Source organism: Talpa occidentalis, unplaced genomic scaffold, assembly GCF_014898055.3.
Source record: "Talpa occidentalis isolate TD23 unplaced genomic scaffold, MPIMG_talOcc4v2.1 talOcc4.14, whole genome shotgun sequence".
NCBI classification, from domain to species: Eukaryota; Metazoa; Chordata; class Mammalia; order Eulipotyphla; family Talpidae; genus Talpa; species Talpa occidentalis.
Genome location: NW_023601433.1, coordinates 41,141,975 through 41,286,153, shown reverse-complemented (window position 1 = coordinate 41,286,153; position 144,179 = coordinate 41,141,975). Strand labels below are relative to the sequence as shown.

Here is a 144,179-nt window from a genome sequence, read left to right as displayed (position 1 = left end):
CAGAAAACCACTGGCACAGATCTTGGATGCTAATGGAGGGCCTCTATGACTTTTCTGCAATTTGCCCACAGTGCTCCTGACATTTCAAAATTAACCTTTGAAGATCTCATAGGGAGATGACAGAACGTCTTGGCTTCCCTCACCAATACTGCTCTGGGAACTTTCTTACAGTTCTAAGGAAGTAGCTACAGAAGTGGAACCACAGAACGAGAATGAAGTGTGTATAATTAAATGTTGACAACAGGTTTATCCTTGGGGCTGCCACAGATTTAGAGTGTGAATTTGGATGTCATCAACTACGTTTCCGTAATCCCTGTAGAACAGAGATGACTGAACAAACAGCAATAAAGCTTGGAACAAAAGGCAGAAGTGGAAGTAGATGTCCTTCCCCTGCCCATGTCTCAGATGCATCCTTCCGCTTAATACCCTGCCTTGTGCTGCGTTTAGAAGATAAGCTTCTGTTTTGCGGAGCCTCCTGGTAAGAGACAAAGCACAGATATCAGTTGTTTTTTTTAAGCCAGAACTGAAAAAATCCTATGATTTTTGAAATCCAAATGCGTAGACAGAAAAATGAAAGCGAGCTTGTGTTTTCAAAGCAGCTGACAGTTTTCTACTGGGTAAGCCACGAAGAATTGCACTGTGGGGAAGACTTTCTTGGTTCTGAGACTAACATTTTGCATTGACCATTTCCTTGCACAAATCAAAGACAAAGCCCTAAGTTAGAGATGGGGACCATGGTAGACACTCCTTGATGGCTGACTCAGGGCTTTCAATGACATCTACACTGTAGTGTTGCCAGAGTTCTTCTGGGGCCCTTTGGGAGGAAGGATCCATGAAATTGAAACTATTTTTACAATAATACACTAATACTAAGAGGGAATTTTCTTTTGCTACTCTCATCTCTGATGAGTATACAGTCAAGTTTCTCAGATGTTATATGATATATAAAAATGAAACAGATTGCAGGAGCAGATAGAGGAATCCAGCTGTCCTTTATTAAGATCCATAATAAAGAGGTGTGTAAAAATGCAAAGTAGTCCACTACTTTTTTGGAAATAGAGTTATGTTTCATTAAATCTATATTTGCACGTAATGGGTTGCTTAGTATTTTAAAATGAATCAATATTCCTAAAATTTCTCAGTTTTAATAGTTAATATGGTAAATCTTGATAGAGATAAGCCAGATAAATAAAAGCTCTTTATGTTCCCTCTATTTTTTTTAAAGATTTATTTATTTATGCATACAAGAACTGGGGTACAGGCCAGAGGTGTGGGGGGTGAGAGGATTCACCAGAGACAGAGTGGGGAACAAAACAGGCAGATTGACTGAAATACACTGCTGAGGGGCGCAGCAGGCGAGTCAGGAGAGGTCTGCTGCGCCATGTGGGTTGCTCTTTGGCCGTCTGGGGCATTGAACTCATGCTACAGTGGCTACGAACAGCTTCATAGGTTGTGTATTAACCCCTTGCGCCACCAGGGAGGCCCGTGCTCCCTCAATATTTTAGAGTATAAAAAGGTCCCGATTCCAGAAAGTGAAAACTGTTATGACACTGTACACGTATGAGGCATCGAAGTGGACAGCTTGAGGTCCGAAGCAACCAGCCTGAGACTCAGCCAGGCAGCTCTGAGGGGTCAGTATTTCTGCAAAGTACCTGGTGCCTTGGTTTCTCCTTCAGGGATGCTGTGGGATCCAGTATCCATTCCCAGTCCCCTCTACCCTTGCCTTCCTCCCACTATAGAAATGGGGAAACAAACAAGCAACACATACTTGCTTTCCTGGCCTACCTTGCAGCAATCAGTGGCTGTTTCTCAATTCTCACCAGTAAGACACAAAAAGAAGTAGGTGAGTGTTTCTGAGAAAACTTTTGCATCCTAGCAAAAGATACCAGTGAGAGAAGAACCTGCTGGTATCTCCTCTTCCTCTTGCCTTGAATGCGAGGAACCAAGGCAGCAATTTTGCAACTGTAAGGACTTAGACTGGCAGAGGGCATCAAGTGGGAAAGCTGGCTTTGGTGACATCATTGTGCAACCTCCATCTTCTTTTTGTCGCATCTGAAAAATAAATTTTAAGTTCTATTGTAGGAGTTTTGAAACTGAGGTGAAATAGACTACTTTCAGTCCCTAGAGCACAAAAGAAAAAAAAAAAACAACCTATTTTCGAGGTTTGTATTCACAGATGCCGTTGTTGATTTGCAGATGACCTAGCCTGAACAAATAAAGTGACTGACTTTGAGCTGAGCTCCAAGGCTGGTTGAAACCAATAAACAGCAAACGGGAGGGGATGGGGAAGACCCAGCGGGGAGGGGCCCACCACCAACAGAAATTCAAAACTCCAGGTATCTGGAAAACAAAAACCAAGCCTCTTCATGTAAGAGCTGCCTTGAAACTACCCAGTAAACTTCAACCAAGCACACATTTTTTTGTGAACTCCTTTGTTCTCATCCCTAGTCCCCAAACCTATATCAATTTATTTCCTTTCTTAATCTAGGAGGTAGATTTGAGTCTGTCTTTTTGCTCTGTGTTTCACAATATAGTTCTTTCTTTCTCAAAACCAGGTCTCGCAATATATAAACCTCTATTTGGTCATGTAGGAGGGAGCCCATTAGTTGGCAACACTTTCTGCTTTTAGCATCCAGGAGCTTTGTGAATTTTTACTGTTACCTAAGAACCACTAGGAGTTGTCTATGTGGAAGGTGAAGTGCTTTGCTGCCTTTTGGTTGCCTTGAGAAAAAATATTTTATTTATTTCAGGCCCCCCCCCGCCCCAACACACACACACACACACACACACACACACACACGCACCTAGAGACTACTATGTCTACACAACAAAAGGCCACACACAAAAGAAAACAAGTACTATGGTGGGAGTGTGTGTGTCCCATTTGAGACTTACCAATTGGTTTCTGGGCAGAATTTGGGAGAGCTGTCTCCTGGTTCTGGCAAGAGCAATGCTGTCTGGATTCCACAAACAGATTGAGCAAGGAAAAGGGCTTAAAGGTTATTCTTCCCTTTCCCATGCACCAGCCACTATGCCCTGGCATTCTGGGAGTGGTGACCTACCCCCAGAACCAAACCTCTGAGGCAATACTTTAGTTAGCCTCTTTGCTGCTTGAACCTCACCTGCTTTTGTTGACTTTTGACTCTGGTTCCAGAAGCTGAGCTCTCTGTCTCTGATTATGGCTTTTCTACTTTGATGTACATCTCAGTTTTCAATTTATGGAGCTCAAGGTCCCTGCTCCATTTGCCCTCTTCTTCATCCACTGCATTTCTCTTCATTTTACATGAAGACCTCTTGCTCTTGACCCAGGGAACCTTACAATTCCCACAGGATCGCTTTAGTGCCTGCCTGGATAAGTCCCCTTGGAAGGGAAAGAAATATAGTCACTTTTGATAAACTAAATCATCTTGAAGAAATGATGTGTACGGGGCCTCCCTGGTGGCACAGCACATTAAGCACAGCACTGTGAAGCTGTCCGCGGCCTCTGCAGTGCGAGTTCAATCCCCCGCCAGCCAGGGAGCTACCCTCATGGCACAGCAGACATCTCCTGTCTCCCCTGCTGCTCCCCTCAGCAGTGTATTTCAGTCAGTCTGCCTGTTCTGTTCCCTACTCTGTCTCTGGTGAATCCTCTCACCTCCCACACCTCTGGCTTGTACCCCAGTTCTTGTATACATAAATAAATCTTTTTTTAGAAAAAAAGAAATGATGTGTGTGAAAATAATGTCTGAAAACAGAGGCATGCAATCATTAGTCATTACGATTTCCCCAATTTCTGGTTTCTGGTGGGGGTTGTAGGGCAGACCTGGATGCCTGGTAAGCCAGTATGCCTCATCCTGTGGTGTTCCTTTCACATTCTTCAGACTACGCACTTCCCTTTGTACTAATTTTTTTCTTAAGATTGTTTTTACGTTTGCTTTTACTTTGTTTCACTGGTATAAAATATGTGTGTGTGTGTGTGTGTGTGTGTGTGTTTGCTGGGGAAGGCAGAATATGTGGGGGGGGGTGAGGTGGGAGAATAGAAACACAACATAATGTTCCCTACTCCCTGTTCTTCAAGTGTAGAGATTCTCCTAGTTGTCAGAGACCGTGTTTATGACCCAGATTAAAGCACTGCAAGAGGAGCAAGGAGTGTCATAGATGTAGGAGAGTCTTTCTGAATTCATATTCAGCTTCTTTGTTTCCTCTTTCAAACAGTTTCTATCTACCTGGTTTTTCTTTTTAGATATAACCTGAAGATTATGCGCACTATCACTTCCATTTATTTTCCCAAAAAGTGGTCTCTGACTTCTATGCCCAAACTCCCTGTATGTTGAGCAGTCCTCCAAGGCAGGCAAATACCATGCCCTCAAGACTCCCTTCCCAGACCAGGGCAATTTACACAACGTTGACAATGAGATTGTTGAGCACACTGCAATTAGGTGTTCTCTCTTTCTCTCAAACGCGAGCGTGCGCGCGCGTGCACACACACGCACACACACACACACACTGCTTTGTTAGGGAGAGTAAATTATTTTGCAATGCCATAATCAAGGGCCATAATCAAGAAGAGGGAAAGGAATAGACAGGTATACATAGCCATCTCTGTGGAGTGTTTAAGTCCTGATCTGGGCCAATTCCACACCTGTGAGGTAAGCGAGTTGCCCCTGGATGCTTTTGCCTACCTCTCATCCTGTTGGCAATCCATTCAGCTTTCACTCTTGGTTTCTTGTCCCTCCATGTACACTAGGGATGAAGAAGATCTCGACTGAAATCATGGAAGTTAATGAATCTCGCTGGCTTACAGTGGAATTTAACATAGGATGTTGGCCTTAGTATCTCCATGACCCATCCACAAAAAGAAATGGTGATAAGAAAGGAATGTTGAGAATCTACTAAATTTCAAAGCACCTAATTACCAGCTTTTGTAGTGCTCTTGTGTGCCTTACCAAACTCAAATCAATCATTCAATGCTGAGTTATTGAAAAATGAATTATTATAGAAAGAAAAAAGTGACCATACAAAGAAAAATTAAAAGGTTTCTTTCAGGTTTGGGTTAATAAAATATATAGGCTGAAAGGTAATTCCCCCAACCTAATGGAATATTCTTTTTTTTTTTTTTAATATTTATTTATTTATTTATACAAGCACTGGGTATAGTCAGAAGCACGGGACCGTGAGAGAATTCACCAGAGCCAGAGCGGGGAGCAAAGCAGGCAGAAGGACCAAAGCACACACTGCTGAGGGGAGCAGGAGAGGGCAGCAGGAGAGGTCTGCGCGCCGCGCCATGTGGGACCCTCCTCCGGTGGCCGGGGAGCAGCCGGGGATCCAACCGGCGCTGCAGAGGCTGCAGGCAGCTTTGCAACCCAGCACTCAACCGCTGCGCCACCAGGGAGGCCCTGGAATATTCTTTTATCTGTCAGGATTACCTTAAGTAATGGGAATCATGAACTTGAATACTTATTTTATCTTGGTTTAAAAAAAATGGAGGAGAGGTCTCCCTGGTGGCACAAGAGGTTAAGCGTCAGCACTATGAAGCTAACGGCAGCCAGTGCAGCATGAGTTCGATCCCTGGCCAGGGAGGTGACACACATGGCACAGCAGACCTCTCCTGACTTGCCCGCTGCTCCCCTCAGCAGTGTATTTCAGTCAGTCTGCCTGTGCTGTTCCCCACGCTGTCTCTGGTGAATCCTCTCGCCCTCCTATACCTCTGGCCTGTACCCTAGTTCTTGTATGCATAAATAAGTAAATCTTTAAAAAAATGGATGAGGTAGAAAAGAAATAGAGTAAGAACAAGAGAACAAAAGGGTAAGAGGAAACAAAGACAGTGGCAGAAATGATGCCTCTAATGTGCATAAAAATTCCATGTAATGTAATTAGTAAAATATAGTGATGTTATAAAATATACATGCAAAATTAGTGTGTAATTATAAATGTAATTTACTTGATCATCTGGTATCTGTTTAATTACAAAATAATTATCAAATATATTTACATGTATAAAGTAATAATAGTTTTCCTGTATTTGTGGTATTAGTCAAAATTCAACGTGCAGATATTCTTTCAGAGTACTTGCGGAATATATTCAGATATGGACCAAGAAGACAGAATGTTTCTCTTTTAATCTGTTTTCCATTATTTGATTCAATGAGGCAATGGAAGCAGAACATTTTGCTTGTGTTAACTTATAGTACATGTTCTATGGACATGAACTGTCGATGGCCTATTCTTAGTATTAACCATCAATATGCATTTCCTGGAACCATTGTTTACCTAATTAACCATCACCCCTTACTCTGGCCTGTAGGTCTTGACACACAGAAGAGACTCAGTTCATTTTTTAATTAATTCCTGCTTTGGGAGGGGTTTCTAGACCTGGGGGTGGGGTATAGGGGAAGAACTCCAGAACCAGCTGAGAGCTGATGGCTGTTCAGACCATGGCAGAAAACAGACCAATTAGCACAATCCACAATAAACATTCTGGTTGGGGAGGGGGGCGGGTACTTGCACTATAGGGCAAGATTGGGGTTTTATGAAATGTGGTGATTGTTTGTGACAAAGGCTGCTTCAGATGTGCATTCCCTGCCCTGGGGCACGTGGAGTTGCTGAGCAGATTGAAAAGACCATGGTGAATAGGCAGGGCATATCAATGGGGGGACTGGGGGGTTCTGAAAAAAAAAAATTAAGAAAGTGCAGGGACAGGCCTGGAGGCATGCATTCTGCCACACCCTGTCACCAATGTCCAGACTTGAAGACTAGAAGGGCCCCGGACTTCGGGCACTCCGTTCTTGGCCTCCAAAGAAAGAAGCTTCCTGAAGTTGATCTCCAATGAGGAGCCGATGGGCTTTGCAGGTTACTGAGCTGCTGAATCTGCCTACAAACTTGTTGCTCTCATCTGGAGAGAGAGCAAAGACCAGGGGTCTAGTTTTACACTGAGCTGTTGTTGGTGTGGGCCAAAAACTCATGAAGAAGAGCTGTTTATCAATTGTCTGCCATCATTTCCACTGCTGTCTGTTCCGGGCACCATGATTTGGATCCTAGCCATCGCTTGCCAGCTGCCACACCTCCAGGTAACCTTTGGTAGTGTTACCAAATGCAGGTCTCAGTTTCCCTTAGCCAATAAAAGGAGAGAGTTTGAGGAGAAAGTAATTTAATCAATCAAGTTGAGGAGGGCAACAGACCTGTGTCTGAAAGACCACCGTTCTGCTCTTGACAGACAGCAAGGGCATTTATCCAGAGTTACAAGGAGTAGAAGGGGGAGAGTGGGCAAAGGTGGGCATGCCCTTCCTTGCAACATAATTGTCTGGAGGTTTCAGTTGATGCCATTACCTGGTGATCAGCAATTCACAGTGCTGTCTTCCTAATGATGCTCTTTTCCCTCAGAATATTAAGAAAAACAGTTTGTTAAGCCTAGAGGGTAAATAAAGGAAATGAGAGTGCTTATCTGGTGGGACAGAGAGACAAGTCCTTCACTCCTCCTTCAGCGGCACAATTTCATGTTGGAGGAGTGGCCTTTTGTTTGGGATCTCTGAACACTGTGGATACTAGGGCAAGATAGCTGGCCACTTGGTTAGTAACTTATAAACTTACTTGGTTAGCAACTCTTTGTTTCGCTGCTTGTTAAATAAACCCCATTGTTGTTGTTCCCTAAACTTGAGTGGTCATACAATTGTGCACTCTGGTAAATGATGTGGTTTTTGGAGTCAGTGGGTTTGGAGTGCGGGGTCCTTGGGTTCACTCTGGAAAAGGTTTCACCAGAGCATCCATTTCAGCGATACCCGGCGAGTTTCCAGGCGAGTTTCTCCATGAGACAGAGAAGTAATTATATTTAAAGAGCAGGTTTATTAGGAAAAGGGACAAAAGAGTAGGACATTTGTATAGATACAAGCGGGCAGGAAGAGCTACCCGAAAGGAAGCCATTTGCTGAGAGAGGCCTGCATGGTTGCAGGCGGGCGGCCTTAAGGAAAACTGCCTCCGCTAAGGGAGGTCCTGGCATGGTATAGGTCATGGGCAGGCAGGAAGGCTGCTGCCCTGCAGAGGAGAGAGTTGTTGAAAAGAAGCACCTGTATAGGCACAAGTGGGCAGACGGAGAGCTGCCCCGAGCCTGTGCAGAGACTGCACTGATAGAGTCTTCTTCTGTTTGGCAGGGCTCACTCCTGGGGAGCAGTCAGTTGGTTGCTAACTTTGGATAACTCTGTAGAATTTGAAAGGGACTGGAGATTCTACAATGGGCTCAATCTCCATATCTTTACCTTTGGATGAGGCCCTGGGATACCTGCTTGGATGTTATGTTGGGATACCTGCTTTGTAATCTAGGTCAGTGCCTAGGGATCGTAGTCTACACATTAGGATCTTAGTTTCCATAACTTGTGTCATCTGAGCCTAAGGATCTTGGTTTCCATAGCTGTGTCAGTGACTATGCTAAACTCTTCTACCCCCACCTCCTTGTGTGAGCCAGGTTTCTGGTCTTGTGGGATACCTCCCTTTTAGTTTTTTTTTTTTTTCCTATCCTTGTCCTCCATCAGTAAAGAACTCACAGACAGTGACCTGTCCTCTATTGGACACTGTCCTTGGAGGGCCTTGGTATCCATAGAGCCCTGTTTCAATTCCTCGAATGAAACCTATCAAAGGCTTTTCAAAATCTGTGGAGGATCAATTGGTCAAAACCAGACAAAGACTTACAAAAATCGCTTAGGTAAAGCTCTTTCCAGGTATTCTTTCCTGAAACTGGTGTTCAAACAATGCCTAAATCACTCCATTCATAGTGAGCACATCCTTGGGTCCCCTACCTGCCACACTGAGACCTAAAATCTTCCTCAATCTGGTAAAATCCTAATTTAGATAATGGCTCTGCAATTTCCCATTCTTCCTGTCTTGATAAAACTTGTCTAGGTTGTCTGTTTCTATCAGCTACATGCCAGGGATGCTAGGGAAACAAAATAAATGGATTCCACCACCGAGATGCACAACTACAGGACAATATAAACCCCTGGTGCTATTATCCGCTCTGAATGAAAGGAAAACAAGTTTGTCAGTGTAGGAAGCCTGATGCTTAAAAAAAGATGTGGATGTCTTCATTTGCTTCCCTAGCCTCAACTCCATTCACTGTTTCTTGGTTGTGAGTAGTTGCTCTCACTTACATGTGTTTTCAGGTTAGCTCCCACAGATCTCTCCTCTTAGGGGTAAGATTTCACGACAGTCCAATCCAACTCATACAGGTAGACAGTGGTCTGCATGCTATGATTCAAATGGTGAGTCCTCCACTCTAAAATGATAATAAAGAGGTAACCTTTGATTCCGGAATTGTAGGTTTTCAGGCCTAGTCTCCCAGCCAGGAATGGATCCCAGGCTGCAGTGACAGTGCTGAGCCCCAGCCACTACACCATCACGGGTTGGTGTCTCATGAAGCCGCGGCAGGAACTTCGCAGATGCACAGCCAAGCAAGCGAGAAGAGGCAGATTTGTTTAGAGAAAGAAAAAGTTTATTGAGGAGAAAAGAAACAGAAATAAAGTGGGACTCCCAGGCCATGGAACCAGGCCAGGGAGGGGCAAGGAAGCCCAAGTGGAGTCATGTCTCAGGGAATATAGACCTTCTTTCTGTGATTATTCTAAAGCTCCACCAGTCTCTCTGTGTTTGGTTAGTTAGTTCTTGGTGGTCTCACTCACTGCCTAAATGTCTCTGTGCCCAGAACTAAGTCTGTGTGTCCCAGCCCTTATCTTTTTTTCTTCATTGCCCTCTATTTGGAATGTCTTGTTGACCCTAAGATCATAAAGTAAGTCCCTTATGTCATAAGTCCTGGGGTGTTTGATTAGTCCCCTTTGGAATTTGTTGCCCTTATCCCTGGAGCCTTCCTTAACTCTCCTGAAGTCCAGGCACTGTCCTTGAGGCTGCCTAATTATCCTTAACTTGCCCTAGGATTCACCTTCACTTTAGGGAAGTTCTCCTATTGCGCCTCCACTTTTATGAAAGACCTATATCAGCACCTATTTTTACTAACTAAACAAATTCAAGAGTATTATCACTTTTATGACAAAGGTTTAAAAAAAAGTATTCAGCATTGGTTTTGCAGCAATTGTTCAAGCAGCAAGAGTGGTCCTGCTAAACTACTTCCCTGGGAACTACTTCATACCCATCACAGAGAGAGCTCCATAAAGGGGGGAGGTAGCATGGTCCCAATTGCATGATTGGATTAGCTACTGCTTATGTCAGTTTGGAGAGATGTTGGGTTCAGAGAGCAAGATCCTTGGGTTACTAATGGAGAATAAGGATAGAAAAACTGGAAAGGAGGCGCCACAAGATCAGAAACCTGGCTCACACAATGCCAAGAGATGGAGGTGGGGGTAAAAGGGATTAACATAGTAGTTAAACCAACTATAGGAACTAAAAATCCTTAGGCGCCAAGACATGGACCCAAAGTGTCAGATGCTGTTAGTGTCACAGGGTGAGGACCAGAAGTAAGGATATGGAGATTGAGAGCCATTGTAGAATCTCAGTTCCCTTTCAAATTCTAATTAGTTAACCAACATGCAAACAAACTCCACAAAGGAGTGAGCACCTCCCAAAGAGAAGAAGACTTACCAGTGCAAGGCCCCAAAGCCTGCCACAAGTCTAAAGCATCTTCCAGTGGGGACCCACAGAAAAGGATCAGAAACCACCAGACAAGTCTGGAAGGAAAAGAGCAAAATCAAAATCAAGACAAAAACCACCATTATCACCTCCCCACAGGTCTCTCACCCACATCTGTGTCACCCAGTCCACGACCAAAAGGCAAGTGCAGTTTCTTCACGTGTCTCTCTGCTCCATGTGCCTCCTCCAGGTCTCCTTCTGGCTCCAACCTGCTCCTTCCTTCCTCAGTCTCCTCTGCAGCTTCTTCTCTCCCTGCTCAGCTCCACCCTCCTTTTTGGGTGGAGCAAGGAACCTGGAACCTCCCCCTTTCCTGGGGACCAGCATATTACAACTAGGTGTGCAGAAGAGAGGAGGGAACAAAGCTGGGGAAGAGGCACTGAGAGAGGAAAGAGAAGACTGGACCTCACATGGCCCTGCTTGGGTCAAAGTCTGGCCCCACGTGCATACCAGCCTCTGCTGGGTCAATTCTTGAACTGGCAAAAGGCCCTACAACTAAGAGAACAGTTTCTTTTTTTAATTAATTAATTTTTTTTCATCATTGTAGTCCCCATAGTTCTCCTGCCAGCATTTCACCCATGAACCATCACCATATTCCCTTGTGTTCTTCCCTCCCTTGTTTTGACCCCCTCCTGTCTCCTCTTTTGCTGTTTGCCTTGGTTCTATGATCACCTTGCTAGATTTGACTTTTTTCTTGACATTTTGTTTGGTTTCTCTATGTTCCGCATATAAGTGAGACAATCCTGTATTTATCTTTTTCCTTCTTATATAAGCTAGCATAATCCCTTCCAGCTTCATCCATGTTGCCACGGATGGCATGAGTTTTTTTTATTGCTGTGTAATATTCCATTGTATAAATGTACCCACTTTTTGATCCATTCGTCTAATTTGGGGCATTTGGGTTGTTTCCATATCTTGGCTATTGAAAATAGTGCTGCAATAAACAGGAGTGCAGGTTTCCTATTGAGTTACTGTTTTTGTGTCCTTTGTGAGAACAGTTTCTAAGTAGGTTTATTTCTTTGGGCATAAGAGCAACGTAAAGATTCTAGTTTTCAAGGTGTCTTCTCAAAATGGCACGCTTTCTAACTTTATTCATAAAATAAAAATTATGGACAGGACCAGCTACATAATTTATAGAGTCTAATAATGCAAGATGAAAATGTGGTGCTTTTTGTTCAAAAATTAAGAATTTACAGTGACCGGCAATAGCAGAAATTTAAATCCAGCAAGAACCCCATGGCAGTGGGGAGACCATGAAGCACCCCATACTATGAATATCCATTTACCAACTCTTGTTTGGTCAGTTTTCTCAACTGCCGCAAGCTATGGGCTCTCGGGATCAAGTTCCTTGAAGAACAGCATCAGCAGGGCCTCCCTGGTGGTGCAGCGGTTGAGCGCTGGGTTTTGAAGCTGCCTGCAGCCACCACGGCGCCAGTTCGATCCCCGGCTGCTCCCAGGCCACTGGATGAGGGTCCCGCATGGCATGCAGACCTCTCCTGCCGCCCGCTGCTCCCCTCAGCAGTGTACTTTGGTCCTTCTGCCTGCTCTGCTCCCCGCTCTGGCTCTGGTGAATTCTCTCACCCTCCCGCGCTTCTGACTGTACCCAGTGCTTGTATAAATAAATAAATAAATCTTTAAAAAAAAAAAAAAAGAAGAACAGCATCAGCAACATTTGGAAACTTATGAGAAATACCTAATTTGGGGCCCTATGCTATTCTAACAAGCTGTCCAGGTGATTCTGTGTCATGCTCCAGTGTGAGAAACTCTGCCACAGGATGCATCACCAGGATTAGCAGAATGGATTTCAGAATGGATGCAATCTTAGGGGTTGAAGAGAGCACACACAGGCCTAGCATAAAACCTGTCACTGCCCAGTGGCCCGAGGCGCCAGAGATAAGCTAAACTAGAGATAAGCTGACAGCAGTGAACACTCCAGTAGACCCTCCTGGCAGGAGAGACCCCTGGCCCTGGCAGTAAATCCCAGCACAACCCCTCTGGCAGGAGAGACCCTGCCACCCTCCGCCCTCATGCTCCAAAAAACTCTGGCCATAGCCTAACCCCATAAAGACCTGCGCTCCCATTTTGGGGTGTGACTCCTGGCCTGCAGCGAGTCGTCACCTCACGGACTTTCAACGAAGCCCACTTTTGTCTGATTCTCTTGGCCTCCTTTCCTTACAAACAGGGGTCATGTGGCCTAACCATTTCACAGTATGAGTAAGTTCACGGCAGAGTGAGCCCCAGAGTTCCTGTTTAACTCTCTACTCATCCACCGAATGACTTAAAGGGCAACAAATGGTGCACTTTATTTGTTACTCATAGTCACCTTCCCGGAAAGGCCAGCTCATATCCCATTTTAAAGATGAGGAAATCAAAATACCAAAAGTGTTCAGTGAGTAGACAAGTGGAGCTGGGATTAAAACCAAGAGCTCCTAAATCCTCTAGGGTGGCCCTCTACTCAGCCATCAGGTAACATGATACAACCAACAGGTGAGCTAAGCCACTTTGCACTCTGCAATCGCATCAAAACCCATCAGGCAACTGATCAGGCTGAAATGTGTTGTTCACAGTGGGCTCAGTCTGGTACAATGACAGGGATGTGGGGGAGTGGGTGAGGGTGGTTGTTTTTAAGAGGCTTTTTTATTTTTGCGAGACACTGTGTGTGGACTCAGGGATCTCAACACCACTGCAGAATTGAGGCTTGTAGTTTCCCATTCTCATCTAAGAGGCCGGCCTGAGAGTGGGATGCGGCCCAAGTGTTCTGCGCTTGCAGGTTCTCTGGGCGGCCCATAATACACTCTTCTGTATCCTCAGGTCTGTCCCTTGCATTCCTGTCATTAAATCACTTTGAAGGCCTTGGCCCTGGCTTACCATTTTTTCCATTCTTAGGCCAAGGCTATTTGTAGTTTCTCCACCTGTCACCATATGTGTTAGGGCACAAAGGGCAAGTGTAGCTTCATTAATAGCATGAGACCATCACAGGTTGATTTCAAACACCAGACTTTCCTTGAATGTTCCATGTTTGGGACTCTTGGTGAGCTCTCAGTTTTTCAGTTGTGCAGTATCACTTGGGTTATGCATATTGAGTTAAATAGATATTGAGTAGTTTTCTTTTAGGGCCTGAATAATTCCCATTTGTAAATGAGGAATCTTTAATAACTTACTATTTACATACTATACTTATGATTATAGAAGTTTTATCTCAAGAGTCCAAGCAATACAGATGTTATAAAAAGAGTATTATAGAAGAAATGCCTATAGAAAGGAAGTAGAGAAACATAGTGGAATAGGAAGTAAAGGAAAGCCTAATTTCAGAATAATTTAAGTGCAAAAATGAAAAACAATCATCAGGGCCTCCCTGGTGGTGCAAGGGGTTAAGCACTGCACTACGAAGCAATCCACAGCCTCTGCAGCACGAGTTCTATCCCCGGCCGGCCAGGGAGAAACCCACATGGCGCAGCAGACCTCTCCTGTCTCGCACGCTGCTCCCCTCGGCAGTGTATGTCAGTCAGTCTGCCTGTTCTGCTCCCCACTCTGTCTCTGGTGAGTCCTTTCACCCCCCACATCTTTGGCCTGTACCCCAACTCTTATATGCATAGATAAATAAATCTAAAAAAGTAAAAGAAAAACAGTAATCAATATAATAATCAAAATTGGAAGGTATGAGAGTATTATTCAAAAAAAGACAATACAATATACCATAGACCTAAATGCAAAACATAAACTGTAAAACTCCTAGAAGATAGTATAGAGAAAATATAGATGACCTTGAGTTTAGTGATAACACTTTAAGTACAACACCAAAGTTCAATGCATGAAAGAAAAAAAATTATTATTGCACTTCATTAAAAATTTTAAGAACTTTTATTTTGTGAAAGATACAGTAAGCAGAATGAAAAGAAAAGTCATGGACTGGGAGAAAATATTTGCAGAAGGCATATCTGATAATGGACTATTACCCAAAATATACAAAGAGCACTTAAACACAACAAAAAGAAAATTTGCAACCCACTTTAAAAATGGGAAAAAAAAGAGAAATGTTCACAAGTCTACCAATGTTGAATTAAAATATTTTATAATATTAAGTTGCAGATCTATAAGATCATGTACAAGCTTAAATTATACATTAGAACTGGAGCAAATGTGTATATATAGAATAAATATCACAAAAAAGAAAAGAGCTGAACAGGCATCTCATGGAAGAAGATATACAAAAGGCAAGCAAGCACGTGAAAAGATGTTCAACATCATATGTCATTAGGGTATTGCAAATTAAATACCACTACCTACCTGTTCAGAATGGCTAAAATCTAAAATATTGTCTGTATCAAATGCTCGTGAAGGTGGGGAATAACAGAACTCTATTCATTGCTGGAAGAAATGCAAATTAGTACAATCACTTTGGAAAACAGTTTCGGAGTTTCTTATAGAACTAAACGTATTCTTACCATATGTGTGATATTTATCCATGTGATTTTAAAACTTATGCTCATAATGAAAACTGCATATGAATGCTTTCAACAATTTTATTCATGATTGCCAAAACTTGAAAACAATCAAAATGTCCTTTGGTAGGTGCATAGAAAAACATATTGCATGTGCAGACAATGGAATATTATATTATTCTATGATTTAAAAAAAAGAAATGAGCTATTAGGCCACAAAAGGACAGGAAGGAACTTGAAATGTTTTTTATTAGGTGAAAGAAGCTGAAAAGTCTTCTGAAAAGACTTCATAGTGTGTACATTGTGTGACTGACTATATGAAATTCTGGAAAAGGCAAAGCTATTGAGACAATAAAAAGATCTGTGATTGACAGGGATTGGGGGCAAAGGAGGGATGAGTATGTGGAGTATAGGGTATTTCTAGGGCCGTGAAACTTCTCACTATGATACTGTAATGGTGGCTTTCTTTCATTGCACATTTGTGAAAACCCACAAAATGTACAACACCAAGAGTGAACCCTAATATAAAGTGTGAACTTTAGATAATACTAACATGTTCCTGTTGGTGCATCGATTGCAACAAATGTAGGATACCAAATGCAAAATGTTACTAACAGGGGAAACTGTTGGGGCAGCAGGTGAAAGAGAACTCTGCACTTTCAACTCGAATTTTCTGTAAACTTAAAACTGCTGAAAAATGTTATTGATTTTTAAAAGCTATATAAGCTTATAGTAGATTAATGAATCTTGAAAGTTTGGAGTTCTTGTTACAAGGGATACACATTTTCTTTATTATTTAAGCAACTTCTTGAATTTTTCCATTACTGTTCTTGCAGTTGAAAGTACCTTTAGGGCCTCCCTGGTGGTGCAGGGGTTAAAGTCTCAGCACTGAACAATCTATCCTCAGTCACTGCCTGCTGAGTTGGATTCCTGGCCTCAGAGCTAACCCACTGCAGGCAGCAGACCTCTCCTGTCTCCCCCATTACTCCCCTCAGCAGTGTATTTTAGTAATTCTGTCTGATCTGCTCCTCACTCTGTCTCTGTCTCTGTCTCCCCACCCCCACCTCTGGCCTGTACCCCAGCTCTTGTATGCATAAATAAGTCTTTAAATAAAAAAAAAAAAACAAGTGATGATGAGGACATGGAGAAAGGGGAATCCTTGTGCAACTATTGGTGGGAATGTAAAGTGATGTAGTCATTATGTAAAATAACATGGAGATTCCTCAAAAAATTTAAACAAGAACTACTATGTGATCCAGCTATTCCTCTTCTTGGTATATATCCAAAGGAAATAAAGTCACTATCTCTAAATGATGTCTACTCCCCAATGTTTATTGTAGCATTATTTACAGTAGCCAAGTATTCAAGCTCACTCCGTCTTCTGTGATTATTTTAAATTCTTGATTTGAGGTTTTGGAAGCATGATTTGTGGGTTGCCATCCAGTCTATGTGAAGGCCAGCTTACACTTACAAATTTTTAGGGAAAAATGTTTTTTGCCTTTTACTACCTGTTTGTTTTCTGTCCCCTAACAAACATTCTCATTGAGTTTGGAGGTTTTGACTTTTTTTTTAAATTTTGACTTTATTTATTTATTTTTTAATTTTATATATTTTTTGCATCATTTTTTATGATGTAAAGAAGGAGCTAAAGAAGGAGCTGCCATATGATCCAGCAATTCCACTCCTAGGTTTGACTTTTTAAAGAAAGAATCTTGCATTAGATTTTATTCTGTTTTGTATATTCCCTAGTTTTTGACTTTCATGTTTTGTACCCTACACGCCCATGAAAACCCTCTTCTCTTCTCCATCTTTTCCTCCTTTTCCTCCTTTTCCTTCTCCTCATCTCCTCTCCCCTCTCCTTTCTTCCTCTCTGCTTCCCTCCCCTCTCATGCTTTTCCCTCCCCTTTTCTCTCTCTGTTTCCTCTCTCATCCTCTCACTTTCTTTCTCTTTATCTCTCTCTCTCTCTCTCTCTCTCTCCCTCTCTTTCTCTCTCTCTTCCTTAGAAATAGTCCTTAGGATGAGATTTGGCTTGAAATGATTGTATTACTTCTCTTAGCTTTAACTTTCACTTAATCTTGCATTCTGGATATCTTTACAACCAGCTCATCAATACATTTACAAAGACAATTAAAAATAATATTTTATCCAGTCTTTTAATTGATTTTTTAATTGAACTTTTAATCCCCATCAAACATTTAAAAAGTTCTGACATTTCCCAGCTGAGACAATAAGAAAAGGCCTTCACATTATTTCATTAACCTCAGTATGCAGGTAATTTCCTTTCTCTAGAAACAAAATCTATGTTATTAATTTCTCAAAGGTAGTTTAGTTTGTTCTGTTATCAATAGGGCTAGAATTACCCCCTTCTTAAAGATTGTTTCTTTATGACATTAAATATTTACTAATTTCCTTTGCATATATTATTTCATTTGCTCTTCATAATGCTCCAAAGTATGCAAGGCATTGTTCACATTTTATTTTTTTTTATTAAAGATTTATTTATCCATGCATACAAGAAGTGGGGTATAGGTCAGAGGTGCGGGGGGGGGGGTGAGAGGATTCACCAGAGACAGAGTGGGGAGCATAACAGGCAGATTGACTGAAATACACTGCTGAGGGGAGCAGCGGGCGAGTCAGGAGAGGTCTGCTGTGCCATGTCAGTCAACTCCCTGGCTGGTTGGGGAATTGAACTTATGCTGTAGTGGCTGCGGATAGCTTCATAGGTTTTGTCTCAACCTCTTGCACCACCAGGGAGGCCCCATATTGTTCACATATTAAAGCTGGGAAAGTCAAAACTGATCGTGTTGTACCTTGAATCTAAATTCTCAAGTTCTGGTAATGTGAGATGTGAATTTGATCTCTAGTGTAAATCACAAGTTCATAGATGTCTTCAATTGATATGAATTTTTAAGTTTAAACACATGAACAGGTTAATATAATTATTTATGGTCTATATTATATGAGAGTGTGTTTCTCAAACTTTAATGTGCATACAAGTCAGGAGTGGATCTTGTCAACATGCAAATTCTGATTTGTGAGATCTATTCTAAGGGTAGGTCCAAGACTCTCTGTAAGTCCCCAGGTATGGCTGAGGGTGTGCAGACAAACTGCTCTTTAAGTAACAGGTGTTCAGCATATTTTGCAAACAAACAAGAACTTACTGAGGGGTGTAATATATATACTAGGTAGCATATACTGTTGGCTCAGATCTTAAAACAAAGCAACGCAAAGCAACTTTGGCCATTCTGCACATGTGGGCCTGACCCACAAGGGACTTTGGTGGCCATGTGAGTGTGGCAGTGGCCCCTGACAAACCAGGATGATAACACAGCAGGGCAAGCAAATGCAATTAAAATAAGGAAACAGGGCCCCCCTGGTGGCTCAGCGGTTGAGTGCTGGGTTGCGAAGCTGCCCACAGCCTCTGCAGCGCTGGCTAGATCCCCGGCTGCTCCCTGGCCACCCGAAGAGGGTCCCACATGGCACGCAGACCTCTCCTGCCGCCTGCTGCTACCCTCAGCAATGTACTTCAGTCCTTCTGCCTGCTCTGCTCCCCGCTCTGGCTCTGGTGAATTCTCTCACCTTTCTGCGCTTCTGACTGTACCCAGTGCTTGTATAAATAAATAAATAAATAAATAAATCTTTAAAAATAAATAAAATAAAATAAGGAAACAAAATTTTAAAACTAAGTGCAATTAAAATACAAATTTAAAACCAACCAACAAACTGAAAGAACTCTTGAGGGATCCGAAAACTTGAGGTGACAGTAGAGATTTTACAAGTTTTTCATATATGGGCATCTTGCTTAGAGAGGTAAGGAAAGCTGCCTGAGGTCACATAAACAACAGGACTAGAACCTGGGGCAAACTGGCCTGAATACCACTTCTTTCTTGCCAACACATGTTGCCTCTTCAGACACCAGGGATGATAAAAGCTGGGGCAGATTCCTTAATCTCTCAGCCTTAGTATCTTTATCTAGAAAATAAGAGGGCTAGGGCCTTCCTGGTGACGTAGGGGTTAGAGTCTCAGCGCTATCAGGTTGTCGCTATCAGTGCCAGCCACTGTGGCATGAGTTTGATCCCCTGCCAGGGAGCTATCCACATGTAACAGCAGACCTCTCCTGTCTCGCCTGCTGCTCCCCTCAGCAGTGTATTTCAGTACACCTGCCTGTTCTGCTCCCCACTCTGTCTCTGGTGAATCCTGTCACTCCCCCCACCCCCGCCATGTCTCTGGCCTACATCCCAGTCCTTGTATGCATAAATAAATAAAAATGGATCTTTGGAGAGAAAAATAAATCATTGATCACAATGATTCTACTATCTTCAATGCTTTTTAAAAGTTGAATCTCCAAAGAGTAGAAGGAGAAGAAATGGACACCTTCTCTGATGTCTAACTTTAGAGCAAAGGCAACTAACCAAAAAGTGGTGTTTAACATAAACTTTCTAGTGTCAGTGTACCCTCTCCACTGTTAGAAGAGAGTCCCCTGGTTCTCATACTCTGTCAAGAGAGAAAACTCTATTCCTCTTTTGTTCACAGCACTTATTTTCAGCTGAGTTGCCTTAAGAACTAAATTACAGGGGGAACTTGGAACTTGGCATACTTTCTATGACTAAGAGTTCACAAAAACTCATCATCCTCTGAAAACTCATCATCCTTGACCTTTATATTGCCAAATCTAGGAGGTTTAATAGCCTTTCAGATGTGGTCTTGTTCTACTACCTGACTTCTTGTTTTGCTTAGACTCTCCGATCTATTATGAGGGATTGGGGAAGAGACACTCATAGTGTAACTGGTCTTCAAAAGATATATTTGAGGATTTATTTTTGATAAAAGAAAAAAAGATTCCTAGTGATTTCATAATGTTCCAGAAAGCAAGCATATTTGTACAAACATTCAGAAGACTAAGTCTATTACTCAACACCACATACAAAATAAAGAAAAAGAAGACTAAAATAGAACAGAAAATTTTCAGGCTTTCTGCCAAAGAGAAATAACTAGCCTTTTGGTGTACTCAGTAGATTCATATAGCCCTATTAAATTCAAATGAACGACAAGTATTCCACATCTTCACTAATGCAAGTTTGTCTTACCAACAGCCTGTGTCTTGTGCATAAGACCTCAGCTGCCAAAACATATTGAGCAGTAAATTTGCAATGAGCAATCTCACCTATGTCGGAGTTGATGCTTCCTAAATCTCTCCTTCCCAGTGTCTCCCGTGCTCCAGATGACAAGTTGGCCCTGACTGCTAAACTTGCCCCAAATTGAATTCACCCTGTTTCCCATCCATTCTCCAGACCCCTCACAAGCACTGCTTTTCCTCTGCTATTTCAGGGAATGGTATATCCACCATCAACCAAGTCAGGAGCTAACAGGTAGCCTAGATTCTTCTCTGTCTTCCTCTGATTCTATCAAATCAATTAAAACATCTACTTTCCAAATGTCTCTCAACTCCATGTCTCTTGTCATTGTCCTACCTCCCTTCTTATTCTTTCTTTGCTGCTGGAATGATCTTTCTAACATGACAATCCAATTACCAAGCCCTGAGTAAATTTTCCAGTAGATCTTCATGACTTACAATACAAATCTCTACCATGCAGGGTGATATTGAAGGTCCTTTCTCAGGGTCTGCACCAGCCCATGTGCCCAAGAATCTAGTCTCATTTCTGCTATGCCCCACTCAGTCACCTCATGTTTGGCTCTCCCATTCAAACCTCCATGCCTTTGTATTTCTTTCTTCCCAAAACTGACCCCAACTGATGTACCTAGAGAACTCCTGCTCATCTTTCACACTCAGTTCAAATTCATCCTCCTCTTAAAAATCGGCCTTGTCTTACAGGAGATCATACCTGACTCCTATATTCCTATACACCCATGCATTGCACCTGCTTCTATTACAGCATTATTGTACTATAGTCGCCTTCATTTGTGTGGTTCTCTTTTCATCTTTGAGAGCCCTGAAAGTGAGAACAATTTATTTTCCTTTTGGTCTCATCAGTGCCTACATTGGTCATGGTGTTTAGAACATGCTCAAAAATATTTGTTGAATAAATAAGTGACCTTTTTCTCATCTGCTTTGTCCAAATTGTTTCAATGAGTCAGAGATGATATAGAGAAAATTCTAGAAACTCCCCTCTTGTTACATGGGAGTATTCCTAGATTGGAGTGGCCCAGAGCAGTGGGTCATTCAAGAACATGAATTGAATCTACATCCTGCAAGCATGTGTTTGGCAAGTTCTTTTGCCTTGGGTTTCCTTATGCACTCTTAGGGAGAATCACCAGACTAAATTCAAGAATTGAATCAGAGGATATTTGATTAGCCTGGATCAGAATCAATTAGCTCAAATGAGATAGATCAAGATTACTGACTTTGAGAGAAATAATATTGTGTAGTGTCTAAGAAGTATGAAATCAGACTTATCGATGTTTGAATTCTGACTGTAGCATTTAATAATTGTGAACCAATTTGCTCATTCATTTGACAATCACCTTTTTAATAGCCTATTATATGCTGATACTGTTCTAGATTCTGAGGACAAAGGGGACTAACATTGGCGATGCAAATAGCACATGCTTGGCAAAGAGCATGTCCTTCCCATGTGGTAAACGGTACTAATTCCATACTGACATCCAAATTTCAGGCCTCGACACCCTAAGGAATCACAAAGATGACAATGGCATTAAAGAAGTTTTTAAGGACTTATTCCAGCTACTACTCCAGTTCCAGTCAAAATTACCAAGAACATAAAAGACTTCGCCTACCTCTCTCACTTCCTCCTTCTCTTCCAGTGCTGTGTTCTTTTATCATCGAACATCCTACATCCCACCTACCCAAGTGTTTCCATTTTCCCAGAGTGCAAATTAAATTTCACTACCTAGAATCTAAATTCAAATTCACCAAGCCCATCTAAGACATTGCCTGAATAAAATAATAATAAAATAATTGGCACAAATGGGTGCCTGTGAATAGGCAAACACATGTCCAAATCCCCTGCCCCCCAGAGGTGTGAGACAGTGCTCTCCTGGGACTCGCCTGGCTGTAGTGGAACTTGAAGGACAAAGCTGGAAGGGAGACGGTTCTTCACTGGAGAGTCAAGCTTGCCAAAATGGACAACAGGAGAAGCAGAGTCAGATGGAAGGGAGAGAGCCCAAAGCATTGCTTGAACAAGAGCAAAGGACTGGGGCAGGAGCTAAGAGAAGGAGTAAAAAGCTGGGGCATGGAGGAGCTAAGGACATAGAGACTCTGACCTGGGTGGAGAGGGGACCTCAAAGGGCTACTGCTGCTGAGGTTCTTGTTGGGTTGTGATGTGAAGGTAACAAGCAGAAACAACATCTACATCTGCAATGAATTATCTATTAATCTAAATGACTCTTCAGTTACTGGAATATTCAGGGTATAATTTTTGAGCATAGAGGCTTCCAATAGCCTTGAAATTTCAGGACAAACATGCTTCCCTTCTTTATTCCTGTTTTTAACTTCTTCCCTACTTCCCAGAAATTAACTTGACATTATTGAGACAAAGCTGCCTTTGGGAAGAATTATCTCCATGCAGTAATGCATAAAGATATCCACAATGCAGTGTTCCATTAAAAAAGTTATATATAATAGTTTGTATAGTTTAATGCTTTTAATTTAAAAAATCCTATATATATGTGAATATGTGTGGAAAAATTCTGAAAGGATTCACAAGATTTGTAAAGATAGGGAAAGTATTATATTTATAAATGTACATTTGTAAAACAAAATAAACAAGCTGAAATAACCCCAAGCACTATTGAATAACCTCATCTGCTTACTCCCACCTGTCCTTTTTCACTTGTTTAAAGGACTCTGAACCTTGTAGCAACACTGTAAGCACCATCAATAGGAAAGAGAATGTGAATCAAAGCAAGAATGAGTACTGAAAATGCCAAGGATTTCTTTCTTGTTGTTTTAAGCCTGTTCTTAACAATAAGTAACAATAATTGGATTGTATTTTATCTCATTATTTTACCCACACTGCTTTCTGGTTCTGTGAAAAAGACCCACGTATCTTGATGGCAAGTTCAATAGAAGCCAACTGTAGGCGGACAAAAAATCAAATGCAAAGTAAACTGGATTAATAAATGTGATGTTAAGTTCTTGGTGATTCAGTGTTCTCTGAGCTGGTGAGAACACAGCTGTAATAATAAAGGCTATCATTTATTATAGATGTAACATGTACTCACTGTACAAAACAAATAGTACCAAGTTGTATGAAATAAACAGTTAAAATTCCCCGTCTTCCTCTTCCTACCCATTCTCCATGGTTCACTGAAATGAACAGGTGGGAGTGTTTTCCTTTAAATGCAAACATATTAGAGACATATAATTTTCTTCCACAAAAGAAATCACTTTTGCAACTTGCTTTTCATTCCTAAATCACAGAGAGCAAAAGATTTTTGAATCAAAGATTTTTATTTTTTAATTTTTTATTTTTTAAAAAGATTTGTTTATTTATTTATTTATTTATACAAGAGCTGGGGTATTGGCCAGACACGCAGGAGGGTGAGAGGATTCACTAGAGACAGAATGGGGAACAGAACACGCAGACTGACAAAATACATTGCTGAGGGGAGCAGTGGGTGAGACAGGAGAGTCTGCTGTGCCATGTGGGACCCTCACTGGCTGGCCGGGATCAAACCCACATTGCAGAGGCTGCAGACCGCTTCACAGTGCTGCTCTTAACCGCCTGCACCACCAGGGGAGGCCCAATCAAAGATTTTTTTTTTAAGATTTATTTATTTATGCACACAAGAGCTTGGGTACATGCTAGAAGTGCAGGAGGGTGAGACAATTCATCAGAGACAGAGTGGGGAACGAACAGGCAGAATGACTGAAATACACTGCTGAGGGGAGCAGCGGGTGAGATAGGAGTGGTCTACTGCGCCATGTGGGTTGCTCCCTGGCCAGCCAGGGAATCAAACTCATGCTGCAGAGGCTGTGGATTGCTTCATAGTATGGTGCTTAACCCCTTGTGCCACCAGGAAGGCTCACCAATCAAAGATTTTTAAAGTTCAGATTAATTTACTTTTTCCTAATGACTAATGATGAGGATCTTTTCATGTCCTATTAGCCATTAGTATATCCTCTCTGATGAATTATCTGTTCAAACCTTTTGTCCACATTTTATTGAGTTGCCTGTTTTCTTAGTATTGCATAAGAACTTTTTAAGAGAGAGATTTTGGATATAAATCTTTAGTGGAATATAATGATTTGCCAACTTCTTAAATTACTTTTACGCATTGCTGAGTTTATTTTGTTAATATATTGTTGAGGACTTTTCAGATCTAGATTCAATCAAAAGTGTTCCTTCCTTTTTTATTATCTGGTGTAAAGAGTCCGTAATGGAAGCTACACACACATTAGTTTTCTTTTTTTTTTTTTTTTTTTTTTTTTATAGAGGCATGTTTTTATTTATTTATTTATTATATTTGTTTGTTTGTTTTGTTTATACATGCACTGGGTACAGTCAGAAGCGCAAGAGGGTGAGAGAATTCACCAGAGCCAGAGTGGGGAGCAGAGCAGGCAGAAGGACTGAAGTACACTGCTGAGGGGAGCAGCGGGTGGCAGGAGAGGTCTGCGCACCATGTGGGACCCTCCTCTGGTGGCCGGGGAGCAGCCGGGGATTGAACCGGCGCTGCAGAGGCTGCAGGCAGCTTCGCAACCGAGCGCTCAACCGCTGCGCCACCGGGGAGGCCCAACATTAGTTTTCATTATAGGAGAACCTGGGATTCATGACTTTTATAACAAAAAGAAACAAGACTGCTTTTGGTTGAAAGGTAGACAATAAGTCATCTGTTAAGATTGTTCATTAAAATTACAACCCTGATATGTGATCTATACAAAAGCTAGAAGAGCCCCACAATTTTGGCATACCTGTGAGAATGTGGATAACCTCTACAACAAAATCACTGAAGCTCTTTTCTATTCTTTCAGATAACTTTTTCTTTTCATCTTCATTTTTTAAAAGATTTTTTTTATTTATGCATACTAGAACTGGGGTACAGGCCAGAGGCGCAGGGGCAGGAGGGATGAGAGACAGAGTGGGAAGCAGAACAGGCAGATGTACTGAAATACACTGTTGAGGGGAGCAGCGTGCAAGACAGGAGAGGTCTGCTGCACCATGTGGGTTAGTTCCCTGGCTGGGGATTGAATGCCTGCTGCAGTGACTGCTGATAGCTTCATAGTGCTGAGACTTAAACCCTTGTGCCACCAGAGAAGCCCCCTGTATTTCATTTTGGATAGTTTCTATTTTTATACTTTCAAATTCACTAATCTTTTTCTTTTGCAATGTTTAACCTGCCCTTAATCCAATCCAGTGTATTCTGCATCTTAGATACTACTGTCTGCTCTACAAATTTTATTTGGGTCTTTTTAATTTTTTAAAAATATCTTTTGTGTTTCTATTTAACTATTAGAACATATGGAATACAGTTGTACTAACCATTTGTTGTCTACTAATTCTAAGATCTGTGTCAGTCCTGGGTCAGTTTTTCTGGATTGCCATTCTTGTTATGATGGATTGCGTTTTCCTGCTTCTTTGTATACATGGGAATCTTGATTGGGTGCCATATAGTTTTACCTTGTCTGGTGCTAGATATTTTTTGTATTCCTATGAATCTTGAGTTTTCTACTGTGTTATAGTTAAGTCACTTGGAAACAACATGAAAACAAGTTACTCAGAAATAGTTTTATCCTTTCGGGTCTTGCTTTTATGATTTTATTATGATTTTATAATTTGTTATGTCAGCTTAGATATAGCAGCCCCAATTCTAGGCCTAATCCAGGAATTATTAATTCCATACTACTATTAGTCTAGAAATAATTACTACTTCTAGCTTAGGAATGAGTAAGTCCCTATATTGAGACAAGATCTTCCTAAGTCTTGTGCCAAATGCTCTATGAATTGTGACTTTTTGCAGTCCTGCTGGCTGAAGACACCCACTTGGTCCTGGGTGAATGCCCTGTTTCCTGTATTCTTTTTTCTTTTTTTAAAGATTTATTTTTATTTATGCATACAAGAGCTGGGGCACAGGCCAGAGACACGGGGCGCAGGGGTGAGAGGACCCACCAGAGACAGAGTGGGGAACAGAACAGGCAGACTGACCGAAGCACACTGCTGAGGGGAGCAGCAGGCGAGAGAGGAGAGGTCTGCTGCACCATGTGGGTTGCTCGCTGCCTGGCCAGGGATTGAACTCCTGCTGCAGAGGCTGCGGACTGCCACACGGTGTGGTGCTTAACCCCTTGTGCCACCAGGGAGGCCCCTCCTGTAATCTTTTCAGATGACTCTTTCCTTGGACTTGAGTAGTTTCCTCTCAAGGAAACTAGGTAGGATTCTGGAGATCTCCAGAGTTCTCTTTGTGTGTGACCCCTCTCTTCTCTGTTACTCTGTCCGAAGAATAATGCCAAAAATTACTAATTTTATCTAGTTGAGTGTTGAATGTTTTTGCATTCCCATAGGTATTTTTTGAGTTTTGTCAGGCAAAACCACTACATTGTTTAGTATAGGGCTAATTTCCCCCACTCCTATAGACTATATCGGATGCTTTGTGAATGATGATGTTTTCCATTCTGGCCGATGGGAGATAGAAGCTCTTTCTAGCTTTTCATGAGTTTCAATTGTCATTCCTTCTAATCCCTTTTGATGTTTCTTTGCTTGGCTTTAGGTTTTTTTCTTCACTGATCAGACTAAAGGGGTGCCCTCTGCAAATCTCCAGAGTTGTTTCTCTTTGCAGCTCTCTTCTCTTCTATAATTGACCTTGCAAATTCAAATCACCTCAATCTGTTTGAACTCCAAGTACAGGGAGGTCAGTGATCTATGCCTGGGTTCCTCTTTATTGTTGTTTTTTTTTTAAAGATTTATTTATTTATGCATACTGAGGTACAGGCCAGAGGCGTGGGGGGTGAGAGGATTCACCAGAGACAGATGGGGAGCAAAACAGGCAGATTGACAGAAATACACTGCTGAGGGGAGCAGCGGGCGAGACAGGAGAGGTCTGCTGCACCATGTGGGTAGCTCCCTGGCCGGGGAGCGAACTCATGCTGCAGTGGCTGTGGCTAGCTTCATAGGTTGTGTTTTAACCCCTTGCACCACCAGGGAGGCCCTGGGTTCTTCTTTATTGTGCTGCATCTTGGAAAGGCTCTTCAAACAATAAGCTGGGGCAATCACGGTGTTCATGTTGTTGCCTGCTTTCATGGCTCATCGGCTTCTTTGCTTGATGACCAATGTCTTGAAAAATCTTTATTTCATATATTTGCCTCCAAGATTTTACTTGTTTCAGGCAGGATGGTAAGTCTGGTGCCTTGTGCTCCATGTCATCTTACCCAAAGTGCCCAGGGACCTTGTCTTGCTTCCTTGGGGGTACAGCTGGCATAGAACAGCTAGCCAGCACCATTGGGATGAAAAGGCTTATGTGCAGCACATCAGGGAAAGATGAAAATGTAACATGAAGCAAGATACTTGTCCTCCATTGTCAGTTCTTTTAAATTTATGACTGGCAGGTGAGAGCTGACACTTCCTGCCTGTGGTTTGAATTCTGACATTTGAATATGGTTGGTCCAAGTACCTTATCTTGATTTCCCCAGGTGAGGACAGGGAGAAGAGGAAGAAAAGGAGATTTTGTAGCTTTTAAACTTTACATTTAAAGGGTGTGTGTGTGTGTGTGTGTGTGTGTGTGTGTGTGTAAGAGAGAGAGAGAGAGAGAGAGAGAGAGAATATGGAAAATGTGATTATGCACACTGTATGAAAAACTTGGATGTGCCCAGGAACCCAGGCCACAGTTGTCCCTCTCCCGCATGTGGCACACCTACCCACCCTCCCCGGTAACCGACTCAGCGTCCACAAGTCAAGTCGCGCCGTGAGCCAGAAGGGAGCTGGGTGGGCGGTTGGCAAGGACTAGCGCCAGCGGCTCGCACGCCTTGGAGGAAGGTTTGGGGCAGCAGCAGCAGCAGCAGCAGCAGGAGGAGGAGGGAGCTGGGAGCCTCCGGGAGCCCCGGGCCCTCCGCACGTGCTCCGAGCCGCGGGGGTGGGCGCGGGCGGGGGCCCGGGCGGGGCGGGGCGGGGTGGGGGCGCGGCCGGGGGCCACGTGACGATGCGCGCGGGTATTAAGCACCGCGCCAGGCGCTCGCCACCCGAGCTGGTGCTTCCCCCGCGACCCAGCGCCTAGGCTCGCAGCCCGAGAGGAGCCGCGCAAAGGTCACTCCGCGCCTGCCCGCCCGCACCCCTGCTGAGCTCCAGCTCCCGCCGGCCCGCCGCGTCTCCGCGCGCTCCGTCCGTCCGTCCGTCCGTCCGTCCGTGCGTTCGAGTCCCGCGCGCCCCGCCGCAGCCCCTGACACCCGAGCGCCATGAACCAGATAGAGCCCGGCGTGCAGTACAACTACGTCTACGACGATGACGAGTACATGATCCAGGAGGAGGAATGGGACCGCGACCTTCTCCTGGACCCGGCTTGGGAGAAGCAGCAGAGGAAGGTCAGCAGGGGCTCGTGCCCGCCGGCTGCGGGCTTGGCCCGCGCGTCTGTGTGTCCCATTGTCCCGCGGGGCCCTGGCCCGTGGGCGTCGCCAACCTGGTAGACATCGATAGGGCACTTGACCAAGGTGTCTTGTTTTCCCGTGTCCCGGTAGCTCAGGGAAAGAAAGGAGAACCGTCCAGAAACAGGCTTGCAGCGGGGTGTGCGCGTGCAGGTGTGCGCGTGCAGGTGTGCATGTGCGCGCGTGTGTAAGTGACAGAAGAGTTAACAAAACGAAAAATGTTAAAGGAAGAACAGTGCTATGTAAAACTGTTAACCTGCCTTAGGCCAGAATCTGAGAGTCTCAGATCTGCTCCTGACCCCTTGATTCTGTGACCTTGACCACAGAGGGAGTAGACTTGTGTCCTTTTCCTGCCTAGCTCTTCTCTCCCAAAGTAAAAAGTCAATTGAACATCAGCTTCATTCCGATTTTCACTGGCCTTCCCCAAAGAACTAAAAATCATTTGTGAATGTTTTGGCTCTTTACAGAGGGAGGCTGTATGAGCACTAGACATTCACCGATAAAGTCATAGTTATTTCACTCTCTGTTTATGGTTCTTTGAGGTAAGCACACGGGGACAAGGGAGTCAGCCAGCTCTAAAAGCTCCCTACCCATTTTGGTTGGCTCTCTCTGGGGGGCCCAATGGAACATTCCACTATTTCAAGGTTTCTTGATCCTCTTGGCTAGAACAAGTAGGGAATGCTCACCCAGAGGCCCCTGCTCGCCTCCTGCTTGACTGGGCACAGAGCCTGGTAGGGTCAGGCATGCCAACACAGACCTGCTAACCCAATCTTTTGATGACAGGGTCATGGCAAAAGCAAAATGCCTACTCTCCTCCCCTCCCCATTTTTCTGGGAATGGGACACAGTGAATTTCCCTTCTAAGGGCTTTCTTTTTAATGGATAACATCTGTTGACTACCTGTGTGTATGGGAAATTCTGTATAGCCACCACTGTGGGTGATTATGCAATAGGACATGGTGGATAAGTGATTGACAGGAAAACACATATGCCCCATACTTTTCTCTCAACAGATGGTGTTAGCTGGAAGGAGAGAAGTCCCTCAGTTTGGTCATTGCCAAATAGCCAAGCACTTTTTTTTTTAAATCACTTTTTTCTTTCATTGTCTATCCTCTTCCTTAAACATGCCATTTACTATTATTATTTTAAAGCTTTAATTTAGCTACATTTCTTTCTCCACCTTTATTTCCTAAGATTTTCACCACCCCAACTTTCTTAGAAACTAGAGAATGGGAGTGGTAAGTAGAAATTAGTCTTACAAAGAAAAAGAAAATTTCCAAACTTCTACCATGTTTTAAGTGACTTATGGTGCAGGAAACACGTGGCTTGAGGATTGTGAATGTGTCATCTGGACTAATTCATGTGCTGTCAATCAACAAGAAGTTACAAATTGACTTTAATTTTTAGTACTGAATGTTTTTATATTTCTCCCAAAATTTTGATCACTGCCTTCTTAATGGATTGAAAAAAATTCTCCTAGGTTTTTGTTCCAAAGATTACTTCCTTTTTTTTTTTTCTTTTGAAGAATGGTAGAATAGATAAGGAAATAGGTAGTCTACCCATCAATTTTTAAAGTAATACTCTGATCACAGTGGTTTCTGTTGATACGATAGCAGGGTAGAGTGCATGTCAGTTTGCAAAGGCCACATTCACATGTGTTCTGCCATGTTTAATATTTTCACTGTATTCACCATGTCTTTGACTAGAATGACATTGTGATTTTTTTTTTAAGGTTTGGGATTCCTGTGTGAATATGTTTTTATAATTATTTAGCCCTTGAATTATATTATTGAAAAAGACATAGTTTCTGATCCCAGTTCAAAATAATGCTAAGAAGTTTAGTGAGAATTCTTTTTTTTTTTTTTTCCTTTAGATAGGTTGAGCATTGGGACAAAAGTGAGGCGGAAAAACAAAACAGAGCAAGATACTACCTTAGGACACAGATCAGAACAGATCCAGGAGATGTGCTATTTCTACTTTTGGTATAGAACCTACTCAAGTCAGTAAAATAATATTGAACTGTGAGCTCAGCACAGCCAGACCAGTAGCCTCTATTTATGTCCTATGAGACAAACTGTTGGAACAGGACAAGGATAAAATGCCATTGTTTCTATTGTGGGCTACCTTTTCCACACTTGCCATGTCAGTGATATGCTGGGTATGAGATCTGTCAACAGATGCTGGTAACACATGATGACGTCTGTAGCGTAATAATGGATGTGGTACCTAATTATATCCACAGTTCAGAGCATGGCATGGACTGTGTTAATCCTTGCTCTCTGGTGTAGAATTCCTTGCTATGGAGAGACTTAATAAAAGTGTGTTGTTTTTTTTTAAATGGGAGATTTTTAAATTGTAAAATACACATAATGTAAAATTTACCATCTGAGCCATTTTTAAGTGTACTTTTCAGTGGTAAGTACATTCACATTGTTGTGCTACTGACCTCCAAGACTCTTTTTGTCTTGAAGAGCTAAACTATATACCCATTAAACATTGACCTTCCATTTTTCCTCTTCTCCCAACCCCTGGCAGCCAGCATTTTACTTTCTGTTTCTACAAATTTAAGTCATTTAGGTACCTCAGAATAAGGAGAATCATAGCGCATTTGGCCTCTGGTGTCTGTCTTAGTTGGCGTCACATTTTAAAGGTTCATCCATATTACAGCATGTATCAGAATTTTCTTACTTTTTAAGGCTACATTCATCCCTAGATGGACAAAAGATTGCTTCCACCTTTTGGCTATTGTGAATAACATTGTAAACATGGGTGTACAATATCTCTTGTGACCCAACTTTCAATTTTGTTTTGGTTTTATGCCAAGGTGAACTTTCTGGATCATGTGGTAAATCTATATTCCTTTTTTTTTTTAATATGTGCACTATTTTTTCCCAAAAAAGAAAAATCAGAAGATGTTGACTTTAGCAAGTATATAAGGCTTTTCAAAGTGCTCACTTTCTCTTTCAGAGGTGTTTTGTAAACAGGGGTAAGAATATTTACATTTATATAAATTAAGCTCTCTTCTATAGACTTTTGAAACTTGTAGAGCATCATTGTTTAGAGTAAGCTGCTCTTGGAAACAAGGGACTGAACATTACCCCTTTAATTAAATGGAAGCCTAATCAGGAGGTGACTTGTCAGAACAGCAATGCTGAATATGTGCGCTATCTCCTAAGCCGGGACTCTGTCCTTCACTGCTCCGGAGGCTAGAACAGACCTTTTAAGGAAATGACTCTGTTTTGAGACCTAAAAGGTCCTTATGTCTTCAATCTGTCTGTCACTCGATGATACCCCTAAACTTTTCTAGCAATTGTCGAGAGCGTAAGAGAGCCCTTTATTCTACTTTCAAGGTTCTGATTGGTTTTAATAGTTCATAAAAAATTCAGGTTCTGCATTTTCATATTTAGATGGCCCACTTCACCGTTCACCTTGGAGCACCTCCTCCCAGTCCCGTCATCCAGCTTCAGATGTTGCCATGTTGGGTCAGACACAGCATGGAAGGACACACGTACAGGGGCAGCTGCCCAGTGTCTAGATTAAATTGGGAGCCCGGGAACCTGAGAGTTGCTCCTTTTAGTCTTCTGTGGAAAGCAACTGTTGATAAAGAGTGCATAGTGAGAACTCTTCTCCCCCTGAACAGTGAGATGTGCTCTAAATGGATTTTCTGGGGAGAAAAGACACTCGTTGTTTTCAGTGAGGTGAACAGTTAACAAAAAAGCTTGTGAAGTTTCTGGGATGACTTGCAGCTTGACCTGGTTGACTGTAATTATGTCACTAAACCTTTTGGATTTCAATTTCTTCATCTAGAAAATAAAGCTTAATGATACTGTCTTCCTTATCTCACAGGTTTTGTGGGGTTCCAATGATTAAACTTGTTCATATGGAGGGCCTTTATGTATTGTGATGTGATATGTAAACATTCAAATATTATTGTTATTCTTTTGCAGCAATTATTTGTTAATTCTGTCAGGTGGCGTATTGGTAATCAGGACTGTGCTTGGACATTTGAGGGATGATGAAGCTTAAGATTTGTTCTTTAGTGACTTTAATGTGTTTTTTTTTTATTATGGTACAGGACATTTAACATAAAATTTACCTCGTTAACCATTTTTAGGAGTATGACTCGGTGGCATTCACACATTTCCATTTTTGTGCAGCCACCACCACCTTGCAGCTCCAGAACTCTTCAAAACTCTTTATCCTTTAAACACTACCTTCCCATTACCCTTCACCCCTGATGTACTTTAAAGGATAGGATTTGCATACTTAAATACTTAGAAAATATGAGATTGTGTTATATTAAGTGCTAGGCACTTGTTGTATAAAGAACCAAAGTCCTAGAGAGTCAAACAAGGGAAATCATTGTGAGTGAGAAGAATGAAGATGTAGCTTTATAAGGGAGTAGACCTTGGGGTACAAATTCATTTGAGTAATAACTATATGTTAGTTGAATAGAGAGAAGAGAGAAAATAGCATTCCTGGCCAGAGAAAAAGAGTGAACAATCTATTGTGGTTTTTTTCCTCCAAGATGCGGAGTGTGATAGATGTGATGTTATAGTAACAGTAAGCAAACACCACTGTCACCCTCCATGATTTCAGGGGGCACTATCCCCTCTTTCCTCATCCACCTCCTCTGCCTTACATCTGTAAAAGAGATGAGGAAACAAGCTCATTGAGTTAAGGGTATAGAAGGAGAAAGTAACCAGGCTGACTGACCAGGAATTGGGTCCTGATAGCCTGCGTTATGTCTTTGGATGTATCTGCTGCTCATGATGTGTTTGAGGTAGTGTGAAGAGAAGATGGGCTTACCTTGGATGAAAGCTGCAGATTCAGATTTAGAGAGACAATCATATAGGCAAACAGGACCAGGTTAGGGAGGGCTGGCATGCCAGGAGGAGTGTGGACTCCTGAGGTTTCAAACTAGGAAGATTCATGCTTGGAGAGGTACCTTGCAGAGATTGGCCACGAACACGAGGCTGAGGAATCTAGACAAACGCCCTTTATGGGACTGTACTGATCAAGTGATGGGAATTAGAACAAGGGGGCTAATAGAGGCAATGGCGAGGAAGGCATCAATTTGAGAGTGAGCAGGAGGGATTATGGAAAGTATTAAATATCCCCGTGTTGTTGCACAGCAGGCCATGGTCTAAATCCAATTAAGCAGACATGATCTCACCATCAGTGCTCCTGGACTTCAAGCTCAAGACAGTGTATTGACAAGTAACAAACAAACTAATGAGATAGTCTGTTTATCCACTAGGAGACTGCATCTGAATGGAAAGCTAAATATTTACAGGATGTGTCATTCAGTGCAGGGGAATGAGCTGTGGTGCTGAGGAGTGAGCTGGGTGTGCATGTGGCCTTTGCTTGAAGGGAGGACCAGAGCTTCAGTAGCCTTTGATGTCGAGAGAAAGTAGTGGATGGGCAGGTATTAAAGGTAGAATCTGTACACATCCCAAGAAACCTCTGCATCCCGAGGAACCATTCTACATATGTGTTCGGTGGGCGATGGAGAACCACAGAGGCTGGTTGCCAGCGGGCATACCACTGTCCTTACCTGCTCTCTTGGGCACTGTGGTATGTCCTGGGGTCTTTACCTCTTTAGCCAGATTCGCCAAGGAAGAAACTTGAACTCAAAATAAGATTTTCCGTGAGTGTGGGAGGAAGACTATAACTCTTAGCTGGGGAACTTAATTAACGCAGCTTCAGAAAACTGTCAGAAAGCACTGCAGTCAGTCGCTGCAGCTGGGAAACACCTACAGAAAAGGCACAGCTCTGGGGTGGGTGGGGGAGCTACCATGACGAGCAGAGGAGTTGATCAGAATACGTTGGAGGACAGTCAGAATTGTACCAGTTTCCCTGGGAACGGTACTGATTCTTCCAGAAAGAACAGAAAGCAAAGACTGGGGGGAAAGCTCACTCTAACTACTGTGCTAGACAAATTTCAAAGGCAGGAAAATCTTGAGTGCAAGAAATTGGCCTTTCTAAAGAAGTCTGAGGAACATTTTTGGCACAAACACAAGTGCGTTTGCGAGCATGCCCCAAACCGTTGCACACACAGCTCCCCTCTCCCTCCCCACAGTTCCCTAGATCAGAAAATATCTTTTAGCCTGCAACTCTGTTGAGGAGCAAAACATAAATGGAGCATGGGTGTGATGATTTATTCTTTCATGCACTCAGCAGATGTTTATATGGTTCTGCTAGAGGCCAGGGATAGCAAATTGACTTGACCCCATTGTAGGCCTTATGGAGCTTACGGCCTAGTTCAAGCAACAGAAGTTGGGAAGCACAGAGGAGTACCCCCAGTTTAATCAGGTTGTTGAAAGTAAGAATACTACTCAGAGGGCAGGCAGTGTAGAACTGCAAGCAGTCAGAAGCCTTCAGCCTTTGGTATAGACTGTATAACCAAGTTCTGCATCTCCATCCAAGATTGGTTGAATATTGAATGTACAGGGTTCACCCAGTTCAAACCTGAGTTGTTCAGGGTCAGCTGTACTTCCTAAGTATCCCTCCTGTGCAGTGGCCTGTCTTGGCAAATGGAAACATCTTCCTTCCTGGCCCCCAGGCTGGAAACTCTGCAGTTAGCTTCATGCCTACCTCTCTCCCAACACCCATGGAACCCACCTCCTGAAGTACTCTGAACCCTGCCCCTTCCTCCGTGAAGGCCTCTGGGCTTTCTGAGTTTCCTGATTTGATTAGAATGGTGGCCTCCTGCTCTGTCACCCTTCCAAAGTTGATGCTTTTCTTTAGGGTTTGCTCCATGATGCTGACAGGAATGAATGGTTTTATAAAACACAAGCCTGAGTATGACATCTCCTGCTTAAAGTCCCTCGATGGTTGGTTATTGCCTCTGGAGAGTTTAACACCTCACAGTGATTTATGAGGCCAGGCCTGAGCTAGTCTCTGCCTGTTATTCCACTTTGCCACAGATGCAATACCCAACCTCATAGAATCTGACGCTCCCCTTTGCCTTATACCCAGCCCCTACCTCCTAGACTCATCTAGGCAGTTCCTTCCTTCCTTCCTTCTACAGGCCCCTTCTCTGAGAGGTCTGCCTTTTAGACCTGGGGTTACTTTGTGCTGCTCCCATCAAGGGCTATGAGCAAATGCATTTTTCAAGGCCCCTTAACACTGGGTCAATTCAGAGTTTATATTCACATTTGTAAAATCAAGGAATTCTGAATTATATTTCTGAATTTAGTATAATCAAGCACTTTAACCCAATTAAATTTTTTTGCAATCTTTGTAGCTCCTTTGGCTACAAATGTTTTCATTCCAACTCATGCTTGTTGTATAATGCTTTTTTTTTTTTTTAAGAAAAAGATTTATTTATTTATGTGTGCTAGAACTGGGGTACAGGTCAGAGGTGAAGGGGGTGGGGGGATGGTGAGAAGATTTACCAGAGACAGAGTGAGGAGCAGAACAGGTGGATGTACTGAAATACACTGCTGAGGGGTGGAGCGGGCGAGTCAGGAGAGGTCTGCTGCGCCATGTGGGTCACCTCCCTTGCCGGGAATGGAACTTGAGCTTCAGTGGCTGCAGATAGCTTCATAGGTTGAGTCTTAACCCCTTGAGTGGCCTCCTGCTCTGTCACCGCTTCAAAGTTGATGCTTTTCTTCAGGGGCTCTGTTGTGTAATTTTTTAAAAAATGTTTTCTTAAAGTATTTTTCTCAAATGCACAAAATGTTAAGAGTTCTTTGATGGAATTCCTAATTGTAAAACTGAACCTTTAAAGGCAAACTGCATAATTTTTTAAAAAGTAATTGAGAATTTAAAGATCTGAGTTGAAAAGAAATCATACTCACAAATTTATTTAAATTATAATACAATTATGTCACCACATTAATGAAAAAAGTTATGGTGACCTTAATTTGATTTGAAATGACATTTTTCCACATTGAAAACCTTTGCCTACCTAATAAAGAAAATTCCAAAGTCATTTATGATTCAGATAAGTTTAAACTTCGATTTGTGTTTATATAAATATATATATGTATGTGTGTGTGTGTGTATGTATATATATATATATATATATATATATATATATATATAAACATGGTACAACAAAACTTTTTGAAAGATGTGCTCTGCTTCACAACAGTGAAATTGGAAAATAAAGAATAGGCATAGGTTGTTCTGAAATCCTGGAAACGAATTGTCCTGAGGCGTATTTGACAAGTCAAATCCAAGACTAAGAATAAGAAGGTAACATGACTTTGAGTTGTCTTGTTTTGTTTGTTTTTGTTAGAGGGTGAATGTGTTAGTCATCATCTCTAAAGATTACTATATATTGAAAACATTCTTTTCATTGTTTATTACAACCTTTTTGTTAAAAGGGATGCTCTCTTGAAAAAAACTCATTTTTTAGTAAATGTGAGGACCTAATGGATAAGAAGGAGACTATGAAATTGATTTGCAGCAGGGGGCAGTAATACAAAGCTACGATTGAGGTTTATATAATCAATTATATGAGATTGGCAAGTCAGGGAATTCTGTCTTTTAGAGTCTACGAGTCTTTAAGTTACCTCATTATAGTAAACAAGAAAGATGTGAAAAATAATAATTACTTAGAAACTAGGTAATCAGTTTGTTCTTTATTAAGGATTTGAGATATATGTATTAGGTTGAAAAAGGAAATTCTTGATACTGATCATTTTGATGTCTAAAATATGGCAGTTTCTTTCCCTTTTAAAAAAGATTTATTTATTTATGCGTGCAAGAACTGGGGTACAGGCCAGAGGTTCAGGGGGTGAGAGGATTCACCAGAGACAGAGTGGGGAACAGGAGGATCTACTGAAATACACTGCTGAGGGGAGCAGTGGGAAAGACAGGAAAAGTTTGCTGTTCCATGTGGGCAGCTTCCTGGCCGGCTGGGGCTTCACAGCTCTGTGCTTAACCTGTTGCGCCACCAGGGAGGTCAATATGGCAATTTCTTATAGCTCAATCCAATAAAGCCATTTTACCATTATGATTTCATTATATATGGGAGGTGCTTGATCAATATCATATAGTAGTCAAGCTACAAAACTGAATTCGAATCATTTTAAGCTTTATCTCTAATGCTTTCAGTTCTCATTTGTGAAAGTAATGGGGTGTGAGGTTTTGTTAAAATGTGAGGCTTGGTTTGAGAGCTTGCTATCCAGTGCAAATATTAAGGAGGAAGGTGGAGGCTAGAAATTAACCTATAGGAGTTATATGCATATATCCAATGCTGTAAGTATGGAAAGAAGAAAATGTAAGAGGATCTACCTGGAAAATTTAGCTGAGCTAAGAATAGAGGACTTCTGGAGGGAGCAGTGATACTACCTGGACCTGGAAGCATTGCTTCTCTGGATGAAAACACTCATGTCTTACATGGCTTGTATGCTTTTAGACTGTCGCGATAGCTTTGATTTTTTTTCTGGAGAAATCTCACCTTGGTATTCCATTGAAACTTTGCCAGTCAGTCTGAATCTGGCACTTGAGTTGGGGTAGTTGCTGGAACAGAAGCCCAGGATTTGGCACTTTGGAATGGGATGTCTTTAGCTTGTGAAATAAGTTATACTTTCTTCTTTTTTTAAAAGATTTATTTATTGGGGGGGCCTTCCTGGTGGTGCAAGGGGTTAAGATGCAACCCATGAAGCTGTCCGCAGCCTCTGCAGCATGAGTTCGGTCCCCCGGCGGGCCAGGAAGCAACCCACGTGGCACAGCAGACCTCTGCTGACTCGCCTGCTGCTCCCCTCAGCAGTGTACTTTGGTCAATCTGCTTGTTTTGTTCCCCACTCTGCCTCTGGTGAATCCTCTCACCCCCGCACCTCTGGCCTGTACCCCCATTCTTGTATGCATAAATAAATAAATCTTTACAAGAGCTGGGGTACAGGCCAGAGGTGCAGGGAGTGAGAGTATTCACCAGAGACAGAGTGGGAACAGAACAGGCAGATTGACCCAAGTACGCAGCGGGCTGCGCCATGTGGGTTGCTCCCTGGCTGGCTGGGGGACTGAACCCGTGCTGCAGAGGCTGCGGACAGCTTCATGGGTTGTGTCTTAACCCCTCGTGCCACCAGGGAGGCCCCTAAGTTATACTTTCGAAGGAAGTAAAAGCTGTAAGAAATTATGGTGGTGTGCGGAAGTCTAGAACATAAAATCCTTCTGCAAATGGAATGGCCAATGATAGGATTTATTATGGAAGGTATTATCCAAAGTATATAAGAATCATTGAAAAAAGTAGTTTGTTTTATCTTGATATACTGAGTATAGAATTTTATCCCAACATAAGTTTCTTTTTTTTTTTCTAGTTTGTCATTTATAAGACTAGGGAAGTGGTAGTTTCATATAAGTGGTTTGTTTGAACATTAAAAAAAAAAGTTATCAGTATTTTGAGTATTGGAGAGTAACATGAAAATGGGTAAAACACCCAGAATTGTAATCAGTTTACAGTTTACCCATAGACAGTAGTATTTTTCTATTCTGAAACAAACATATTTTGAGAGGAGACAGGACAAGGGTCAGATTGGGCTGGTATGTGGGAGACTGGAGACTGATGTTAGTGGGGAAAATGCAAACCAAGTGTTTTGCATTTTGCAAGTGGTTTCATTTCTATTCCTTTATTGCAATTTTTGAAATGGGAGAGGTCTGATTATTTTATTGAATACTTTGTCTTTGTGTTAAATTTTGGGACAGAATGTTTTAATTTTTTTTTCAGCATAACAGTAAAACAAAAAGAATTCCAATAAGATAGTAAAAGTGATATTTTAGTATATGGATTTTTGCCAGTGAATCAAAAAAAAAAGGAGGGGGGGAATCTGGCACATTCTTCACAGTATCCAAAGTAATTCACTGTATAAGGCAGAGAATCAACTGTTGATTAAGAATTTCCAGGCACTGTTTTAATATAAACATTATTTGATTTTCACAACAATTTTGATAGCTTACTATTGTTATTCTTGTTTCTCAGATAGGGAAATTAAGTATATTACCCCATAGGGGTTAAGTTGGAAACATGGTAGCTGGAAAATATACACAGAATTTTGTCTAAATTTCCAAGTTATAATTCTGTCTCACAATTGTAATTTTATTAACTATGGAGACGCTAATTATATATTTTGATCTGCACATTGCAGAAGTGAACTTTGCTAGACTTTTAACTATTTTTTTTAATATTTTTTATTTATTTGTTTATTTATTTATATTTATACAGGCACTGGGTACAGTCAGAAGCGCAGGAGGGTGAGAGAATTCACCAGAACCAGAGTGGGGAGCAGAGCAGGCAGAAGGACCAAAGTACACTGCTGAGGGGAGCAGCGGGCTGCAGGAGAGGTCTGCACGCCATGCGGGACCCTCCTCCAGTGGCTGGGGAGCAGCCAGGGATTGAACCAGCGCTGCAGAGGCTGCGGGCAGCTTTGCAACCCAGCGCTCAACCTCTGCGCCACCGGGAAGGCCATAGACTCTTAACTATTAAATGTTCCTGGTTTTGTTTCTGCCCATATTTGTAACCAACAACTTAGGGAAACTGGAATTTAGTATTTCTAGTTTTTCACTTATCAGAAACCTACGTGGCCTTTGTGGAGTCTATGACTTTTTCATTTCTAATGACTACAACTGGGAACATCTTATGGGAATGAGAAAACCAAACTTGGAGGCAGGGTTATATTGTCATTCAAAGCTTTTTCCCAAGTCAGGCTCTATCTAGTAGTTGCCTTGTCCAAAAGAAATGACGAAGTGGGAGGGAAGAGACTACAGGAAAAGCCAACTGAACTTCTCAGATGGAGTTTAACGGACATGCCATTAAGGGCACATCTTTGGAATTAACTGCTGGTTTGTCAGACTCAGTTCCAAAAGAAGCCAGAGTGCAGGATGCCTACGTATTTGAGTCAGCTCCCTTTTAGAACAAGAACACGAGACTTAAAAGAGGCAAGAGACTAGATTAGAGTTATCCTCCTGCAGATGTGATGTCTTAGTGGACAGGAATGCTCTCTAAGATTTGAACTCCACAAACACTTAGCCTGACACGTTATGAAATGCCAGTACTGAAGACTCCTTTTATTTTACATTTTAAAAATCCTGCTTTTATTTATTTAATTTCTTCTTTTGGAAAGCTTCAAACATACACAAGGCAAAAGGACCATCAACTATATAGTGAAGTCAACTGGCCAAGGAAAACCCAAGTTTTATAAGTAGGAGATGTTCATTTCTCTCTTTTTTCCAGCTTTATTGATGTATACTTGAAGAGGAGTGCATATATGTAAGGCATACAACACGTTTTGATACATTGTTAAGTGATGGCCGGAGATGTCCAAATCTGAAAGGAAAAATGTTTTTATGTTCCACAAATGCTTTATTCATTAAACAGAATTTTCAAAGAAACTGGAGTAAAGCAACGCTGCCCTACATAATTTGGAACTCCTCTCTCCTCACCCAAGACACCTGACAGCCCCCAGCCCTGACCCCACGTCCTACTGCCCTTCCTGGCTGCCTCCCCTTCCTCTTTATTCTCTTTGTACCCCATCCGGACCCCCCAGATTCTCCTGATGATTTCTCATGCTCTTAACATCATAATTGTCTATTCCTAAAGACTAAAGATTCCCAAGATCTGCTTCTGCAGAGATCTTTTTTTTTTTAAAGATTTATTTATTTTTTAAAAGATTTATTTATTTATGCATACAAGAGCTAGGGTATAGGCCAGAGATGGGGGAGGTGGGCTGAGAGGATTCACCAGAGATAGAGTAGAGAGCAGAACAGGCAGATCCACTGAAATACACTGCTGAGGGGAGCAGCAGGTGAGTCAGGAGAGGTCTGCTGCGCCATGTGGGTTGCCTCCCTGGCAGGGGATCAAACTCATGCTGCAGTGGCTGCAGATAGCTTCATAGTGTTGCATCTTAACCCCTTGCACCATCAGGGAGGCCCCTCACCAATATTTTAAAGGAAACCTTTCTCAGACAGTAACTCTATTGTCTAATTCCAGGTAGGACCCTAATGGTAACTTTCAGACTCCATAGAAGAGGATGGAAAAGTGCTCAGAAAGCACTTCAGCAGAGTGAAGCCTTTTAACATCCTGTGAATGAATGGGCATGGTTCACCTCTATTTGTGCCCATGTCAAGTCAGTTCTGATAGGGTATATGCTGTTTGTAAGGAATATTTTCTCTCCTGTTGCAAACTGATTTGATCAAGCCGGCCTATAACCTCTTCAGATTTAGTGGTCTAGTTTCTTCCTAGCTTCTAGGACCATCGCTCCCATTGCTTTGAATGGTGAGCTTGAATTTGAGCCGCAAGCAGGAACAATGTCTGAGGATGCTGAATTTGATACTTCTGCATCTTTATTCTCCCCCCCCGCCCGGCCCCGGCCCCCGCCAAGTACAGCCAGAGGAAGGAGTTGAACGGATATTTAAAGGATTCTTGGGGAAAGGTTCTTTTTAAGGGCAGCATTGCCAAGACTGCATCTGAGGATTTTATTGACACAGATCAGGCCCTTGCCTGCTTAGATTTGTGACTTTCTAGGGTAGCTCCAGAAGTAGCGGGGGCTGCATGCATGTAGCAGTTCCAGCCACCTCCTTCCCTACAAAAATTCTTTTTATTTTTATTTTATCTTATTTTCTTCCCAACTTTATTGAGCTATACTCACATATCACATTGCATAGGTTTAAGATGTACACTGTGTTGTTCACCTCTCAGGGACTCTATGTAAAGAAATGATGGAGAGTGACCCTCCATCTAGGTTTTCCCAGGACAACCCCAGTTGTGGCTGTTGTCCCAGACTGATTATTAATAGCATCTTCTCTGACTTTCAGAAGTAGGGCAGTTTGGACCACAAACTGTGTGGTCACTGTGTTCTGAGGAGACACACAAGGCAACCTTAGAGAAGGTTAGAATAATGTTGTGACCCAAGTAATGTGTCAATAAGATTGCAACGCCTTTTCTCAAAGTACTGAACTATTTCTGAACTTTATAAGAATACAACTATTGGTGAAGTGAGATTTCTAATACTTGACAAATTTAAATACCAGCGTTTGGGACATGCTTACCTCATTTGATTGCACTTCACAGATGCTTTTTTTTTTTTTTTGTGACCAACTTTTTTTTGATATTTGCTTTATTGGAGTGATCTGGAACCAAACCCTTGATACCTCCAAGGTGGACCTAAAAATTCTGAATCTTTTAAATCGTGAATCCTTTAGAAGATCATGCCTTGCAGATAGCTGTGGGAGTGTGAGCCCTAGGTCTGGAGGGGTTCAGGAGGCCTCCTGCTGGGATGGTTCCCCTCTGAAATGCGTGTTGTTGTTAGACTTTCATGTTACATGTATTTTATATGTTTTTTACATGGTCTTATAAGTGTTACATGTACTCATACTCCAGACAGTTTGATATTAACATATGCTAGGCTTTAAGGATGACTAGAGTTAAACATTATTTAAATACGTCAACCATTTACCAAAATCAGGTGTCTAGATTTGTTCCTCTGACAGTTTGTGTTTTCTAAGAAAATTATTTATATGTTGCGAGAATTGAAAATCTAGAGTGGAATGGTGGTAAATTTATTGAGTGATAAAATCATGCTTAATGTAAAATGTTCCCTTACTGCTATAATGAGACACAGGTGGGGCTGTTCCTGTTCGAGTCCTTTAAGGACTTGGTAGGGAAGCAGGAAAAATCCAGTCAGAAATACCTGGTGGGTGACAGTGGGTTCTATTGCTGTGACTGGCATGTGGGTAACTGGATATTGAGGACTCTAAAGGATTTCCATTCTGCAGTCCCAGCACTTGGACAGCGTGTACTTTCTCCATTAGGGGTTTAAGACCTGATGTAGAAAGAGGGGTCTTAATGTGAAAGAAATGTTGAAGTAACACTTTCTTAAGTGATTAACTTCAAAGGTCTAGTGTTGCTCCATTATATCCAATTTAAGTAGTTTTTCTTCTTTAGGTAGAAATTTGGAGGATGACAAAATAAACTAGCTAGCATAATTACAGATAACCAGGGAAGAACTCAGAATCCAGGCTGACGAATTGCATATACTTTTCTGAGTTACTTTTTTAAGATACATTTTCAGATACCGCGTAAGTCATGCATGTTCACTGTAGGAAATACAAATAAGAAATTGTAAAGTCACAAGTAGAGAAGTCATGTTAATATTCTTGCCATATTGCCTACTCGATCACTTATGCTATATTATAGCAGCAGGTGTTTAGATATTTTATATAAAAACATATAATTATCTGAAATGGTTCAGGATACAAAGACTTTTATTACGTGTTTTTGTGAATACTTTGCACTCAGCACAAGCCTAGGTAAGGACTTGTTGATGTAGGAAGTCCCAACTAGTTCCCTCCAGTATGGAGTGGGCAGGAACTACGGTCATGACCAGCTTCCCTGGTTTTGTTTTTTCACCCCTTCTATTAACCAGTGCTGTTCCCATATGCAGAAGATACCTGTAGTCGTACCTGATGGGGGATGTTCCTAACTTAGAATTGCACGCTGGTCCAGAATACCAATGCAGAGAATGTGGTGTATATAGAGCACTGTTTCCTTCTAAATGAATGCTTTAATTCCTTTGTGTAGGCAGCCATTTATTTGGATCCCTGAGAATAGTAACAGTATGGTGAACTTGAATTAAAGAATATTTATTTTGCTGTCTGTGTAGTACAAGCTGCTTCCCCAGTTGCCAGGATGGGCTGGGAGTTGGGGTGGGGGGGGAACATCAATGTACTTTTCTTTAAGCTTGACTTCATCCTTGAGAAGAGAGTACTGAAAATACAATAAGTGGTGCTATTGCCTAAAACCAAGCAACAGTTGGATCTGCCCTGTCACGGAGCCACATCTTGCACATAATTACCCAGGCTCCAAGGGAACAAGTTATTTTGGGAAGCATAGCTCAGGATCAATCATATGTAAGGCTGTTTGTTGGGAGCCTTAAATGCTTGCTTACAAGAAAGTGCTCAGAGGAATTCTCCATGTAGGTTCTGCCAGTTTGAGGGAGGCAGGCGTGACCCCACAGAACCCCCAGTCAGTGACTTTCCTGGCCTTGGGAAATCTTTAAGCTCAGATGATCTTTACCAATAGCTTTCAGGTGATTCTTTGAGTTTACCACAGTTTTGGTAGCCTTTGAGAGCAAAAATGACAGATTTTGATTTGATTTGGTTAGTTTAACATATGCTCCCAGTCCTAAAATAGTTGGGGAAGAATGCATATTTCTAACCTTAATTCTTTTTGCAATTTAACAGTTAACATGGGGAGTTTCTTCAAGATCATTTGTTAACTGTCATTTAGAAGAGAGACTGCTATCTTTTTTCATAATTAAAATTTCATTTCAAGAATTTTAAAACATCGCTTAGAATTGAAGTAGAGGTTACTTAGATTGCAAACTAGCATTGGTAATCAATGGCTCAGAGAAATATTTAATGTCTTTGTATATTGTTTACCCCTACCTTGAGGATTATAGAGACATAGACATGAGTAATTGCTGCTTAAAATAAGAATTACGAGATGAGTGGTAAGAACTCCTGTTAATGGTAATAAAGTGTTTGTAGGAAATTTTCTTGAGCAGGGAAGAAATTAGCAGATGGAAATACTTTAGCTTCTAGATAAATGTAAGATCTTTATGAAACAGAGGAAAGTGCTAAATAATTCAATTCAAATCTGGTATTATTTATGGTGATCTGTATATGAGGGAACATGGGGACACATATCAGATTTTAAATGGAAAGTGACATGGAAAAACAATGCCATAAGTAGACTTAGACAGGTGTCATTTTCACAGGACAAAGGAAGGATAGTGTAATTTAAGATCAGCAAAAGGTAGATTTCAGTTAGTTTTGTGTATCATTCTTTGCATTAATTACTACTTGTCTTCATTAAAATCAACAAAATTTAGATCTGAATAGTGCTTATTTTTGCATATTTGAATGTTGACCTCTTTTTAGAAGACTCTAAAACTAGTTATTAATAGACAATTCTTTTTAAAATTTTAATTAAAGTGTCATTTAATTCAAGTACCATGGTTTTATATCCTTGTTAGTATTTTGACAATAGAGAATTTCCCCCTTCAGGTGTTGTCACCATAGCTCTCCCACCACCACAGCACCCCTAGTCCCTGACCATCATAAAAGATAATTCTTTTTAAATTTTTTTTTAAGATTTATTTATTTATGGATACAAGAGCTGGGGTACAGTCCAGAGATGCGGGGGGTGAGAGGATTTACCAGAGAACAGAGTGGGAAACAGAACAGGCAGACCGACTGAAATACACTGCTGAGGGGAGCAGCGGGTGAGACAGGAGAGGTCTACTGCGCCATGTGGGTTGCTCCCTGGCTGGCAGGGGGATCGAACTTGTGCTGCAGAGGCTTCAGATTGCTTCATAGTGCGGTGCCCAACCCCTTGCACCACCAGGGAGGCCCATAAAAGATAATTCTTAATGAGGAATCTAGACATATTACAATCAGTTCAAAAGAGAATCCAAAGAAAGGCACATTGATACATCAGGAATAGTGACATCAATGTCCAGATGGAGGTAAACTCTTTTCTTTGGGAAGAAGAAGTTTCATCTTTGTACTGAGCAGAATGCATTTCTTGTTTGTAGACAAGACTTACATGCATTGCATTTAGCCCTCTGACTTACAGAATTGTGGGGTAACATAGAAGGGGTGTTGTAGACAACACATGTTTCCCATTGAAGCCCGGATTTTTTCCCATATAAAAGTAGCCTTGTTAGCCATTTTCCCTTTCCAAATTCCATAGCTTTAATTTGTTCCATTCTTTCTGGAAATTATGGAGGAAATGCTAAATAGCAGGAAGATCATTCCCTACACTAGAGTCGTCTGGGCTACACTTATTTGTTGAAAAAACAAAAAAGCATTTTTCCCCGAATTGGTAGTTTTAGAATTTAGTAACCTTTCTTTACGCATTCTATACAACTCAGGGATGCTGATTGAAGCCTAAAATTCAGTTCAGAATTTCCAGTTAAAACCAGACCTTGGGAGGACTGTATTTTCAAGCGCCAGGGAGGCCATTTTTAACCTACTATCTATCAGCCTGATGCTGTTTTTAGATAGTTTCAGTCAAGAAGTTGTCTTCTAGCTTTTACCCGGTATTTCCTTTTGGGGCAAGGCAAGATTACAATGTCTTTTTTTTTTTTTTTAAACATTTAAAGACTTGTAGTTAAGTTTGACATGATGATGCCTTTTCAAAACCTGGATCTTGAGCAGATACACATTTTTAACTCCTTAGTCTTTTCTATCTTTTCAATAAAAAAAAAAACTCAAAAAACCTGATCTTCTTTGATCTTTGATCTGTCTTCTTTGATTTGTCCTTGAAAGCCTGACAAATTAGATCTTATTCAACAAATAGATACTTGGTGTCACTATGGTCCAGGCACTGCCTAGAACACAAAACAAAGACCCCTGCTCCTCAGTGTTTTTAGAGTGTTCCAAGGGTATCACTTAATAGTTATATCTGACAGTATTTTTCTTGCTTCCCTACCAAGTCCTTAAAGGACACTCACAATAATAGTCCTATTTGAGTTGTTTGTGGGTTTTCCTATCCCTTAATTTGAGATTGTTAGGTATTCTAACATTACGTAGAAAGGGATCCTGAATCCCATATCGGATCCTAGATCAGGATGCCCCAAGATGTGCCTGAGTGGCAAGCTGATTATCAGATTAATTAAAGAGACAGCAAATGAATGAGACCCTAAGTCTCAGTTTCTCCTAAGTGCAGAAATTTCCCCTGACTCTCCTGTTCCCTCTAAAGCAGGAAACAAATCTCTGTGTGAAAGGCACCCTCCCCTCACAGTGATGGAGAGACACCCTTAGCAGAGACAAGGATGGGATGCTGTGTAAACAAGCTCCCTAAATTAGTTGTCCAAACCAAAACGTTCAAGAATTTCTTTGTCATGTCTGTTCTTCAAAGATGATTGCTTCTTTGTGTAAAAGCTATATGAACAGGCTGTTATGATTCTTCTTCAGGTTCCACGTTCCTCCATGCACATGAAACTAAATTTGTCTTTTCTCTTGCTGATCTCGCATGCCAGTTTATTATTAGGCCAGCCAAAGGAATCACAGGAAGTAAGGGGAACATCACCCCCAAGACTGAGTAGTTAAATTTGCATTTATGAGTATCCTTGGAATTCATTTAAAAGGTTTGTGATCCCAGATTCTGTATTTTGGTACTGTTGATGTTCCAATTTGTGATTGTAATAGGTCCAGCTTAAATTTGAAATCTTGAAAAATTTTGAATCGGTGACTTCCTTTGTATATGTGAATACAGGTACAGACATTGGAGCTGGGTTCTTTGGGTGGTACAGAGTAAGACAGGATGATAGGCTGCTGTATTCACCTTTGGTACTTTGATTCCTAATATGTATGCTTGCAGGCATGCAGAAACTTGCAAAACTGGTTGTGACGGTAACATTTCACTGAATGGTAATGGGATTTGCCTTTATACCAGAGGTAATTTTAAGGCTCTGGTATATTCTAAACTAAATCCTGATTCAAATCTTGTCCTTTATATTAATTGCCCCGTAGGGATAAGGCTTTAAAAAAAATCGTTCGCAAAATATTTTCACCCCTACCTGCAAAAACTATTCTGAACACCTTGTACCTTGAGGAAGTTAGGATATGCTAATGATGTTCTTTGTTCTCTGAACAGTAGTGCAAGTACTTGTGATAAATCAGGAAAAGATGAAGACCAGGCATGGTTCTGGAGTCTAAGATCACAAGCCTTTTTTTTCTTGCACCCCTTTTCTATGTACGGCAACAGTCTGAAATGTGCTAAGTAAAAATATGTTTGTGCTGAGATATTGGAAGTGGAATATCTCTGCTCAAGAAGATTGAATTCATGACAATCTTTATTTTTCTATAAAATGACTTAATTCTCTTTCAATTTAATGTTCAAAGCACCTCAAGTTTCCTTGAAATGACTCCACTGACTTCTGTTCTTTGGTGTTTCCTATTACATTTATATTTGCGAAATATTTTCTAGTCTCTTAGAATTCATCCCCTTAGATCACTAATGAATTGGTCTGGGGAAGTAACTTGCCACAGCGGGGATGATCTGACTTGCCCACACCAGACACACAGTCAGAGCCAGGCTTTAGATTTTAGGGTAGCTGTTTCTCAGGGATTGCTAACTGGGCTGACGTGTGCCTTGTTAATCTAGCAGGATCTTGGAGACTGAGCAAAGATTTGTGGGCAGAAAATAAAAGGTTTGTGCACTGTGTAGTTAGATGCCTGATATGTTGGTTATGAGAAAATTGGGCCCCACATGAACTTCCAGACAACTGGTAAATTGATAGTTGCACATCAGGATCCTTAGAATTAACATTCCCCTACTTACGTGCTTCTCTCTTTCACTTAAAATTGTTAAATGTTACATGAGAAGTTGAAAGATAGACAGACAGGGGCATTTGGCAACCTGAAGGTTTGATTTTTTTTCAAGATCAGATGATTATTTGATATTTATTATCCTGAATGGTCAGTCACTGCTGTGAAAGACTTCTCAGTTAGAGAACTTACTTGATGTTGAAGACCAGCAGGAACACCTTTTAAATGTTTTAAAAAGTGACTGACTATTTCAGTGAAGCTTCTGATGTGATTCTGGAGGTGCTCATTGCATAGGGGTTTGTAGCATTTGCAAGACTCACCTGTGCAATTCCTTGGGGCTCTCTGGCTGAGGGGATGGTAAAGCTTTGTAGTGAATTCATACACACGTTCTGCTTCTGCCGGCCACAGGGATTGACCAGTTCCTGCCCTCATGCCCTTATGAGGGCAGAGTCTCCTGTGTTTTTTATATTTAAAGATTCATTTATTTATGCATACAAGAACTGGGGAATAGGCCAGAGGTGTGGGGGGTGAGAGGATTCACCATAGACAGAGTGGGGAGCAGAACAGGAGGATTGATTGAAATACACTGCTGAGGGGAGCAGCGGGTGAGTCAGGAGAGGTCTGCTGCGCCATGTGGGTATCTCCCTGGCCAGGAATCAAACTCATGCTGCAGTGGCTGTGGATAGCTTCATAGGTTGTGTCTTAACCCCTTGCGCCACCAGGGAAGCCAGAGTCTCCTATGTTAATGTGGAACTGAAATCACATATACCTTCAGAGAAGCAGCTTGGTCCCCTCTCTCCTACCTTAATGGGAGATTTCGCAAATGTGGGTGACTTTCTAGAGCCACCTTCCTTTTCAAATTTGTTCAAAGAACCATGAATGTGATTAGGAGGAATCTTGGCAAATTGGGAATTTGTGAAGTAGAAAATGGTATTAAAGTGATTATTGTAAATAGAAAAATAAATGGGACATTCTTAGAAGATCAACAGAGTTGTTCCAGAGGTTTTACATGACAGAGTATTCAGAACAATCTGGTAGGTAGTGTTGACTGGTGCCTTTTATATTTCTTTTTCTAATGATAACCTTTTAGACTTATTCCTTAAGTTATCATTTATTTATTTATTTTTGTAGCAGTGAAAGTGTCAGGAACATTAGGGACAAATAATTATATGGGGTCAAAGTCAGAAATAGAATCTGAGTTCTGAACCATGACCTTGGGTCCTGTTGGCTTCCTGGACACCACAGCCCCTGCTTACCTGGGCTCTATTCTACCCACAGGAAGCAGGCCAGGAATTGACACAGGAGCCTTTGACATCTTTACGCCCTGAGGAAAAAAGTGATATGCAAACTTAAAAGCTTAGAACACTGATAGTTTCCCAAACTGGCTTCACTGACAGACAGAAGAAGAATCAAAACAGCCTGTTCATACAGCTTTTACACAAAGAAGCAATACATCTGGGTTTGAAATCTAAAAGTTTTTTTTTAAGATTTATTCTTATTTATTTATGTATACAATAACTGGGGCATAGGCCAGAGGTGTTGGGGGTGAGGGGAAAGAGAGGATTCACCAAAGACAGAGTGAGGAGCAGAACAGGTAGATTGACTGAAATACATTGCTGAGGGGAGTAGCAGGTGAGACAGGAGAGGTCTGCTACACCATGTGGTCAGCTCCCTGGCCAGGGATCGAACTTATGCTGCAGTGGCTGATCTTGATAGTGCTGAGGCTTTAACCTCTGTGCCACCAGGGAGACCCTAAAATCTAATAATTCTTAAGGCATGCCCCATGTCCCCCACACACCCTATCAGCTGCCCGCTACAGACCCTGCCCCAGTACCCCTGGCCTTAGTAGATTCTGTTCTATTTCATTCAGAAAAAGTCCAGGACTGTAATGAGTCTCCATTTGAGGAAATGTGATGTGAAATTCATATTTTATGTAATTGTTATTAAAGTAAAAGCAGTTTTAAAGAGTTTAAAGGAATTTGATAGATGTTGTGCTGTCAAATTTTTTTGTTGAGAGAAAATGGAATTGAGTAAGTTTTGAGGAGCAATGAACTTAATGAAGTATAGACACATGTTGAGTCTCAGCATTGAACACCTGGAAATTATATGATATTATAATACAGTGTTACTTCAACTAAAAAAAAAAAAGAAAGAAACTGAAGATTAGTGTGTGAGATAGGCAAAAATATAAAATAATAATAATAAATATATAAAAAATATAAATGCATTTAAAAACTCTACAATACAACTTTGGATCTATATATTAATAGGTTATGTCATGTTGCATATGTATACTATATTTTGTATCTCATTATTATATACCATATCTATTTTATGGTAGAAAGCTCAGAAAATAGTCATTGTCTTATTTAGTGTTTTATTGACTTATGTCATGAATGTGATTATTTAATGGTTATATTATGAGAAAAATGAACTGGTAGCATGAAGTGGACCCCTATTCAGAGAACGGTGTCAACTCAGGCTTGATTTTTTTTGTCCTTATCTGTGTATCCAGGTAATATCTCTTCTAGGTAGAGATGTGAACTTTCTAATATAAAATACTGTATAAATAATCAGCTATTTCTTGTTTTGATTCCAATGGAATCAAAGTGAGCTTTCCCCCTTTTTCTCTAGGGAATAATCTACAGTGTAGGTTGTTACGTCTATAGGCTTAAATAACTTAAAAGAAACCAAATACAGATGCATAGTATTCTATAACATAAGCTTATCTCAGCATTTCAATGGACATAGGTGCTTTTTATTTTTTTATTTTTTTGCTATTAAGCACATCGTGCTAATTGTCATATACTTTAGCTTTGAGAAAGAAAGGCATAACTTCCCATAGACTAGGGACTTTGCTAGTGGACTTTTCATGAAAAATGAATGCTTTCTCCTGCCATTGAATAGGACTAACAGTTCTTGCTAACAGATATTCCTGGGAAACTCCTTCAAATAATATTTTCCTCAACCATCGTGTTGAGTAACATTTTCAGGAATATCTTGAGGTGAGACTGCTGAACGTTTGTGCCTGCTTCAGACTTAAGGCGTGAAAACATGATACCACCAGTCCTGGGGACACTCCCTTAACTCGCAGTCCCTCCTCTGCTCACTGTACTCTGAGAGCTTCCCCGCTTTGACCAAAGAGGACCTTAGGCAGGAAAAAGAGTCTGTACCTATAGTACTGCCCAGTGACTCTTGGCTTGTGATATCTTATGTTTTGGGAACAAATACTAATACTTGCTCCTGTTGTCTGAGGAGTATACATAGTGAGATGAAACTTCCACTGTGCTTCTACCTTTACTCTCTGTGACTTGAACACTCTTTTCTGAACACTCTTTCTCTTAGGTTTGTCATGAGCATCTTTGGAATTTGCTAAGAAGTAGAAACATTTGCCTTTCTGTTCTGGAGATGGTCGAGTGTCTTTCCATCTTGTTTCTCTTTGCATGGCCTAGGTGCGAAAGACATTAGTATTCATCACTAGGTGTAGAGGAGCAGGGAATAACTGTTCTCCAGGAATGAGGTAGAGGAAGGTTTGATTTGAAAGTAAGAGAGAAAGTTGGAGGATATCAAAGTTTAAAGTTAGCTTCTGAGTTGAGTTGTGGGTGAAGCATGGTGACCAGAGATAGGCAGCCTGGGGGTCTTAGTAACAACCTTTTGCTCAGTTCCTGGTGTGCCACTTGGTTCCTGGTATGAATCTTGCTTTATGTTAGACCATGTACCGCCATGAGGCAGGATGGAGCTGAGGGGTTTCCGTGACTATTCACCCTTTACTCATTCCTTAGTATGCAACTATATGACTCACCTCTTGGTATGTAGACACGTCACATCTGACCATGTACAGCTGCCAATGCAAACCTACCCAGAACCTTGTAGAAACTAAATGTGTATATAAGCCCCTGACTCCCTACAAACAGGGCTCAGCCTTTGGATGCGAATCCACTGAGTCAGCACCGGTGATATAAACCTGCTTATTGTTAGCCCTGGTGTCTAAGTTTCCTTTGTGCCTTATAACAATGGGCAAGGGAGACTGACTCTTTCCCTTGACAGTCTATGTTTGGTCACAGAACACTGTTTTCATTTAAAAAGGGCATCTTGCTTGGTAATCTGGTTTGAACCAAGAGGTCTGCTTCCAAAGCTGAATGGACCTACCCTCACTCTATTTTAGTTCTCCAAGTTTTAGTCCCCATGGACCTTAAAGATACATGTTGCTGTAAAACAGCAAGAAAATCCACCAAGAAGCTTTAGGTAAAATGTGTGGGGTTTTGCTGCTGTTGTTGCTTTTGCTTTAATCTCCATAATTAGCAAGCTTTTTACAGGAACCAGAGGACAATGGGAAATGCTTAGGAACAGTCTCTGTAGGCCATGGTAATTAAAACTGTAAATAGAATGAAAAAGAAACATTCTAATAAGGCTTAAACCTCCTTTTCAGATTGCACTGGGCTTCTTTGCAAGCTATTATCACTGAGTTGTTGGGTTTCTCTTTCTACATTTAAGTGGGTTAGTCATCACCTCTATTGGCTTTTAGGAACACTATTAAAGGCAGGGGAAACTTCATTAGGCTTAACTATATAAATTGATCTTTTAGATTAAATTCATTCTTTGGATTTGCACAACTGAATGTCTTATGGTAAATTACCTTCATTGTATGTTTACCTATAATAAGGTAGTATCAGACAACTTTCACAGTATTCCATAGAGGGAGTCAGGAAGCTTGCACTGATTTCATGAGCAGCTTTGGGACTATATCCAGAACTTTTTCTGATACTGTCTTATGAAGGGACTTAAATAACATGATAATAAGATAAGGTCACTAGCACCAGCAACATTTGCCCATTTTAAGTACATTCTTAATAAAAACAGCCCTATAAATATTTTATATCATTTTTTTCCTTCCATCAGTTCTATTTAAAAACTCCAAACCTATTATTCTCTTGTACCTTTCCTGAAAACATTAGGTATATTAGTGGTCTCAGTATTGTAAGTAAAAAGAAACAACTTTTGGTTTCACTTGATGAAAATGGGGCTGGGGATTTTTATTTTTACCTTAAGGACTCATTTATCTGGAAATGTCCACCCATAGGGAGCTAGTTATATAAAGAGTGGAATATATACCAAATAGAATACTATGCAGTCATCAAAAGGACTGAACTGTACAGTCATATGCCACTTAATGGCAATTCGTTCAATGATGACCCACTTATATGATGGTGGCTTCTATGTATAGCCTATGTATATAGTAGGCTGTGCAATCTAGATTTGTGTAATTATACTTCATGACATTTGCATTATTAGACATTTGTCAGTGTATCCCCATTAAGTGACTCATGACATCGCTAGTATCAAAGGTCTTTTTTATATATATATATATACACACACACATGTACATATATACATATGTATGTTTATATAAAAGCCGGATATAGAACAATGTGTATACTATTTTGTGTTAAAGGAACAAAAAAAGATGTATATGTCTGTGTATTTGTATGTGTGTGGAGTATTGTTCGAGATGTGTAAGAAACCAAATCTGTTTGTTTCCTCTGGGGAAGGGAACTGCATGGCTGGAAACAAGAGTGAGAGAGGTTTTCACTTGATGCCCTTTTGAACTACTGGAATTTTGAACCAAGGAAATATATTACCTCTTCAAAAAGTAAATACTTAAATTAATATTTGAATAAATAATAGTCTTGTTAATAATCTTAGCTTCAAATAACAAACTTTCATTACCTAGAACCGCACGGTCCAATAGAATGTTTTGTCTTACAAGAGATCTTCTGTTATCTGCTCTATTCAGTTCTGTAGCCACTGGCCACATGTGGTTTTTGAACTCTCAAAAGGTGGCTTGTGCAACTAAAGAACTAAAATTTTAATTTCTGAGCTTCTAGAAGGGGAGGGATGGTGGAGTTGGGAACAAACAGGGGAGGGGGCCCAGTGGTCTGTGGGAAAGGATCATGGGTACTTTGATGGTGGGTGTGGTGTGGTGATGTACATCTGAAAGGTAGGAACCTGTTCCCCTAAATCAAGAACAGTGATGTAAACCAACGTTACCTCAGCAAAAATAAATACAAATTAAAATAACTTCCTTTAATTCTAATTAATTTGCATTTAAATAGCCGCTATTGACAAGAGTGATTGGTGTGTGTGGCATAGAGTGTCTCTTCTGTTTAGACTTGACTTAAGTTTAGATGTGTTTGGGGAGGAATAATTTCAATTTAGGCCCCTGAGCATAAAATTTATTGCTGTATATCTAAGAAAACACGTATATTTACTTTTCGTCTTAAAATTTAGGGTTCATCATTTCTTGAATTAAGTCAATTAGTCAGATTTTAAAATCAATCTTTATCACCCAGGAAAAAAATTTTTATGGAAGCAATGTCTTCTTTCAATCTTACTAAGAAGCAAACTGTTTTTTGAGAGGTGCATTTTCTCATCTATAACACAAACCCTATTTGTGTGTCTCACTCCAGTTTAACATGCCAGGCACTTTGTTCTTGAGCCTCGCAGCTGTTGTGAGACAAGGGGACAGTTTGCATTCTTACCCAGCAGTTGCCAGAAGCATTTCTAATCTGGTTTTGGCAGGAAATAGTGCACAAGTGAAAGCCAAGTTAAAAGAATCTTGAAAAATAAACAGAATAACTCTAGAGCCATTTATTACATAGTCCGTTTTCTGCTAAAGACCACTCTAGTAATTTGTTAGCATGACTGGTGGTGAATCCTTTCATGGTAGGGCTGTATGTAATTGTCTTTGAAATCCAGAGCCTAGAATATGCCAGTAGGAAGTCATTATTACTATTATTATTATTATTATTATTATTATTAAAATGATTGACTATACTGCAAATTTTTAAATTGATTTAGTTACTAGCTTAAAGCTGTTGTTCATCCCAGATAAACTAATTGTAGATAATTAGTGGTTATGAGTCCCTCCTCTCTTCTCCTTTCTACTACACAATACCACCTACCCTCTGCTCTAGAGTAAGATGTTTTGAACATTCTTTAAACATTGTTCACCCATTCTGCAAGCAGGCTTATTTTTGTTGTGTGTAGAGAAATAAGCACATTCTAATTTAATCTATCTTTCCTGCAAAGTAGGAGGCTTTCAGAAAGTGAGGTATAAATGTGAAAGCTTTCTTATCTGATGGTAGAAATTCCTCAGGTTGGTATATTGAGTAGATCATGTTTTGTTTCTAAAGATAAAATTTTACCAAACTCGCACCTTTAGGCTTCAAATCATTCTCTCCACCAAATTCTATCTGCTTTCCAACCCTTTATGATTAGAGGTCTTGACTGGGACAATTAGCCAAGAAAAAAAAAAAAATAAAAGATAGCCTAACTGGAAAGAAATAAGTAAAATTATCACGATTTGCAGATGACATACTATATATAGGAGACCCTAAAGACTCTACCAAAAACTGTTAGATATAATAATTGAATACAGTAAGTTTGCAGGCTGCAGAATCAATATACAAAAATATGTTACATTTCTGTGCTCAAACAATGAAGTAGCAGAAGGAGAAATGATGAAAACAGTTTCATATGATTGCAACCAAAAGAATAAAATAGCTAGGAATAAAATTTCCTAGAAATAAATTTAACCAAGGAAGTGAAGAACCTGTACATCAAAAACTAAAATATTGTCGAAAGAAATTGAAGAAGAAAAAAATGGAAAGACATTCCATGCTCATGAATTGGAAGACTCAATAGTGTCAAAATGGCCATTTATGTAGAGTAGTATGTATAGAAATTCATTGCAATCCATATTAATACCTCAATGGCATTCTTCATAAAAATGGAACAAAAAAAAATCCTAAAATGTATATGGAACTTCAGTAGACCTTGAAAAGCTAAAGCAGTCCTAAGGAAAAAAGAACAAAAATGAGGCATTATGCTCTCTGACTTCAAACTATACTACAAAATGCCAATGATAAAAGTACTATAGCATTGGAATGAAATGAGGGACATAGATCAGAGGGATAGAATTGAAAACCCAGACATAAAGCCATACGTATATAGGCAACTTATTTATGACAAAGGAGTCAAGAGCATACAGTGCAGAAAGAAAGATGCTTCAAAAAATGATGCTGGGAAAACTGGACAGCCACATGCAAAAAGAATAAAACCAGACCACTATCTTATACCATATACAAAACAAGCAAAAAAACCCGCAAATGGATTAAAGACTTGAATATAAGGCCTGAAACCATAAAATACATAGAAGAAAACATAGGTAATAAGTTCTTTGACATTGGTGTTACTGATGTCTTTGTGGATTTGTCCCCAAAAGCAAAAGACAAAAAGATAATATAAAACAGAACGAAATCAAACTAAAAACCTTCTATACAACAAAAGAAACTATTGATAAAATAAAAAGCAGCCTGCTAAGTGGGAGAAGATATTTGCAAATCATGTCACACAAGGGTTAATATCCACTACATAAACAATTTGTACAACTTAACAACAACAACAAACAACCTGATTAAAAAATTGGCAAGAATCTAAATACGCATTTCACCAAAGAAGATGGCCAGAAGACACATGAAAAGATGTTCTACATCGCTTATCATTAGGGAACTGCAAATCAAACCAAAGTGAGATTTGGCTATTATCAAAAAGTTGAGAAATAATTACTGTTGACGAGGATGTGGAGAGAAAGAAGCCCTCATGCATTGTTGGTGGGGATGTAAACTAGCAACTGTGGAAAAGAGTATGATGGTACCTCAAAAGTTCAAAATAGCTACCATATGATCCAGTAATCCCACTTCTGGGTATATACCAAAGGAGATGAAAACACTAATTCAAAAAGATATGCACCCCTGTGTTCATTGGGGCACTATTCACTTTAGCCAAGATATGGAAACAACCCTAGTACCGAATGATGGGTGAGTGGATAAAGATGTGGCATACATACACTACTGTTCAACTATGACAGAGATGAAATCTTGTCATTTGGGACAACATGGATGACCTTGGAGGTTTATATGTAGTGAGATAAGTTAGGAGAAAGACAAATACGTAATGATTTCAAACATTTGTGTAATACAATGAAGAAAAAAGCAAGCAAACCAAGAAAACAAAAAACAAACCCTTTGACTATAAAACCAGAATGGTGGTTACCAAATGGGAAGGAGAGCATAGGGAATGGGTAAAAGGTGGTGGATGGTGATTGGATAACTGGTGGTGGGTGTGGTGAATGTATACAGTTTCTCAGGTGAGAACTGCACACTAGAAACCTATACAGCGTTGTAAACTAATGCCACCTCAAAAATAGAAAATTCTGTTTTCTCTAGAAGATCCAGGATATTCCAACTTCTTAGATGTCCAGAATGTGTGAGATGTCAAATGTTGTCTATGTGGAGAGTGACTGCTGATGAGGCTTTGTTAAACAGTGTTTGGTTCTTGTTGCAGACTTTCACTGCCTGGTGTAATTCCCACCTAAGGAAAGCTGGCACCCAGATTGAGAACATCGAGGAAGATTTCAGAAATGGCCTTAAGCTTATGCTGCTTTTGGAAGTCATCTCAGGTTCGTCTTCAACATATCTCATACCCCAATTCTGTACTTCTAGGTGTAAACAGTAGATTTGCATTGGTTTAAAGATGAGGGCTTTAAAAGTTCCCTTTGAACCAAACTGGGCAAGAACATATTATTGGCAAAGAAAAGTTTTGCAAACAGTAATCTGCTTGAGGTTATTTTTCTACTCTAAAAAAAGAGTAAATTCTATTTAAAATTGATTCTTTAAGATGATGGGTATTTAATACTACCCATCTCAAAACAAAATGAGAGAAGAGAAAAGTGACATTTATACCACTACCCTGCATGCTACCCACTTTTCCATTCTTGGTCTAGGTAGTGTGTATTCTAGAAATTATCTTTCATGCAAAATCAATAAGAAACAATAGTATAAATGTCATTTGGGACAAAAACCTTGAAAACATAAGTTAAAATCCCAGAGAGGTTATGTTTTGCCTAGAATTTCACTTGGCTGTTTAAAACTTGGATGTGATTTGATCATTCTTGAAGAAGCATGACTGGGAAGGATGATGTCAAGTCTGTCCTGACCCATATAGAACCACAGTCAGACGTCTGAGAGGAGCCCTGGCAGCCACCTCTGACTGGAACTAGGCTCTCCTGACTTCCTCTGAGCTCATCAGCAGCTCTGAATGCTCCGGGAGCACCAACCAGTTTCTCTCTTTTCTCATTTCTAAATTGGCCCACCAGCCAAACTGGACCCTCCCAGCAGATTCGGAAAGCATGTGGCCTTATAGTATGAACCCTTACTGGTCCACTTAATCTCAACAGTCTTTTGGTTTATGATCTATGTTGCGATTTACAGAAGCCAGGGTTACATCTAACAGATAACTATTTCTGCTTAAGGAAATCATAAACTCTGAATGTTGCATCTTGATTCTGTAGCACAGGGTTACTTTCTCTATGTCCACACTATTCTGTTTTCATCTGACAGGGGAAAGACTGCCCAAACCTGACCGAGGAAAAATGCGATTTCACAAAATTGCTAATGTCAACAAAGCCTTGGATTACATAGCCAGCAAAGGTGTGAAACTGGTGTCCATCGGGGCTGAAGGTAAGTGAGGTGTGTTGGGGGTAACCCTGCCTGGCTTACTGACCTCACATGGGGATTTGGACCTGCAGCTATATGAGTTCTCCTTGGCCATGTTCTCCACCATTTACTGAGCCTGCTTTGTGTTACACTCTTGGGTAGGCTGTGGGCATACAGAGATGAGGACAGACAGATGGTACAGTGAGTGGGACACCAGGCTCTAGAATTGTTTGTAAAGAATAATCAAATATAATGCAGTCTTCTTTAAACAGATGATAGGCATGATAAGCATGAGATGCTAGGCATCCCAATGCAACTTAATAAGAACTCATTATACAAAAGAAGTGGTCTCTTCATTCTCTGTAGGGGATTAAAGTCCTGGTGACTGGCAGGAGCTGAGACTACCTGCCTTTTGTAATACACAATTGAGTTCCTTGAACCTGCCAACTGGATGCATTGAAAGAAGGATCATGGTGAAGATGAGTCTGTGTTCTCGATATTTGGTTATCTAGAATATGAGCTCATCTACTCATTAAACTTTGGAAATTCTTGCATTGTTTCCAGTGGTTATATATTTGCAAGATTTGTGCTTGTATATATTACTAACTTAAACTGGAAACATTTGGCTACGAGTACCATATTTATAACAAGACGCACTGCAACACATAGACAAACATAAACTCGTCTTCCCATATAATTTTTTTCTTAATATCTCTGAGGTCAAAAATTGTAAAAAGCTTACAACTTGTAGGATAAAATGATGTACTGATTATGTTATCTTTACACTAATTTGTTGTTGTCTTTTCTCATCTAAAGAAATTGTTGATGGTAACGTGAAAATGACGCTGGGTATGATCTGGACTATCATCCTTCGCTTTGCCATTCAGGACATTTCAGTTGAAGGTAAAAGAAGTGGTTAAAAATCTGGTTTATTAAGACACTTAGAATAATCTGTAAATTGAGCTTATAAAGGAAAACTTGGATAGAGTTTTGTAAAATTGAACAGTCACTTACTTGATTGAATAGATGAAAGCTATATAAGTTGGGTTTTCACAAGTTTTACATTTGTATGGAAAAAGACCCCAGCAATGCTGCTTCATTCATGGGGGTGGAATCATGCTGGAAAAGATGAACACATGTTCAGAACAGAAGTCATTTTTTAAAATAAGAATTTTTTGAGTTTCTTTATTGCTTATTATACTAGTAGGTTCACAACTGAAACCCTTTTTTTGGTGTAAAAAATTTGACTACTGAATATGAGTACATTTGTTTCTCTCTTCCCTTCCTCTCTTCCTCTCTTTCTTCCTTGCTTCTTCCTCCCTCCTTTCCTGTCTTTTTGTTTCCCCCTACTCTCCTCTTCCTTTCCTCTCTCTCTCTCCCCCCTCCCGCCCCCATGAAATCTCTATTGTTATATCTTTTGGCTAACAACTGTTCTGTGATTGTAATAGCATCCTAATCCTTGGCACTGCCACTGAAGACAAAAATCTTTACTCTTTTACTCCCACTGCATTTCTAAATATTTTGATGTATTCAATTCTTTTGAAAAGTGTCAGTTTGACATTCTTAAAATTAGAACTTTGCCTATTTACACCTCATCACATCACAAAATGCATAACTGCAGAGTGTATTTAAGGGCCATCTGAATTGTCCAACCAATTAGCCTCCCCTAACTTTTAACCTAACAGATAACCAGACATGAATGAGCGGTGGAGGTGTTGCTTATAATTCTGCCTGAGACAGTGTACCCTTGGACTCTGGTCTTCTTAAGTATTTTTAATTAGTGATCAACCAATTCTAAAAATCAACAGTTTTCCTACTGTTGTAGCAGATGACATGCAGCCTACAGTATTTGCCCTTAAAGAGTTTCATTCCCATCTAGATTATTGCCTTCAAGCGGTGAAGCCCCACTTATGTCACTGGAAATCAAAGTAAGATAGAATGAAATTAAAACCTCAATAATCCAGGCTCAGGTATGACAGCCAGCTTTAATCAGTCATTAGTCTGAAATTGAGAGGCTTCATACAGTGGACTTTTATTAAAGGATATTTCTGTCATGCTAATGAAAATTACAAGATGCTTCTAAAAAGTTCCTGCATCCAAGTTATGCAGTGATGCTGTCACATGCTGTCTGGGACTTTAGTCTCAACAGACTCTATTACTCTCTAAAATGCCTCACTTTTAAGGCTGGCAGTTTGATATTGGCTGTTGGCTGGGATCTCAGCTGGGGGTCTGTCACATAGATAGACTACATTTGACTTCTCCATGTAGTTTGTCCTTCACAGTATGGTCGCCTAAGTTAGTCAAAAAATCTGGCATGACCATTCAGGGTCCATGCTCAAATAAACTGAGAAAGAAGGTAGAAGCTGCATGACCTTTTATGATTTAGTCTGGGCTATCACACAGCATCCCTTCTGCTGTACTGTTTGTTGAGCATTTATAAGCCTCGCCAGATTCAAGAGAAGGGTATTAGACCCCATCTCTTCATGGGACAAGTGTTAGAGAATTCATGTCCTTTTTAAAAAATAGCCATAGGCATTTATTATTACCTTTATTCACAGATGAGGAAACTGGTACTGAAAGAGATTAAATAACTTCCTAGTATCATAAACAGTAAATGGCAAAACCCAGAATTGAAGCCAGGACCTTTGGTACTAATTCAATATTCTTGCTACTACACTATTGTTGTCCAAGCAGTCAGGCTTAAGTAGTCACAAGGAAAGACTCTTTGGAAAAAATGGAACTTTGAGTGAGCCCTTAACAGATAGGCCTAACTGATTAGCTCAGAGGAAAAAAAAGCAAGTTGCTTTAGGGGGAGAAGACAGTAGAAATATGATTACAGCGATCATTTATCCATGAAGCATCTAATAGATGTTATTACTTTTCTTGTAAATACATTTTTTCCACTGTATTTATTTGTTCAAAGCAAAAGTAGGAGTCCTTTTTTTCTCTATTTCCCACATTGTGCTATCACCAAGACTTGTTGATTTCAACCTCATAGTGGTTCTGAATATGTCCTTGAATCTCCATCTATTCCCTAGTTGTAGAGTCTGTAATATTTTCATCTAAACCAGGCTTTGGCAAAAGTGGCTCCTAGCTGAATGTGGCCTACCACTACCTATTTTTCTATGTCTGACAAACTAAGCATAGTTTTACATGTTCAGATGGATGCAGGAGAAGGGGAAATGGATATTTGGAGAGGAAGGGTCTTATTCTCCAGTTCAGACCTGAAGCTGGTTCAGCCAGGCCAATGGGGAGCCCTTACACCTGAATTACTCTCAGAGATACCCTATGTGTGGCAGGAATGATCCATCTATAGTGCCCCTCCCTTATTCAGTCTTTGGCTGGAGCCTCCCTACAGAAGCAGGACTCGGAAAGATAGGGTGGGTTCCAAGTGGGGGCCAGCCAGCCTGCCCTCTGCTCCCGGCAGCAGGTTGTCTGAGCAGCACAAGTTTTCATGGCAACCATAGGAAGTGGAGTGTTTTTATGAGACCAGTGCTCTAACCCCTGAGCTATGATCCCCAGTGGTTGAGTTTTTTTAAACTTAGAGGAAACTCAAATGGCCAAATTTGAAATTTACCAATAAGAGCCTTTAAGGATTATAAAATCACTGGGTAAGGAAATATATTTGAGATATAGTGACCTCTATGAATTCCATTTACCTGAGAACATGAATTACAAATGAGATGAATGACAGGTTAGTAAAGTCATAAACTATATACATTTTTCAACTTTTCATTAAAAGAGGGTAAATTCCCTATAGCCCTGAAGTCTGACTTTAATTTTAATTTTAATTTTAAATGAATATTTAAAGATTTGTTTATTTATGCATTAAGAGCAGGCCTGAGGTAAGGGGGTGAGAGGATTCACCAGAGACAGTAGGGAGCAGAACAGGTAGATCTACTGAAATACACAGCGGGTGAGCAGTGGGGAGCAGCGGGCGAGACAGGAGAGGTCTGCCGTGCCATGTGGGTTAGCTCCCTGGCAGGGAATTGAACTCATGCTGCAGTGGCCACAGATAGCTTCATAGTGCTGAGACTTAACCCCTTGCACCCCCAGGGAGACCCTGAAGTCCGATTTTATATTTATGTCATAACTGGCACTTGTTCCTGCAGTGTCCTTTGTAAGGTCCTTAAGTGTCCTCAGAAGCCAGGCACTGGAGCAGGCTTCTAGCTCTGGCAGAGAATCGGAGAAGAAGCCATGTCTTTGCTGGCCATCCCCCAGGAGGTCTGTTTAGAAAGTGACTAGCAGGCCGGCAAATTCAGTGGTGAGTATTTTCCTGTGGACACATATTTTTGGCTGTCATTACAGAAACCTCTGCCAAAGAAGGCCTGCTGCTTTGGTGTCAAAGGAAGACCGCTCCTTACAGAAATGTGAACATTCAGAACTTCCACACTAGGTGAGTGAGCAGTGCTCTGGGTCCATATGTCCTCATTGCAATCCAAGGATGGCAGGGTAAGCAGTGTTAATTTACACTAGAATTTTCCTTGCCTCTCTTGAGGGGTGTCTTTTGGTATGGAGCAGAACCAAGGCTATATGATATTTTGATGATATTATCAGGAAAGCATTTATTTAAGAGTGGTGGTATCAGGGGTGGTCCTACTGTGTGTTCCATCTAGTTTGTAGACCATTTGATATGTAGGTTGTCTTTAGGGAAAATGTTTGATCAAGGTTTAAGATGCTGATAAGACAGGACTATATTATTTTTTTAAAGATTTATTTATTTATGCACGCAAGAACTGGGGTACAGGCCAGAGGTGTAGGGGGTGAGAGGATTCACCAGAGGCAGAGTGGGGAACAGAACAGGCGGACCGACTGAAACACAAGGTCGCCTGCACCATGTGGGCAGCTCTCTGGCCGGCCGGGGGATTGAATAAGTGCTACAGTGGCTGTAGACAGCCTCATAGGTTGCGTTTCAACCCCTTGCACCACAAGGGAGGCCCCAGGATTATATTTTTTAAGCACACAGCACCAGAAAGGGTCTTCAGAATCTGGGAGAGTAAGCATGCCCATGGCCTTCACCTTGTACTGGTAGCAGCCTCTCAATGAGGAGGAAAGTCACAGGGTCTCCATATCGCCAGGAACTACCTACACCTTGATCCCTGTACTCCCCCAGTCAGAAGGATACTTTGTCAGCTTTGTATTTTTGACAAAACTTGTAATCTAAGAGCATGATTTTGTCACTTTCCTCTGTCCTTTCTCTTATGCAGATCTTTTGTCATTATTATGTGTGATTAGAGAAACTGTTTATATTTCCACCCTCTGGATGATGGGTTTCCCAGGAATACAAATGGATCCCCAGCCACTTGGGGGTAATTAAAAGTGAAGGAGAAGAATGAGTCACAACAAAAAGTTGGGGAGGTATTCTAGGTGGGCAACTATTCTTGGAGTGTCTCTCCCAAGCGTCAGGCAGCGGGCCAGGCCTTGAGTGTAGGAAGGTAAGAAAGAAGCCCTGTGCCCACAGTATACCGCCTGGGAGATAAGAGGAGCCAGGAAAGGCTAGAACCTTCTGCCACTGTAACTGTCAGACATCTCACTGGCTTCTCTCACCTTGCTTTTATTCCTCTGGTCCAAGCACTTCAAGAGTGTAGCCCATGGGGTTTCCTTCTCCCCTGACCTTTGAGGGGCTGAACTCCTGCTCCATGCCTTTAGTGAGCCTGCTGCTTACCACTGCCAAACTCATAGCCTGAGGTTGTCTGAGGCACGCTCAGTTAGTGCTGGTGTCTCTAGGGAAACAGGCTGGAAACCAAATCCTCCCCCTAAGTCTTCAGGTACCTACATGTCTTTGCCTTAAAAAATAAAAATAATAAGAATTCAGAAGCTTATGAAGAAAGGAGTACCTGACAACTCATGGAGACCTGTTAAGTGTACTAAGAATTAGAGGAAGGTGTTTTTTTGCCATTTCAGGGCAGACATCCTTGTGTGTGTTTGTTAGGCCATTCTGGGGTCACATCTATGATGGAGACTTGGAGAAGAGAGGGGTGGAGAAATCTGGGACTGGGAGGCACTGACAGAGATGAGCAGTGACCACCACAGAAGAGAGGCATCATCCTTGCTGTTACCGCCGATTCTCCCAGCACAGAATCAGACTGGCATGGGAGAGGGGGAGGGCCTAAAGCTGTGAAATGGAGAGCAGATGAGCATAGGGATGACGGTTCTTGACAAACCCCAGGAAGAAGATGAATGTCTGAAGGGGAAACCAGGTCAGTGGGTGGGCTAGGGAGGAAGGTACATGGGGCCTTTGGTGCTTTGAGCCAGACAGAAGGATTACCCCAATGCCAGACCAGTGTCTGACGATGAGCAGAACCTTGCTGCTGCTTTCTCTCCATTAACACCTGTTCCTGTTCTCGACTGTCATGCAGCTGGAAAGATGGCCTTGGACTCTGTGCGCTCATCCACAGACACCGGCCCGACCTCATTGACTACTCAAAGCTTAACAAGGTCATTCTGGGCACCTGGCATGCAGCGTCCTGCTCTGCCCCTCAGCATGTTGTCCTGAAAACGAGCACATCAGCACTGAACTCATACAAACACTGTGGCTGCCACCAGCATAGTCCCCCAGCTAGCCTTGCTCATAATGAAAACTGAAGGGTAGCCAGGAAAATATTTATCTGTTCTCATGAGGGCAGTACAAGACCCAAAGCATGGTGCCCTTTTTGCTCCAATTATGTTTAATTGATTTTGCTGATTTGTTGATTTCAGTACAAAGACTTTATGTCTGTTTCCTTACATTCCTAGATTATAAATATGAGATGTGAAGCATGTATTTTTTTGAGGAAGAAAGAGTCACATATTCCAAGCCTTCTTAGTTCTTTTTAAGTTTTCTGTAGTTCTCTGGAGACATATTTCCTCAGAATTGATTCACTTCTTTGTCACACAAGAACACTATAATTATATGATATAATATTAGTGATGCTCTTAGATGGTTTCAGGATTTATTTTTTTCTTTTTTGACTTTGCTCTTTTCAGAAAATTCAACTTAGGAAACTTATTTTCTCTTCAAGCTTAAGCTTAAGTGTGCTTAAGTTTCAAATATTCTTCAAATTATCTCTTTTAAAGTAGTTTTAAAATGTAATCTGTGATGGCAGAAAGAAATGTGTGCCCTTTCTAAATCGTGTGGTGGGCCTTATGCTCTGCCCTTGAAATAATAGTTAAGACTGTCAGCATCACCCATAAACATTCCTACAGTGGTGGTTCCAGCACATTTGCCCTGGCTGCTGGCGTGCTTGGCTGTTCACGTTGTGTGTCTGTGTTTTGGTGTGGAATCCAGTCCTGCTGCATGTTGCCCTCACCTGTGTGTTCCAGAAGAGTGTCCTGGCTTTTGTCACCTTTTTAGATTATCACCTCCTCACCACCCAGCTCCTGGCCTGTCTCCATTGGAGTAGCACATGAATTATCTTGTATTATGAAGGCTTGTACTACAGTATTGGAATGGAAAGTTGACTAAGAGAATGGAAAAACCTGAGTTTCTTGGCTTTACAAATCATCCATTAGTCTTACTACATGCTAATAGCTGGCTTTTGGACAATGTTTCAGACAGATAGTGTGTATGTTTTTCTGTTTATCTCATTTGCAAATGAGAGCTCTTTATACCAGATAGACCTAGTTTCATTAGCAATTCATAATGGTCAGTTTTTATTGCAAAAAGCTGAGACCTATGGTAATTGGCCATCTAAGATGGGTGAAAAAATGATAATAATTAACAATAGAGCTATGACTTAATATTTTTCTAGATTAGACACTTATAAATACATATATTATATATGTATATATTAACATATGCATAATATATCACCAGTATATTGAACATACCCACATCTTCATTCAATCTTCATAATGCACAGTGAAATATAATATGATGCACCCAGTAGTGGTATTATTATTACCTCATTTTTACAATTGAAAATAGTGAGGGATTCAGTGATCTGCTCAAGGTCACATGGCCAATAGCTGAGCCAAGAAAATAAGTATTGCCACATTTTATCTTTTAAGTTACAGTTCAGTGAGATAGTTTACACAAAGGCTCAGGATTCTTACTGCTGAAATTTTTCTTGTAAAGAACAAAGCGAAAGAAATTTTACCCAGCTATTTGGTTTCATGTGCATAAAATATGCAGGTAAGACTCATTTTATGATTAACTGCTTTTAGTGAAATGATTATATGCTTTGCAAAAACAACGTTTAGTTGAACACACATTGTACCTGAAATAATTGTATATACTGTGAGGCCTGGTACTTATTTTGGTTTCTTTGTTGAGCACTGTGAATGTGTTTTTGAAGCCTGCACTTTTTTAAATGTTTCAACCATATTAACATGATTGTGCTTTTTGAAGAGCACTGCAGTTTCTAAAATATGTAAATGATGTTTATGTTAAAATTTAGTAAGGTTATCTCCAGACCAACACTACTCCTTATTTTGATTTTCCTCTCTTATGTATCCCCTATCCCACTTCAGATATTTCTTTACAGTTTTCATCTATAATTTCATGTTTGGGCAATTTCTTCTAGTCTTTCTGCTCTTTGCAGCCATCTTGTAAATATCTTTAGGGACCGAAGTTTTACCCAGTGGCTTCTTTCTTCTAGCGTTTTACCACTTGGATTTCTTAAATGTAAAAAAGAAAGCTATTGGAACAAATATTTTTTCCATGATCACCTTCCAGATCTGGAAAAATGTATGTTTCCTCATTTGTTTTATAATCATTTATATTTTGTTATTAATAGAGTTAAAAATAAGGTCTGAGGTAAAAGGGTTTTTTTTTTTCCCTTGAATATCTCACAACTTTCCTCCTATCCACCAAGCGTTTGTTCTCTTATACCTTTTGTTCATATTTTATGCATTGTAGTATGCATGGGTTGCGTGGTTTTTATGTCACTTTTGATGTTTCTCTATGTTTAAAGTGCTTGAGAAATGATAAGAAGGGAAATTATTTATACTATTCTGGTTGTGTGTGGAGGAAAAGTCTCCTCCCAAAAGTGAGGTATGTAAGAAAATTATTTGTAAGTCCTGATCAAGAAAGTATTTTTAAAAACTGGTTATGTTGTTTCTCATGCAGGATGACCCAGTAGGAAATATTAACCTGGCCATGGAAATTGCAGAGAAGCACCTGGATATTCCCAAAATGTTGGATGCTGAAGGTGAGAAGAAAATTGTGCTTACTGTTTACAGAAAACCTCTGGATTCCTTGTTATGGCCACATACGGGCATTTGTAGATGTAGAAAGCCTTGTTCCAGCTGAGGTACTTAGGATTCCTAGGAAGTTTCTGTCACGGATCACATGAGTCTTGGAGCATTTCACATGTAGTTTGTTCATAAATTAATTATTAGACTCCTGCTCCAAAACATATCAGCAAAGCTAGAGTAGAAGAATTTGGTAAAAGACTCAGCTCTGGCAGAGAAACAGAATGTTTTTTTATTTTATTTTATTTTTTAATAATACAGTGCATTTTCCTTCCCACATAGAGCCAGGTTTAGCAAATAAATCTAGTGACATGCTTAAGACTCTACAAGGAAAAAGTCCTTCCTTCCAAGTAGAAGTTACAGACTCAGAAGATAGAATATGGAACTGTCAACCTTTAGCGTACCTCTCAAACTTTCGTTTTTAATTAATCTGAGTTAAATTTAGTGTAATCAGATTTGAAAGAAGTTCTAAATATTTCAGTTTAGCATTACCCAGTCTGGGGCCTAATTTCAAATACCTTTTGTATGTTTCCTACGTGATGAATGCGTGTGAGTTGTGTCTATGAGGTGCCATTTAAAGCACAGCTCTGTGGAGACCATTCACTCATTTCACTTGTTCATGGTTCACTTACCAACTCAATAGACATTTTTTGTGCACCTACTATGAGTAAGGCACTACTCATAGTAGGGTGTTAGGGGTTGCAGGATATGGAGAGACAGATAAGGTTGGGTCCTGCCCTCAAGGAACTTATATTGCTGTGTTTGTTATTAATATCATTTTTTTCTAATGGTCCATTGCTTCCACTAATTAGCCTTATTGAGAAAAGCAAAGAATTTGATTATAGTCAGCAGGCAATCTTCTGTTCCTCCTTCTTTGGTGACTGCATTATGGTTGCCATGTCCCCCTGACCCCCAGAGACTCAAGAAGACCCCTTCCTTGCTTCTCCCAGCTTTTCAAAGATCCAGGCATCTAGAAGTTCCATAGCAACATCACTCCAGTCTCTGACTCAGCCTTTAGATAGCCTGCTTCTGTCTCTCGTCTTATAAGGACACTAGTCCTACTGAGCTATGGACTCTCCGTGCTCCAGCTTGACCTCATCTTAACTTTATTATATCTATAAAACTATTTGCAGGTAAGGGCACATTCACTGATGGAGATAGTATGGGTTAGGACTTCAGCATATTTTGGGGGAAGGGTCACAGTTCACCCCAATCTTCAGTTAATATTCTAATTTTATTCATTTATTAATTTAGCTATTTTATCAAATACTTGTATTATTAACTTTAGAATACACGTTTCAGAATTCTACCTATGGTTCCTCCAAAACTCTTTAGAGGGAGAAAGTCAATAAGATAATGAAGTAAGAACTCAGAAAAGTTCTCTCTTCTGTTCATCTCTCCTTTCTAAGCTAAGTGTGTATTCGTGCACTCTGTCCTTTGACCTTTCCATAGAGAAAGTAACTACTTAGAGTTTACCCACTTGAATTAGTAGCTAGGATACTAAAGAGAGGTCAAAATAGGCAAAATTGAGTAAATTCATCTTCCATTTCATTAATCTCTCCCTAGTATACTAAACTTGAGGGAGAGAGCAAGGTCATCATCATTATTTCTCTGGTATGCTGACATTCTTAGTTCTTATGTTTTTCCTTAGCTTCTGAGTCCTAGTCTAGGCCTGTAACCATTCTGTTTATCTTTTATGGCCGATGGGATGCGTTAGTGCTTGTTCATTTCCGCCCCCATTTTGTGACCCTCCCTAGTCTCTCATTATTTTTCTTCATTTTCCCTTTTTAAAGGTTCAGAAAAATGTGTACACACTATATCATTATATTTGTAGATTAATTTCTCAGTGAATCTTCCATGGAAGAGTTATGAACTTGACTGATGTGTGTGTGGGAGGGGGCATTGCCATGCGGATTCCCCCCCATGATCACACTTAGGGTTTTTGCCATTCACACTGGGGCTTACCATCACCACAGCATTGTATTAACATGTCTTATTTGTCACTCTTCAATTGTAATGTCATCTGCTGGTCTCCACCTCTCCATTGCTGATTTCATCTGCTGCCATTGACCCTACTGTTATTTGTGTTGGCTTCTGAACCCTAAATGGGGATTTTTGAGCAGCTAATGGGGCCACTCATTATATGTAAATATAGTAAAAAAAAAATCTGTTGAAACTCTTCCTCACATTCACTATCTTTCATGCTTTTAAAGGTTATCTAAGTTGTTTATCTGATTTTCCTCCAAAATCCTGATGAGCACCAGGCTTAGATTTGTGGGTTCTTATGTTCTGTGCGGACTTGCAAAGGGGGTCTTTGTTGACCTCAGGCCCTCCTTGTATGCAGTGACAGAAGGGCTCTGGGCCTTGTATGCAGTCTGTAGAATTCTGGTCCAGAATGTGACTTCCTTGCTAGGTCAGGGCTCTTTAAAATTTCGTCATTTCTACTGACAGCTGTCAAAAGTGCACAGAAAGAAATGATTTTGCAGCTATGGCTTCTTTGATTTGAACCAAGATTTTAACAACGTAAGTGTATGTTGGTGAGGGGCATAGATTCATTACATTGTCTTCTCTGAGACACTTACCATTAGCAGAAGCCTGCTGGTATTAGAACATCCAAATAGTTAACCTTCTTTTCTCCACACAGATTTAGTACACACTGCCAGACCCGATGAGAGAGCCATAATGACTTATGTTTCCTGTTACTATCATGCTTTTGCTGGTGCACAGAAGGTGAGATGTAAAACATAAGTCACTGCTCACCCTTCACCTTCTGTGTCTAACTTTTTTTCCCCCGATTGTTTTTCTCTTTTTTCCCTTACCATTCTCTTCTGAACAAGGAGACCATCTGGTTCTGCAGTCATTTGTCTTTTTTAGTCTAGTTTTCTTTGAAACTTACTTTTTCTGTCCATGCAGTATTCTGCCATTCATGTTTGTTTTCCAGAAGATTCCATGCTGTTACACAACCCCACACTTTCTACGAATAGCCTCTGAAAACCCACTGGCTACATTTCACGTTAGGGAATCACAGGTATCTTTTTCAATTCACCCTGTCCAGTGACTGAAATGAGTTTAGTTAGAAAGCAGTTCAAGGATGACTGGTCATATGGTTTTGTTTTTATTTCCTTCCTATTGATTATTTTGGCAGCTAATATGAATGGTAGCAATAGTCTTAATAAATACAAGCTGTGCATACCCTTCTCTTTAGATGTTTTGTCACTCTTGGTGATTTCTATATATGTCATGGTAAGTATGTGTAGATGGGCATTAAAAGATATGCTCTCCAGTAAATTTTTTTTTTGCATGGAAAAACTGGGGTGTAGGTCAGAGGTGTGGGGTGGGTGAGAGGATTTACCAGAGACACAGTGGGGTGCAGAACAGGCAGATTAACTGAAATACACTGCTAAGGGAAGCAGCGGGGTGAAACAGGAGAGGTCTGCTATGCCAATGTGTGTTAGCGCCCTGGCTGAGGATCGAACTCAGGCTTTCAGGCCATAGCAGTGATAGTACTGAGACTTAACCCCTAGGCCACCAGGGAGGTCCATCTCCAGTAAATTTCAGCCTCACACACCCAGGGGCATCTATAGCACAGGAACTAGCATTGCAAGGATGGGGTAGGGAGGTGGCAGAAGAGATGGGCAGAGAGCTCCACTAGCATTCCCAGAAGTTTGCAAAGTGACCTGTTCACAAGAAAGGTGGCAGATGACTCCCTACAGCAAAAGACCTGGGGCCTCAAGAGTCTTTAGGACATGCTAATAGCTTTGATACAGGCCCATGGGTTCTATTTTTAATGACTTGACTGCCCTTTTCAAAACTCATCAAGGGGAAGGAGGGGAAAAAGTCCTGTCAGTACCGTCCAGCTTTCCTGAGGGTCAGAGCTGTGGGCCCAAGAAACACACAGAATATCAGTCAGTATAAACCAATTTGTTCTTCCCTTCGTTCACCCTGGTTTCTGCTCTTCATCTGTGCGTGTGTTTGTTTTCTGTGTTATTTTTTCCCTCCCTTCAGACATTGTGAACACCCCCAAACCCGATGAGAGAGCTATCATGACTTACGTTTCCTGCTTCTACCATGCTTTTGCGGGAGCAGAGCAGGTACTCCACACGTGTGCATCTGGGCTGCTCTTTGCATCGGTTTTCATTGTGTGTGCGTGTGTGTGTGCGTGTGTGTGTGTGTACCTGGGTGTGTCTGTGCGCTTCACATCCTACCTGGGAACCTAAGTGTCTTGTAGCAGCCTACCTACTATGGCAATTTCCAAAATGTGATTTTTTTTTTAACAGTTTAACTATAGACAGTTCCTGAAGTGTTTTTCTGTCTCTTTCTTCTAAGATACTGCTTTTATTTCATTAGTCAACTGTGGGAAACATTTGTGCTTTAGAAAAAAGAGAAACAAGCGCCATGAAAGTGAGCCACAGTTATTGAGCTTTAGGTTAAGAGGACACTGGACACAGGTATTTGCCTTTCTAGTGCCCTTGTTCTCCTCTGCCTAGAGATTGCCTTCGCTGCTCAGGAATTTATGCAAGGATGTTTCACATCATTCAGACCAATCTCAATTAACTGAAATAGCAAATGGACAACAGTGTTAAAACCTCAAAAAGATTCACATTCCTTAGCACAATCTGAGAGACACTGCGAGTGACTATCCTTCGGTTTTCTCCACTCCCACCTGTTTATTTTTGGCCTCTTGCAATTTTTTATTTGGAGGATCCTCACAGATTGGGATGGCCAGATTAAGTGTGATCCTCTTAAGACCATCACCTGCAATAGTGATAACTGGGTTTTAGAGGTGAGGCTTTGGGACAGGCTGGAGGCCTGGGAGCACAGATGGGCAAGTTGCTCTTTTTGATTCATCATATGCTCATGACTCCAGGCCCTTTGCCACACCTAGGCCAAGTTTCCCTCCACAGAATGGTGATAGAGAATTATTTATGACCTCACTGGCTCTTCATGTAGGTTAAACAAAGTCCTAAGGCCAATTCAGCTCAGTAGGAGGCTCCCATCTCGTGAGTTCTACGGATTCATTTCAGGAGAAAGGGGCTTCAGTGGTTCCAAGTGCAGTGACAGGTATTCAGGACCCTATTTTCACCTTGATTTCAATGACCAATGTTATTCAGAGAGTTCTCGCCTCTAGGTATGAGATAGCAGAGGGCTTAGATGGATTCTCAGGGACTGAAGTTTTTTGTTTCCCTGACCCGTATATATTTTCATTACTAACTTGCTTGTTTTTTTTTTTTTATAAGGCTTGTGTTTTAGACTAATGGTATCTCCCCATTATTCCCTACAGTATATTCAGCCTGCCGTGTAAGTCTGTGTGAAAACTGTAAAAAAGGTGTGAAATGATTCATAGTAATAAACAGCAATATCCTCAATCTTATTCCACCCTAATCTAGAATCTGCACCATTTACAGCACTCCATCTCCCTCATTACCTCTCATGCCCTGCCACCCTCAGTTTTGTGTCTGCTCATCCCTGTCGACAGAGCTGTCCTGTTTACCTATTGTGTTTTACAGGCTGAGACAGCGGCTAACAGGATATGTAAGGTTCTTGCTGTGAATCAAGAGAATGAGAGGCTGATGGAAGAATATGAGAGGCTAGCAAGTGAGGTAAAGGAAATGGGTTCCCTGCAGTCCTGTCCATACCCACCCAGAGGGTGAGGCACAGAGGGTGAACACGGGCCGTCAATGTTTTTTTCTTCTTTGCATTTTTCATCTCAGACAGAATAAAAGTAGGAACGTATACTTGATCTCAGCGCTTGTTCACTTTGCAGTAATAAGATTACTAGAGCAAAGTATTCCCGATGGCCTTTTTTAACCATACCAAAGTACAGAGCTGGTCTGCATGTGTTAGGGAGCAGACTATGATGCCACTCTCAGCTGTGCAGCACCCCCAGGGTCAGACTCTCCTAGACAACATTGCATTACTTGTTTTTTTACTGCTTTGTTGGTTACTGATGTCACATAGGGTGTTCTCCGTGTTCAGAAGCCTTGCTCCATACAGTGACCCAGCAGCAAAGAAACTTGCCCAGCCTATTGTGAGACATGGCTCAGTCTTGGGTGTGTCTATAACTTTTGAGAGGGAAATATGGGGAAGACAGAACTGTTCCCCTCACCCTCATTCAAGATACTTGAGGATGAGTTTTTATGAATCTGTTCTACAACTCTTCAGCCAAATTTTTGGTTATAATTGTATAGTATATAGTATAAAGAGAAACTTTATCACTTGCACTACATGATTTTCCCCAGACAAATTAGGGGCTGAGTTAGGTTCACAACCATATCCTCTCTCGATTGAACAGTCACAGTGACACATATCAGAGACCAAATCATTTGTGCTGTTATCTAAATTAACTGATACTTGGTCTATAATGGGAAAAGTATCAGGCTGCTTAGACTAAATCTTCCCAAGTAGTGGATGAATCCTATCAAATGATACTGAGTTTATATTTTTATGCTGCTGCTTTGGGAAAATTTTGGGGTCACCTTTGAGACCAAAGATCAATTTCAGGGTTGATCAAGACCAAAAGATACACAATTCTCAGTAATTATATGCTTCCTCTTCTCACTTGATCCTTCATTTATTCTCTTCAAACCCTTAGAGTGTAGGTATATCACCACTTTAATTCTCATCTGCCCAAGTGATCATAAGTATAAATTATTAGTGGCTTTTCAGCCGGTCATTTCTAAGGCCTTGGTAGTAATTTAAGAGAAGGGGGTGTACTTCATTCTGAGGAATTCACTACCACTTTTACTGTATCATGAATTTTCCTTGAAAAGCTGATATTAAAATTTACTTTGGCTTTAAGTCAATATTTTAAATGATTTACAATACATAGTCTAGTAAATAAAGTCACTAGATTTGAACCTTTTAAAAATTAAATACATTTTAAGGTAAGCTCAGTTTTTTGCGGATTTTATTCTACCATGTCAGGATTTGTTGTTTTTTTGTTTTTTTTTTCTTTCATTTCCAGGCTCCATCCAGCATTTGTCTGCTAATGTCTGGTCCCCGAGTTTCCTGTAAATGTCACATTTTTGTATAAAGTGACTCGTGTTTACTATAAGTTTTTGACCTCTCTGTGGTATCATTGGGGAGATCATGAGTGTCCATGGCTGGACTCTGGTTTTCCTTCATGCCACAGTTCGTAGTGGTGGGTTTCCTCTCCTTTTTGTCTGGGGTGTACAGTCCTATTTCTGTCATTTTAGGGACATTAAGTTAATCCACTCCAAATGATTAGGTGCCTCTGTTTTTTAACTAGAGGCAGTTCAGTGGTGTTTTCAGCAGTATTTTTGTGTTTGGGAGCAGCTTTTGGAATGGATTCGTCGCACCACACCCTGGCTGGAGAACCGGACTCCCGAGAAGACCATGAAGGCCATGCAGAAAAAGCTGGAGGACTTCCGGGATTACCGCCGGAAGCACAAGCCCCCTAAGGTGCAGGAGAAGTGCCAGCTGGAGATCAACTTCAACACCTTGCAGACCAAGCTGAGGATCAGCAACCGGCCTGCCTTCATGCCCTCCGAGGGCAAGCTGGTGTCGGTGAGTAGCCTAGAGTCAGAAGCCCTCCTGGTCCTCAGGGAAGCCCTCTTCTTTCCACAACCCCCCTTTTCTGATGGTTGCCTGAAAAGGAGGAATTGTCTTCTCTGATCTCAGTTAAGGAATATATTGATAATTCTGTCCCTGTAAACACTTCAGTCTTGTTCTATTTTTCCCTACTGTCAAGCAGTTTTTGCCTTCTCCCTGCTGTTGGGTGGTGCCTGACGGTGAGCAGATCTTTAGTAGACTGGAATGAATGATTCTTGTCTTCTCCTCCCCTCCTTCACTACCTGCCTCATCTTCCCTCCCCAGACCCATCAGCATCTAGACTGTGTGCCTCTCTTCCCTGCTGTTACACCTTCTCCAGGCCTTACTGCCACCTTTATTTCCCTCTCTTTGCTCCATCAGTTTCCCTCTCTCTATTGAGTTGCTCACAACAGCACACTGAAGCACTCCAGATCTGCTCAACACATATCATAACCTTCTATGACTTCACAACATATTAGAGCAATGTTTTCCCACTCCTCTTTTATTTATTTTATTATTTTTTTTTAAAGATTTATTTATTTATACAAGCACTGGGTACAGTCAGAAGTGCGGGAGGGTGACAGAATTCACCAGAGCCAGAGCAGGGAACAGAACAGGTAGAAATACACTGCTGAGGGGAGCAGCGGGCGCGGCAGGTGAGGTCTGCCTGCCATGTGGGACCCTCCCCGGGATCGAACCGGTGCTGCAGAGGCAACGGGCAGCTTCGCAGCCCAGCGCTTAACCACTGCACCACCAGGGGAGGCCCCCCACTCCTCTTTTAAACAGAACATCTAGAAAGAATTCTTTCTGGAACTGATTGATCCTCAGTTCCTCTCTGCTCCTTTTCTTCTTTCGTTCTTCAACCTACAGTATTCTGCCTTCTGTCCCTCCCTCCACTGAGACCTTTCTTGTCAGAATCAGTGGAATCAGTATTGACAATCCACTTGTGGCTTTTATATTCATATTCTCTGTAATTTTTTTTAAAGATTTATTTATTTTTATACAAGAACCAGGGTACAGGCTAGATGCACAGGAGGGTGAGAGGATTCACCAGACAAAGTAGGAAACAGAACAGGCAGACTGACAAATACACTGCTGAGGGGAGCAGCGGGTGAGACAGGAGAGGTCTGCTTCGCCATGTGGGATTCTCACTGGCCAGCCAGGATTGAACCCGTGCAGCAGAAGCCGCGCACAGCTTCACAGCGCAGCACTCAACCGCCTACGCCACCAGGGAGGCCCCATATTCTCTGTAATTTTGAATCTGTTAACACTTGCCTCCTTTTTCAAATGACTTCCACTCTTGAACTTACTGTTTTCTTCCTACCCCACCATCAAGTCTTTTCAGTCACTAGCAAAACCTGCTGCTCCTCCTGAGCCAGGTTTGATGCTCCTGGCCTGTAAACCTTCTATTCTATCTTTACAGCCTCCAGGTGATCTCATCCAGGCCTGTGGCTTTAGTTGCCACATAGAGTGCCCATGTCTCTCAAATTCTACCACTTCAGCTCTGAGTTCTCCCAAGTTCCAGGCTCACCTGGCTGCTTGGATGTCTTCAAAGCATTTCAAACCTAACATAGCCAAGAGTCCTGAGGCCATGTTGTTCGTATTAGTATCTGGCATCACATTCCCCATTTGTCCCTAAGTGTCATCCTCTATTCTCCTCTCTGGTACTTTCTTTCTTTCTTTTTTTTTTTTAAGATTTATTTATTTTTGCATACAAGAACTGGGGTACAGGCCAGAGGTGTGGGGGGTGAGAGGAGTCACCAGAGACAGAGTGGGGAACAGAACAGGCAGATCGACTGAAATACACTGCTGAGGGGAGCAGCAGGTGAGTTAGGAGAGGTCTGCTACTCCATGTGGGTAGCTCCCTGGCTGGGGGTTGAACTTCTGCAGCAGCTGCAGACAGCTTCATAGGTTACATCTTAACCCCTTGTGCCACCAGGGAGGCCCTCTGGCACTTTCTTGCCTCCAGTTCCTCAGCCAGTATCACTGACTCTATTTCTAAATTATGTCTAAATCTCTGCCCTTCTCTCCACCTCCACTGCCCTGCCTGGCCTTATGCCAAGTGGCCATGGTCTTTTCCTAGACCTGACAACTTTTCTGGCTCTTCTTTTTCTTTTGTCCCTAAAATATATTCTCTACACAGCAGGCTCTTGTCATCTTTTTAAAATGCAAATCAGAGTGTGTCTCCCTATTTCTCACCCCGCCTCCCCTCCTTGCAAAATAGTCATTATCCTGGCCCATAGAATCCATATGACCTGACCCCAGCCCTCACCACCTCACTGCCTGAGTCGCTTGTCTGCCCCTCCCTGGCTCTGTGGCTGCATAGACCTGCTGTACTGTTTTCCACACAGGGAGCACTTCCCTCCTCTGCCTTTGGGCTGATTCCCTTGACCTGGAGTGCCCATTCCCCACTTCTTTACATAATTGGTTTTCTATGATTGAGGTCCTGACTCAGATGCCACCACCCTAGAGTGGTTTTCTCTAAGTAACCTGCAGAAGGGACCAGTGACACTGCCTTCCCCACCAGCGGCTCTCAGCATCACTTGACCCTGTTTGGTTTTTCCATCATAGCATATTGTTCATTACTTATTCATTGTCTTTCTTTCTTGATAATTATGGAAGTTACATGGAGACAAGGTACCTCATAGGTATTGTTTGCTCTCTTAAAGTCTCTGCCTCGTGCCTGGTGCATGTGTGATGCCCAGGATATAGTTGTTGACTGCTGACAGGCCGGATGATGGAGGCCAAGTTCTTGAGTAAGAGTCATTTTGAATTGAGTCACTCTGAGGCCTCATCTTCATCTGGCTAGAAAATTAAGGCCTTTTCAGCCTCTGTCCACATCGAGAGAAGTATCAGGCACTTGTTAGCTGATGTGAACAAACTATAATTTTTTTTTATTTAAAGATTTAATTTATACAAGAACCGAGGTACAGGCCAGATGCGCGGGAGGGTGAGAGGATTCACCAGAGGCAGAGCAGGGAACAGAACAGGCAGACTGATGAAATACACTGCTGAGGGGAGCAACGGGCGAGCCAGGAGAGGTCTGCTACACCATGTGGGATTCTCGCTAGCCGGCCGGGCTCGAACCCGCACTACAGAGGCTGCGGATAGCTTCACAGTGCAGCGCTCAACCGCCTGCACCATCAGGGAGGCCCTATAATTATTTTTTTTAAAGGCCCTGGTGATAATTAAGACATTTAGAAGCCAAACAGTTGGCAAGATACTGGGGAGGAGCGTATGAAGGTAGGCAAGGAAACAAAAAAAGCAAAACAGTGTCAAACACGCAGTGAAGGGGATTTGTGGAGGGAACCCAGGAGGCCCAAGTGTAAGGAACGTGCCTCCGCTTGTCCTCTTACATCCCAGGACATCGCAGGTGCCTGGCAGAGGCTGGAGCAGGCAGAGAAAGGTTACGAAGAATGGTTACTCAATGAGATACGGAGGCTGGAACGCTTGGAACACCTGGCGGAGAAGTTTAAACAGAAGGCTTCCACGCATGAAACGTGGGCTTACGGTAAGTCAACCAGATTCCCTATGGGTTTTGAAGAATCAGACTTGCTCTGTGGACAGACCCACAATGTGCAATTACTGTCATGTCCCTAACATCTGTGACCCTTTGGGCCAGTGCCCTCGCCCCTCCTTGCTCTGCTGCCTTAGTACTAAATTTCTTTAAGAGGTGAATATGGGGCCTCCCTGGTGGCATAAGGGGTTAAGATGCAACCTATGAAGCTGTCCGCAGCCACTGCAGCATGAGTTCCATCCCTGGCCAGGGAGCTACCAACATGGCACAGCAGACGTATCCTGTCTCGCCTGCTGCTCTCCTCAGCAGTGCTTTCGGTCTGTCTGCCTGTTCTGCTCCCCACTCTGTCTCTGGTGAATCCTCTCACCCCCTCTCATCTCTGGCCTGTACCCCAGTTCTTATATGCATAAATAAATAAATCTTTTTTTTAAAGATTTATTTTATTTATATAATAGCTGGGGTACAGGCCAGAGGCGTGGGAGGGTGAAAGGATTCACCAGAGACAGAGTGGGGAGCACAACAGGCAGACGGGACTGAAAGTACTGCTGAGGGGAGCAGCGGGAGAGACAGGAAAGGTGTGCCACGCCATGTGGGCATCTCCCTGGCCGACCGGGAATCGAACCTGTGCTGCAGAGGCTGCAGACAGCTTCACAGTGCTGCACTCAACCTGCTGTGCCACTGGGGAGGCCTAATAAATAAATCTTTAAAAAAAAAGAGAGGTGGAAAAAAAAAGAGGTGAATATGAATATTTATTTTCTAATAAAGCAAATTATGTGCTTTTTTTAAAAAAAGCACTAGAAATAATTCTTCCCATTTTTCTTTTTCCTTCTAATAAACTTACTGTTCTTTTGAAATGTAAAAAAAAAAAAAGAAAAAATTCTTCCCACACTTACCTCCATAGGGTCTGGCTTCCTCCTGTCTTCCCCCACATTTTTCTTTTTGATTCCAAAGTGTCTATTCAGTTCCTAACTGTGGATCAGGCAGCCCTGACCCAGATACTTCTGCAAACAGAATGTTTATTAAATGCCATAATGTAATATAATTTCCCACTCACAAAATCTGCCTGGAAAGGAAAAATACAGTATCTTAATTTCCTTATTTCACTCTGATGCATTCTTTTAGGACATGCAAACATACGTGTTCCTATAACCATGATTCTATGGCCATAATATTTTTTTGACTGGTGTTTGCTGAGGTAGAAGAACAAAGTATGCTCCCTATTACTTAATAATCTATTTTGAGAAAGATTCAGAGCTTCCTCTCACTTCCCCATTCCCTTTTGCTGTATTATTGTTTGATTATTGATCTCTAGTGGCAGTTTTGGACAGTTATAGGTGTGGACCTGAAGCTGAACAGATTGGGGTCCCAGCCCTGACATTTCCCAGCTGTGTTCCTTGGACAAGTTGTTAACCTCTCAGCGCTTCGGGTCCTTTTCAAATTTGGAATAATAGTCACACCTCTTCATAGAGTTTTGATAAGGTTTCATGAGTTCATATTTATAAAGTATTTAAATCATTGTCTGGTACACACTAAGTGCTGAGTTGTCATCATTATACATGTGAACACTTGCTTTCTATTTCTAAAGTCTTTTTTTTTAAGATTTATTTATTTATGCATACAAGAGCTGGGGTACAGGCCAGAGGTGTGGGGAGCAGAGTGGGGACCAGAGACAGAGTGGGGAGCAGAACAGGCAGATCCACTGAAACACACTGCTGAGGGGAGCAGTGGGCAAGACAGGAGCGGTCTGCTGCGCCATGTGGGTAGCTCCCTGGCCGGGGATCAAACTCATGCGGATAGCTTCATAGTGGCTGCGGATAGCTTCATAGTTCTGCGTCTTAACCCCTTGTGCCACCAGGGAGGCCCCTGCTTTCTATTTCTAGAACTCAATTCTTAAAAAGTTATCAAACAGGGAGTAAAGGCACATTCAGTGATAGCCACAGCAATTGCTTAATTTAAGAAAAATTGGGGGGGATATGGGTGGAGAGTCAGAGAGAAACCTTTCCAGTATTATTGGAAAAATAAACACAAGTTACATGTAACCACAGAAAATAAAGTTTTCAACCAAAAAGAATTGGTGTAAAGGCTGACCCATAGGGAGGCAAATACAGTACAAGTGTTTTACCTAATAACTATACCAAGTGATTCTTGTGAGCTAGTAATGGCTAGCTCCACTGATTATCATGCTGGAAAATGAGATATCTGACTTAGTTTTAGGGGGACAGAGGTACCCCCTAAAAGAGGGGACCCCTCTTCTTTATTAGTAACAGGAGCTTTCAGAACATAGGGTTTTGGGGGCATTGTTAGCATATAATAGTCTGAATTCCAGTTCAAATATTGCCTCCGCCTCTTCAGTCTTGTCATTTTCACCCCCTTTTCTTGATTCTTTGGAGCTTTAACAATCTTGAGACCTTTGCTGACTTTGTGTGACATCAGTCTTCACACCCCCTGCTGTGACCTTTGCAGGCAAAGAACAGATCTTGCTGCAGAAGGATTATGAGTCAGCATCGCTGACCGAAGTCCGGGCTCTGCTGCGGAAACATGAAGCTTTCGAGAGCGACCTGGCAGCACACCAGGACCGGGTGGAGCAGATTGCCGCCATCGCCCAAGAGCTCAAGTACGTGTTTGCAGGCGGCTGCTGACATTCAGCTAAGGCGCCTGCCCTGTGAGCCCCAGTTGCTGTGGGTACAGTGGAAGGATTCCACAGAGAGCTTCCCCAGAGCATTCCCTTGTGAGGGACGTGGGAGGTCTGCCTTTCCTGTACTAAATTTAAAGTGAGCCAAGCTGGAGGATGCTGTGATGGAATTCATCTTGTTTTTAAAGCAGATAAACTCACTTCAGCTTGGCTTCTTTGGTAGTAGTGGGATCCTTGTGTCCTCCCAGCTGGCAGCACCCCCAGTGCCAGCCCAGGCAGCTCTGCTTCTAAGGGGGTGAGAAATAAGCATGGAGGATTAGCTCACCGCTGGGAAAGGTGGCCTCACAGGAGATGGGACCACCTTGCCCCTCCAGAAACCAGAACATGACAGGCATGACTGCCACACCTCATGAGGAGGAGACATTGTGGCATCAATTTTCTTCATCAGCAAATAAGTGCTTTTTGCATGCTTTTTGTTTTATGGGCGAGTCTAGCATGAGATTGAGCCAGGCTATTAGTTCAAGCCCCATTGGAGTTTTCCAGCCCCTGCTCTGGGCCAGGTACAGCCTCTGCTTGGGCCACCCTCAGGGTGAGAGACTGCCTCTCACCTTTCTCAGTTTCTAAAGCTTTCTTTTAAGACCTTGCTCTCTTTTGATCCAACAAAATTCAACTCCATACTCCTTTTGATCCCATTATAATCAATGATATCTGCACAAGTTTTAGGACTTGGCACATAACAATTCAATTTTTAAGAATTGTTTATGTGTTACCTTTGAAAAGTCTCATGTTTCACACTTGTGGCTCCAGCAAACTCTTCAATTAATATATGTCCCTATTTCTACACTTATGCAAATAAGCCTTTCTATTATTTTATTTCTAATATGTGATGTTGGAGGTTTGGCTGCTCATTAACAGCTATAAATAACGGGGTGAAAGAAACTCAAGCTATTTAAAGGTCTAGTATAGCTCCCAGAAGTAAGTTAGAATGGTCTAAAGAGTGACTCGTAAAATTTAAGTAATAATTTTATATTGTCACTATTTCTGGTATCCCCAATACCTATTTTTTCATACAGTCAAGAGAGGAAGCACATACCTAATTTTAATCTGTGCTCATCTTACTGTTATTAACATCTCTGTCTTCTTTCCCTTTCCTAAAATATAAATTAAATGTTTGTGCAGCTCTCAAAGTGCATACAAAAATAGTATTCACAGCTATGTGTAAACCCCAACCTTAAAGCAGAAATGTGCACAAGTATTAGGTGTGAGTTACAGATAATGGGGACTAGTGTGTTCACTAAACATAACCATGGAGAGGGAAGCAGGGGTATCTCCAGGTGGATTAGTAGAAGGATTCCTAGGGCTTGGTTTTTGAGGTGTTTTGTCTCTTTAATATTCGTATTTTATAGAGCCATCCCCTTTTCACTTTGTATTCAAAACTGTGCAAATTGCTAGAATTCCTGATTATTTTGGGCTTTGGGGTTATAACTACAAGCACAAGTATCTTTGTGTATCTCCATCTCGTGAAGTGCACGCATATGTAGACAATTATTTGTAAGAGCCGGACAAGCTTACGTTAGGTGATAGTGAGCTTTTACCACATGAGAGAGCATTCAAACCCAACCACATGTATCAACTTGATTCAGGAACAGAAACATTAACATTCGATAAGGAGAAGTTAGTATTATTTACAAGGGGAAAAAAACAAGTAATGAACAAAACCACTCCTTTAATATAAGGTTGAAAGGAGAAATAAACTTAAGCTTCAGGGGAATGAATTTGGTAGGATAGGAAGGGAATTCCTAAAAATTCTCTTCTCTTGGCCTGTTTTTAAAGTCTCCTGAAGATGTGTTTAAGCCTCTGTGAGGCTCACTTTCCACTGACTCAAACGGTGATTTGTACCAGATTCAGACTTTGTGCCCAAGTCTTCTAGTTGAGAATTTCTTTAATAGTGAATTTAAATTATTTCACCTTGTAAAGGCCCCGTTAGGACTTATAGACAGGGCTGGTGAGGACGAGTACTTAGTAAGAAATCATTTTGTTCTTATTTGTCACACTTGTGGCTTAAGACAATTTAAAACCTTTTTGTCTGAAAGAACAAGGACTCTGCTCTGCCAGGCTTTACAAGTCCTTCCAGTGCAGATAAAGTCGAAGCGCCTCTTCTGGACAGGAGGCTCTGCCCAGTGGTGAATCCCTTGCCCTTCAAGAGCAGCCAAGGACATAGTGGGGTGCAAGCTGATACTCCACCCCGCCTTCTGCTCGTTTTGATGTTCCAGTCACTGTGGCTTCAGTGCAGCCCACAGGACTGCCCTCCAGGTCAGATAGTTGGCTTCATTTGCAGGTACATTGCCACTTAAAAATAATGTCTCTCTAGCGAAACAAAAATAATCAGACAACTATAAATCAGAGACACTTGGCAGGAGAGGGAGAGGGAGAGGGTGGGAGGAGTACAAGGGACTAAGGTGATGGTGCATGGGTGAATTGGTGGTGGAAATTTTATGGGGACTATACCTGATATAAAATAGATACAAATAAAAAAATTAATTATAAAAAAATATGTCTCTCTGGAGCCTGGCCAAGAAACACAGGGAGAATCGAGTTAGCCTGCGACACTGAGAAGACAGTATTTCTCTCTTTTTAACAATCTGTTGACCACAAGAGTTTTACTAATTCTTGTAATAATTCAGAGAATAGTGATCATGTTGGGGATGGTGACGAGGAAGAAAATCCTGAAATCATCTGCTAGTTTTTCATTATCTTAAAAAAATTATCTGTTTATTTTTAGCCTATTTCCATTTATCCATATATCTGGGAAAGTGAATTTTTATTTTCTCTTCTAATAGTGAACTGGACTATCATGATGCTGTGAATGTCAATGATCGCTGCCAGAAAATCTGTGACCAGTGGGACAGACTGGGCACGCTTACTCAGAAGAGGAGAGAGGCCCTGGAGGTGATGGAATCTTTCAGTTGAGGCTAACTAAGTCACTGTATCCAACCTTTTTTTTTTTTTCCTGCAACATTTTGTGTATAAAACAAAATAGCTAGTGAAAGACAGTATGAGAAGCAGTGCGAAAAGGGAAATGAAAAGTTGGTAGCCTTGTACTATCACTTACCCACACAGCAAGGAAATGTACTTTTAAATTTAAAAAAAAAAATCCAGGGATAATGAGATTATGGTTAACACCTGTTTTACATCAAGTAGTAATTACGGTGAATTTCTAAAATCCTTTTATAAGAATATATTGAGCTGTATGACTAAGTCAGGAACTCAAGAATAACTTGAGATGTGCAAAGGGGAGAGGGTAACAAATGTTGCAGTAAGGAAAAAGTTGATATGAAGCAGAATCAGGGCGAATTTGCCCTTATCCTAGAATAAGACTTGATAAACAGTACTAAGTAGCTAGTGTTTAACTGTACCTAATTACCTTTCACTATGGAAGACTCACACAATGCAAAGGAAAGCCTCATTTCCCAGTTTTCTGAGTCTTTTCACCCTGACTCAGATGAAATTTTTTAAATACATGAGATCACATTTCCTAATGCCAAATGACTGTCACATATCCACCCAAGGAAAGAAGTGTTGGGACAGGGGAAGGGCCACCAGGCCTGTACTGAAGGCAGTGCAAATATTTTAGAAAAGGATAAAAAAAAAAAAAGAATATAGTTATATAAGACTTACAGATGGGGGATGTGTTCCCTCTCTGCTCCCCATCATCTCTGCAATATGAACAAGACTAGTATCATTCTCAGTTGCTGGGAGCCATGTGTTTTCACATGCCCCTAAAGGCCAAAGAGAACCCCTAAGTTAAACCCTGAATGAGGATTTGAGAACATTAAACCATAGTTCCTTCTGTCTTCAGTCTGTAAGTCCTTTGGAAAAGGGATGCATCTCCTGTGTACACTGTTGATGATGAAATGATGAAGATGCCCTGAATTTCCTGTTGTTTAGCATGCTTAGGAAATCAGGCCCTCTAACTTATAAATCACTTCTTTAGCTGAAAGCAAGTTACACTCTAACCTTTGTGGAGTCTCAGATTTCAAAAAAGTAGCATTTAGTGGAGCATATTAAGTATTTTGAAATAAGGCTACCTGAATGTTATTAAAGCCTTCTTTGATTCAGGATGCACTTCAGAGAACTGCAAGGCTCAGCCTAATCATTTGACATGAGTTAATCTTTTGTGTATAGTAGAGATGGATGAAAGCATTGAGATGAAAAAAATCTGAGATAATAGTTTATTACACTGAAATAGGCATGTTGACATTTTCATAGATTAAATCTATGATGACACTTGCTTTTATTTATCTAATCTTCAGAGAACTGAGAAATTGCTAGAAACCATCGATCAGCTTCACCTGGAGTTTGCCAAGAGAGCTGCTCCTTTCAACAACTGGATGGAAGGCGCCATGGAGGACCTGCAAGACATGTTCATTGTCCACAGCATTGAGGAGATCCAGGTGACTGGACCCCAGCCATGCATTCTTGCTGCACTAGAAATGAATTGTAATTTAAACAACTTAGAGAGTGCTTTATTTTTTTTAATCTATGCATACAAGAACTGGGGTGCAGGCCAGAGGTGCGGGGGTGGTGAGAGGATTCACCAGAGACAGAGTAGGGAGCAGAACAGGTGGATCTACTGAAATGCTGAGGGGAGCAGCAGGTAAGACAGGAGAGGTCTGCTATGCCATGTGGGTTAATTCCCTAGCCGGGGATCGAACTCATGCCACAGTGGCTGGCGATAGTTTGACAGGATAATGCTGAGACTTTAACCCCTGCACCACCTGGGAAGCCCCTGTTTCTGTTTCTTTTTTTACTAAAAGCAATGTGGCTAGAAAACCCAAATCAACCATTTGGGTTGCATAATCTGAAATGCATATACTACTCTTTGTTGCAATTAAATTAACATCGATGAGAGAGAGTGCGTACATGACAAAGGAACTGGTCTTGAAAAGTGAACGTGGAATCATTGAACAAAACAGACATCTATGCTCTTGGAGTTATTCATGGAAAGTTATGAGTTTTTGACTGCTAAGTTACAACTTTGCAAAATGCATGTATATTACTACAGAGTTTATTAGATCCTAAAGCACAAGAAACCAAATCAGCACCTTCTGCCTCCCATAATCCAAAATGTTCTGCTTATAATTTCTGGAACTTCGAAGTTGGAAATAAGACTTCAAAGTGGTCTTGTTAGGGAGGAGAATTTCTCTCAAATTGCCATGACCCAACTTATTTAGAGACCATTATACAGTGAATTTGATGTGTATCAAACTATGAAGAGGAGATATTTTTAAATTCTTTTTTTGTGAAAAAGAACAGGTGATTTTCTGTGAAAGAGATAGGTCATCTAAAAGAATCCAGATATAATAGGAAGTACTGAAGGTTAGGTTGTAAACCCATACCCCACTACCAAAGGGTATCCAAGAAGGGTTTATACCTGCTTGTAGGGGGACAGAAATGATTACTTTGTTGAACATTGTATTTGTCTTCTGAAAGAGGCTGGGATAGTGTTACTTGCATGCATCCGTCAGCAGAGGTTAGCAACCTACAATCATATTTTTGGAATGAGACTTCTAATTTTGCCTTGGAAGCCATAGTTGAAGCTTATAGGAGTTACATTGTTTAGTGAAAGGTGTGCTGGCAACCTGCCCACTGGAATACCTAAAGTGCAGTTGGCTTTGTGTTTGAAGGTGGTTCATGTGGCCTCTGAGTTCACCTGAACTGCAGAGGCCACTCTTGTTCACGTTAGCTCAAAGGATAGGTTTGTTCATGGAGAGCCTTGGGGAAAATAGTTGGTTTTTGTGGCCTCTTCTTTTCAGGGAGCAGTAATATACATCCTAATGGTCTTTATGTTTAAAGGCAGCAAATGCTATGTTCTTCTGTTGGATGACAGAAGTAAAACTGGTCACTGGAAGACAGCTAAGTTACATTCTATTTATCAGTGGAGGGTAAGACTGAAACAAAAGCTTGTTGAGAGCAAACATGATATTTTTTAAAAAGAAAACAGTTGCTTTTTTGAAGACTTTTGGCTAATAACTATCAAACAGTCATCATGATATCGTTTCCCATTTTCAAAGAACTGAACTTTTGTGTACCAACCAAATAGTTTTTCTAAAACATCAAGAGTGTTTTCTCTGAGAGCTTCATGCAGTCGTAAATGCAGGGAGGGAATAGCCACTCTTTTAATACTAGCACTAAAGTAAATCGGGTTTTTCCTACTCTGTTTCTGCTTTAGAGTCTGATCACTGCCCACGAGCAGTTCAAGGCCACGCTGCCAGAGGCAGATGGGGAACGGCAGTCCATCATGGCCATCCAGAATGAGGTGGAGAAAGTGATTCAGAGCTATAACATCAGGATCAGCTCAAGCAATCCCTACAGCACTGTCACCATGGATGAGCTCCGGAGCAAGTGGGACAAGGTGGGTGACAGGATTGGTGTGGGGCCTTCTCGAAGATGAGGATAAGGGAAGAGGTAGGACCTTGGTGAATCAGAGGAACCTAGAGATTTTTCGTCATAGTCAGGATTCCACAACTCCCCCCCCACCCAAATTACACACATGAGTTCCAGTGAACACTGAAATGCCATTCAGCAGCTTCTGGAGTTTGTGAGGAAAGAAAATAGAGATTATTTACCTAAAAGATCTTGTAAATGTGGGCAAAATCAGTGCAGATGTGATATTGTTATTATAAAGGAACTATTTTTAAAACCCTAGCTGCAAATTCGGTGGAATCAGCTTCCTTATAGTACTTCATTAAGAATTTTCAGAATATGGAATAGACATGTCCCAAATGTGTGAATTTCAAATGCAGAAAAATTGCTTAGAACATTATACCTAGGAAACTAAAGTATTCCTTCTAATTTGCTGCATCTTCAATTTTGAGAAACGTCCACTAATTTACTTCTAGTCAAAATGGGATCATTTGAGCCTTTTTTGGTCTCAGTAAGAAAACTTTATATTTCACAGTTTAAAACACAACAGAATCATCTCATTATGAGATTATTAGCATACTGAGCACATGTATTAGCAGATCTATAGTCTAAAATATAGTTTTTAAGCAATAAGCCCACCACATGGATTTGAAGTGACTTCCTGTAAAAACACACATGCAACAATTGTTTAGTTGTAAGCAATGGACAAGGGAACAAAAAAAAAAAGGTATGGGGAAAAGGAGAGGTTCATCTGGGAGATGGTACAGGAGTTAGTTACTGCTTTTGAACTTGAAATTTAGCTCTGGTTTTCTGACTGCCAAGGTAAAAAGGGAAGTATACATGTCAAGCCAAGTAGTTTCCTTTAGTTATAAGGTAAATTGGCCACAGGGAGTTTTGTAAAAGGGGTCTTGAGTAATAATGTTGTTAGCACCAGTTTTGCAGAAAACTCAAAATACTTTCTTTTGTGTAATAAGCTTTTACGTGTATCTATACATTAAATATATATATATGTAAAACCTAGAATACATCCTTAGTATTTCTTTTTCTTTTATGAAAGTTACATTTTCAAAGTAGATAGTTTAATTGTTTTGTGGAATTTAAAATAAGGATTGTGGTGTTTCCTCATTAAATTCATGGATGCATTTTTCATAGTGTTGTTGAAATATATTTCACATGTCATAAAATCAACTCACTTAACATATACAGTTTAGTGGTCCTTTGTATAGTCAGAGATTTATAACCAGCACTACTAATTTTAGAACTTTTTTCTAAAATTGAGATAATATTGGTTTCCATTGTTGTTTGTGTTTTAGAAGTGTAGATAGATTTACACCTTCAGGTGTTGTTACCACACCAACCACCCAAACACCCATAGTCCACCACTGTAGTCCATTGTGCTCCTCCCTCCTTGCTCTTGCCTCTCCACCTCCCACTCTGGGTGGCCTCAGTTTTACAGTCTACTTTCTAGAGTTAGTTTTAGGGTTAGTTTGGCTTTATTTCCCCCTTTGTTTGGTTTCTCTATATTCCACAGGTGAGTGACACAAAGTGGTATTTGCCCTTTTCCAGGTTTACTTAGCTTAGCATAAGCCCTACTAGTTCAATCCATCTTGCTGCAAATGGCAAGAGTTTATCTTTTTTGATAGCTGAGTAGTAGTCTATGGGGATTATATAACACATCTTCCTAATCCACTGTGTTTGGGCATTTAGGTTATTTCTATAGCTTGGCTATTGATAACAGTCCTGCAATGAACATAGGCATACTTCAAATTAGTGTGTTTATATTCTTCAGGTAGACACCTGGGCATGGAATTGCTACGTCATATGGCCAATCCATTTTTAATCTCTTGAGAAACCTCCATACTGTTTTCTATAGAATGTGAACCAGTCTATATTCCTACCAACAGTGCACAAGAGTTCCTTTTCCTCCACATCCTTCTTGTTTCTGTACTTTTGATATGGACTATACATATAAAAAAAGAAGTAGTGATATCTGTACATGACATTGTGAAAGGCAAACAATAATTGTCACACGATTATGTCTATGATTTCTAATGTGAGAAAGTCACAGTACTGTTAAATACTACTATGGTAAATATGCTGTCCATACACATGGTTGAAGGAAATGCTAACTTTCAGTAAGAGTTCATAAAAATAAAGGTGTCAGTTTCTCTCATCAAGTTCATGAATCCTCAGTACTCTGGACCCAGCCCCATAGGGTTAGTGCAGCGTGGCTAGAGGAAAGGCGGTATTCCTGATGCTGACTTACCCAGTCTTTCAGCAGGCACATGGAGGCACTGGATGGCAGTCAAAGCTCAATTGAGCTCTCTCTTTAGTCCCTAGAATAGGGGGCTCCCATTCCCTTCCCCATCCTCCCCATTCCCTCTTCTTCTTCTTCCCCTCTCCTCCACCCCTCAGCGCTCCCATCCCCAGCCACTGTTTGAGCGGTTACCACACCTTCTGTTCATTCCTACTGACTAGAGCTGGCATCTAACCACTGTTGCCCTTGCACCCCAACAGGTGAAGCAGCTCGTGCCCATCCGCGATCAGTCCCTGCAGGAGGAGCTGGCCCGCCAGCACACCAATGAGCGCCTGCGGCGCCAGTTTGCTGCCCAGGCCAATGCCGTTGGGCCTTGGATCCAGAACAAGATGGAGGTAGGTCTTGGCCCTTCAGAGAGCTTTTCACAAGCCTGGAAATGAGTCCCTGGCTTGACACCGCAATGACACTTCTTATGTTGTGACTTCTGCTCACCCCCATTCAGTGTATTGAGAGATATGTTGTGTGTCACTCTGGGCTTTTTACAATCCTTTTTGGCTCCAGGACTTTTGTATCCTGTTTCCCCTGGCGGCATTGGTGAGGAAGTGGGATAGGGCACTGGGGTGAGCCGTGGCTGTTCATGCTGCCCACTGTTCATCTTGTTGTGAAGAGCAATAGTGAGCTCTTAGTGTTTAACTTCTGTGGGACTGAGATTTTAAAACCTATCCCTGAGGAGGACATGTGAGGAGTTACAAATACTTTGTGTTTTCAGAACATTGGAAAAGTGACACTGATTTCTGGGTTCATTTTATCACCAAAAACAGCCAAGAGCCATTTGTTGGCCAAACTATTTTTCTCCAAACCTCTCTTGTGATGATAAAATGTTAACATTTTTCTTAAAGAGGAGAACATGTAAAAATACAAGAAATTCTCTAAGACACAGCTGAGGCAGGTGGGGGTCTGACATCTACCTGACGGCTCCACCCCACACCTGCCTTGGGACAGCGCAGCTCCAATCCCAGGAGGCCCCCATGTTCACTGGAAGGCTGCAGTGACTCACTTCTTTTGCATTTTGGGATCTGGGTTGGCTTGTCCCTCATTTTCTAGACCTCAAACTTATTTCATTCTGTGGTACTGGCCTGTTTCCCACTTCAACTGGAAAATCAGCTGAGTATGGCTGTTGTGTCAACATGGGGCATCTGAAGCAGGATCAGGATTGGTGGGCTGCCCCTGACTACCTTAGGGGCACTCACCTGATTATTCTCTTCTGTTTTTGCCTCGCTCAGGAGATTGCCCGGAGCTCCATCCAGATCACAGCAGCCCTGGAAGACCAGATGAATCAACTGAAGCAGTACGAGCACAATATCATCAACTACAAGAACAATATCGACAAGCTAGAAGGAGATCACCAGCTCATCCAGGAGGCCCTGGTCTTTGACAACAAACACACTAACTACACCATGGAGGTACAGTGGCCTGGCGCACCTGCATTGCTGTTGCTTCTAATTGAGACTATTTCACGTTCTCAGGGTGTTTTCTTCCTGGGTTTGTCTCTACATTCCTGTGTATAAGTCCTATGAGTATGAAAGTTAGGGATCTCTAAGCTTGTCTTTATCACTACAAATGAAAAGGCTTTGTGATTCCATCAGGCACTATGTAATTGCTAGCCATCATCATGATCATCATCACTGTGACGATGAACTCTTCTTTAGAGAGAGTGTCAGAAATTGGACTGTTACATTTCTACCAATTTCACCCAGTTTGATATCCCTGTCAACCAGTGGTATAATTAAATATAAGCAGGTATAATCTAGCACCCATCCTGCTACTTGGTTAATAAAAGAGATTTCTAGATTTCTAGTAACAGGCTATATTTTGTCTAGTTTATCAACAAAGTGCCAGTTGTCACTGTTAGCAAGCTGGCTGCACTTCTGAGCACTGCCTGCTGCAGAATCTTGCCAGAAATGAAAAAGTAGAACAAAAGAAGCAAGGGAAGTCTAAAGTAGGCTCTACTTAGCTCCCGTGGGTCACCTCTCCTGTTAGGAAAATGAGAACACAAGATTGACTTGCAGCACAGCTTAGAGCTGATGGTTTCCTTTTTCCCTCGGCAGCACATTCGTGTTGGATGGGAGCTGCTGCTGACAACCATCGCCAGAACCATCAACGAAGTGGAGACGCAGATCCTGACGCGAGATGCAAAGGGCATCACCCAGGAGCAGATGAACGAGTTCAGGGCCTCCTTCAACCACTTTGACAGGGTACTTCCTTCTCATCATGTAAAAGGCAGTCTGGGGGCATTTAAAAGTGCATTTGAAATACTTTTCATGCTATGAGTTTAACTCTTAATGCCCTGCAAAGGTAGCAGAAATGGGAGGACTATATTTTGTCAAAGGCAGTAGCCACCAAATGAAGTGTGACTCTGTAGATCTGGCCTGTATGCTGTGGTGTGCAGGCCACTGAGTGAGTGCCTTTGATGGCAAGTTGATGGCAAGACCAATGCTGAATGAGGGTGTATCCTTAACAAAAGATGGTTATTGGATGTAGGTCATTTTCTAAAGACATAACTACAAATCCCTGATGTCATTTTCCAAGCTATTTAGGTAAAGCACAATTGAAATTAACTCACTCTTTAGACATAAAAACTTAATTAGCAAAATGAGATGTTTTAAGGAAAAATGCACCAACAAAATGATGATCAGCTACATGGTAAAGGCATGGAATAAGTTAAACACTCCTTTTAGAGCATTATCTAGTATTTTGATTTGAATAATATCAAGTAAAGCCAATTTTTTTAAACTTTTTTTTTTTTTTAGATTTTTTATCTATTTATTTATATAAACACTGGGTACAGTCAGAAGTGCAGGAGGGTGAGAGAATTCACCAGAGCCAGAGCAGGGAGCAGAACAGGCAGAAGGACCAAAGTACACTGTTGAGGGGAGCAGCGGGCGGCAGGAGAGGTCTGCGCGCCATGTGGGACCCTCGCCCGGTGGCCGGAGATCGAACCGGCGCTGCAGAAGCTGTGGGCAGCTTCGCAGCCCAGCGCTCAACTGCTGGGCCACTCGGGAGGCCCAAAGCCAATTGTTTATAAGAAAATTCCTAATTTGCTTATCCTATGACTAAAAGAGACTTTTAAGGCCATGTTGTTAAATATTCCTAAAATGGGACCATGCATTAATTTGTACAGGACCGTGCATGACTTACAGATACCAATAAATGGCTCTTAAAACACCTCTGAGCTAGGTCAGCCAGATTTAGGCTTTTTACGGATTGCACACAGTAGATTTCTGATCAGAGAGCTGAAGCATAAAGGGTGAGTTACATGCAGAGGTGGATATTCTGCTAGTATATTTTCAACATGGCTTTGTTGTACAGAACATGCCAAAATACTGACCCTACTTCATTCACTAAAGTTTGCATCATTTCTCTCCCGTAAAGGGAAATAATTGGTCCTTGTTCCTGCACAAATCTATCTGGACTTGTTGGAAGACATCTCTTATTCATTTATTTGGGGACTCCTAATAGGGGGAAAAAAGACATTTATTTGAATCTAAGATACTGAGACTATCTTTTGTAACAAAAGTCTAAAGGAGGATAACACATAATCTGCCATATTTAAAAGTATGTTATATATTAAGGATTGTATGTCTTGGAGATGGGGGGAATAAAAAGAAGAGGGTAAAGGGTGCTCAAAGTAGTGGGGAGAGATGTTAGAGCTATGGATTCACTTCACTTCATCATCTCATCAAATAGTAAAGCTGGGAATGGTGGGGAGCACAGAGGATGTGACCTAAGGATTTTTTTACTGAGGGTTTTAGAGCATAGGTATGACATGATCAGAGCTATGCTTTGGGAAAATGTGCTTGGAGAATAAGATGGACTGGAGGAAGGGAGGAGGGGAGAGAAAGTGAGCAGAAGGTCATAAAGGACATTCTCCAAGTGCTTGGAGCAGTAGGGAAAGAGGATATGAACTGCTGCACTGAGGGACAGGAATGGTGGGCATTTGCTCAAAGCACAGAGCTGAGTTTGAGACAGAAGTCTGATAGAATTTCATAAAAAATTTGAAGGCTGGGGTTGAGGAGAGAGAGAAATATACAAAATGATATAGAAATTCCAAGCCTGGAGAACAAATAGAGAAAAAGGGTGCTGTTGAATTGGAATGAGCCTGAAACCCGTGGGAGTAACCACCTAAAGGTCATTTCTTTTGTGGGTTTTTTTTTAAAGATTTATTTATTCATTTATACAAGAACTGGGGTACAGGCCAGATGCACGGGAGGGTGAGAGGATTCACCAGAGACAGAGCGGGGAACAGAACAGGCAGATGGACAAAATACACTGCTGAGGGGAGCAGCAGGCGAGATAGGAGAGGTCTGCCGTGCCATGTGGGAGCCTCGCCGGTGAGCCAGGATCAAACCGGCGCTGCAGAGGCTGCAGACAGCTTCACAGCACTGCGCTCAACTTCCTGCGCCACCAGGGGAGGCCCTGGGTTTTTTGTTTTTTGTTTTTTTTTTAATACCCTGTCCTTATTTGTGTGTGTGTATGTATAGAATAACTGGGGTGTAAGCCAGAGGTGTGGGGGTGAGAGGATTCACCAGCTGGTGAGGCAGGAGAGGTCTGCTGCACCATGTGGGTTAGCTCCCGGGTGAGGGTTTGAACTCAGGCTGCAGCGGTGATAGCACTGAGACTCAACCTCCAGGCCACCAGGGAGGCCGAGCAGTCATTTCTGACAAGAGATTGTCTGGAGAATAAGAAGAAACACAGATCTTAGGGAATTAACTACATTTAAGGAACTTGGAAGAGCCAGAGAGGGGACTCTAGAGGAAGTTGGGAGAATCAAGTGTCAGTGAAGCGGGAAGTTTTGGAGACTGTTGCTAAGAGGGCAGTGACTGAGGACACCGCTTGAGAACAGACACATAAAGTTTCTAATCATAGGAAATAAAACTTTTGACATTAGCTTTTGGGATTGGCCATTTAGGAGCAAGTGAAATCACCACAGAACAACTTTTTAAATTATTGGCTTGGCCAGTAATAAAAGTGTCCTATCTATAAATTTATATTGATGTTTGAACCTTAGCTGTTCTCTCAAAACCCTCAAAAAAGCTTCAGTCCAGCCCTGTACTTCCTATCACATCTAGGGCTTTGTGTATTCTCAGTTTCAATCAAATTTAGGTCTCTGACCTGCCTTAGCAGTGGAAGATCATCTACTCAGGCCTTGACACTGCCCTGGGTAGACCCCGGGGGAGGCTGAGATTGCTGCATGGAAGAGCCACTCCACGCTGGCCTGAGGGCCTGTGAGTGGTTACAAAGTCATTCTCCAGTTGTTTGAGTTCTAGGAATCCTGACTTCTTTGGGGGGAATTTTACAGGTGAGGACTACCTGCAATCATGATAATTTCTCAGAACACTTGACAATACATCTGTCATCAGTGGCAGGCATTGTTAGTTCCTGACTAGATCATTTTCTGTGCCACTAGGTAGTCCTGCTGCTACCTTCTTGAATGTGCAGTATCCTTTCCTTTTTTGTCTGGTACTTACCCTCCTTTTCCCCTGCTGCTTTTCTAAGAAATTATTGCATAGCATCCCTGGGTTGACTTTGTTCTATAAAAAATGGTGACCTTTATAGTCTCCTTCAAAAAGCTCCTGGTAACCCTTCTCTTACTGGATTTGGTCACTTGGTCACATAGAGTTGCTCATCTTGCCTGATTCTCAGCTTCTGTTTTATCTGTTGGCAGAGGAAGAATGGCCTGATGGATCATGAGGATTTCAGAGCCTGCTTGATTTCCATGGGTTATGATTTGGTAAGACAAGTTAGAATTTTACTAAGATTGGTATTTGAGTGACCTCAGATATATATGACAGGAGAAGACACATTTGGGATTGGTTCCTTTTCTTTTCTTTTTTTTTTTTTTTTTAAAGATTTATTTATTTATTTATACAAGCACTGGGTATAGTCAGAAGCACGGGAGGGTGAGATAATTCACCAGAGCCAGAGCGGGGAACAGAACAGGCAGACTGATGTAGTACACTGCTGAGGGGAGCAGCGGGCATGGCGCAGAGGTCTGCACGCCATATGGCACTGCAGAGGCTTTGGGCAGCTTCGCAAGCCAGCGCTCAACCGCTGTGCCACCAGGGGAGGCCCGGGATTGGTTCCTTTTCATTGTATAGGATATTTTTGAACGGCTGCCTACTACTATGTAAAAAGAACTTCACAGAGCCAGAACATAGATTTTTATTCAGTAACTGGCCAGATTTTTTTTTCCAGTGAAGGAGCATAAACTTTCCTGATGATTTTGTGATAGTTTTATTGAGATACAATTCACATAAGATAGTATGCACTTCACCCACTTAAACTGCATGTATATATACCTTAATGCATTTTGGTATTCCGATGATTCTTAAGTGTTTTCCCCTCTAATATTTTAGGAGGCAAGAAGCTTTTTTGTAATAAATAACTAAGAAAACCTTTTATTTCCCTCTGGACTATGATAGTGCGAACACTCCCTCGGTTTGCTCTCACCTTCTTACTGTGTATTTTGAACACTAGTTACTTTGATTTTGCTTAGATTTCTAAAATAAAAATCATGAAAGCCATCTTTTGAACTCCCTTCTATTTAGCAATATTACTCTTGTAGTCTGAAAAGTGACCCAACTGAAAATGATCCCAAATGAGACAACGCTCTGTCTTTCTCTGAATTAATCCTCCATAATTTTGTTAAGATGTAAGCAACATGGGTCATATGGAGGAAGGCATTCTGACATTCAGGAGCCCCTGACATGATGCTTCAATAAACTTAAAGTCCTCAGTCAAGGGAATCTATTCCAGAGATTGAAGGGAAATGCAGGGAATATTTAAATTTTCAAACAAAAGAAAAGAACTGGAACACCAGTAGGTTAAAGGAGATTAAGAACAGCTTTTGAGAGTTGCATACTGCTGAAGTAAAGGTTTCTTTGCATCCTTGCCTCAGGGTGAAGCTGAATTTGCCCGCATTATGACCCTGGTGGATCCCAATGGCCAGGGCACGGTCACCTTCCAGTCCTTCATTGACTTCATGACTAGAGAGACAGCTGACACCGACACTGCAGAGCAGGTCATCGCCTCTTTCCGAATCCTGGCTTCCGATAAGGTCTGCATTGACACATTGTCTTCTGTGTTTGCAATAGTCCACTCCGTTATTCTAATAGACAAAAAGGCAACAGCATCAAGTGAAAACCAATTTGATGCTAGTGCATCAAAGTACTACATCAGCCCTGAATTGAGAAAGTAGCACATGACCATGACCATGGTGTGCCCAGGACTGAGAAGACACAGACATTCTGTTCCTTGAGTTTGTGCTTGGGTCTCACAGTTGAGTTTTATATAGGGAGCCAAGAATGTGAATTTTGTAGAATTTTTTTTTTTTGGGGGGGGGCGGTTCTGGTTCAAACCCATTTTACATTCTGCATTGGTAGATATGACTCAGGAAGAAGATACCATGCAATTCAGATGTTAGGAGTCTGAGAACCTCTCTGATCTCTTAAGGGTCCATGTCCAGCCACTGAGCAAAGTTAAATAGAGCCATTCAGTCAGTTTTAAAAAATTGGCAAGTTTTTCATGACATAGAGTATAGATTGCAAGTTCAGTATTTTTGAGTGTCATTTGCCAAATGATAGAAACATCTCAACATTATACATATGTATATATGTGTACCTTATGCATATGTGTGTATACATATGTAAACATGCACATATATATGTGCACTATACATATATACATATTTATAAATTTGATTTGGGATATGATTCTTTTACCCTGTGTTTGAACACATCAGCCTGGCCATTTTATTACCTAAAACATCACACAGGATAAACTATCTTAAAAATAATTTGAAGTTTGTTTTAAAAGGAATCCTATCCTTTATCATGGGGTTGGGGGGTGAAGGGGAGAGACCTCATCTGATGTAGGTTATAAGCCATGACTCATCTAATCCCCCCAAAAAACCCTACTATAAATGCCAGGATATTTGCTGTTTATTTTGACTCTTACCCACTGGTTTGTTTTATCAGAATTATCCTATTTCTTCCTGGATATTTGACATTAAAAAGAAAAAAACTCCATTGTGAAATATCAGTTTTATTTTAGTTTTTTCTATTGATATATGTTTCTAGTTTTTTAAGAAACTGAGTATGAAAATGACTCCATTTTCTAAAAGCACCTATGGCATACATTAAAAAAAAAAAAAACAAAACTTGTTGATTATATTAAGTTACATGTCCCTATGTTCCCATGAATGTATGACATAAACCAATTATCCCTTTACCTTTCTGGTGTGAAACTTAGATCCTTGTATTTATCACTTGACTTATGTCTCCATTTGAAAAATATCAATAATATTGTTCCTATGGCCTTAGTGAAGCATATTCAATTACTGGCTAGCTAAAAGGCAATCGCCTTGCAGATATGCTCTTAGAAGTAAACCTCAGACATTTGTGGTTTTCGGGTAGTATGCACATTAGACTCTCTGCTTTTTATCATTTTAAAAATTAAATGTAAGCATGTGTAAGTACTAAAACCATTTGTTCCATTGTTTTCTATGATTGATTTTGCAAACACTTGTATATTTTTTCAGCCATATATCCTGGCGGATGAGCTGCGCCGAGAGCTGCCCCCAGATCAGGCTCAGTATTGCATCAAGAGGATGCCTGCCTACTCTGGCCCAGGCAGTGTGCCCGGGGCCCTGGATTACACGGCATTTTCCTCCGCGCTCTACGGGGAAAGTGATCTGTGATGCCGAGGTTCTGTAATCATTGCTTCCATCAGAACGCAATAAAAGCTGAAGTCACAGTTTGTTTTTTCGAAACTTTGACAAGCTTTATTAAGTTACGAGAGGAAAAAAATGTTGCAGTTCAGTAATTGCCAGCAATGTAACCTGGCTGAAATTAAGTTCTACATTATATGACAGTGTGCTTCATACATAGGTTTCTTTATTTCTGAATTTTTAGCTAAATGTGATGAAATGTCAGGTGGTTTGTTTCTTTGAGAAAACAAAGGAAATTACTTGGCTAGCATGAAATTGGAGGTTCTAGGGAAAAAAGAAAAGTAAAAAATGGAAAAGTCCCAAATACCCAGGTTTCAAGATTTCAAGATCCAGGAAAAAACCTGCAAACTTGGCAAATGTTTGATACTTTTAAAAATATTCTTCATATCTGATGTGCATATGTGATTATCCTTAGGGAATATATTTCGGATCTTAGTATTTTACTTTCTTGCTTAGCCAAAGATTAGCTATATTTAAATATAAATGTTACCATCATTTCTTTAGTTGAAGTTAATATTGTGGGTGCAACTTCCAGGGAATAGAAACAGACTACCTGAAAGATAAGTATCTACTTCAAAATTTTCAATAGAGATTATAATCAGCTCTGTATTACTTAGGATTATGTAGTCCAACTAGTGGGTTTTAATGCCTTATTTATCCTCCATAGTAGGGACCTCAGGAAATAGGGAAATCAATTTAATAGCAGAGCAGATGATGAAATCACTAGATAAAATGAGATCTTGAGGATTATTTATTGATTCAAGCTTCTGTGCTTTTTCTAGAATTTGTCAGTATAGGTTCTCCAGAGTTGACAGTAAATGCTCTGTTTTTAAATAAACAGGTGTCTGTCATAGTAGTTCATAAGAGGAGACAAGTCAGAACCAGAACCCTTATAGTTCTCCAGGCAGAACTCCTCTATGCCTTTAGTTTAAACACAGTAAGGAGTATGTAGGAAAGGACTAATTCTCAACAACAGTAGAGGTAAGTTCTTTCATTGCAGAACTGTTACTTATCTTTGGGTGAATTCATTTTGTCCAGTAAAATGTACTAGGTGTCTTTGCTAACATTTGGCGTGTGACCACGGCATCTTAAGTTCTGAGTCTAGCTCTGTCTGTACCTGAAGCCCCATTACTAAGGACACCAGAAGTACTCCCAAATCGGCTTCCTCGCTTCAGTGTTCATTCATTTTTTCTGCTTGTGCTGTGGGATACTATAACTCCCCCTTCCATTTTCCCATCATGTTGACAGCTTGTAGAGAATAAAGCAGGAATTCTTTTTATATCTGAGTCCTTAATGATCAGCAAATGATTTATAAACAAACAAAAACAGTTGCAAACAGCAATTAAAGTGTTACTAGAAAAAGCAGTATGTGCTTATTTCCTACTGTCTATTTCCTCAGATTTTTATAGGTTTCTACCAACAGCTGGAAATGTGATATTTTCCATTCATAGCTGTCTGGCAACAATACTTTCACTACATTGATCCATTTAGAACTTTCAACCTTATACATTTCGTTTAACTTGCTTCATTTTATTAAGTAGCTAGTTGTTTGCATATTCCTGAAATACTGAGTCCTTGAGTTTAATGTCAAAACATTTTTGGGTGGTGTTTAGATGAATTCTGACTCTTTATTTTATTTCAAGCAGGTGCTATATTCCAGCCATAAACAGTAAGGAAAATCCAGGAAGTTGTTCTAACTTTGAGGCTTTGAGGGATTTCTGGTGTTTTAGATGAGTGTAGGTGACTTATCTACCTATAGTTTTAATTTCTTTACAATATTCAGTCAAGAGAATGGATCAATACTCTCTGCTAATAAATGAAGAAACTCTGAACACTTAATAAACATGTTTATACTCTCATTTCAGAAGTTATTTTTATTTCTGAAGTTGAATTATCAATTAAAGTTAATTTGTAAAAGAAAAAGCATCCCTGTTTTGTTTTGTTTTTAATTAAAAAAAATATTCAGTTTCTTTGGTTAATCACAAACATCCTCACTTAAACCCTCCCTCACATTTGAAAATTCTTATTGAAGTAGTATCTGCATCCTTGGGTAGAGGGTAAATTGGAGACGAGGAATTAAGATCAACCCGATTGGAGGTGAGTGCTGAATGGTTTAGGAAACTAAATGAATTAGGAGGGAATTTTACCCAAGAGATCACTTCAGAATCCCCAGCAAGTATTTAAAAAATGTATGAATATCCAACCTTCACTCTAAGTTTCAAATTTTTGAAAGTCTGGGTTAAGGCCTAGACATTTGTATTTTTTTAAGCTAATAACCATTGGTTGAAATTAATGGAATAGAAGGAAAGGAAGGCCATTAGTCATAAAAATTTTGAAATAATTAGAGAAGCGCTTGGTGGAAAGGGTAATAGAGGGATAATGAGTCACTGACTTTGTGCCATGTTTTGTAAGATAGAAATGCTTGGCCATGGCTTCTTTTTAGATGGGTACATTTGGCTTGATGTTTTTTCCTGCTTTGTACCTGATTGATGTGTGTTCACAAAAGAAGAAGCTGAAGAGGAACTCTTTTCATCTTAAGTGAAAGAAAACAAACCGAAATGATACAAAACAGAAACTTGTATTTTCAGAAGCTGCTAATCCACAGTTTGGATTATTTGACAAGAAGGCACTGTTTGTGTATAGCTAGGTTCATATCTAGTAACCTAGATGGTGAGTATACTGTCCTGTCTGAGCATTTTCATATTTCAGATGGAATAAGCACAGGAGACAGTTGTTCCCACTTTTGGCCTCATTAATTAATAATTCAATACTTAAGCAACTCACAGACCATCATTCTTTTTAAACTGGAAGCTGGAGGTGAATATGATTTGCAAATGAGAATCCCTAGCCAAGGAGTCTCCAGAATTGTCAAGTATTTCTGAAGTTAAGTCTACTGCAGATCTGATTTCCCTTTTGGTAAAATAGAAGAAATGCTTGGGAATCCGTCAGGAAATATTTGCAAATCCTTTTGCATGGTCGGGTACAGACATTTAGCACATAGCACCGATTTTATTTTGTTTTAATTTTTTACAGTGTAGTCCATCTCCTTCCAGGAGGAATTCTCAGTACTTTATATTTTAAATGAATTTCCTTCTTTTCTCTAGTTGGAAGTTTTAGTATTTCCCTTATTATTCTTATTATGATCTGCTTTGTCTTATCATCCATAATCTCCTTTGGTCTCTATTATAGGATCTTTGGGTAAGAAATCCCGTTTTGAAATCTGTATTCCTCAAAGCATGTGACTTAAGGCTTACCAATTTTAGACAATTAGCAATTGCTTTATTAAATTTTCTAAAGTTCTGCTGTCACTATTAATTATACATTTTGATAATCTGAACAATGCCATAGGTTTCAATTTCTCTGAAATCAAATTAGTTTCTAATAAAAAAACTCCAGCATTTAACACGACAGAGCTAACCTTGCAAGGTAAATTAATGGTGTTTGACAAAAAGAAAAATTGAACAATGGTGCTTAAACATTTGCTTAAAGAATAACATACATTAATTATAATGTTTTGGGGCAATAATTCATTTTTGTGAGACATCCAAATTAATGATTCCAATAGGAACTTTTATATTAAGATCCTTAATAACTGGCCATCCAAGTGTGAAAGCACTTCAAATACCATTAGAAGTACGTGATACTTACACATGGGTGTACTTAATCTTAAATTAGGTAGGCTATTATTCCATTTAAATGGAAAGCACATTTTTTTAAAGATTTATTTATTTATGTATACAAGAACTGGGGTACAGGCCAGAGGCGTTGGGGATGAGATAATTCAACAGAGACAGAGCGGGGAACAGAACAGGCAGATTGACTGAAATACACTGCTGAGGGGAGCAGCGGGCAGGAAAGGTCTGCTCGCCATATGAATAGCTCCCTGACCTGCCAGGTATTGAACTCGTGCTGCAGTGGCTGTGGACAGCTTCATAGAATGCGTCTTAACCCCTTGGGTCACCAGGGAGGTCCGAAAGAACAAAACTAATGTGGTGGTTCCTCACCAGAGAAGGACTAGCTGACTACACAGGCAATAGTTAGGTGACTTTGAAAATTAATGTCGTCAAACCATGACAGCCTGAGGCTTTGAATCTCCATTATAGAAACCAACTGCACCTTCATCTCCAGAACAAGGTTAAAGACCCCATGAGCAAGAAGGGGTTAAGACGCAAAATATGAAGCTATCCACAGCCACTGCAGCACCAGTTAGATCCCGGCAGCAGACTTCTTCTGACTTGCCAGCTGCTCCCCTCAGCAGTGTATTTCAGTCAGTCTGCCTGTTCTGTTCCCCACTCTGTCTCTGGTGAATCCTCTCACCCTCCACACCTGTGGCCTGTACCCCAGTTCTTGTATTCATAAATAAATCTTAAAAAAAAAAAAAGATCACACATGCAAGGCAGACTTTCCCAGGTTTCCTTCCCTGTGCCTCCACTTCTAATCAACATCAGCCCGAGCCCTTCTCCCACACTTTCTAAAGGACAAGGTATTTCTTTGCCAGGATTAATGCTTTTCATCAAATTACAATCAACTTGACCTGGGGATCATTTTACTTTACTCAGTATTGACCTAGTGAGGTTTATCTTGTTATTGGCAAATAAAAGAATTGTGTTTCCAATCTTAGAGAACAGTTATTATCTTTCAACTTGCATCCTGGTTTGAAAAGACAAACAACCCTCTCCCTGCCTTTTATAGTCCACTGTGAAATTGAGCTAAGGGTATTCATTTGATAATGTCCAAAAAACTGTTCCCATATTTCTCTTAATTTATTCTTACAAACATTTTTTATTCACGTGGTAGTGTGTGCCAAGTATTAAATGTTGTGGTCATACAGCTTCAATCAAGCCAGAAAAAGTAAGTACTTAAATGAGCCCTTCTTGAACTGAGGAAAAGATTTAACATGCAAAGCAAAGGGCACACAGTATAGCAGGCAAGTTACCTCACCTCCTAGAATCCAGGAAGGTCCTATGCTAACACTCTGGAGATGCTGTTTGATTTTCCTTTAAACATTATATTGTTATCTGTCCCAAGAAGCCAAATAGGAATATCTCCCATTAAAAATGTAGCATTCTTAAAACTCCAGGATTTTGTGAATAAAGACGGCATATTTTTTAAAGATTTATTTATTTATGCATACAAGAACTGGGGTACAAGCCAGAGATGCGGGGGTGAGGTGCAGTGAGAGGATTCACCAGAGACCGAGTGGGGAGCAGAACAGGCGGACTGACTGAAATACACTGCTGAGGGGAGCAGCGGGCCAGTCAGGAGAGGTCTGCTGTGCCATGTGGGTAGCTCTCTGGCTGGCTGGGGATTGAACTCGTATTGCAGATGCTGCGGACAACTTCACAGGTTGCGTCTTAACCCCTTGCGCCACCAGGGAGACCCTGAAGATGGCATTTTGTAACTGCAAGGATGCTGCACAATTTATAAACTCATACTATAAATTTAGGCCAGGAAATCTGAGTAACAATAGAAAGTGTAAGTAATTTGGTGTATCGTTTTTCTGGGGAGAAGATTCTCTTTCAGCAGCAAATCAAAGGGAAGTATTAAGTAGTGATTAGGAGCTTGAGTTTTGAGACAGTTTTCCCAGGTTTGAGGCTCAGAGACGCTTTTTAGAAGTAAGACCTTGGGCGAGTTAACTCTCTTGGTTTCTCTGTCTCAGTCTCTCTCCTTCCCTCCCCCATCATTTCTCTCTTCTTCCTATCCCCCAAACCCCTCCCCTTATTCGACTATATTAGTTATTAGTCAAGTGAAGCAGTGGGAGTGGAGAGGGAACAAAGACTTGTAACTGTCTGTGATCAATTAGTTATTATAAACACTACCGCACTTAGACCATATAATCCCTCTTTACCTTGGTTTCCTCATCAGTAAAACATGAAAAATGATAGCACCGAGGTTATAGAGACCCTCAGAGCATTAATCTTGCTTTATAATGATGTGTTTGATTATTGTTTGTCCTAGCCTCTAGACCTGGGGACCTGGGTCTGTCTGTCTCATTATTTTAGCTCTAGTGCCTGGCACCTAGCAGTGTCATTAAGTATTTGTTAAATAAACACACATCCCAACAATACCTAGGATTTCAACATAACTTTATTTCTTAATGACTTTGAACTATGTCCCAAATACTATAGAAATTCCAGATTTTAACTTAATTGTCTTAGTTGAACCTCACCTTCCAGGCAGGGTCAGAAAACAATACCGGCTATTTCACTTAATTCTTTTAAATATCTCTATTTAAAATTTTGTCCTTTCTAGGAAAACAAAGGCAAAATAGTAACTTGCATTGCCAAATGTTTAAAGTATTGAACATTTACTGTCATGGTGTCATTACTAAATTTAAAAGCTAAGCCTCCAGGGGCCTCCCTGGTGGCACAAGGGGTTAAGCACAGCACTGTGAAGCAATCTGCAGCCTCTGCAGCATGAGTTCGATTCCCAGGTGGCCAGGGAGCAACCCACATGGTGCAGCAGACCTCTCCTGACTCGCCCACTGCTCCCTTCAGCAGTGTACTTCACTTAATCTGCCTGTTCTGTTTCCCACTCTGTCTCCACTGAATCTGCTCACCCCCAGCATCTCTGGCCTGTACCCCAGCTCTTGTATGCATAAATAAATAAATCTTTAAAAAAACCAAAAACTCAGACTCCATTCCTTGCCCAGCAGGCAAATTTGGGAGGCTTGAATGGAGAAAGGAGTAGATGGGCCTTCCGGGGGAACATGGACTTTAAGCTGATGATCTGAAGAGCTGATGATCTGTAATGTCAATTCAAATCATCAGTCAGGACACACCCAAGACTAGTTACTCTAGTCAATGATGCCTGGAGTATGAATAGAGCCTCCGGACCCTCACTGTGCACCACAGACCTCTCCTATTTTGCCTGCTACTTCTGTTAGCAGTGTATGTCAGTAAATCTGCCTGCTCTGTTTTCCACTTTCTTTCTGGTGAATTCTTTCAACTCTGCTCCCTGTCCTATACCTGTTTCTCCCCCATAATATTAACCAGTTTTTTTTCTCAATCAACCTGTAGGACTGGAGAAGGAATTTCTTCTTATCCCACTGGGTATTTCTCAGGCTGGTTGAGCAATCAAATTAGCATAGGACAGGTTAATTGGAGAACAAGAACATATTTATTTATTTTTATTTTTTTTTTTTTTATAGAGGCATGCTTTTATTTATTTGTTTGCTGGTTTGTTTGTTTGTTTATACATGCACTGGGTACAGTCAGAAGCGTGGGAGGGTGAGAGAATTCACCAGAGCCAGAGTGGGGAGCAGAGCAGGCAGAAGGACCGAAGTACACTGCTGAGGGGAGCAGCGGGTGGCAGGAGAGGTCTGCGCGCCATGTGGGACCCTACTCCGGTGGCCGGGGAGCAGCCGGGGATCGAACCGGCGCCACAGAGGCCGCGGGCAGCTTCGCAACCCAGCGCTCAACCGCTGCGCCACCGGGGAGGCCCAAGAACATATTTAATGACATTTATATTAGTTAATCTACGAGGAAGTAGATTGTACAGTAAACGGGGCAGAAGAAGAGTATATACCCCAAGCTAAGGAAGGTGGTAGGGACCTGGGACTTCAAGGATTGAGAACGGGCACTCATATGATGAAGGCCAGATACTCTGCAACTGGAAGTTTACCCGGCTATATAGATGGGAATCTCTGATAAAAGACTATTTCTGATAAAAACCCAAACTCCAGTAATACTCTCAATTTTCATTCAGGAAGTAATAAAAGTTTCTCATGAGCCTGCAGTGTCTCAAATGAACTCTGCCTGAAATAATACACATGATAATATGACATTTTTGGAGAAGGCCAGTTTTGGACATCTTGGGGAGACCTATACTTCACTATTCAATTTAAAGTTATTTCTGATTCCCCTTCATGTTTATGATGTGAATTTCCAGGTTTCAAAGATAAGACTTTAAAAACATTTATGAGACCATTTTCCTTTTATCTCATTTATAAAACAGATTAGCAGTTTTCAGATTTAACTTTCAGCTCACCATGTTAAGCTGATTAAGTACCCATTCCTGTCTATTTTTTTAAAAGATTTATTTATTTATGCATACAAGAACTGGGGTACAGCCAGAGGTGCAGGGTGGGGGGTGAGAGGAGTGGGAACAGAACAGGGAGATTGACCGAAGTACATTGCTGAGGAGGGCAGCGGGCCAGTAAGGAGAGGTCTGCTGCACCATGTGGGTAGCTCCCTGGCCAGGCGGGGATTGAACTCATGCTGCAAAAGCTGTGGACAACTTCATAGGTTGTGTCTTAATCCGTTGTGCCACCAGAGAGGCCCACATGCCTGTCTATTAAACTTAAGTATTTAGTTAATACATATAAGTGATACCGTATCACAAAACAAATTATTTGATATTATTTATAAAATAAATAAAATAGTTGAGATAGGAAGCGTCCCAGGACAGGACAGAACTCAAGGAAAAACTTAGCAAAAAATTTGCTGTTCCTACAGGCTGGTAAACAAGAGTTTTACAACCTGATGACTCTGGGCCTGGATGCCTGCTGCCAGAAATTTCCTTGGCTCATTGTTTTTGCTTGTTTTTATACTAATTTCTCCCAGTCTGGGCATTTCTGAGCTATCTGTTCTCAGCTTATCAAATTTGCTATTTACTATGAGAAAAGGGGAGTTAAAAGACCCAGAAGAAAAAGGGAGTCACAGACCTTGAGACCAGATCTGTTACAACTGGAGCTGCTGGCACAGCCTCCGCCAGATGTTGGACTGGGAGATAGTCATGAGTCAGGCATGACCACCGAGCTGGAGCTTACTGGTGCCCACAATCAGCAACAATAAAGGATTTTGGCCAAGACCATTCTCCTTCCTTTCTCAGACAATAAAATTTAATTTTTTTGTCCTCAACCCTACCCCTAAAACCTATCTAGACCCCTATTTGCCTGGTTTGTGGGGAAGTTTGATATTAGGCTGAAGGGCTGTGTCTACTTCCCTGTGCGGGGACAGTGCTTAAACATTTGACTGTACAACTAGGCAAAACCAACACAAACAAACAAAAGCAAACGACAACAAAAAAAAAATGCAAATCAAAGAAAAAAAAAAGCAAGACCCTTCATACTTTGTAACATTTTAGTATTGGAATTAAGTTTTTGTTTACCCCATGACTGCACTGGGCTCTGGGTGTCCAGCAGGCTGCGCACTGGGCTGCCCCACTACTCTCTAGGTGTATGAGCCTTTGGCTACTTCCGTCTTGCTAACTCCTTTATGATTTAATTTCTGCCTCCCTAAAATATGGAGAAATAGATGAACCCTATTTTATAAAGATTAAATAAGAGGTGGTGCAAGATCTTAAGTGTTCAGTACATGTTAGCAAGTAATAATGATACAAATAAATAATACTCATTTTTAGTCAAGTGTTGTCTATATTCAGGTGCTGGAAATTAGCTAGGTAAAAAGGTGAACTATCTTTTTGAGATTGCTTTTGTAGTCAGTAGTGCAGGTGGCACAAACTGAACCAACTGATTCCTCCAGGTATCAAGTTCTATACAGAGAGATGGTTGTTTTCTCAGTACAAGAAGGCGGGGAAACTAAGGTCTCCTGAGGATTATCGGATTCAGTAAAAATAACTACTTATTTCCTTTACATTCTTTTTTCACTAACTTGCATTTGGTGCCAAGGTTATAACTGATAGATTCAGTAAGTTCAGCTCATTTAGTACAATTCATGTGGATAATCACAATGGTTGTTGAATTATGTGACTCTGGTGGTGGGTCTAAATCTTGAGATTATAAAAGGATTTGAGGGAAGGAGGTAGTGGACTTACCTTTGTGACAAAGTCAGGGAACTTTTGGGGGAAATAAAGTTACCCCAACAGACCCCAGACCTGGAGCTGGCCCTCAGTTTACATACTCAAGTAGCAGGACACAAGGACAATCTAAGAAATGTGACATATATAGCCACGTCTACAGAATAATGTGTAAAGTTAGTGTGGCCTTTCTGTGCACCCCATGTGGCCTCTCTATGAACCTGTGTTGTAGGGTTTGGAAGAAGCACTCCTGAACGACTTCCCAGAGACAGTGGCCCCCATCATGGGGCAGTCGAGCACGCTTGGGTAGCCACTGACTGATTGTGTGGCCATGGTGTGAAATGGTTCTGTTTTCTTCCTATATCCCAGATGTGTTCATGTTAGGTTAATTGACTTATCTAAGTTGTCCTAGTCTGAGTGTGTGTGTGTGTACGCCCCCTGAAATGCAAGGGTGTTGTGTTTAGGGTTGGTTCTTACCTTGTGCACTCCCTGAGCAGCCAGGATAGGGTCCAATCATCTGCAGCCCTGCACTGAAGTGGATCGGAAAATGACTGACTGAATGAATGAATTACTCTTTTTGTATAAGAAGTGTCTGGGAGGCCTCCCTGGTGGCTCGAGGGGTTGAGCGCAGCATTGTGAAGCTGTCCGCAGCCTCTGTAGTGAGTTCGATCCCTGGCCTGCGGGAACAACCCACATGGTGCAGCAGACCTCTCCTGTCTTGCCCGCTGCTCCCCTCAGCACTGTATTTCAGTCTGCCTGCCTGTTCTGTTCCCCACTCTGTCTCTGGTGAATCCTCTCACCCCCTGCACCTCTGTCCTGTACTCCAGTTCTTAAAAAATAAAAAAATAAGTGTTTAGGTCTTTACTTAGAAGATTAGTGATGTTTTTGTGACTAGAAGTAAGCCATAGGGACATAACTCCTGTTTATATCAATTAGCGTATGATAAAAATGGTTCCTTTACTGTGGTTCAGCTCAAAGTCATTTCTAAAACTCTATCAATGACATTAAGTGAAGACTTATTATAGCATGTTTTCTGCAGAGACAGAGAAGCAAGGATTTGCCTCAGCAGTCTACCTCCTCTAAACGTATTTGTATTAGTTTTCTAAGGCTGTTGTTAACAAATCACTACAAAATGGGTAACCTAAGACAGTAGTAATTTATTGTGTCTTCTAGTTGTGTAAACTGCATACAAGTCCAAATCAAAGACCTGATCTCTTTGAAACCTACAGGGCAGAAGGCTTCCTTGTCTCTTTTAGCTTCTGGTATTTGCTAGCAATCCTTGGTATTTCTTAGTTTGTAGATACATATCAATCTCAGCCTTTGCTGTTACACAACTATATTCTTCTTGTGTCTCTCTCCTCTTATAAAAAACACTAGTAATATTGTGAGATAGGTGATAATTTAAAAACTAGCCCTTACAATTTGAACAAGATCTTCAGTTATTCAGGCCCATCCCATCCTTCCTACTTTCTTCTTTATTTCATTCCCTCTCCGTCACTCCATACCTCCCTCTCCAAGCATGGCCATTTTTGGTAAAGATGCTATTCATCATTATTACGAATTTTAGATTGAAAAAATGAAAATGGCATATATATTTGCTCTTAAATAAAACATTAATCTCTATTTTGCTTTTCTAGATACATTTGCTTTTCGTCCATCTATCAGAGAGCTGTCCTTTATTTCCAATGCTCTCAAGTTCTTTGACTGGAATGGCCTTACCTGGCTCACACATTTCCTTCCTTCAAGACACAGCACGACACCTGCAGAAAACTGCAGCTCATTTGGCATGCTGTATGTGGCTTGCTTTTTGTTTTAATTCTTTCTTCTGTTCACTTACTAGACTTAACAAGGTTGTGAACACCACCTAGCATTCCCCCTTCCGAGAAAGAGTTGAGGGTGTGATGTCCCTGTCTGTCTTTGCATCTAAGTGTGCAGCCCGAAGTCTGACAGTCATGTTAACTGTCTGACACATTCATGTTAACACAAATGTTAACTGTCAATAATTGACAATTAATATGCATAAAAGTACTTCACACGCATTCACACGGCATTACTTACTCCCTACCACTTCCTCATACAGTATTAATTATTACCTGTCTATCATTAACTGGTAGACCGGAGACTAAGAGGTTAAGTATCTTGTCCCGGGAAATAGAATCTGGTCTTCTGATTCCGAGGTCCGGGTTCTTGCCTCCAAACTGCAGGTTGGAGCCAGCCTCAACTTCACACCAAGACTCAAACTTGCACAGGCCACCCCGCTCTCATTTCCGGATAGTAGGCAGAGGGGTGAGCTCAGCCTCCTAGAGGACCGGGGCCGGAGACTACACCTCCCAGAGGGCCCTGGGGCAAAGAAGCCTCAGTTGATTGGTTGAGATGGAGCATCCATCTCCTCGCGGTGAGTCTTCTAGACCAACCAGCGGTCGCAGGGGGCGGGGCCTCGCACTCGCGCTTGCTGGAGCGCAGAAACTGACAGCGTTCTAACTTGCCCCAAGCCCTCCTGGGACTGCGAGCTGTGGCGTGGCGTGGTGCGCCGGCCGCCACGTTGTCCTCCTCCGCGGGCGCTCTCCCGCGTCTTCCCTGCGACCCGACTTCTGGCCGTAGGAGTCCGGCCGCTGGGCCAGAGCCGAGAACAGGCCTGGTGCTCCGGAGGGAAGCACGTGCTCGAGCAGTTGTCGCGGCTCCAGGGCCTCCCGTCGTCGCGGCGCAGCGCTCATCCCCTGGGCAGCCGCCTCGCGGGGCCGTGAGGGCCCCTCGCGACCCGCCAGGTGCGTCCGGCGCTGGCCGCGGTGGCCTTGGGCCGTCACCTGTGGTGCGCGCGTGTTCCCTGCCGCGCCCCTGCGCTGAGGAGGAGGCTGAGGAGGAGGCGGAGACTCCCGGGCACGTCCCTGCGACCCGAGAGCTGACGCCCGCCGGTAACGCTGCGACTCTGCTTCAGCGGTTGGGTTGTTTATTAGAGACTTTTGCTCAGGCCTCCTAAGCCCTGGGGCGATCTCCTCACCGCACCTGGAGACGCCTGGCCGGGATTCCCGTGGGCGGGCGGCGCCTTTGTGGTTGGGGGGGAGCCCTGCGGTCCCATGGTTTTGTGCTCTGTTCTGTCCTCTAGTTGCCTGCACTCCCTCCTTCCAGGGCAAACAAAACAAGAACATCAAAATCCGTGAAGCAACTCACCGTACCCCTTCCCCCTCCCCACACCCCCCCACTAGTGCGTCCGAAACACATATTAAACATCAGCGTGGACTTTGCGATTTGTCGGAGCCTATACCAGCAGGGATCAATAGAACTTTAGCGTGATTTAACGTTCTTATTCAATACTTATTTATTGAGCACCTCAGTGCTGAGCAATGGAAAGTTTAGGGGCTGAGAGACAGGAAACCTAGAAAACTAACACTAAATTGAAATTATTTTTGCGCATTAGGATTAGAGCAGTATTACTGCACACTCCCCTGTGCGTAGAAGCACTATGTGAATACCCAGGAACAGGTATTAATAGGGCAGGATGGGGAGTGGGTAATCTACATGATTTTGATTGGGACCCACACTGAGAAAAAACTAGTTTGGCTCAAGAACTTAATATAATTTCAGCGTTATAATGAGCTCTGGGTCTCTGTGGTCATCCCTGCTTATAATTAGTGGACAAAGAAACTTAAAAAATGTGAGGTAGGAGTAGGAAATGTAGAAACATATCAGTTATGATTCCCTTTCATCTTATTTCCCTTTCACCAACAGTAAAATGCCATTGACGATTTAGATTTGAATAGTGAGTGCTTTTTATGAAAAACTGGATCTAACCTGGTTGCTCACCCCAGGGTTCAGTTCCACAGTTGAGCGCCTAGTCAAGTGGAACCAATTTTAGAGCATCTGAAGGAGCTCTGAGCTAGACCATTGTGCCTAGAAAAATCCTTGGATTTATTCCTGCTTCTCTCAATTAAGCAACGTGTTATGGGGAGGGGGGTGACAATTAGATTTTGACTTCCTAAAAACCCTTAGTCACTATGGGAATACTGGCATTTCAAGGATGGGCTAAAGCTCTATGTCCATGACCTTAAAGCATGGTTATACCCCATTGGTAAGGAGGTTTTATATTATCTCCTGAAAGATAAATAGGTATATGGATAATGTGGAAGCAGTGGATTTTTAAGGATCTCAGTTGCAGAATTTTTTGTATTTATATTCAGTTGATGCAATTCTCATTCATATTTGTTTTCTTATGTATTCCCTTTTAGTTCTCTTTTCTGTTCACAATTCTCTTGATCCCATAAATAAGTGAAAAGTCTGCTACACATATTTCCATGTATTTGTACATTTCTTTGTAGACTCCAGTCTGCACATGTATGTATTTTTATACATTTATATATACTTTTATAAAATTATAAAATTCAAATATATCATAATATACTTACATATAACTTGTATATTTACTATATATAGTTAAATTTTTTAATATATTCATTGGTATCTTGTTCACTGTTACTTTTTAACTCAGTATTTTGTCCTTATAATATGGTCAATTTAGTGATGTATCTGGTTACCACTATGTAGTATTCCACATTAATACCAATTCCTTTTGCTTTGCCACATCCCAAAGTTGTTTCCATGATCTTTGTGAGACTTAGATACTCCCAAGGAGTGAGATTGCTGGATTTCTTGCATGCTTAATATACTAAGTCCTCCTAGACTGCTCTTCACAGTGGCTTCATTTATCTATATTCCAACAAACATATATTTGAAGTTTCAGATTTTCTTTGCCATTGTCTACTCCTAATCAATGCCAATCATAGGGTGTTAATTGGTATTTTTCTCATTTTAATTCATGTCTTTCTGATGACTACTGAGTTTGAACATCTCTTTGCATACTTATTTATTATTCATCCCCCCCATCCTTTGATTTTCCTTCTGCCATTTTAAAATTTGATTTCTTATTGATATGAAGGAGTTCCTTGTTCATAGATGTTAGTCTTTTTAATGCCCTCTTCCAGTTTTGGTATCAGGGTAATTCTAACTTTATAAAGAGAGTTGGTATGCATTCCCACTATTTAATATGGTATTGATTAGTTGATGCCAAAGAACATATTTTATTGTTGGTAGAAAGGGTTCCTTTTTTTTCCCTAGAAGGTTTGAAACTTTTTTTAAAATTACATTTCAAATACATTACCTACTCCCCCCACATCCAACTCAGTCACCCTTTAAAGCTCAAGTGATCTCATTTCAGGGTGGATGGTAGTTACATCCTTTTCAGAAATAGAAATTCATTTGGGTATATAGGTAAAACTTTTTAATCTTCTTTCTTCTCATTTCCTATTCAAAACTATTTCCATTTAATTGTTTTCACTGAGTATTATCTCCTTTCTGCTATACTGAGGTTCCTTTCCAAACTGTATTCTGGCATTCTTTTTTTTTTTTTTAAAGATTTATTTATTTATGCATACAAGAGAGGGGTACAGGCCAGAGTTGTGGAGGGTGAGAGGACTCACCAGAGATAGAGCAGGGAACAGAACAGGTGGAATGACTGAAATACACTGCTGAGGGGAGCAGCAGGCGAGTCAGGAGAGGTCTGCTGCGCCATGTGGGTAGCTCTGTTGCCGGGGATGGAACTCCCGCTGCAGCTGAGGCTGCAGGTAGCTTCATAGGTTGTGTCTTAACCCCTTGCGCCACCAAGGAGGCCCTCCTGGCATTCTTGCCCCCTGTCCTGACATGTCCAGGACTGAGAACTTCAGGTTTCCATGATATTTCTACAGGACTACGTAGTATACAGAACACAACCTTCATAGAGTTTCAATCCTAGCTCCACTTGTTATTAGCTATGTGGTAATAGTGATATAATAGAAACAATTAAACATTTATGTGGTCTTAATGTGTGGTCCAATCTTACATCTGAAATACACCTTTAGTACATAGTTTGATTTTATCATCACTGTTCCCCTGACACAGGCTGGGCTGATATTTCTCTGTTTTGCAGAATCATGGCAGTCATGTGCAAAACCTCTTAGTAACTTTGGGGAACTGGGACTAAAATTCAGCGTTTCTCTTCCTGTCACCACTAGATTAATCAGATCAAACTCTGGGTGTTTATTAGCTTATGGGACAGTCCACCATGGGTTTCCAAATTGATGCCACACATGCATTTGCTTTGTTGACTTTAGCTTGAAGTCACTGGACTACCACCTAAGATTTGTCCATTGTACATGTTTCTTTAAGCGCTACTTTTTTTTCATACTTCCCAAGAAGTTATTTTTTCCCCTATAGTAATTGAAGTACTAGTGATCAGATCATTGGATGATCCTAACTTGATTCCTTTTTCAGGAAATGTTTTCTCTTGCCTACTAGCTCAATGACTAGAATTAGCCAGTGTGTTGGCTTTGAAAAGGACTGGTATACCTGAAAGAAACATAATGCCCTTTGGGAAAGAGGAAACCAGATATTTGCAAATTTGCCTTGTAAGTTATGAAAGCAACCTTCCTGAGGCCTACTTGAAGTAATTCAATCAAAATAGCTCTTTAGTCTCCATTTCAGCCTTGTTTCTATGTTATAAATTTGATATTCTGGACATAGGATAGGGCAGAGTTATAAATTTACTCCAAATGTCAGTGTACAGCATTCACACATTACTTGTTTGGATTTTAATTGATCTTCTCTTTGTCCTGATCTCGCACTCTCTTTCTCTGAAACAAGAACTACATCCTACTTTAATCAGGGTTGTGTGCTTTGCCAGTGATTTTGTATTATGTCAAATCTTTTATTAGAGTAAGCATTGTTACATGTTGATGAAAACCTTTTTTGGACAACATTTTTCTAATGCTGTGGAGTTAGGAGTCCTTTTTTTATGAACCCCCTTTCTTCTTGATTGTGGATTAAATTCCCTCTCCACACATCTTTTTCTCCTTTCATTTTCACATTTTCTCTTTTTTTAAAGAGTCATTTTTATGCATACAATAATTGGGATATAGGCCAGTGGTGCAGGGGGTGAGAGGATTCACCAGAGACAGAGTGGGGAGCAGAACAGGCAGATCTACTGAAATACACTGCTGAGGGCATCATCAATGGGTAAGACTGCTGTGTCATGTGGGTTAGCTTCCTAGTGGGGGGATCGAACCCATGCCACAGTGGCTGACCACTGCTTGATAGTGCTGAGACTTGAACCCCTGTGCCATCAGGGAAGCCCCAAATTTTCTCTTTTTTAAAGCAGATATGAAGAAAACCCAGCAGAATGAGATTGAAACCATTCTGCGGGAGAGGATCATGGTGCTAGATGGAGGGATGGGGACCATGATCCAGCGGCACCGGCTAAGTGAAGAAGACTTTCGAGGTGAAGAATTTAAAGATCACACCAGGCCACTGAAAGGCAACAATGACATTTTAAGTATAACACAACCTGATGTAATTTACCAAGTCCATAAGGTAAAGTTTCCACAGCTTCTTATATTTTTATCCTGTCATCCTGCAAAATCACTCTGCCTCTGTGCTAGAGGATGCAGAAGAAAGAAGTGAATTGTTCAGAAATTGGTTGCACACCCAATAAACAGCATGCTCAGTGTTGAGTATTCAGGATAAGGAGATAAGGAAGGCAGTTTGCCACCTGCGGGGGTATTTAGACTCCAGTGAAAAGCCATAAATTCCTGGACAAATCACTATTTTCTAATCCACCATCTTATTTAGGTCACTATAAGAACGTTAATGAAATAAAACTGGAAGGTAGATATTATCATTTTGTAGATTTAGATGCTGAGGATCATAATGTTAAATCCCTGGCCTGATGGTATAGAGGTTCATTGACTTGAAATCCATGTGGGTTTTTTTTCATTCCATTTTTCTGTTTTCAGAAAAAGTAGCTAGCCTACATAAAGAAATCAAAGCAAGTAGCTGAGTGTTGCTAGGCTTGCAAAATTTAAAAATAAACATGGAACTAAATTATTTAATAGGCTATCATAGGAATTTCATAAAATTATGAGAAGAGGTAATATGGCGATTTAATCTGTTTTTCTGGTCTGGATTTGATTAAAAGGGCAAAGGATATTTATCAATTAATTAAGTTTTAAATTCTGGAGAAAAAAATAAATTCTGGAGGAAAGGCATTATTTATAGATGTCTCAGACTCTTCTTAATGGGAAAAAAAAAAAATCACTAAACAAATCCCTTAGTGATTACATGTTTCATTGTGTGTGTATAGGTTCATTCTATTGAGTGGTTACAACTTTGTTGTAGATAAGATTTCATTTGAAGAAAATACTTTTCCTTTGATCACAATGAGAATTATAGTACTGGAAAATTTAAAATTTGTCCTTGAAGAGTTTTGGTTCCGTAGGAAGAATGGTAGCTAAGTTTTTCTGCTAGGCCTTGAGACTGTCCAGTAAGTCCTCACTTAAGGTCATTGGTAAATTCTTGGAAACCATGATTTTAAGTGAACAATTCATCTTGCCACCTGTTTTACCATAGACTAATTGAGATCAATGAGTTAAGCTCCATCATATTTCTGGTAACAAAGGCATCACCAAACTTCAAATTAAAGGTCCAAAACACTTCTAATATTAAACAATAATTTGCCTTGCCCTACCCTTCCCTCCCTCCCTTCTTTACTTCCCACTCTTCCTTTCTTCCTTCCTTTTCCAATCTAATCATCCCATTCCAGTTCCAGGGCTGTGTTAACTAGAGCCTTTATCAGGATCTCAGGATTTATGGAGGAACCAACCCTGGACAGGAGGCTCTTCCATTGCAGGGTACACACACACTCTCTCTCTCTCTCTCTTTCTCTCTCTCTCTCTCTCTCTCTCTCTCTTTTTCTATCAACATTATAAAGAAATGGCATTGAATAAAATAGTGACATTCTAGGAGTTGCTATATAGTCAAGTCCATTATGAAATCCCAGTGTATTGTAGATTGTGAATGTCATTATGGGTATGAATTACTTGGTTTGGTTACAAATATCAGTTGTTATAATGCAGTTGATGAAAGCATAAGAGGTACCAGGTCATGTGACAGTCACTATTGTTCATATGGATTATATTAGAGTTTAAGCTTCTGGAGGGCAGAAATTTATGCATGTTTTTCACTCATCCTTGCTGTCTAGAACAGTATCTCCCACATAGTAAGGACTCAGGAAATTTTTGTTGAAGGGCTGTGTACTTGTTTTGTGTATTAGATAGACATCTAGATAGAACAATAAAATTCTCATGATAGAACAGTTATATGAAGCAAGATTAACTATAAATATTATAAAGATATACTTGGCTATCCCATTGCTAAGGGAATATTTACTAGCTGGAGAGATCATGCATGATGTATTGCTGGATGATGAAGGGAAAAAGATTAGGTTATTTTCACAGTTATTTCTTGTGGAGTTAGTCACTCTAGATTAGATCTCATCTACACAGAAATTTTAATTTTAATGTGTAAGTGCCTGACAATACGCTTTTTGTATTGCAAGGTACACATGCATGACATTAAGCTTTTGATTGCAGTGACATTTCAAAGACATCCATCTTGAATAAACATATTGCCAACTGCTAATAAAATAACTAGATTAAAAAAAAACAAGCTACTCTCAACCATGAAGTTCCCTATTATCTTTCTACCCAAGGTTTACCTATGTGGCCGCAGGCATTACTATCTTCTCCAGGACTTTTGAGTAATGAATCTTGATTTTTTCCCAAATGTTCCCTGGTGATTGCTGCTGAAGTGTGTCTTGCAATTTTAAGAACCACAAAAGCTGTTCCTGCTTTTGCCTCTGGTGTTAGCTTACCACAGGTAGTATGGGCCCAGGTGAGTGCCTTGGGCATTCCTAGCTGATAGCATCACTATAGATAAGCAGAGAGGACAAGAAACAAAATTCAAAACATCTGTTAATGTCTTGAAATGCTGTCATTAGCATACTCCTTTTATCTTGACAGCCTTCTCCATGAGAAAACTGAGCAGAGAAACTATGTAGTTTATCCCAGATCACACATTTTTTAAACTGTTGAAATTAGGATTGGAATTTGAGGGGTGTCATATCCACAGTATATGAGTTGGGATATTTAAGGAAAGAAGGTGGCAGTGAAACACATTTTAAATTTTTTTTTTTTTAAGATTTATGTATTTATTTATATAAGCACTGGGTACAGTCAGAAGCATGGGAGGGTGAGAGAATTCACCAGAGCCAGAGCGGGGAGCAGAGCAGGCAGAGGGGCTGAAGTACACTGCTGAGGGGAGCAGCGGGCGGCAGGAGAGGTCTGCGCGCCATGTGGGACCCTCACCTGGTGGCTGGCAATCGAACTGGCGCTGCAGAGGCTGCGGGCAGCTTTGCAGCCCAGTGCTCAACCGCTGCACCACCGGGGAGGCCCACACATTCTAAATTTCATGTTATGAAAATTTTAAAAATCTATACAAAATGGAGAAAATAACAATTTAGAAATATTTTTGTAGTTATAAAGATAGTATGTGTTCATCATTTAAAATATGTCTAACTAGATAGTATAGAAAAGCATGAAAGTGAAAAAAAAAACACTTGTAATGACAAAGGTAAGACATAATTATTTTTCACATACTTGAATTTCACATTTTAATATACTTAACTATTTTAGAATATTTCTAAAATAATGTTTTTATTTTTTATATTTTTTAAAATCCCAAATTAAATTGGGATTATGTTACTTTTTACATTTTATAGTTTGTATTTTTTTACTTATATACTGTAGCATTAAACTGAAACTTTTTTTTTTTAAGATTTATTTTATTTGTACAAGAACTGGGATACAGGTCAGATGTGCAGGAGGGTGAGAGGATTCACCAGAGACAGAGCGGGGAACAGAACAGGCATACCAACTAAAACACACTGCTGAGGGGAGCAGCGGGCGAGACAGGAGAGGTTCGCTGTGCCATGTGGGTTGCTCCACGGCCGGCTGGGTTCGAACCGGCAATTTAGAGGCTGCGGACAGCTTCACAGCGCTGTGTTCAACTGCTGTGCCACCAGGGAGGCCCTGGAACATTACTTTAATAACTTCATAATAACTTAGTTTATGTACATATCATTAGTTACATAACTAATCTTACACTAGGTGCTAAAGCTGTGTTAAGTATTTTTGCTCTTATTTTGGAAAGTTAAATTTATTATGAGTTGTTCTTTTTTTTTTTTTAAGATTTATTTATGCATAGAAGAACTGGCTTATAGGCCAGAGGTGCTGGGTTGAGAGGATTCACCAGGGATAGAGTAGGGAGCAGAGTAGGTGAATTTACTGAAATACACTGCTGAGGGGAGCAGTGAGCTAGACAGGAGAGGTCTGCTGCACCATATGTGGGTGAGCTCCCTGGCTGGGGATTGAACTCGGGCCACAGTGGTGTTAGTGTGATAGCATATAGACATAACCCCTATGCCACCAGGGAGGCCCTGCAAGAAATGTTTCAAACAAGGAGAACAGGAGCATACCAAGGTCCTCAAGGTTCTAGTAAGGGACTAGAAAATGTGGACTGAAACACTATGGTCAGATTTGAGGTCTTAAGAGATAGAGCAGTTCTCGGTGGGAATCAGATTGAGTGCCCATCCTGTGCCAGATCTTACAGCACCCCTGTGTAGTTGGTTTCTAATACTTCCAAAGAGGAAAGGAACTTGACTCAATTCATACAACTTGGTATGTAAACTTCATCTGAATTCATGTTCTTTGTTTTTTTTTATTTATACAACACACCTTTCTATGAAATCCTTGTATGTTTTTGTATCTGTAACCTCTAGTGTCATGCCTTGCATTCAGTAAGATGTCAAAAGGTATTTGGTGATGGTAATGAGGAAAAAGCATGGTTATTGTTGAAGACAGGGTCTCTAAAATCTCTAACGTTGGCATTGCTCTCTCTTGTTGCAGGATTACTTGCTGGCTGGAGCAGATATCATTGAAACAAATACATTTAGTAGCACTAGTATTGCTCAAGCTGACTATGGCCTTGAACACTTGGTAAGAATTCAATTTTTCCTGATATCTAAGATGTTCATGAGCATTTGCTATATTGGTAGCGAGAAAATCAAAGCTGCAGAGTCGGACTATTGCCTAGTTAACTACTGTTTGTGGTCACACAGGGAAAATGGTTTGAATTTCTTCTGCAACCCATTCATTTTCCATCTGGCTGCTTTTATGAGCAAGTAATAATCAAATAAAAATTATACATATTATACAGTGGCCTTTGGTAAAGGCATAGTGATTGGCTCTGTGTGCAGTTTTGTGAGGCTTTTTAAGTACTGGGCAACAGATTTGATTTCCTTTTTTTTTTTAGTTGTTGCAAAATTCATGTAACATAAAATTTACGATCTTAATAGTATAATCCAGTGGCATTAAGGACAGACAGTTTATTGTGCTACCATTATCATTATCTATCCACAGACCTTTTTCATCTTGAAAAACTGAAACTTTATATCTATTAAACAATAGCAATCTGTTGTCCCTTCCTGTCCCCCTGGAAATCAGTATCCTGTAAAAATTCTGTTTGTATGAATTTTACTGTTCTAGGTACCTTATATAAGTGGAATCACACAGCATATGTTCTTTTGTGACTGGTTGTTTCAGTTAGCTTAATGCCCTCAAGATTCATATGCACTGTAGCCTGTGTCAGAATTTCCTTTCTTTTTAAGGTTGCATCCCATTGTGTATGTGTATATGTGTGTGTATGTGTATCCCATTTTGTATATACACCAATTACACACACACTACATTTTCTTCATCCATTGATGAATTCCAGAATTATTTCTTTTTTTTTTTAAGATTTATTTATTTACGCAAGCACTGGGTACACTCAGAAGTGTGGGAGGGTGAGAGAATTCACCAGAGGCAGAGCGGAGAGCAGAGCAGGCAGACTGACGAGGTACACTGCTGAGGGGAGCAGTGGGCAGCAGGAGAGATCTGTGTGGCATGTGGGACCCTCACCTGGCAGCCGGGATCGAACTGGCGCTGCAGAGGCTGCGGGCCGCTTTGCAACCCAGCTCTCAACCACTGCGCCACCAGGGAGGCCCTGAATTATTTCTATCTTTTGGCTACTGTAAATGACCTTGATATGAACATGGTGTACAGATAGTCTATTTGAGTTCCTACTTTCATTTCCTTTTAGTACATACCCAAAAGTGGAACACTGCATAATATAATTTTTTTTTTTTTTTGGAGAAACTACCATACTATTTTCCAGAGTGATTGCCCCATTTTAGATGGTCACCAGCAGACTGAAAGTGTTCCAGTTTTTCTCATCTTTGCCAGAACTTTTGTTTTTATGATTTTCTGATAGTAGCCATTTTACTGGGTAGGGGGTGAAGGATTTGGTTTCTGTTTAGTTGACATATGCTTCCATAGTAAAATTTTTTAAATGTTAATGATACATACATGTTAGATGCTAGTGTTCACATTTCTGTGTGGGATTTTTCTAGATATATGACTCTGTTTTTATGCAGGTAGTCCTGATTGTTCAGTACTTATTTCTCTCATGATTTTTGGGTTATCAACTAGTTAAATTGTAAATCCTATACTCCAGTTAAATTGTAAATCCTAACCCTCTGATCCCTGGCTTCTGTAGCATATGTAAATAGACACAACTTTGGAGGGTCTTTTAGAAGCACTTAGATTCTAGCTTTAGCTTAGAAGATAGATTATTAAAAAATTATTAAAATAGTTATTAAAGTAAGATTTGATCTGCTTTATACTTTAATTTTAATTTTAGTGTTTTCCCCAATAGAGAGTCTGTGAGACAGTGTTGTGGAGCATTTCAAGTTGAATGCTACCATGAGGAGCTTTTGCAGAGAACTTACTAAGTTTAGGACCCTTTGTGAGATCAGGTGCCTTTTGGGTTATCAAGGAAAAATGAAATTATATTGCAATTACTGTGGTGTTATTTTAGGGCAGGAGTTGGCAAACTTTTTCTGTAAAGTACCCAAGAGTAAATACTTTAGACTTCATTGGCTCCTTGTTCTTGGGTAAGGATCCAAGGCACCTAGGAACTTAGAATTTGAAGGGATCTTGAAGATTACAAATCATGCTCTCCAAACCCAATCTATGGAAGGACTTCAGGAGGCCTATACACTGCTTTAAATCTTAAGCAGTGCTTTGTATGTTTGTGGTACTTGTTTTTTATTTCCTAGTTGAGAAGGGTCATGGTCCTTTACCAAATCCTCCAGAGGTTAATAATCTACAAAAAGTTCAGAACCAATGATCCAACCATTGTATGGTGAGGGAAGTCAGGGCCTGGAGAAGTTGCTAGGGAACTGCCCAGGCAGGCGTGACAGCTGACTTGAGAAGCCATGCTTTTTCTAAGCCTGTCCCTTTTCCATTCCTATACTGTTTTCTAATTCTCAGAATATTTAACTATATCATCTTATTCTATGATATGCCAGATGTGCAATAGTTTCCCTTTTTACCAGCTAATTTGTGGTTTGGGGAAGAACCTAACAGCAATTCTCAAAGATTTACCTTTGGTGCTGGCTTGAGGTTGGGGCACATAATGGGCCTTTTTGGGTAAGGTGAATTCAGACCTCAAATCAATTCCCTTTGCATTTCCTTACTGAATAAAAAAGGGTTTTAGGAGATTATAAATTTTAATTTATTGTATGGTGAAAAAAGAAGGACAAGCTAACGATTGTGGTTGGTATGTAGGTCTACATGATGAACAGGTGCTCTGCGGAAGTGGCCAGAAAAGCAGCTGAAGAGATAACATTCCAGACAGGTATGGTATGTTTTTTTTGCTTTTTTAACCTACATTTTTCCTGTGACATTCTCAGGTATAGTAATGACATTCTCAGGTATACTAGAAGTGTCCTTGCCCTTATTCCTTTCATGAAGATAGACTGACTATAAACATTGCAAATACCATATTATACTTATTTATGGGTTACTTCTCTGCAGTTTCATAACCAAGCAGTCAGCCTCTCTCTGAACTGACTTTTTCACTATGATCAATGGGCTTAGGGTTTACTGTGTTTACTCTGCTGGGGGTTAAAACCTACGTTTGTAGCCAGGATCATGGCTTCCTTGTATATTTAGAGCTCAAATGATTTCTCTTCCTTTGAGGGAGAGAAATTATCATGTTATTAAGGTAGTGGCTGTTTTGGTTAATTTGGTTATTAAGGTATTTGATCATGCTTTTACCGCTACCCTCATCCTTGTGATTGTCTTCTATAGGTAAAGGGATATTGTCTTTTGCGTATTTGCCACTTCCTACTTCTGATGTCCTCAAGGGCTCTGTGTAGAACACACAAATGTGGCGTTAGATTCAGTCTTGCTGGGATTTGAAAAGTGGCACCCCAAAATAAATAACCTCCTGGCTGGCTGCCATAAGAACACTTGGGCACCAGCTGGTAGGGAGGCTTTAAGGGAGGGGAGGGAATAGAAGAAATATATGGAGCCCCTTAAGATTTGGAAATGTGAAATTATTGCCAAAAGGAAAAATGTGAAGCAAAATTGTTAGGAAGATAGACACCAGTATACTAATGGGGACTGAAGCAATTTATAGGAACTCTGTTTCTGAGGGATAATGTTTATATCCATAGCAATGCATAGCCTATTGCCTCAAGAGAAATACAGGTCAGAGGATATTAAACCAGCTAAAGTAGGCAAAGATAAGGACATTTTTCTTTTACTCATTACTACTTAGCTTTGAGCATAACAAAGAATATTTGGGCCTACAACCTACTGAAAATTTGGATTATCAACTAGTTGGCAGTCTTTTCCAGTTAAATTGTAAAGCCTAACCCAGGTTATTGAGTGGTTAGAATCACTAAAGGTAATGAGCCCTTTGATCCTTAGCTTCTGTAGGATATGTAAATACACACACATAGGATATATAAATACACACAACTTTGGAGGGTCTTCTAGCCTAAAGGTTAGATTATTAAAGAATTATTTAAAGAGTTATTAAAGTAAGATTTGATCTGCTTCATACTTTAATTTTAGTATTTTCCCCAGTAAGAGTCTGTGAGACAGTGTTGTGGAGAATTTCGAGTTGAATGCTGTCATGAGGAGCTTTTGCAGAAATCTGTTAAGTTTAGGACCTTGAACATTTTTTAAAAATAGGGAGAAAGATAATTTGTCCAAACATAGCTATGTTGATAGAAAAGGATGACCTAGGGAAACAATTTGAAACCAATTATGTGACCATTCAGAGTATGTGCACATCCTTTATATTTTGTAATTTCCCTACTGGGAGTGGGATAGCCTCCATATAGCCTCCTCCAATTATAAAACATATAATTACAGTAAAATCTATGAATCAGCCCCTAACGTGGGATAAAGACTATAAATAGCCCCTTGTTTGCTCAGGAAAGGTCAAGTTTTATAGTTAAAGGAATTAAGAAAAAAAATGTTTTTGTGATTTTTGGATTTCCTAGTTAGGGACAATAGACCTGTGTTGATTCATAACCAGAAAAGTCAAGTTATTTAGAGATTTAATACTTGTTTTGCTTCTCCCAAAGGAATTAAGAGGTTTGTGGCAGGAGCTCTGGGTCCAACTAATAAGACACTCTCCGTGTCCCCATCTGTGGAAAGACCAGATTTTAGGAACATCAGTGAGTATTTACCATATATCATAATTGACCTTGGTCAAGTACCTCTGTGTTTCAGTAATCTATAAATCTGTAAAATTGTGCCAATAACAGGATCTATTTCAGGGTTATTATGACTTAATCTATGTAAAGAATATATTACTCCCTGGAATATAATAAAGTGGGGAAAGGAATGACTTCTGATACGGAAATAGATAAGATTTTTTGCCGCCTTTTTTTTTTTTTTTAATAGAGGCATGTTTTTATTTATTTGTTTGTTTGTTTGTTTTGTTTATACATGCACTGGGTACAGTCAGAAGCGTTGGAGGGTGAGAGAATTCACCAGAGCCAGAGCAGGGAGCAGAGCAGGCAGAAGGACCGAAGTACACTGCTGAGGGGAGCAGTGGGCGGCAGGAGAGGTCTGCGCGCCATGGGGGACCCTCCTCTGGTGGCCGGGGAGCAGCTGGGGATCGAACCGGCGCCGCAGAGGCAGCGGGCAGCTTCGCAACCCAGCGCTCAACCGCTGTGCCACCGGGGAGGCCCTTTGCCGCCTTTTTTTGAAGTATAATTGACATCCAACTTATATTGGTTTTAGTCATGCAGCATAATTATTTGACACTTGTAAACAATAAAAAATGATTACAATATGTTTATTTTCCATTCATCTTAGCAGTTTTTCAAATTTGCCATACTGTTATTGCCTATAGAACCCATGCTGTGTGATAAATCCTTGTGGCATATGTTTTTTACTGAAAATGTGTACATCTTAATCCCCTTCACCCATTTTGTCCACTCCCAACTCCTCTCCCCTTAAGATATTTCCAGCAAAATTTGTACCTCGGTATGGCTGAACACTTATATTTGAGGCTGAAATTGCTCATCAGGCATGTTTCCTATCTGAGAGAGTTGGTGTTACAGGGAAAGGACAAAAACCACGTAGGACTGCAGCCTTTTTTCCAGAGTGGATGAGAGCATGTGACTCAACCTTTGAAGTATCCAAATTGGTGTGACATATTTCTGCAGTTATCCATCACACTCATTCCTTAACTGATTGATGAAAATCATCCTTTGAAAGAATGAGGTGTTTTAACGGTGTTGAAAGTAAAGGGACAGGGCTCAAGAAATCATGCACCTCACTCACTCTTGACATAGACATGGGAAGTGGAGGTGACGTGGAAAGAGTTTAGGAGCAACTATATTCAGTTGCTGGTGTAAGTCTATCACCGCCCTATTTCTTTATTCTGTTTCTTACAAAAGGTGATGTTTTTCTTAAGTCATGTGTTATAATTCATAAAGTTAGTCCATGGGCCCTAGGCCTGAACTCAGCCTGTCTTGCTCATTAGAAGATATTGATGACTTATGTCTTGGGTGTGATTTATTATTTGCAGCATATGATGAGCTCGTTGAAGCATACAAAGAGCAGGCCAAAGGACTTCTGGATGGTGGGGTTGATATCTTACTTGTTGAAACTGTTTTTGATACTGCCAACGCCAAGGTGAGTTAATGGAGAAACAAGGGACAGGGCTGTGGTGGTGGCTGTGATGGATTCTCTAATATAGTGAGAAGCCATAGTCACTATTGAAGTTAAATAAAATTCCTCTATTCCATTTGATTCTTAAATATTTTTTTTTAAAGATTTATTTATTTATTTATTTTTATTTATTTATACAAGCACTGGGTACAGTCAGAAGTGCAGGAGGGTGAGAGAATTCACCAGAGCCGGAGTGGGGAGCAGAGCAGGCAGAAGGACCGAAGTACACTGCTGAGGGGAGCAGCGGGCGGCAGGAAAGGTCTGCGCGCCATGTGGGACCCTCCTCCGGTGGCCAGGAAGCAGCCAGGGATCGAACCGGCGCTGCACAGGCTGTGGGCAGCTTCACAACCCAGAGCTCAACCGCTGTGCCACCGGGGAGGCCCTGATTCTTAAATATTTCTAATGAAGATAGTAGAATGAGAAAAACTTGAAAAATTATCTTTTTTTTACAGATTTATTTATTTATGTATACAAGAAGTGGGGTACAGGCCAGAGGTGTGAGGGTGAGAGGATTCACCAGAGACAGAGTGGGGAGCAGAACAAGCAGACTGACTGAAATACACTGCTGAGGGGAGCAGCGGGCGAGTCAGGAGAGGTCTGCTGTGCCATGTGGTAGCTCCCTGGCCAGGGATCGAACTTGTGCTGCAGTGGCTGTGGATAGCTTCATAGGTTGCATCTTAACCCCTTGCACCACCAGGGAGGCCCCCAAAGTTATCTTTTTTAATTAGTTAAATTTTTTAAGTTACAAAAGGATATATTTTCATATATAGCTATTATATATGACTAAATACATCCGTAATAATTCCATATCCATGGTTCTAAATTCAAAAGATATATGAATAAGGAGTGATAAGTTAATTTCCTTCCTATTTCCTGGATATTCAATTCATTTCCCTGAAACAACTACTATTACCAGTGTAACTCTTGACAGAGATGCTATGCAAAGAAAAGCACACATGTGCGTACATGTTTGTATTCCTTGCATATGTACAAGGGTACATAAGATTATGGAGTGAGAAGTAAATATTCTTACACCTATGTTTTTGCACGTGGTGCCCATAGGATAAATTTCTGTAGTGAAATTTCTGGGTCAAGGGGTATGTGCATTGTTAATTTTGATCTTTCGTGTCAAACTGCCCTCCTTTGAGATTATACTCACTTATATTCCAATCAGCAAGCGGTGCACAGTTGTGCTGGTTTTACCACACCTCCTTTAATACCACTTACTGTTGAACTTTTGGCTCTTTTCCAGTCTGATGAAAAATGCTGTCTCACTGTAGCTTTAATTTGTATTTTTTCTGATGATAAACTGAGCAACTTTTTCAGTTTTATAACCATTTATCTTTCCTCTTTTGGGATTTCTGTCTGCCTTTTTTTCTAATTTTTTTAATTACTTTTTTTTAAAGATTTATTTATTTATGCATGCAAGAGCTGGGGTACAGGCCAGAGATTCGGGGGGGAGGGGTGAGAGGATTCACCAGAGACAGAGTAGGGAGCAGAACAGGCATAAGGACCGAAGTACACTGCTGAGGGGAGCAGTGGGGGAGACAGGAGAGGTCTGCTGCGCCATGTGGGTTGCTCCCTGGCCTGCCAGGAATTGAATCCACGCTGAAGAGGCTGTGGACAGCTTCACAGCGCGGCGCTGTGAAGCCCAAAATATGCACATTTTAGAATCAGGAAATATGATAAAATGAAGCTCTATTGCCTGGAACTAAATACTTAACATGGACAGTACAGAGTAACATGAGATTTGTACCTTTATAACCCATTATAAGCTCACACTCATTTTTGCAGTGGCATATACTGTAGGCTCATAGACCTGCCATGTGTAAATGGGGATGTGGAGGGCAGAGGCATTCTTATTTATCTATTTAATTTTGATTGAGAGGAAATGAGTTCATAGATGAACTTTCAGAGAGCACAGTTTTGAGGAAGGAGTGCTAGGTTGTGCATTGCAAGGATACGTCGTCTTCTCCCAGAGAACACAATGTTTATAGTATCTGAAGAGGTCTTAGAAAAGGGAGCATCCTGTTTGGCCAGTTAGACTGACTTGGGACACAGTCTTTTAGATATAAAGATAGATGTTCCTTTTTTTCCCCTTCAACAGGCAGCTTTGTTTGCCCTCCAAAACCTTTTTGAAGAGGAGTATGTACCCCGGCCTATCTTTGTAAGTTCTAAAATGTTTGCATTATGAAATTTTTTCAGTCGCTATTATCAGGGCAGGGCTTTGGTTTCTTGCACTATAAAACTAAGATAGTATCTTTAGAAATCACTAACTTTAGCTCCCTCTATTCACTTCCTTCCTACCTTCCTACCTTCCTACCAGCTCTAGACCATTAGCAGTCTTATCACTGGTAATGTGAAGAAAATGAATCTAGAAGTGGTTGGTAGAAGACAGGTTATTCCATAGAAGCCTAATGAATTGGTCCCCTGAAGCCAAAGACTTAGAAACTCTCTTTTATTAGTCCATAAAGAGAATTGGGCTTGCATGCTGACTGTGAGGTAGCCAATAATAAAGACACCACGAGACTGCCAGTTTATTAACTCAGTAGGTAGACCCACATAAGAATTCTAAGACTGCTTGGTAAGAATAGAAAATAGTCAAAGCAAGGGGTGTTAGATGAATCTGATGTTTAATAACAGGAGACCATCATAACCTGCAGCTTCTCCAATTGGACTGAATGTGTAAATTCTAAAGCCTTTTTGGTTATTTCTTTTGCCTCAGTGACTTTCTCTTTCTTTTATTTTTTATGACTTACCAGTTCCTTCCCCCAGTCACAATGCATGGTCTATTCTGACCATTACAAAAATGCTGCCTTTGAGTTTGAGTTCCACAGTTCTCTCCATTGTGAGAGAACAAAGAAAGCCAGCTTGCTCATTTTTATTTTGTCTTTGTGTCTGTATTCTTAAACTGAATCTGTATTGTTGACTGTTAATTCAGATTTCAGGGACCATTGTTGATAAAAGTGGGCGGACTCTTTCTGGACAGACAGGAGAAGCATTTGTCATCAGTGTGTCTCATGCAGACCCACTCTGGTGAGTGATCATTCTTTTCTTGACTCCATTCCTTTTGGGGGAAATCTTTTCTTATGGCTATAAAAAGTGGCCGAGAAAGGACTACATCTACATATTTCTACTCTACCTTTTCCATGGGGATGTTGGTTTTCTTTAAATATTTTCAGGTTTTTCCATAAGGGTATTAGAAGCCACTGCATAAATGGGTTAATAGAAATGACTGGGAGAGTTCTCATATCTTCTGGGCCTGACTTATAGTTACCTTTTTGTCTAAAGTGTCCCTTGTATAATTAAGACTATGCTTAGCGTGGTAATAACACTTTAAAATATTATCAGCACTTATATTTTTGGGGCAATGCTTTATGAAGATTTTTCACTCTGTACTCATGGAGCAAACAGAAGCAGTCTAACTTGGAATAAAGTGGATTTTTTTAACTTACATTTTTATCTTTTTGCTGGTGCCAAAACTTTTTCTTTTTTGTAAATTAATTAATTATTTTTGAAGTAACATTGGTTTACAACATTGTTTATGATGAGAAATATAGGATCATGGGATCTCCCCATTCAGGTATTGTTACTACACCACACCTACCACCAAAGCACCAATAGTCCTCCACCACATCCTTTGTGCTGCCTCTCTGCTTCGTTCTCTCCCTTCTTCTTCCCCCTCTTCTTCTAGTAGCTTCAGTTTTATAGACAGATTTATAGGATTAGTTAATGGTTTGGCTTTATCTGACCCTTTGTTTTATTTCTTTGGATGCCACATATCAATGACACCATTTAGTATTTGTCTTTTTCTTTATGGCTTATTTCACTTATCATCATCCCAGCCAGTTCCATCCATGTTGCAAAAGACAAGACTGTTCTATTGTGTATAAACCACATCCTCCTGAATCTACCCTCTGTCTTTGGACACTTGGGTTGTTTCCATAGCTTGGCTAGTGCAGATAGTGCTGTAGTAACATAGAAGTGAATATATGCCTTTGAATTAGTGTTCTTGTGTTTTGGGGTAGAGACTTAAGAGTGAAATTGCTGGGTCATATTGTAGATCCATTTTTAATCTTTTGAGAAACCTCCATACTGTTTTCTAGAGGGCTGGACCAGTCTGTGAAGGACCAGTCACCAACAGTATATGAAGGTTCCTTTTTTTCCATATCCTTGCCAACTCTTGTTTCTGGACTTTTTGATATGAGCCATTCTCACTAGTGAGGTGGTGTCTCATTACAATTTTGATTTGCATTTCCCTTTTAAGTGATGAAAATGAGCACTTTTTCATGTGCCTGTTTGCACATGTATGTTTTCTTTGGAGAAACACGTATTTATTAATAGCTCTTTTGCCCTTTTTTTCAATGGATTATTTGTTTTCTTTTTGTTGAGCTATATGAATATCAGCAGCTATTAGATACATGGTGTATAAATATTTTTTTCAATTCAGTATGGTGTCTTTTTTGCTTTAGTGAGTATTTCATTCATTGTACAGAAGCTTTTTAGTTTAATCTAGTCCCAATTGTTTAATTCTTTTTTGCTATTTGAGTAGTCTCCACAAAGACATCACTGAAGCCTATGTTGTGGAGTGTTATGCCTAAGTTTTCATCTGTATTTTATGGTTTCAATTCTTACATCCAAGTCTCTTATCCATTTTGAGTTAACTTTTATGTATAGTATAGTTAACTTTTATGTATAGTCATCTGTTTTCACTTTTTTGCATGTGGCTATTCAGTTTTTCCAACACCATCTATTAAAGAGGCTTTCCTTTCTCCAGTGTGTATTCTTGATTTCATTGTTAACTGTCTATATAGGTGTGAACATACTCCCTTGTCATATCTTGAATAAAAGATGGTGCTTCTGATATTTGCTTTTTATTTTTCCAGTATTGGATTAAATTGTGCTCTGGGTGCAGCTGAAATGAGGCCTTTCATTGAAACAATTGGAAAATGTACAACAGCCTATGTCCTCTGTTATCCCAATGCAGGTATGTATTTCAAGGTACTCTCACATAGGATAGAGAAATACATAGACATGGGTAGATGGAGCAACTCTTGATTAAAAGAGTTTGTTTTGCAGTTTTGGTATATAGCTGACATTCAAATGGATTTTCTAAATGAAAAATATATGGGTCTAGACCACTGTTTTCCTCTAGACTTGGAACCAGTGTGCCTCAATCTGAAAGGTTCAGAATTGGACAAAACTTTGGGGAATGAAGCCTGGTCACATAACTTACCTTCGCCTTTGGTGACAATGCTTACCACATGGACATGGTCAAAGATATTTGTGAAGAGAAGAGGGAGGCTTCTTTTCTGAAAGAGCAGATAGAAAAACATCTGTGTGTTGTTACCTTTTTCTTTTTTAAGTTAGGATTTCTAATGTGCTTATATAAAAATTCCTAAAATGTTTGTAGATAGTTCTCAAAGTATCCAATTAAATATTGATGATGTATTCTGGGTTAACCTGATTTCCTGGTGAATGTTTTTTGAGCACTGCTTAGTTACTTAGGGCTAAAAATAATTTTCCAGCCTTCTTTCACCAAATACGTACATTTTAATGCACACTAAATTTTATTTCCCACAAAGAGCAAGATAATTGGAAGTGGATACTAAATAAAACAGGAAATTGCATGGTAAGATGCTAAGGGTTTACTCAGGAAAATTCATTTGAAAGGAAACTGGTTATCTTTGCTTATTTGTTTTTAATTGCATGTCAGGTATATGCTTGTTCAGAAAGTATGTAGCACTCCCCAGTGCTGCATCACTAGCAGCTAGATAACAAGAATGAACTTCCTTTAGGGAAGTTATAGTATTGACGCTTTCAAATGGAAAAAAAATAGTGAATATTTATTTTCATTTTAGTTTTTGCTGTGGCATCTGTGTATTTACTGAATTTTATGTTAAAATTTATTTGTTCTTGCATGTATTCTTCATTTAATTATAAATATAAATTTAAAAAGTTTAAACCTAACACCTTTACAACTACTATGCCTATTCGTTAAGGTAGTTTGCAATAATGGTTGAAATATACTTTCTCAGGTCTTCCCAATACCTTCGGTGACTATGATGAAACGCCGCACATGATGGCCATGCATCTCAAGGTCAAGAATCCTCTTTGACTTGGTTTTCAAGAGACAGAAAAATGATAATTTTGATTTAGAATACTTAGAAATAGAATTGTCCCCTAAAGAAATCCTTTTAATATAATAAAAGCTCAATGACTCTGAATTAAGGTGATGGAGCAGGAAGACAGGCAAGCTGTCAGTGTTCTTCCTACTTGGTACTTGTGGCTACTAGAAAATTCCCACAGTTCCAATCCAAAGTCCTTGAAATTTGACTTTCCTCTGTAGCTCTCACACATGGCTCCGCTTCATAAACTGCTGGGTGGAAAAGATACCTTCCTTGCTCCCCTTCACTCTCTTCTCCCATATGCCTCCCATCTTTGAATCTCAGGTCTTGAGATTCTTTTTCCTTAATTCTAGTTCCAACTCACTGATTTGCTGTCTGTTAATGATTCCATTCTTATGATGCCAGTGCCTTATGTAGGTGATCTGTCCAATACGCTGGTTTTTTAGTTTCTTTGTTTTCTCTGTTACTGTCCTTCATTAATTAGCCTGTGATTAAATTCCAGGAACCATGTTGTCCAATATATAGCATCTGCCACATGTGGTTATTGGAACACTTGAAATACAGCTATTGTGACTGAGGAATTTTTAATTCATTAGATATTTTTATTTATTTAAATTAAAAAACTGATACTTTCTATGTTATTTCAAAATGCATTGTCCAGCTCACATTCATTCAACTCAGTATATGGGTTAAAAAAAAATATTATCAGACAGGCAAATAAATGCCTTCTGCATTTTAAATGATATAAAGATTTTTGTAGTATCTAATACTGTTCTTTGCTTTTAATCTTATATCTAGGGCATGTGAAAGCTTTATATCTAGAGTTAAGTATGTTTAAATTCCTTTTTAATGTAGAATTTGTCATTCAGGAGTAGTTATCTTTTCTGTTGAATTGATGGTGGTGAGTTTAGAATTCAGATGTACTCTCTTAAACTTTCTTTTCTTCAATGCAGGACTTTGCTATGGATGGCTTGGTCAATGTTGTTGGTGGATGCTGTGGTACAACACCAGATCATATCAGGTAATAATCATTTCTAAAAACTTTACCTTTGGTGTGGGATGAATTGTGTCCTAATTCTGAGTTCCTTGGAATGCAACTGAATTTGGAAGTTGAAGTCCTAATTCCGAGTTCCTTTAAATGTAACTGAATTTGGACATAGGTGAAGTGGTAGCTCAGGCAAAATGAAGTCATTAGGGTAGATCCTGATCCACTATGGCTGATGTCCTTATAAAAAAAGGAGCTTAGGACACAGACAGAGAGGGTGGGACTGCTGGAAGATACAGTGAGAAGACAGCCATGTACAAGCTGAAGAGAGAGACCTGAGAGGGAACCAGCCCTGCCTTGGTCTCACATTTCTAGCCTTCAGAATGTTGAGAACTAAAATTTCTGCTGTTTAAATTTCATTATGGCAGCCCTAGCAAACTAAGATACCTTTAGATTGTTAAAAATTCAAAAGTAAAAGAAAAATCATAAAATGAACCACCACATATACCTAGCATGTGCTTTCCATAATATTTGACATTTTATCTATTCTCTAAATTTTTTCCCCTAAGAATATTGTAAAACAAATCCTAAATATCATAATAGTCTATTCTTAAATACTTCATTGATATTTGAAAGAGGGACAGACTGTATTTCTTGTGGGCAAATACATGCCTCCATTAGATTCTCTCATGGAAGGGAATGACAAGGCAGCAGGTACTTTGAGATCAAGAGTAGTGTCTTTATCTCATCTGACGTAGTCATTGCTTAATCCATGTTGTTAAGTAAGAGTATGAAGGAAGAGGGTATGAAACAAGAGCATAGTGGGGTTTGTGTCTTAAGTCCTTGCAGTTTTGTGGCTTTTAAAATGATTGGGATTCTGGGCTTCCCTGGTGGCAGAAGGGTTTAAGTCTCAGCACTATGAAGCTATTGGCAGTCACTGCAGCACAAGTTTGATCCCTGGCCAGGGAGCTAATCCACATGGCACAAACCCACATGGCACAGCAGACCTCTCCTGTCTCCCCTGCCGCTCCCCTCAGTAGTGTATTTCCGTAGATTCACCTGTTCTGCTTCCTATTCTGTCTCTGGTGAATCCATTTACCACCCCCGCACCTCTGGCCCATACCCCAGCTCTTTTTTTTTTTTTAAGAATTTTTCTAAAAAATTTATTTATTTATTTATTTAAAGATTTATTTATTTATTTATTGATTTATACAAGCACTGGGTACAGTAAGAAGCGCGGGAGGGTGAGAGAATTCACCAGATCCAGAGCAGGGAGCAGAGCAGGCAGAAGGACTGAAGTACACTGCTGAGGGGAGCAGCGGGCGGCAGGAGAGGTCTGCGCGCCATGTGGGACCCCCCTCTGGTGGCCGGGGAGCTGCCGGCGATCGAATCAGCGCTGCAGAGGCTGCAGGTAGCTTCGCAACCCAGCACTCAACCTCTGCGCCACCGGGGAGGCCCTACCCCAGCTCTTGTATGTGTAAATAAATAAAAAATTTATCTTAAAAAATATATATATAAAAAGATTGGGATTCAGTGGAATAGAACATAGTTTAGGACTATTTATATATTTTTTTTTCTCTTAGGTTGACTGATGATTACTGTTTTGAGTCTGTGTTCATATATATAGTATGTTCACTGTACAGCATTACTTAATTCTAAGTCTATTATTTTTTAAAACAACTTTTAAGTAATATCTGAAAGTTGTCAGTAATTGAATACAGCTTATCTTTGGATATGTTTTTAACCTTTATGGTTCTCTCCTTTTTAAAGAGTTGTTTTTAAGATGCTATGTGTATATCTTTTTTTATTGCTTTTAGTTTGGCATCATACACTAATTTGGGGGGTAGTTAAAAGAGCTCTTTCCATACTGGTACTGATAAATTTAATGTAGTAGCCAGATTTTTCTAGGTTGGTTGAGGACATGTTACATTAAACTGATAAGGTTAAAAAGATTAAGGATAACTAAAATTTTGGTGCTTAAGTGATTATTTCCTATGTACCCTCTCTATTATGGGTATGTGTTCTGCTTGGGAAAAATAGACCAAAAGGATTTAATTTCCTCTACTCAATGCACTTCCTCTCTTATTTGCTCCTTTTTAACAATGAATTTTTTTTTCTTTGAAACTATTGGTAAGGAGCAAAGGCATCGTTCAAATATAGATTTGATAGAGTAAAAGATATCTATGGGTTTGGGAAAGGGAGAAGATTTGCTGCTTGCATATTTATATGGCACATAGCTAAACCTATAGCTCAGAATTCAAGAACTGGTACATTCAGGGCACAGCAGACAGGACAGATACAGAAAAGTTAAAGTTTATAGACTCATGTTCTGTATTACTGAGAAAACTAAAAAGCATAATTATTGTTGTACATTTGGAGCTAGGAATATATTAAATAGACTTAATTTTATAGTTGGAAATTCATTTAATTAAATGTATTTTGTTCTGAATTAATGGATATTGTGCTTTCTCTTTGAACTCAGGGAGATTGCTGAAGCTGTGAAAGACTATAAACCTAGGCTTCCGCATGCCGCTGTTTTTGAAGGGCATATGTTACTAGCTGGTAAGTCATAATGACACGGTTTTTATAATTTCAGAAACATTTATAGACATATAAATTTACAGAAACTTATAACATGTGATAAACATATAAACATTTACAATTCAGCATGTTTATTCTAAGTTATAGTGAAGTTTTTGCAAAGGAACTTTTCTTATTAATTCAAAGAGATACCCATTTTTGTTGACATTTACATGAATTCTACTGAAGACTCCTTTGTTTTTGAGGGTTAAATGTGGGAAGACACACATCTGGTGAAATGTGAATGGAGGCACAGGTGGTACCCAGGTTGTACCCCTGGTTAGAATTAGACTCACAGAGTCCCGTGTCCCTCGTGCACTGCTTTGAAAACACTTTAGACTTCAACCTAATAATTTTAATCATCACATCTGTTACTAGTTATTGAGAATTACAAACTGTCAAGTCAATGTTCTGTAATAATGGCAGTCTCTCCCTAGAAAATTTTGTTTGCTTCTAAAATGTTATTGTCATGATCTTGCATTTGCCTTTGTGTTTGGGACTTTATAAAAGAGGTATGGTCTTTATTATTTTATTTGACTCTCAACAGTGCTGTGAGGTAGTCAGCCTCCCTTTTAGAAAGAGTTATGATGTTCAAATAGAGAATATTGGAATAACAATTCATCATGCCAACTATTAGAAAAATAAATTTAGATTTTGTGTTTTTCCATAATATTTTATGGCATACTCTTACTATCTTTAAGCAAAAAAAAAAAAAAATAATATATATATATATATATATATATATGTATATACAGTGCTTTCAAGACCTAGCAAACAGTACAATGGGGAATTATGCACCCTAGTAATTTATAATTTAACATTTATGTAAATTGAAGTATATTTCTTCCTTATGTTCACCTAAGAAAAGTTAGATAAAGTGCAAGTCTTAGCAAAAGTAATACTCACTTTTCTCACCCAGGATATATTTCATAGAACTAATATAAGTGAATGAATATGACATTGTGTTAAAAAATATACCTTTTCAGTCTTCCCTTTTTTTCTGTACTCCATAAGAGAGAGGATAAAATTAGAGAAAGAGATATTTATTATTTATGACACAACCTTTACTCAAAAAGAATGTTTTGTCAGAGATGTGATAGGATATTTTTTGTCCTTAGATCTTAAAGCTATTAATAAATGTCAGTCAAGGGCTAACAATTAAAATAGTCAAATTTTGCCAATACTGAAACAAAAAGAGAACCATTTAGATATGAACTTTTTTTAAGGATTTATTTTTATTTATTAATGCATACAAGAACTGGGGTGTAGGCCAGAGGTGTGGGAGGTGAGAAGATTCACCAGAGACAGAGTGGGGAGCAGAACAGATGGATCCACTGAAATACACTGCAGAGGGGAGTAGGGGGCAAGAGAGGAGAGGTCTCCTGTACCATGTGGGTTATTTACCTGGCCATTGATCAAACTCGTGCTGCAGGGGCTGGTGATAGTTTGCTAGCATTGAGACTTTAACCTCTGTGCCACCAGGGAGGCCCAAATATGAACTTTGAAGGAAATTTTATGTAAGAATGAAAGAATTAACTTTTCCAAATTTGAATTTTATGTACTATTTCTATTTTCTTTTGAAAATCACCTTCAATCAGATTTTGAAGAAATGACATTAATCATACTCTCTTAATTGTTCTTTTATAATTTGCAAACTTGAGAAGAATGTAGTTTTTTCTTACCACATTTATTTGCATACCACATTTTTATTTCACATTCTTAATAGGTCAGAATCACTTTGTGTGAAATGCTTTTAGGGAATGACTCGGGATCTCTCCTGCAATTAAATGTTGACATCCCAGCTTTCCTGCCCTGCAAAGTTCTGGGTCTCTTGAAGGAGCAGGGATAGTAATAGGCTAGTGTGGGGGGAGTGAGGCCACAGGCACCATGACCACCGGGAGGGGAAATCAAGCCAAAACTGGAAAGTGAAGGTTTTCCTAGTCAGCAAACAAATGGCATGGAATAGCTCTACATTCCACCATCTTGTAATCATTATTTTCCTCTCCCTCATATCTCTTCTTCAGGTCCTTTGGCAAAGGACACAATAGTCATTTTCTTTCATTAATGACAACAGCAGTGGTTGCTGGTGCTAATTTTATGTTTATTAATGTTATCTAGTCCCATTTTTACAATAACATTACAAGGGATATTCTTTTACTGTCTATTTTATCAACTCAGAAGCTTTGAGAAAAGTCACCCGGGGTTTTGGACTCAAGGTTACTTGGCCACCTAGCAGGACTCCTTCTCCTAATATGTTAAATGTATTTGTAGAACACAAACAGTTAAAGGCCTTTTCCATAGTGCTGCATACAACAGCTGCATCTTGCTTTTACTTGAGTAGAATGTATCTACATTTATTATCTGATATTTGCACCTAAGTTGGCCTTAGCAAGGGAGCTGTTACTAGCCCTGGGGAAATAAAAGTGGTACAAAAAGCCCAAATGACTTGCCCCAAGATCACTCTTTTAGCAGGCACACTAAGGGGCACCCTGGGACCCCAAACCTGCACACTCTAAATGGGTTCTTCTATCTGCTGCCTGAAGAAAAAGCATTCTCTTAGTGTGAAAGAACTTTAGTAGGATAATAAGATAGTGCGCATAAACCGAGAAGGGAAGAATGGATAAATTTTCCAATGAAACACCCAAAGTTACCCATCCTTTCATGGGTAAATGCCCAGCCAAACAGGTTTAGCCCAAAGTGAGGCTACTGAGGCCTGAAAACTTGCGACAATCAAAGGTACATTCTGGCAGTGACCCGTGGGAAAGGGGCAGAAGTTGCAGGCATGTCTGGGACAAAAGGAGTAGAAATCAGAATACAAATCAAGGTAACAGTTGCCGTTGTCAGTCTTGCCACAGGTTTCTCACTCACATTTCTTCCATGTGTCTGTACATGTCTCAGCTTCATTTGTCGCCTTCCATGTCCCCCAAGTCCCTGGTGCAAATCCAAAGCTGAGAAGCAGAGGATGGACCCTCCCCTTTCTAGATTGTACTGCTAGAGGTCCTGAGTGGTTGACTTGTATTTGGAACTCCTGTTTCCCAGGGCTCTGCCTGGGTCTTTTCTTGTGACCCTATCCAGCCTCCTTCTTTTGAATTTTTGGCTTCTCGATCAAAGAGATGAAGTAAAGCTCTAAGCACACTGTTGGTGAGACTAAGAAAACTTGCTCCCTCTGACTCCAAGTTGATGTCTGGGCAGCTGTGGAGTAGCCCTTTTGTTCTCACTTTATGGCTTTAGCCCTGGACTCTGGGTTAAATGGATAACGATTATAATTTTTCCTTGTGTCTGAACTGGTATCATTCAACTCTGGAGAAATTTATGATTTCAAGTCCTTTCTCCCTTTGAGACTTCTGGTTGTAAATGTAGCTGCAAACAAGTTAATATCCCCTGTGGAGAATAATGGTCCTGTTTCCACCCTGGACCTTCTGTCTAGCAGATGGATTTGGTGCAGAAACTTTTCTTTCTCATAAAACATTTGTTTTCTCTCTCATGTCATCATATGCATTTTCAGAAATTTTTCAAAGTGCTTCTCCTTTTAAGGTCTCGAGCCATTCAGGATTGGACCATACACCAACTTTGTTAACATTGGCGAGCGCTGTAACGTGGCAGGATCCAGGAAGTTTGCTAAACTCATCATGGCAGGAAACTATGAAGTGAGCATCTTAATAAGATCCTTCCAGCATCTGCTATGTTTTTGACTAGACAACATGTAAATGAAACAGCTCTGCCTTTGATAGTGTTATTAGCAGAGTTGCTGGAAGTGTGAGAAGAACGGTAAAGTGTGTTTGCAGCATCCTGGGCTGGTGGGAGGATCAGACTTCAGAAATTTAAGCTGCTAATATCAATATTTGTCAAAAAGTACTGCATGTAGGGTATGAAGTAGACTAAGATGGGAGAGATCCAAGTTCTAGCTATTTCTATTAATTGTGAGAAGAGTTAAAAAATTCGAGAATACTCTTCATTTTGGAATTTGGTCTGGACTTTAATGATGATTTTTTTTTAATCATCAAACCTATCTCACTTTAAGCTATTGTAACCTTTAGGAAATAGATGTCCAGAAACCAATATCGAAACAGACTTAATTTTCATCATGAAGAAGAAAGGGCCCATTTGTCATCCTTTATAGACTTATTAATTTCTACTCCCTGGCATTTCTCCGAGGTATCTCTCTGTGGGTGCGTTACTAGGGCCTGGTTACCTGGGTAGCTGGTTCCTGACAGTTCTCGCCACCATGTGTTTTTGTCATGGTTGTGGTTTCCAATGGTAACTTTTTGTATATCGGATAAAATCCAGATTCTTTAGGCCATCATGCAGTCCTCTCCACGTAGGCATCTCACTGTCTTCCCATCCAGATGTGTCATCAGAACATTCCAGGAGGTCTGCTTTTACCTTCATGTTTGTTTCCTTCTGAAATCCTAATGGCCCCTCATAGTTGTGTAGTGTTCTTTAATTGGCAATGTTTCTAATTATGTTTTGTTTCTTATGACTATTCTGTGGATTCCTTAACAGCTCTCAAGTTGATAGATGTGATACTGAGAGCAAAGGGAATTTTGAGAAGAAGCAGTTGAGAGCAATAATAACTGTCATTTCATAAGGTTTAACTGTGTGTCAGTCACTTTGCTAAGTGCCTCACATTGTTACTCATTTAATCTTAACAGATGTATGAGGTAGGTAGTGTTGATACTGAATGTCAGTCTTAGTTTCCTTGACCAATGAAAGAGGAGAAGGAAAGTAGTTTGATTTGTCAACAAATTGAGGAGGGCAGCAGACTCATGTCTGAAAGACCACTGTCCTGCATTTTGACAGGGTCTTGGGGAATTTATCCAAATTTACAAGGGAGTAAAAAGACGTGAGGAGAATAAGCCATGGTTAGCATCTCATCCTTGTGACACAAGTGTCTGGAGATTTTGGGGGATATTTAGGTTGGCGCCCTCTTGCTGTTGTTGTCACCCTGTGGTGAGCAATTCTGGTACTGTTTTCTCAGAGTGTTCTTTTCCTTGAAATGTAAAAACAAGGTTGTTAAGCCTAGAGCAGAAATAAAGAAAATGGGAGAGTTTATCTGGTGGAGCAAAAAGGGAGAGAGAAATGTTTCATTGCTGTATCACTGCTGCATCCCTATTTTATAGATACGCAGTTGGAGGCTGGGGACAGGGAGGGATAACTGCTTGTCTGTTGTTTCATAGCAAATAATAATAAACCTAGTCCACCATGCCCATGCCCCTTAACCACTCTGCTGTATTTGTCTAGAGGTTCCAGAAGGAAGAGGGAGTCAAGTAGGAAGGGATAGTTAAGAGTAACTATTGATTCAAGTCAAGTTTTCCATGTTAGAAATCCCTCATGGTTCTATGGTTAAATGGAGCACTGATCTAATGGAAGTTCCAGTCCTGTCTTTTTGCTCAGCTTTTCATTTTGAAGCAAATCACTTTGTTTCTCTGAGCTTATTTGGGTCTCAAAGTTGTTATTTTCTGACTCTCATGAAATGATAGGTCAGTTCCTGTCAGTCCACACCCCTGCATTCCTTGAGTGGGTCTTACACAATGCTTAATGAAAGTGGGTGTGTTCCAAGCAGAGGAGACAGCATGATCTGTGACACTGAGTTGGAAACAGGCATGGCTTGGTGAAGGATCCCAGGAGGGGAGGAGTGTAAAGTTCAGTTAGGCAAGAAGATGGGGCCAGGTCACAGAGAGCCTTGAAGGCCAGGCTGAGGAGATTAGATTCTTGATAGTAGGAAAACAGAATCATGGTGAATTCTTAGTAGTGAGAAGATGTGACAGAAGAGATGTTTAAGAAAGGTTAACCTGTGATAATTGCTGGGAGGATAGCAGGCACAGAGTCAGGGAGGCTGGCTAGGTAGTTGAGTATAATTTGAAAGGTCTGCTGGGATGATTAGGGATTATTTTGTTAGCCTTTTTTTTTGACTCATACTCTCCTAATGCTGCTTCCTTTTGCCTTCTTTCTTCAGGAAGCACTAAGTGTTGCCAAAGTGCAAGTGGAAATGGGAGCGCAAGTGTTGGATATCAATATGGATGATGGCATGCTAGATGGTCCAAGTGCAATGACCAAATTTTGTAATTTCATTGCTTCTGAGCCTGACATCGCCAAGGTTGTACAAAATGTTTGTGAATGAAAGGAATTTGTGTGTTTCACTCCATTACATATTTAATACTCTCCTTTGTCCTGTTGATCTGTCATCTCATATGCTGGTTTTCTGTTTTCTTATGTTGAAAACACAGTGGCTCCTGATTGTCAGTTTTCTCACATATGATAGACTTTCAAATGTAAACCAGTCTTCAGAGAGAGATGTATTTTCAGCTTAGCTGTTTCCAAGGCTTCTGGAATTGTCCTGAGAATTGATTTGAGTTTCCTCTAATGTCTGGATACACTAAGGACCCACTTTTTATGTCTCTGAAGGATATACTACCTGAACTACCAAGTCGTTAGTTCCATTCCTACCATAGTCAAGGGAATTCAGTTAATGCTTCCTAATTGCAGGAAGAAGAGACCTTTTAAGCTTATCAGAATGAGACATTTGTCCTTTAAGAAGATGAATGTTAATTTTTATGTCGATCTGTTTAAAAATTTTAGATGCAATCTAAAAACTTTAAGAATCGTACTTTATTTCTCTACCATTGAACTTGTAATGAGGATTGATTTTTGAAGTTCTTCTTTTTTAAGAAACTTTCTAGTGCTTTAAGAGTTAGTGCTATCAGCTTTTTATTAGGCTTTAGCAACTGCTTAAGTTAGAAGTCTTGTGGTAAAAGCAGTGAATTACATTAACTCACCCTTTATTTGTGTCTTAAAATGCCTCAGTAAAAAACTCATCACTCCTCTAGGAGTAAATATTTTGGGAAGTTAAGTCTGGAGAAGCTAAATTACTTGTTCAAAGTCAGAATCAGAAGGGAGGGCTGATTATTAACTGGATAGTGCCCTGCCATGTAATTCCAGGCCAGTTGATTA

At 40.6% G+C, this 144,179-nt stretch overlaps 2 protein-coding genes across 7 annotated transcripts in view; both read left to right on the top strand.

Annotated features, from left to right (window-relative positions):
• Positions 1–28,392: 28,392 nt before the first annotated feature.
• ACTN2 (actinin alpha 2) lies at positions 28,393–100,143 on the top strand. 4 transcript variants are annotated; one of them, XM_037510374.2, is made up of 21 exons: positions 28,393–28,528; positions 58,279–58,393; positions 59,334–59,453; positions 60,246–60,332; positions 63,738–63,825; positions 65,789–65,867; positions 68,479–68,560; positions 72,609–72,694; positions 74,111–74,203; positions 75,900–76,130; positions 79,518–79,665; positions 82,135–82,285; positions 85,144–85,252; positions 86,617–86,757; positions 88,536–88,718; positions 91,247–91,381; positions 92,270–92,449; positions 93,095–93,241; positions 96,712–96,777; positions 97,945–98,103; positions 99,586–100,143. In XM_037510374.2, the coding sequence occupies exons 1-21, from the start codon at positions 28,403–28,405 to the stop codon at positions 99,742–99,744; spliced, it is 2,685 nt and encodes an 894-aa protein (XP_037366271.1). In that variant the 5' UTR covers positions 28,393–28,402; the 3' UTR covers positions 99,745–100,143. The 4 variants fall into 4 exon arrangements, with proteins under 4 accessions (XP_037366271.1, XP_037366272.1, XP_037366269.1 ...); XM_037510375.1 differs by lacking the exon at positions 72,609–72,694 and adding an exon at positions 71,248–71,333; XM_037510372.2 differs by lacking the exons at positions 28,393–28,528; positions 58,279–58,393; positions 59,334–59,453; ... (2 more) ...; positions 65,789–65,867; positions 72,609–72,694 and adding exons at positions 67,419–67,542; positions 71,248–71,333.
• An 11,854-nt stretch (positions 100,144–111,997) lies between these two features.
• LOC119244573 (methionine synthase) overlaps positions 111,998–144,179 on the top strand; it is a 69,060-nt gene continuing 36,878 nt past the window's right edge. The window contains exons 1-14 of one of the 3 annotated variants that reach the window (XM_037510370.2): positions 111,998–112,298; positions 116,717–116,928; positions 121,359–121,448; positions 124,122–124,191; positions 125,936–126,028; positions 127,393–127,499; positions 129,643–129,702; positions 130,477–130,571; positions 132,422–132,522; positions 133,574–133,635; positions 134,617–134,684; positions 137,131–137,210; positions 140,763–140,875; positions 143,185–143,325. In XM_037510370.2, coding sequence (XP_037366267.1) covers positions 116,719–116,928; positions 121,359–121,448; positions 124,122–124,191; positions 125,936–126,028; positions 127,393–127,499; positions 129,643–129,702; positions 130,477–130,571; positions 132,422–132,522; positions 133,574–133,635; positions 134,617–134,684; positions 137,131–137,210; positions 140,763–140,875; positions 143,185–143,325 — 1,290 coding nt within the window. In that variant the 5' untranslated portion in view covers positions 111,998–112,298; positions 116,717–116,718. Of the gene's footprint in view, positions 112,299–112,327; positions 112,446–116,713; positions 116,929–121,358; positions 121,449–124,121; positions 124,192–125,935; positions 126,029–127,392; positions 127,500–129,642; positions 129,703–130,476; positions 130,572–132,421; positions 132,523–133,573; positions 133,636–134,616; positions 134,685–137,130; positions 137,211–140,762; positions 140,876–143,184; positions 143,326–144,179 lie in introns of those variants that run through there. The other 2 variants (XM_037510371.2, XM_037510369.2) reach the window with 2 other exon arrangements.

Coding starts and splice junctions, on each gene's coding strand:
- ACTN2 (XM_037510374.2), top strand. CDS start 28,403: ATGAACCAGATAGAGCCCGGCGTGCAGTACAACTACGTCTACGACGAT. Junction 58,394..59,333: donor GCTTTTGGAAGTCATCTCAG/GTTCGTCTTCAA, acceptor TTCATCTGACAG/GGGAAAGACTGCCCAAACCT. Junction 93,242..96,711: donor CCTTCAACCACTTTGACAGG/GTACTTCCTTCT, acceptor ATCTGTTGGCAG/AGGAAGAATGGCCTGATGGA.